This window comes from Notamacropus eugenii, chromosome 4 (assembly GCF_028372415.1).
Source record: "Notamacropus eugenii isolate mMacEug1 chromosome 4, mMacEug1.pri_v2, whole genome shotgun sequence".
Taxonomy (NCBI): Eukaryota; Metazoa; Chordata; class Mammalia; order Diprotodontia; family Macropodidae; genus Notamacropus; species Notamacropus eugenii.
Window position 1 is genome coordinate 52,800,881 of NC_092875.1, and position 144,179 is coordinate 52,945,059.

Genomic DNA, 144,179 nt, shown 5'->3' on the forward strand with positions numbered 1-144,179 from the left:
CAAATTTTCTTGATGAAAAGACCAGAGCTGAAAAGAAAATTTGACTTTCAAACACAAGAATGAAGAGAACCATGAAAAGGTGAACAGCAAAGAGAAGTCATAAGGGACTTACTAAAGTTGAACTGTTTACATTCCTACATGGAAAGACAATACTTATAACTCTTGAAACATTTCAGTATCTGGGTACTGGGTGGGAGTTCACACACACACATGCACACACGCACACATACATAGAGACAGAGTGCACAGAGTGAATTGAAGAGGATGGGATCATATCTTAAAAAAAAAATGAAATCAAGCAGTGAGAGAGAAATATTGGGAGGAGAAAGGGAGAAATTGAATGGGGTAAATTATCTCTCATAAAAGAGGCAAGCAAAAGACTTATTAGTGGAGGGATAAAGAGGGGAGGCGAGAGAAAAACAGGAGGTCTACTCTCATCACATTCCACTAAAGGAAAGAGTAAAATGCACACACATTTTGATAGGAAAACCTATCTCACAATACAGGAGAGTGGGGGACAAGGGCACAAGCAGGGTGGGGGGGAGGATAGAGGGGAGAGCATGGGGAGGAGAATGCAATCCGAGGTCGACACTCATGGGGAGGGAAAGGATCATAAGAGAATAGAAGTAATGGGGGACAGGATAGGATGGAGGGAAATGTAGTTAGTCCTATACAACACAACTAGTATGGAAATCATTTGCAAAACTACACAGATTTGTCCTATATTGAATTGCTTGTCTTCCAAAGGGAAGGGGTGGAGAGGGAGGGAGCTAAAGAAGTAGGAACTCAAAGTGTTAGGATCAACTGTAATGTTCTTACCACTAGGAAATAAGAAATACAGGTTAAGGGGTAAAGAAAGCTATCTGGCCCTACAGGACAAAAGAGAAGACGGAGACAAGGGCAGAGAGGGAGGATAGAAGAGAAAGCAGATTGGTCACAGGGGCAATTAGAATGCTTGGGGTTGGGGGGGGAGGGGATAAAAGGGGAGAAAATTTGTAACCCAAAATTTTGTGAAAATAAATGTTAAAAGTTAAATTAAAAAAAAAAAAAAGAAACTGCTAAGTCCTGTGTTATCCTGATTGTATTTCCACAATACTTGAATTGTTTCTTTCTGGCTGCTTGTAATATTTTCTCCTTGACCTGGGAACTCTGGAATTTGGCTAAATATTCCTAGGAGTTTGCCTTTTGGGATCTCTTTCAGGAAGTGATCAGTGGATTCTTTCCATTTCTATTTTACACTCTGATTCTAGAATATCAGGGCAATTTTCCTTGGTAATTTCTTGAAACATGAAGTGTAGGCTCTTTTTTCGATCATGACTTTCATGTAGTACAATAATTTTTAAGTCATCTCTATTGGATCCATTTTCTTGGTCAGTTGTTTTTCCAATGAGATACTTCATATTGTCTTCTTTTTTTGTTTGTTTTATAATTTCTTGATCTCTCATAAAGTCATTTGTTTCCATTTTCTCCATTCTAAGTTTTAAAGAATTATTTTCTTCAGTGTGCTTTTGGACCTCTTTTCCCATTTGACCCATTCTGCTTTTTAAGGCATTATTCTGCTCATTGCCTTTTTGGACCTCTTTTGCCATTTGGGTTAGTTTAATTTTAAAGGTGTTATTTTCTTCAGCATTTTTTGGGTTTTCTTTAGCCAGCTTTTGACACATTTTTCATGATTTTCTTGCATCTCTCTCATTTCTCTTCCCAATTTTCCCTTACTTCTCATTATTTATTTATTTATTTATTTATTTATTTATTTATTCATTCATTCATTCATTCATTCATTCATTCATTTATTTATTTATTTATTTATTTATTTATTTATTTATTTATTTATTTATTTATTTATGTTTTCAACATTCATTTCCACAAAATTTTGAGTTTCAAATTTTCTCCCCATTTCTCCCCTCTCTCACTCCAAAACCCTAAGCATTCTAATTACCCCTATCACCAATCTGCCCTCCCTTCTAACATCCCTCCCTTCCCTTATCCCCATCTTCTCTTTTGTCCTGTAGGGCAGGATAAATTTCTATACCCTGTTACCTCTATTTCTTATTTCCTAGTTGTATGCAAGAACAATACTCAACAGTTTTTCCTAAAACTTTGAGTTCCAACTTTTTTTCCTCCCTCCCTCCCCACCCATCCCCATTTGGAAGGCAAAAAATTCAATATAGGCCATATCTGTGTAGTTTTGCAAATGACTTCCATAATAGTTGTGTTGTGTAAGACTATTTCCCTCCATCCTATCCTGCCCCCCATTTCTTCTATTCTCTCTTTTGACTCTGTCCTTCCCCAAGAGTGTTGACTTCGAATTGCTCCCTCCACCCATTGCCTTCCCTTCCATCATCCCCCCCACCCTGCTTATCCCCTTCTCCCCCACTTTCCTGTATTGTAAGATAGGTTTTCATACCAATATGAGTATGCATTTTATTCCTTCCTTTAGTCAAATGTTATGAGAGTAAGTTTCATGTTTTTTCTCTCACCTCCCCCCTTTTTCCCTCCACTGAAAAGTCTTTAACTTGCTTCTTTTATGAGAGATAATTTGCCCCATTTCATTTCTCCTTTTCCCCTCCTAAAATATTTCTCTCTCACCCCTTAATTTCATTTTTTAAGATATGATCCCATCCTATTCAATTCACCCTGTGCTCTCTCTCTCTCTCTCTCTCTCTCTCTCTATGTGCATGTGTGTGTAATCCCACCAACTACCCAGATACAGAAAAAAGTTTCCAGTTACAAATATTGTCTTTCCATGTATACATGTAAACAGTTCAACTTTACTAAGTCCCTTATGACTTCTCTTTACTGTTTAGCTTTCCATGCTTCTCTTGATTCTTGTGTTTTAAAGTCAAATTTTCTTTTCAGTTCTTGTCTTTTCATCAAGAATGCTTGAAAGTCCTCTATTTCACTGAAAGACCATTTTTACCCTGAAGTACTATACTTAGTTTTGCTGAGTAGGTGATTCTTGGTTTTAATCCCAGTTCCTTTGACTTCTGGAATATCATATTCTAAGCCCTGTGATCCCTTCATATAGAAGCTGCCAAATCCTGTGTTGTCCTGATTATATTTTCACAATACTCAAACTGATTTTTTCTGTCTGCTTGTAATATTTTTTTCCTTGATCTGGGAAATTTGGAATTTGACTACTATATTCCTCGGAGTTTCTCTTTCAGATCTCTTTCAAGAGGTGATCTGTGGATTCTTTCAATATTTATTTTTCCCTCTGGTTCTAGAATATCAGGGCAGTTTTCCTTGATGATTTCATGAAAGATGATGTCTAGGCTCTTTTTTTGATCATGGCTTTCAGGTAGTCCTATAATTTTTAAATTGTCTCTCCCAGATCTATTTCTTAGGTCAGTTGTTTTTCCAATAAGATATTTCACATTATCTTCCATTTTTTCATTCTTTTGGTTTTGTTTTGTAATTTCTTGGTTTCTCATAAAGTCTTTAGCTTCCATATATTCCATTCTAATTTTTAAAGACCTATTTTCTTCAGTGAGCTTTTGAACCTCCTTTTCCATTTGGCTAATTCTGGTTTTTAAAGCATTCTTCTGCTGATTGGCTTTTTGGACCTCTTTTGCCAATTGAGTTAGCTTGTTTTTCAAGGTGTTATTTTCTTCAGCATTTTTTTGGGTCTCCTTTAGCAAGGTGTTGACCCACTTTTCATGATTTTCTTGCATCTCTCTCATTTCTCTTCCCAATTTTTCCTCCACCTCTCTTACTTGATTTTCAAAATTCTTTTTGAGCTCTTCCATGTCCAGGACCAATTCATATTTTCCTTAGAGGCTTTCAATGCAGGAGCTTTGTCTTTGTCTTCTTCTGACTGTATGTTTTGATCTTCCTCATCACCAGTGACGTAAGAAAATACCACTTCACTGAGAAAGTAAGAATTTATGGTCTGCTTTTTTACCCCCTTTTTCTCATTTACCCAGCCTATTACTTGACTTTTGGGCTTTGTTAAGTGGAGGTCTCCAGAAGCAGCCTCCACTTCAGCCATGGCTGCAGCTGCCACGGGGCTGGGGCCAGACCAATCTCTCCTCTTAACCAGGTGAGAGACCATTCCCACTGACCTTTGAAATTATCTTTAGCATTTGTGGGTTTAGAAGTCTGGAATATACAGCAGCTGCCCACAATTCAGTCCCCTAAGGTGTGCTCTCACTGGGTTTGCACTGGGGAGACCTATGCCAAATTGCACTCTGCTCCCAGTCTGGTTTGATAGACCCTTCCCATCAATCTTCCAGATTGTCTTAGGTTGGCAATTTGCTTCAGTCTGTCATTTTGTGGCTTTTGTTGCTCTAGAATATGTTTAGTGTCATTTTTGACAGGTTATTAAAGAGGTTTGGGGGGAGTGCTTTAGCTGGTCCCTACTTCTATTCCACCATCTGGGCTCTGCCCCCCTCTCTCTCCTTCCATCCTGTCCCTCCTCAAAAGCATTTTACTTCTGACCTGCCCTCCCTTCTATCACCCCCTCTTCCCCTCCTACATTTCTGAAGCGTAAGATAGATTTCTATATCCTATTGAGTGTGTATGTAACAGTAAGGTAGGGCAGTTAGGTGGTGCAGTGGATAAGGCACCAGTGCAGGAGTCAGGAGGACCTGAGTTCAAATCTCACCTCAGACACTTGCCACTCACTAGCTGTGTGACCTTGGGCAAGTCACTTAACCCAAATTGCCTCATACTGTGTCATCTCCAGTCATCTTGATGAATATCTGGTCACTGGATTCAGATGACTTTGGAGAAATGAGGCTGGTGATCTGCACAGCCCTCCCTCATTCAAAGCAAAGTCAAGTGCAAGTCATGTCATCATTTCTCTGATGGCATGGTCTTCTTCGGAAATGAAGGACGAACACACACACACACACACACACACACACACGACAGTAAGGTTCACTCACTGAGCCTCAACTCCTTTTTCCCCCTCCACTGTAAAAGCTTTTTTCTTACCTCTTTTATGTAATATAATTTGTCCAATTCTACCTCTCCCTTTCTCCATCTCTCAGCACATTCTTCTCTCACCCCTTAATTTTATTTTTTAAATATCATCCCTTCATATTCAATGTACACTTGTGCCCTCTGTCCATATATAGTCCGTCTAACTAGTTTACTAATGAGAAAGGTCTTATCAGTTACAAATACTGTTTTCCCATGTAGGAATGTAAACAGTTAAAACTTATTAAGTCCCTTATGATTTCTCTTTTCTGTTTACCTTTTGATGCTTCTCTTGAGTCTTTTATCTGAAAGTCAAATTTTCTATTCAGCTCTGGTCTTATCACCAAGAGTGCTTGAAAGTGTCTCTCTCATTAAATATCCATTTTCCCCCTGAGGATTATGCTCAGTTTTGCTGGGTAGGTGATTCTTGATTGTAATTCTACCTCCTTTGCCCCCTGGAATATCATAATACAAGCCCTCCAATCTTTTAACGTAGAAACTGCTAAATCTTGTGTTAACCTGGTTGTGGTTCAATATACTTGAGTTGCTTCTTTCTGGTTGCTTGCAATACTTTCTCCTTGACCTGGGAACTCTGAAATTTGGCTATAATATTCCTGATATGTTTTCATTTTGGGATCACTTTCAGGAGGTGCTCAGTGGATTCTTTCAGTTTCTATTTTATCCTCTGGTTCTAAAATATCAAGGTGGTTTTCCTTGATAATTTGATAGTTTTTGAATTATCTCTCCTGGATCTATTTTGCAGGTCAGTTCTTTTTGCAACGTTTCACATTGTTTTCTATGCCTTCCTTCTTTTGACTTTCTTTTATTTTATTTTTTTTTATTTCTCATAAAGTCATTAGCTTTCACTTACTCAGTTCTCATTTTTAAGAAGTTATTTTCTTCAATGAACTTTTGTACCTCCTTTTCCATCTGGCTAGTTCTACTTTTGAAAGCATTCTTCATTGAATTTTTGTACCTTTTACCATTTGGCCTAGTCTGTTTTGTTTTAAAATTTTATTTAAATTAAAACACCAGCACACAAATACAGAATAGAAGAAAAGAAGTCAAAACATATCATAAATTTAAATATTGGAACTTAAATACAAAGCTAAAAGAGAAGAAAAGCAGATCATGTGCACAGCAGAACATAAGAGTGGATTCAAATTATGTAAGAATAAATTTTCATTTCAAGAAAGCCTATATGATAAATAATACTTGTCTTTAAAATTGTCCATCTTTACTTTGCTTCTTTGTGAATTCTTTTGTTCTCTTCTGTGCACTTTTTTACTTTGTTCCCCCTCCCCCAAAGGCTACAATAAAGTTTAGATATATTTCTCCATAGCTGTAGATATATACATACACATACACATATATACATACATACATAGACATACTTTCCCAAACTTATTCTACTCCTGACCTTTTCTATGTTTGAGCATATCTCTTGTTTTCTATCCCTCCTGTCTCCTCTACTTAACCCACTACCTTACCCTCCTATTACTTGCCTACCCCATTCAAGGATCTCTCTCCTATCCTCCCATTCCCTTAAATATAAATACCCTTCTATACACCTTTTTAACTTTTCCCTCCCCCTCTCCTCTAAAGATCTCTCCCTTGTCCTCTCCCCCTCCCTATGTCTCTATCACTTTATTTTTTCTGAATTTAGAATACTTTTATACTTTTCTAAATATATATGTATTTTCCCTATTAAATCCAATGAAAGTAGGTTACCAGAACTACCAGCCATCCTCCCCCATCTAATTCCTCTGTATCCATTCTTCCTCTTGCACCCCATTTGTGTAGAACAATTACTTTTTAGCTGTTCCTAAATGGTTTTACTTTTAAAATTCATATCCTACTCAGATTTTCCCCAGTTTTACTTATGAGCTAACCAATTAATAAGAATCTTAGACATACATGTTGCATTTTATATATATATATATATATATATATATATATATATATATATATATATATATATATATATATATATATATATGTAGACAGTAAACAATCTGTCCTTATGAATCCCTCGTAATCAGTCTTTGGTATGTTCCTTAACTTTCTCTTGGTTCTTGTATGTTAAATCTATTAAGTGCAGGATTTTTTAAAATTATTTTTATTTTATTTTTTTTAAATTTTATTTTTTTATTATTATTTTTTAATGTTTAATAATCACTGCCATAAAATTAAGATTTTACCCCCACACACACCTACCCTCCACTACCCCCCTCCTTCCCCATGACTGCATACAATTCTGTATAGATTCTACATATACTTTCCTATTGAGTACATTTTCACTATAGTCATGCTATGTAGTAGAACTAAAATAAATGGAAGAAATCATATAACAAATCAAAACATGAAACACAAAAACACACACACACACACAAACATGATCTGCTGCATTCTATGAATGACTTCCATATTTCTTTCTCTGAGTGTGGAAGGCATTTTTGCCTTAGAAAACCACCATTGGGATTTTTTTTTTAATAAGTTCTTACGTTATTACGAAATTCCAAGTCTACCAGAAAAAACTCTCACACACTGTGGTCGTTGCTGTGCACAAAGTTCTTCTGGTTCTGCTCCTTTCACTCAGCATCAGATCATATAAGTCCTTCCAAGCCTCTCTGAAGTCTTCTTGTTCATCATTTCTTATGGTGCAATAGTACTCCATTACATTCATATACCATAATTTATTCAGCCATTCCCCAATTGATGGATATCCCCTTGACTTCCAGTTTTTGGCAACTACAAAGAGTGCTGCTGTAAGTGCAAGATTTTTTTAAACAAAGTCTTAAAAGTCTGAGAGTTTATCAAATGTCTACTTTTTTTTCACTGAGGAAAATACTTAACCTTGCAGGGTATTATATTTGCAGCTGGAGCTCCAGTTCCTTTGCTTTTTGATATAGAATGTTCCAAGACCTGCAGTTCTTTATTTTCTCTGCTGCTAGGTCTTGTGTGAGTCTAATTGTGGTACCACCATATTTAAATTGTTTTAGTCTTGGTGCTTTTAATATTTTATCCTTGGGCTGAGAGTTTTGGAATTTGACTATAATATTCCTATGAGTTTTCCTCATAGAATCTCTTTTAAGTGGCAATCTATGGATTTTTTCTATTTCTACTTTTCCCTCTTGTAATACTTCAGGACAATTTCCTTTAATTATTTCTTGTGTTATTGTATCAAGATTCTTTTTTTGATCATAACTTTCAGTTGGTTCAATTATTTTCACATTTTCTCATTTTGATCTATTGTCTCATCTTTTAAGATGTTTCACTTTCTCTTCTATTTTTTAATTATTCATATTTTGGTTAATTATTTCTTGACCTCTTATAATTTTGTTGGTTTCACTGCCCAATTCTAATTTTCAAGGTCTCATTTTCTTCCTTAAGATTCTGGATTTCCTTTTCTAATTGGTTAGCTTTCCTTTCATAAGCTTCTAGTTTTTCTTGGATTATTCTTATTTTTTCTTTAGTTTTTCCTCCATCTCTGTCTTTTGGTTTTTAAAGAATTTTTAAAGATCTTCTATGAATTCTTTTTGGACAGGTGACCATTTGACATTGCTCTTTGGGGGTTTCTTTACTTCAATACCCTCCTCTGAAGATGAACCCTAGTCATCTCTATTCCCATAATAGCTTTCCATGGTTGGATTCTTCCTCCTTTGCTTGTGCATTTTTTGTGGTAATAGCTCAATTTTTGTAATCACCTCTACCCCTGAGGTATGAAAAATGATGCCTCTTGTCCCAGATCTTCAGTTCTCCCCTCCAGCCTGGAACCAAAGTCAAATCTCCAACCTTCTGTAAGTTCCCACACCCAGAGGCTTCTGTATGCACCAGGCATGTGCTGGATCTTTCTTGCCCTCACAGCTCTTTTGCAGCGCAGCTGGGTCTGGTGTTCCTCATCAGCAGAGGTTCTCTTAATCTTTCTGGGCTCAAAGTCCAACTCCCCCCACTGTGGGGGTAGTGGTGGTGAAAGCTCCTGTGACTGGCACCAAGGCAGCCTCTCAAACCAACTAACCTCAGGACTTGTAGCTTATTCTTAAAATGGATCCTAGCCTGGAGGTGTTTACTCTTCACAGAGACCAAACCTCCTCCTATGATTTTTCTTCAGATCTTCTCAAATTGTCCCAGGAAGATCCTGGTTGTGCCCTTATTCTTATTTATCTCCACTCACACTTTGTTCTCCCTAAGGTGTTCTTTTAACTCTTTTGTAAAGGAAAATCTTGAGAGCTTGAAATTTTCTCCAGATTAAAAACATAGAGATGGCCTTGGGACCTGAGGATATCACCAAGGGTAATAGGTCAGAGGAAGAAGAGGGTCCAGGACAGAGCCATGTGAGATAGCTAGAGTAAAGGGTGTGGCCTAGATGAGGATCCAGCAACCAGAGGGCTAGATCAAACTGATACATAATGACCCCAACTATACAGAGCTTGCACAACATTCTGGTTCCAGGTAACCAGTATTCTTCCTATTTTCCTGGCTCCCTTTGTTGTAAAACCATATAAACCACTCTCTAAACTCCCAGTCCTTTTCTGTTCTTCGTGCATCCATGTACTATACTCGCCCAATAAAAGCTTCCAGGTTTTACATTTGAACTCTGCCTTGGTTCTCTTTGCTCAGGCAGATACTATGCCCCAATTAATTGAGATAACCATTAATCAGAAGAATCAAATAGCTCCAGCAGATAGTGAGCTACCCAGCCTGTGAAGTGTTTAGTCTAAGGCTTGGTGATCTGCTTCATGATGATGTAGGACTTTCTTGCTTTAGATCAGGCTTGGCCCAGCAGAGGTGTTCCGAGGTCACCCAGTGGACACTGCAAAGGAACACTGTTGTGTCAAACTAGAGTAATATTCATTCTACCTCCTGATTGGTTGATTTTGATTCCCAGGCTATTTCATCTTCTCCTGAATAATAAGGGAGCTCAGGCAAATCAAGTTCCTTAGTAAATTCATTATTCCTGCCATTTCTTTACCTTCAAGTTCTGTTATTTTTGTTAATGATCTAGAGCCCTCCCAGCTCTGACATTATGTTTTAAAATGGTGAAGTCAGTGACAGAATAGACAAATAAGGAGGCAGCCTCCTTTCCTATTTCCTATGGGTTTTTGGCTGACTATTTGTATAGTACTAGAATGAAAGAAGGTATTTACTATGTAGTTGGATAAAAGCCTAGAGGGAACACTTCTCAACTATTCAGATGATCCAAAGCTAGATGGGTAGCTAACACCATAGATGAAAATCAGGATCCAAAAATATCTTAACAGGCTGGAGAAATGGGCTATGTCCAATAAGATGGAATTTAATAAGGGCAGTCTTATACCTGAATTCCCTGCCCTACCCTGTCCCCCAACGCTCTACACATATAGGATGGGGGAGACATGGTTAGATAACAGTTATGTATTGAAGTAGTGTACTGGACTGGGAGTCAGAATGACCTGAGTTCAAATCTGTCCTCAGACATTTACTGGCTATGTGGTCCTGAGCAAGTCATTTAGCCTCTGTCTGCCTCAGTTTCCTCAACTATAAAATGAGGATAAGGACAGCACTCATCTCCCAGGGTTGTTGTTAGGATCAAATAAGATAATATTTGCAAAGTACCTGGCACATAGTAGTTGCCTATAAATAAATGTTTATTCCTGGGCTTTTAAGTCAATTGCAAGCTCTTTAATAACTCATCTGTGCGAATTGGCAACCAAACCCTCCCTCCAAATTCCCAAAATTCAAATCTAATCTTGAACTGCATTAAAGAGATATAACTTCCAGGATTTAACTCTGAGGTAATATGCCTCTGTACTCTGCATTAGTCAAACTACATGCTGTACTTGGAATCAGAAAGAACAGTGTTCAGATTCTACCCAAGATACTTCCTAGCTGTGTCACCCTGGGCAAGATAATTAATCTTTCCAGACTCTGTCTCATAGGCTGCAAAATAGGGGACAATAATTGCGGCCTTTACCTCCCTGGGTAGGGAGCTATGAGTTAAGGACTTTGCACACCTTAAAAAGGCCAGATCATAATTACTGTTATCTATGGCCCAGGTTTGTAGGAGGCTGCTTTATGGTGGTTCTTAAGATATTTCCTATCTGGGAAGCCTGGAAGCTTGAGCACTACCCTAGAAGAGCAGGGTTCATAGATAGGCAAGTTCTTTTTACGCTCAGCTTCAACAACTTACCTAAGCTGTGGCCTTCTCTCCTCAGTAGTATTACCAAGATTCTCTCATTGCAATTGACATTTACTAAGAGCCTATTATATGAAATGTCTTCTGTCTGCTTCTTTCTAGGAAGCATGATGTTCTCTCTCTCTCTCTCTCTCTCTCTCTCTCTCTCTCTCTCTCTTTCCATCTCTCATACACACAAATTTTCTCTAGCAATGATATCAGGAAACGGGGGATGGAACAAGGAAAGAGAAGAATGGAGGAACACATATACATATCTTCCTTAGCTGCAGGGGTGGAAGAGGGAAAGGTAGGAAAGGCAGGGATGTGGTCTAGGAGCCCTGGAAGCCTGCACCTGCAACTAACTATGGGAAACCTCATCAGTCTCAAAGTATCACTCTGTAAGAGGGCAGGTGATGTTCAAACCCTGGGTCCTGGCTTGGTACCTGGGCAATAATAAACAAGTGACTTTCTTCTCTGGGTGTCACACAAAGGTGAAAAGAGATGTGTATTTGTGGTATTGGAATCTGTGATGCTGGTGTGTGTATTGTGTTGTGTTGTGTGTATGTGTGTAATTTAGAAACCATAAGAGTAAGACAGAAGAAGCTTGTGAAGCTGGGGAGAGGGCCAGTCTTTGTGTATGTGTGGTGAGCGATATCATGTGCTGGGAGAATCACAGACTTTTACCCCCAGCAGAAACAGAATAAGACCAAGCTGATACCCTTGTGGTATCAGAGCTGAAGGGGGAGGCGAAGCTGTGACTGTGTTTTTGCCTTGGAACAGCCCCTAAAGGAAGGGTCTTGAAACACTAAGGGAATGGGCAATGGAGCAATAAAGACAGCAGGACAGATATTGGGGGAGGCAGACCCCCCCTTTTGGCTACCCCCCTCATGGGGTTTAAGTTTATGATTCTTTGCTGTCTAGGTAGAAGGATGACTCCTGAAAAAAAGGCAGGATAAGTTGTATCAAACCTCCCTTTCTTTCCCTCTCAGGAGCAGCTTCTGGAGAAAAAGATACAGAGTCAATGCCTGGGGTGGCATAGGATAAGGAGCCAGAGAGGCAGTACTGAAAGTTTTGTACGGGACTCTGGAACAATAGAAAAATCTGTATTGTGAAGTGGTAGGAAGAAGAGGTAGGGCCAAAAGAAAGGTCATTAGGACCCTGGTCAGAGGAAGGGCAGCAAGTTTAGAGAAGGAAACTACAAAGACAAGGGAGAGACTCTAGGAAAGTGGTTCAGGGGATTGGGGTGGGGTGGAGCTGAAGGGCAGGGGCAAGGGTTAACGAATAATTTAGGTAGGGCTCTAAGCCAGGTGGAGCTAAGACTGAGGGGGTTGGAGGGGTTACTGAGAGGGAGAACCTAGGTAGGGGAAGGCACAAAGGGTCAAGGTTGCAGAAGAAAGGAGGTAGAAGATAGAGCTTGGTTAGGGGTTGTGATGGAGACCTAAATTCCTGCAGTCCAGTACTTTGGCCCTAGTACCTCCAGGCTGGCTGTAGCTACAGCTCTCTTCCAGTCACTGAACAGGGTCAGACACAAGTGTACTCACATACTCCCAAAACTTTCCTTTGGGGCTTCCTGGACTATCTTAACCTCCCTAAAACTAGCTCACCTCCAAGCCCTCGATTTACAACCCTTTAAAAATGGATCATTTCTTCTCTACCCCATCTCCATAGTCACCAAGGCACTCAGCTCCACTCAAATATAGAGCCCTTTAGACACCCATGTTCTCTGCACCCATCAGGCTCATGACCCACTAAACCCCATATACAAAGGGCAACTTTCTTTCCTCTCTGCTTCCAACCTGACACCCCGCATATTAACAGCTTCTACCCACTTACAGTCACTCCCTACTACTTCTCCTCTTCTCTCCACCTATATCCACTAGTGCTTTCTTAACCCTAGCTGTACTACAGAAGAAATGCACAGATCTCCAGATAGGAGAAAGGAGATAGACAACAGTATTACCCCATCCCAACTAGACACAAATACACTGCCCCTCTCATGATCTCCCTCCCAGCACACATGAGACCCCCATAAAGGCACAAAGGTGCACACAAATCCAAGCCATTTGGTGCAGGCCCCATTCCTTCTAACTTTTTCTTCCTCTCTTTTTCATCTTTGATTAAAATATGGAGTGTCTGAAGGTAGCAGCTATCACCTGCCTTCTTGGCCACAAACCAAGGACAGAAAGAAGGTCTCTACCTTTCTATTCATCTCTCTTATCTTATTCATGGGGGTCTTTTATCTTCCCTCTTCCAAAATCCCTAATTTCTGCAGAAATTGCCGTTCCCACCTCCTCTTCAACTCTTTTCTCTCACCTTTCCTATCCAATTGCTTGCCAAATCTCAGTTTTTATCTTCCTGTCTCTCCCATCTAGTCCTTTCTGTCTGCTCATTAGTACCAGTCTAGTTCAGACCTTCATCACCTCTCAGCTTCTTGGGGTTTCTCTGCCTCAAGTCTTCCCCATTCCAACCATCCTACACACTATTGCCAAAGTAATTTTCCTTAAGTATAATTTGATCATGTGACTCTCCTAGTTAATTAGTCGTTGTTATTCAGATATTTCTGTGATGACTGACTCTTCACAACTCCATTTGAGGTTTTCTTGGCAAAGACACTAGAGTGGCTTACCATTTCCTTCTCCAGCTCACTTTATTTACAGTTGAGGAAGCAAGCAAGGTAAAGTAACTTGCCAAGAGTTACATAGCTAGTAAATGTTTAAAGCCAGATTTGAACTCAGGATGATGAGTTGTCCTGATTCCAGGCCCAGCACATTGTCCATTGTGACACCTAAGTGCCCTACTTAATCAATCCAATGTTTTGCTATTGTCTCCAGGATAAAATAGAAATTCCTCTATTTAGCTTTTCAAGTCCTGCACAACTAGGCTCTGACCAGCATTTGAAGAGAACTAGACACTGCTCTGGATGGGCCATCACTAGTCAACACTTACTGAGTTCTATTTGCTAGGCTGAGGTTCAGTGGGAGACAGAGAGAGGGAAGAGAATAGGCATAGACTTGTCCCTGACCTCTGGATGCCAGCCCTCCAAGGCAGCAGGAGAGAGCAGGCAGGTGGAGATAAAAGGATCTCTATAAATTGCATTTCCTCCTTAGCACAATGAGGGGTTGGACTCTGAGCCTTCTTCTCCTGAGCTATGTGACTGAGTGAGTCTGAGTATAGCGGGGTCCAGAGGCATGTGTTTACTGATTGCCTCATAAGAAATCATGAAGTGGAAGAGTACAGAAAAGCATCAGATGACTAATAGAAACTGACGTAGTATGAAATAAACAGAAACAGGAAAATAAGATAAAGCATGATTCCAACGATGGAAATGGAAAGAACAGAAATAAAAGCCAGGTCACAGAAAAGAGGGAAGAAAATGTATTCCTCTCCTCTCTTTCAGAGAGATAGCAGTCTACAGTTGTGGAATGCCACATGCACTGTCAGAAATGGTGGCTGTTTTGGTTAGTTTTGCTGACCTACCCTTTCCTTTTTCTGTTTTATTGTTTGTTACAAGGATTGGTTCTCTAGATTACATTCTAATGGATAGGAGGGAGTAAAGGAAAGAACAAGCATTTTTTTAAAGCATCTACTAGGTGTCAGGCATCGTGCTAGGCATTTGCAAATTTTATCTCATTTCATAAAGGGGGAAGACAGCTCCTGAAAGGGGGCTGAAAAGAGGGACTAGGGTGGAGAGATCCCAATTCCAAGGAGGAAGGAATAAATGTTGAAATAAAAGTGTAAAAATGAAATGATTAATTTTTCTTTAAGTTTCAAAGACCCTGTGGATCAGTGGAGAAGAAGACATTGGGGAGGAGTTAATGATAGGAATGGATCTATGTTGGGTTTTTTTTTTGGTTGTTTTGTTGTTATTTTTGTTGTTGTTGGGAGGAATAGCTCTTTCTCTAGGTTCTCAACCTCTGTCCCTTCTTTTCTTTCATGCCTCCCTGATCATCCCATATAGACAGTGGGTGTTGGTGGAGCAGTGATAACAGTATCTGCCACTTTAAACTGGCTCCCTGTGAAGGCCAGAGATCAGAGTTCTGTCCTGACAAAAGTACTTCAAAGATCCAGAACCAAGACACCTTTTGTTCCAGCCTTCCTCCTTTTACAGTTGTACAAATCAAGATGAAGTGATTTGCCCAAGGTTATAGAGATTGTGTGAGTTGTTGCATTTTAATTCCTCTGACTTGAAAGTCAGAATTCTTTGCACTGTTTTAAGGTGTAGGTTCCCAGAAGTCAAAGAGAACACTGTCACTGGCTTTACCCTTCTTCTGTTCTTGACCTGAGCATTGTTGTTTTTTTTAAACTCAATTAAACAAAGAGACTGCCTAGCCTAACAGTGGAACAAGCCTGGAGACTTTCTTTCTCCTTTTTCTGTTTCCCCATATGACTGGCAGAGGGCAGAAGAGATAAGTCTGGATAGGATATTTGGGAAAGATGGGAGAGGGAAAGCAAGTAAGTGTTTATTAAATGTCTGCTATATACTATGGTAAACACTTTACAAATATCTAACTATCTCCATAATTATGCTAGGCAGGTGCCATTACTATTCCCATTTTATACTTGAGTCAGACACGAGTTAAATGACTTGTCAAGGATATACAGATAGTATGCACTTAAGAGTGGATTTGAACTTCATGACTCCAGTCCTCTATTGACTATACCACCTAATTGCAATGATTAGTAGATTCAGATGGTTTTTGTATATTTTTCCCACAACTGGGAAGGACTTTTGAGATCATGGGTTTATAAATTTAGAACTGGAAGGAATTATAGAAATTATCTAGTCCAAACTCATTCATTTCACATATGAGGAAACACAGGGAAATGCTGTTAATTGACTTGCCCCAACATCATACAGGTTGAAAGTAATAACCATGAAATTTGAATGAAACCCCTTTGACTTTAATCCAGTCATCTTTCCAATGAACTTGTCCCCTATGTACTCAACACTGTCCTAGACATTAAAGGATTATTATCTCATCACATCCATTCACTTAATGGAGGTGGGGGCTGAGATCCAAGGAGGAAAAGGGAATTGCCCAAAGTCAAATGACAGATCAGTGATTATTTGATCCCAAAATTCCTAACTCTCAGTCCATCATCTTTTCTTTCACTCTACCCTTCACAAATGGTGTTTTAGATACTTTTCTGCTTCCCAAAGTTAACAGCTGTTGTGTCTTACTTAAATGAAAGAATGAATAAATTTTGGAAAAATTGAGAAAAACCCAAAGATTCTCAATATTGCATTGAAAGTGTTCTCTTTCTTAAGATTTCCTGGAATACTTTGACTAAATGTATCCTTTGCTTCAATCATTTTGTTTTTTAATTATAGCTATTAATGAACATCCTATACCATTTACCCCATTCAATAGGAACTTCTTGTGGACAGATAGTATATTGGTGATATTGTTGGGATTTTGTTGGGTTTCTGGAAGTTCATTGCTAACTCAGGTTTCAAGAAGAATATCCTGTCTCTACCTACTCCTAATATTATAGCTCATTATCTCCAACGAAGTTTGGTCCATTAACCATCAGACAATAGATTTAATTAGCTTAGGAAAGTAAAGCAAAACATGCCTTATCATGAATCTGGGGTCTAATTTTTCTTAGTTACAGATATCATCCATGAGAAGAGTGAGCACAAACTTTTAATATGATAGCAAGTGAACACTTGTGGCCATGCAACTCATAACTGCCTGGTAGCTTTTCTTAACCACAGTACAGATCAACAACCAAGGTCCCCCAGTTCTGGATCAACTGGTGAGTGGCACAGCAGACAAGCTGTGACTCCTCTAGACCCAGCACTGCAGGTGATCTGCCAGCACTAGCATCCAGGGCATAATATGTGTGATTTGGCTGGACCATACCAGAGCAGTGGATAAGCTGCCAGCATGTGAGGCCCCCTCCCAAAAAATTCCAGTGAGCAGATTCTTCATCCTCCATGTAAGAAATTTGGGATAGTGCCCCCGGTACTCCAGGGGCAGAGATCAACTAAAAATGAGCAAAAAACAAAAAAGAGCCCAGACCATAGATAGCTACTATGATGACTGGGAAGATCAAAATGCAAACTCAGAAGAGGACAACAATATCAAAATGCCTACATGTACAACCTCAAAGAAGAATACATATTGGTCTCAAGTCCAAAAATTCCTCTTGGAAGAGCTCAAAAACTATTTTAAAAATCAAGTAAGAGAGAAAGAAGAATAAATGGTAAAAGTAATGAGAGTATGTAGGAGAATTATGAAAAAAGAGTCAATAGCTTGAAAAAAGTCAATAGCACAGACATAATGACTGAAGAGTACAACTTCCTAAAAAATAGAATTGGCCAAAAGGGGAAAAAATATACTGAAAAAACCAACTCCTTAAAACTAGAATTGGCCAAATGGAAAACGAGATACAAAAGGTAACTGAAGAAAATACTGCAAATATCAATGGGCACCAGTCAACATTACACAGGACTTAGCAGCTTCTGATTTAAAGTATCAGAGGGCTTGGGATATAATATTCCAGAAAGCAAAAGAGCTTGGATTACAACCAAGAATCAATTGCCCCCAAATTAAGGATAATCTTTTAGGAGAAAACATGAACATTTAAGGAAACAGGGGACTTTCAAACTTCCCTGATGAAAAATCCAGAGCTAAATAGAACATCTGATTTTCAAATACAAGATTCAAGAGAAGCAAAAAAAAGTAAAGAGGAAAGGGGAAAACAATCATGTCATATCCCTACATGGGAAAATACTTATAATTCTTAAGAACTATATGTCTGTTAGGATTAAAACAATATGCTGTTTTCAAAAAACACATTTGAAGAAAAGAGGTACACACAGAATTAAGATAAAAGGCTGGAGCAGAATATATTATGCTTTAGCTGAAATTAAAAAAAAGATAGGGATAGCAATCCTGATCTCAGACAAAGCAAAGGCAAAAGGTGATCTATTTAAAAGAGACAATGAAAGAAGCTACATCTTGCCAAAAGTTACCATAGACTATGAAGTAACATCAATACTAAATATATATGTACCAAGTGATATAGCATTCAAAGTCCTAGAGAAAAAGTTAAGTGAGTTACAGGAAGAAATAGAGAGTAAAACTACACTAGTATGGGCCCTCAACCCCCCCTCTGAGGATTAGATAAATCTAACCACAAAATAAACAAGAAAGAAGTTAAATAGGTGAATAGAATTTTAGAGAAGTTAGATATGAAAGGCCTCCAAGGAAAATTGAATGGGGATAGAAAGGAATATGTTGTGTTCATCCTTTGTTGCCAAAGAAGACCATGCCATCAAAGAAATGATGACATGACTTGCACTTTACTTTGTTTTGAGTGAGGGAGGGCTGTGCAAGGTCACCAGCCTCATTTTTCCTCCAGAGCCATGTGAATCTAGTGACCTGATATTCCTCAGGAAGACTGGAGATGATCTAGAAAAAATATCTTTTCCTCAACTCAACCTGGCCAGGGTGCCCCCAGAGCCCAGGCCACAGTCAAGCTGCTGAGGAGCTGGACAGCCCCATGTAGGGCAGCCTCAGGGCAGAGGAGGAGCCAGGGTCTGGCAGCACAGCCCCTCAGGAAGGTCCTGCAGTGCAGCCCCTCAGGAGGATCTGAATACCCATGGCCCACCTGAGGTGCTACCAGCCCTGGGGCTGCAGGGACTGGGGAAGGGGACAATGACAATGTGTCACCTGCAGGAGCCCCCCACTTCACCCCCAGGCCTCCCTTTTATCTGCTGCCTGGCTTTGTGCTACTCTGTGGACTGGAGTACCTGTGGGGCTCCAGGGTGGAGTTGGAGGACTGACTGCACCCCTCTCCCTCATCAGTAGCCCTGGGCACCTGGTTGAGTGCCAGTGCTGTGGGGCCTCATTCCAGTTCTTTACACAAGGCCATGCATATGTATGCCACCCACGATGATGGCTAGCTGACCTTCAGTGACTACATAGCCCACTATGTGTGGGGCATGAAGAGCTTCCCTGAGGATGGGGGGCAAATAGTCTGCTTTGCCTTCCAACTGCCTTTTGATCCCACCAGTACTGATGCCCAGGTTCAGGATGGTGCCTACATAAACTTCGTGGAGTGCTACCAGATACTGGGGGTCACCTACTGGGCCAACAACCAGGGCAAGAAGTATACAGTGGTATACAGAAGGAGACCTCAGCCCAAGACTGCATGGTATACAGAAAGAGACCTCAGGCTAAGGGGCTGAGCTTCCCAGGGCTTCTTGTGTCACTTGCCAACAGCAAAGCACCTCTTTTGGTAGATGGAGATGAAATAGCTGAAGAGCTGTATGAAACCTTTTGGACATAGACAGGCTGAGCAGGAACTCAGAAGAGAGAATGTGGATGACCCTGTCTCTTCGGTGGAATGCCCTGATGAAGGGGACAGGGGTCAGGGAGCATATTAGTAACTCCTCTGCCACTCCAGGCAGGGCCATAGATAATACTGGTCTCAGATGTCATGGTATCTAGCTCTCCAGAAAACAAAGGCTCTGTATGTGTCTGAGATGTTCCTGGCATCCCTGAAATCCCCCACCATTGAAATTTCCCCCTTCTGTGCTGAACTTGGTGCCAGATCAGTGAGGAGCCCAGGGCGTCCTCTCATTTCAGACTGAGGATTGCTCAAGTCCTGTGAGTCACCTGCTTCCTCAGGGTCACCCAGTAGAGTGCCCAAACTGGGGAAAGTGTGGCTTTGGAGCTGGAAAAGTTCTACCTCACTCATATGAGGTGCTTGAGGGACAGAAAGCTGGCTGATGGGGAGTGAGGGAATCCTATCCCTGACTCTGACCAAGATGTCTTCCTTAAATGAATGGGGTCAGAGAGAGCCTTGAACAGCTCTCTAATGGAGAGCACTATTTGATGCAAAGTGTAAAGGATGTGGTGGAGCTCTTTAAAGATGCTGAAGAATGGGGTGGTGAGCTTGAGGAGGTGGAGTTATATTCTGGTGCAAAGGAGCAGTCAGAGAGAGAGAGAGACACCCTGAAAGAATCCCCTTCTGGCATTGTCACTGGCATGTGGCTTGCAGGACAGCATCCAGGCTTTGTCTTGGTAAAAAATGGACTTAGTCAGGATCCAGAAGAAGAGGAAATGCTGAGGTCTGGCTATTTGTGGTCCCCCTCCTGTGCAGCCCCTGAAAAGAAGTCAGTGGATTCAGAGAAAGAATGTGATCAAAGCAGTGCTATCAAGGCTGAAGGGCCTTCTTACTGCTTCCAGGAAGAAACCACCTCTTGTCCAGTAGCATTCCAGGAAAGAAGCCTTCTGACATTGTCCAAGAGTGGGAGGGTAGGCCTCTGGGAATTCCCGGGCCAGTTGCAGAAGGCTCTTGGCCAATGTCTATGTATGCTGGGTCTGCTGGTCTTCCTGCCCATTGTGTGGAAAGCCTGCATGGCCTTCATGGGATTGACCTTTTATCTCTCTCTGGTTTGGTTCTCCTAGATGGCCATGCATATTGGGGATGGGAGTGGTGGTGATGGCAGGAGGAGATCTAGCAATAACAAAAGCCCTGAATGTCTCCAGAATCCAGAGGCTGTGGACCCTGTGGGAGATTAGTGGAAGAAAGAAGAAAAGTTCTTAGACACCCATGGCCAAACTGGGCCTAGATACATCTACACAGGCACAGAAATGTACACACACATACACAGACCTACATGAATACCCATACATATGTGTGTGTGATATCATGCAGTGGGGGGGAGATGGAGTAGGGGAAAGCCTCTGGAGTTAGTCTCTTTGCTATATTTCTTACTAAAAAACTTCCAAAGGAACACCCCCTCCCTCCCCGCCAGCCAAGTAGAATTGGCCAAATAGGAGGGAAGACTCAAAATTCAACTGAAGAAAATAATTCCCTAAAAATTAGGGTTTGGACAATTAAGCTAATCACTCTGTGAGATATCAAGAATCAGTCAAACAAAATAGAATGAAAAAATAGAAAATGTAAAATACCTCACTGAAAAACAACTTACTTGGAAAACAGGTCCAAGAGAGATAATTTAAGTATTAATGTACTACCTGAAAATCATGATTAAAAAAATGAACCTGGACAGCATCTTTCTAGAAATTATCAAGGAAAACAGCCATGATGTCCTAGAATCAGAGGATAACATAGGCATTGAAAAAAATCCACTGATCACCTCCTGAAAGTGATCCCAAAATAAAAACTCCAAGGAATATTTTAGCAAATTTCAGAACTGTCAGTTTGATGAGAAATTAGTTTAAGTAGACAGAAAAAAAAATCAATTCAAATAGCAAGCAGCCACAATCAGGATTGCACAAGACTTAGTGGCTTCTAATTCAAAGGATCAGGAGACTTGGCATATGACATTCCAGAAAGCAATGGAACTTGGTTTACAACCAAGAATCAACTACCTAGCAAAATGGAGCATAATCTTTCAAGGAAAAAGATGGATAGTCAAAGAAACAGGACACATTCAAACTTACCTGATGAAAAGACCAGAACTGAACAGAAAAAAAAACAACTGACTTTCAAATGTGAGACTCAAGAGAAGCAAAGAAAGGCAAACAGAAGAAAAAAATAACCTGATATTCAATAAGGATAAACTATCTACATCCCTACATATGAATATGACACTTGTAATTCTTAAGAATTTTATCTCATTAAGGCAGGTAGAAGGAGTGAACTTAGAGGGTGTAGGTATGAATTGACTTTGCAGTGATAATAAAAATAATTAAGGGATGAAAAGAGTACTGGGAGAAGAGGAAGGGGGGAGGCAGAATGGGGGTAAATTATAGTGCATGAGAGTCTTATTACAATAGAAGGAAAGAAGAGAAGGGGTAAGAATTCTTTCAACCTTACTGTCATCGGATTTGACTCAAAGAGGGAATAGCATACACACTCAGTTGGTTCCCTATAGGAAGTAGGAGGGGAAAGGGGAAAGGGGAAAAGGGAATGATAGAAGGGAGAGCAGAAGTTAGGGCAGAAGTAGGAGGGAAAAGGGAAAAAGGAGGGGGGCCAATAGAAGGGAGAGCAGATCGGGGCAGGGGGTGGTCAGAAGGAAAAAGCTTGTGGAGAGGAACAGAGAGAAAGAAGAGAGAAAAGTATAAAAAAGGAGAGAAATAGGATGGAGAGAAATACACAATCATCATAACTGTGAATGTGAATGGGATGAACTCTCCCATAAAATTAAGTGAATAGCAGAGTGGGTTAAAAACCAGAATTCCACAGTATGTTGCTTACAAGAAACACATCTGAATCAGAGAGACACAAACAGAATAAAGGTAAATAAAAGTAGATGTAGCAATCCTGATTTCAGACAAAACAAAACAAAAATAGTTCTAATTAAATGAGATAAACAAGGCAACTGCATCTTTCTAAAAGGTATCACGGACAATGAAGTAATATCAATACTAAATATATAGGCACCAAGTGGTATAGCATCCAAATTCCTAGAGAAGTTAACTGAGTTACAGAAAGAAATAGACAGTAAAATTATACTAGTGGGGGACTGCAACCCTTCCCTTTCAGAATTAGATAAATCTAACCACAAAATAAGAAAGAAATTAAGGAGAGGAACAGAATTTTAGAAAAAATAGATATTAAAGACCTCTAAATAAAATCGAATAGGTATAGAAAGGAATATACTTTTTCTCAGTGGTACATGGCATCTACACAAAAATCGACCATGTATCAAGGCATAAAAACCTCAGAATCCAATACACAAAGGCAGAAATATTAAAAGCATTCTTTTCATACCATGATGGAATAAAAAATTATATATAATAAAGGGGGATAGAAAGATAGATTAAAAATTAACTAGGAACTAAATAGTCTAATCCTAAAGAATGAGTAGGTCAAATAACAAATCATAGAAACAATCAAGAATTTCATCAAAGAGAATAACAATAATGAGAGCACCTACCAAAATTTATGGGATGCAGTCAAAGTAGTATTTAGGGGAAATGTTATATCCCTATATGTTTACATGAGCAAAATAGAGAAAGAACAGATCAATGAATTGGGCATGCACTTAAAGAAGTTAGAAAAAGAACAAAGTAAAAATGCCCAATTAAATAACAAATTAGAAATTCTGAAAATCAAAGGAGAGATTAATAAAATTGAAAGTAAGAAAATTATTAAATAATAAATAAAACTAAGAGCTATTTTTATAATAATGCCAATAAAATAGATAAACCACTGGTTAATTTGATTTTAAAAAATAAAGAAGAAAACCAACTAGTATCAAAAACGAAGTGTGAACTCATCACAAATGGAGAGGTAATTAAAGCAAAAATTAGACGCTATTTTGCTCAACTGTATGCCAATAAGTCTAACAATCTAAGTGAAATGAATGAATAGTTAGAGAAATATAAATTGTCCAGATTAATAGGAGAGGAAATAAAATATTTATATAATCCCATCTTAGAAAAAGATGTTGAACAAGCCATTAATTAACTCTTTAAGAAAAATCTTCAGGACCCTATGTATTTGCAAGTAAATTCTACTACACTTTTAAAGAACAATTAATTCCAATACTATATAAACCATTTTGTGAAATAGACAAAGAAGGACTTCTACCAAATTCCTTTTAAGACAGAAATATGGTGTTAATACCTAAGCATGAATAACCAAAACAGAGAATGAAAATTATAGACCAGTTTCCTCACTGAATTTGGATGCAAAAATTTTAAATATAATATTAGCATAGAGTTACAGCAACTTATCAAGAGGATAATCCATTATGACCATGTGAGAATCATACCAGAAATGCAAGACTGGTCCAATACTAGGAAAACTATTAGTATAGTTGGCCATTTCAATAACAAAACCAACAGAAATCATATGATTATCTCAATAGATGCAGAAAAAAGGGAACGGACCCAGGATGGCAGAGTTGTAGCACAGAGTTGCTTAGATTTCTCTCTCCAAGTCTAGCCAAATACTTGTAAAAAATAACTGTACACAAATTCTGGAGCTGTAGCACCCACAGAATGATGGAATGAAGCAAATTTCCACCACAAATAGCCTGGAAGGTAGATGGGAAGTGTCTATCACACCATGTTGGGAGCAGAGTGCAGTCCTGTGTGGGCCTCACTGGCACAGAGGGGACCAGAATAGGCCTGGGGTGAGGGTGGGGTTCTGAATCTCTGGCACCTGTGGCAGTTTCCAGATTTCATGACCCCAAAATGCTGAGGACAATTTGGAAGGTCAGTGGAAAAAATCTGTTAGATTTGTGTGAGAGAATAGAGTGGCCCAGCCCCAGCAACAGGGCAGCAGAGGGGGTGTGGGGGAGGAGGAACTCGCAGCAGCCACAGGAGCAGCAGAGACAGTGGCAGTGACTGTTTTTGGAGCTCTAGGTCCACATATTGTGAAGGGATTGAGTGACTGGAAATACACCCCCCATCCCCACCCCTACTAGAAGCAGAGAATAATCTTGACAAAGAACTCACAAGTCAAGTAAATAGCTGGGGAAATGAGGAAAAACTGGAGAAAGACCCAGAGTACAAATTCTTTGGTGAAAAGCAAGACCAAAATATACAAACAGAACAAGGCAACAAGGTTAAAGATCCTACACCTGAAGCCTACAAGAAAAAATGAATTGGTCTCAGATCAAGGAAGAACTCAAAAAGAATTTTGAAAATCAACTAAGAGAAGTAGAGTAAAAATTGGGAAGAGAAATTAGAGTGATGCAAGAAAATCATGAAAAATGAGTCAATTGCTTGCTAAAGTAGACCCCCAAAAATGCTGAAGAAAATAACATTTTAAAAAATAGAATAAATGCAGAAAAAACTTTTGACAAAATCCTATAAAAAAATTAGAGAATACAGAAATAAATGGAGCTTTTCTTAAAATGTTAAGCAGTATCTATCTAAAGCCATCAACAAGTATTATCTGTATCAGGGATGAGCTAGAAGCCTTCCCAATAAAATCAGCGGTAAAACAAAGATGTCTATTATCCCCATTATTATTCAATATTGTACTAGAAATGTTAGTTTTAGCAATAAGAGATGAAAATAAATTGATGGAATTAGACTAGGCAATAAGGAAACAAAGCTATCACTCTTTGAAGATGACATTTTGGTATACTTGGAGAATTCCAAAGAATCAAATAAAAAAAAAAACTACCTGAAATAATAACTTTAGCAAACTTGCAGGACATAAAATAAACTCACATCAATCATCAGCATTTCTATATGTTACCAGCAAAGCTCAGTAAGAGGAAATAGAAAGAGAAATTCCATTTAAAATAACTGTAAACAGAAGATGGTGAAGTAGAAGTAAGGAGCTACTATAGCTCTCTCCCTAAATCCCTCAAAAAAACTGTAAAAAATGACTCTAAACAAATTAAGTTAAAGGGAGGTGTCTCTTGCACCAGACTGAGAACAGAGCACAGTTCAGGGTGGGCCACACCTGCATGGACTAAGTGGGAGCAGGCCTTAGGGAACTGAATCATTGGTGGTGGCTGCTGCAGTCTCCAGAATTCTCAACTCACAAATGCTAAAGAGGGCTTCAAAGGTCAGTGGGAAGGGTCTCTCACCTGGCTGAGAGGCAAGCATGGTCAAGCCCCAATCCCAGCCCTGGCACCAGCCCCAACACCAGGGCAGCTGTAACCACTGCTGAAGTAAAGGCTGCTTCTGGAGATCTTCACTTAATAAAGCCCAAAAGTCAAGCAACTACATGGGGAAAAGAGCAAAAGGAGAAAAAAGAAACAAACTATAGATTCTTACTTTCTCAGTGAAGAGGTATTTTCTTACCGCATTGGTGATGAAGAAGATCAAAACATACAGGCAGAAGAAGACAACAAAGCCAAAGCTCCAGCATCCAAAGCCTCTAAGGAAAGTATGAATGGTCTCAGACTATGGAAGAGTTCAAAAAGGATTTTTAAAAACAAGTAAGCAAAGTAGAAGAAAAAATAGAAAAAGAAATGATAATGATGCAAGAAAATCATGAAAAAATGAGTCAACAACTTGCTAAAGGAAATCCCAATAATGTTGAAGAAAATAACACCTTTAAAATGAGATTAACCCAAATGGCAAAAGAAGACCAAAAAGCCAATGAAGAGAAGAATGTCTTAAAAAGCAGGCCTTGGCCAAATGGAAGAAAAGGTCCAAAACCTCACTGAGGAAAATAATTCTTTAAAAATTAGAATGGAGTAAATGGAAGTTAATGACTTTATGAGTAATCAAGGAATTACAAAACAAAACCAAAAGAATGAGAAAATAGAAGACAATGTAAAGTATCTCATTAGAAAAACAACTTCCCTGGAAAATGGATTCAGGAGAGATAATTTAAAAGTTATAGAACTAACTGAAGGCCATGATGAAATAAGGAGCCTAGACATCATGTTTCAAGAAATTATCAAGAAAAACTGCCCTGATATTCTAGAACAAGAGAGTAAAATAGAAATGGAAAGAATCCACTGATCACCTCCTGAAAAAGATCCCAAAAGGAAAACTCCTAGGAATATTATAGCCAAATTTCAGAGTTCCCAGGTCAAGGGGAAAATATTACAAGCAGTCAGAAAGAAACAATTCAAGTATTGTGGAAACACAATCAGGATAACACAGAATTTAGCAGCTTCTGCATTAAGGAGTCAAAGAGCTTAGAATACGATATTCCAGAGGTCTCTCTCTCTCTCTCTCTCTCTCTCTCTCTCTCTCTCTCTCTCTCTCTCTCTCTCTCTCTCTCACACACACACACACACACACACACACACACACACACACACACATATCAGAGGGCACAGGGTGAGCTGAATATTCAGGGATGATATCTAAAAAAGAAAATTAAGTATTGAGAGGAATGTACTAGGAGAAACAGAAAGAGAGAGTTAACATGCAGTAAATCATTTCACATAAAAGAGGCAAGTAAAAGCTTTTACAATGGAGAGGAAGAAGGAGAAAGTAAGAGGGAATAAGTGATCCTTCCTTTCACTGAATTTGGCTTCAGTAGGGAATAACATACACACTTCATTGGGTATAGAAATTTATCTTATTCTACAGGAAAATGTGGGAAGGACAGGGATAAAAGAGGAGATATGATAGAAGGGATGGCAGATTGGGGAAGGGGTAATCAGAAGCAAATCCTTTGATAGAGGGACATGTCAAAGCAGAGAACTGAATAAATGGAGATAGGATAGGATAGAGGGCAATATAGTTAGTCTTTCACAACATTACTGTTCTGGAGGTGTTTTGCATGACATGTATAACCTTTATTGAATTGCTTGCCTTCTCAGTGAGGTTATGTGGGCAGGAGGAAAGGGAGAGAATGTGGAACTTAAAGCTGTAAAAATGAATGTTAGAGGTCATTTTGATATGCAACTAGGAAATAAGATATATAAGCAATGGGGTTTAGAAATCTATCTTACCTTACAGGAAAATAGAAGGGAAGGGGTTAAGAGGGAAGGGAATGATAGAAGGGAGAACAGATTGGAGGAAAGGGCAATCAAAATACACTCTGTCTTGGGATGGGGGTAGGAGGGAGATGGGAGATAATTTGAAATTCAAAATTTTTGAGAAGTGAATGTTGAAAACTGAAAATAAATAAATTTATATGACAAATAAAATAACTATAAACAATATAATATTTAGGAGTTTGCTTCCCAAGATAAATCCAGGAACTATATGAACATAATTATAAAACACTTGACATACAAATGAAGTCAGACATAAAAAATTGGAAAAATATTAATTGCTCATAGGTAAGCTAAACTAATATAATAAAAATGACAATTCTACATAAATCAATTTACTTATTCAGTGCCATAAAAATCAAAACTACAAAAAATTATTTCATAATGCTAGAAAAAGCAACCACAAAATTTATCTGGGAGAAGAAAAGGGCAAAAATATCAAGGAAATTAATGAAATAAAATACAAAAGAAGGTGGCCTAGCTGTACCAGATATAAAACTATATTATAAACTAGCCATCATCAAAATTATCTGGTACTGTTTAAGAAATAAAGTAGAGGATCAGTGGAATAGATTAGCTACATAAGACACAGTAGTCAATGACTATAGTAATCTTCTGTTTGATAAACCCAAAGACTGTAGTTAAAATATTATTTACTAATATTAAAGAAAAAATACCCTATATAAGGTTCAAAAAAACTGTGTCTGTGTTACAAAATACATATCTAAATTGATTCTCTGGAGAAATTGCTTCTGAGAAATATTCCTTCATGTAATAACTATAATATAACCACAGGAAAAATTTTCATTTTTAGTTAAATGAATTAAATTTAAATTTAATTTAAAATTAATTCATTTAATTAAAAATGTAACCCTTCTCACCTATTCTACCTTCCCTTTCCCCACCGTGAAAAGAAGAGAAAAATATCCCTTATAATAGATATGCAAATTTATAGTAAATCCATAGACAAAACAAGTGGGGTGGGAGGGATAATAGAAGGGAGGGCAAATGGGAGGAGGGAGTAATTAGAAGTAAACACTTTTGGGGAGGGACAAGGTCAAAAGAGAGAATAGAATAAATGAGGGGCAGGATATGATGGAGGGAAATATAGTTAGTCTTACACAACATGACTATTATGGAAGTCTTTTGCAAAACTACACATATACAGCCTATATTAAATTGCTTGCCTACTCAGTGGGGATGTATGGGAAGGGAGGGAGGGAGGGAGAGAAGTTGGAAATCAAAGTTTTAGGAATGAATGTTGAGAATTGTTTTTGCATACAACTGGGAAATAAGAAATATAGGTAATGGGGTCGAGAACTCTTTCTTGCCCTACAAGAAAAGAGAGAAGATGGGGATAAGGGAAGGGAGGGGTGTGATAGAAAAGAGGACATATTGAGGGAAGGGGTAATCAGAATGCATGGTGTTATGGGGTTGGGGGAGGGGAGAGATAGGGAGAAAATTTGGAACTCAAAATTTAATGGAAACGAATGTTGAAAACTAAAAATAAATAAATAAACATAAAAAATAAATAAAAGGGGAAAAAAAGTTGTTTGCCATTACAATGCTGTTCTTGGTGCTGTCTGATTCGCTATGTATGAGTCCTACGTGTCTTCCTATTTTTTTAATGATGCAATCCCTTTTGTTATTTCTTGTAGCATAATTGTATTCCGTACATTTATATATCTTAACTTATTCAGTCATTCCCCAATTCACGGACACTCTGTTTAGTTTCCAGTTCTTACCACCACAAAAAGAGCTACCATAAATACTTTTATACTTATGACTCTTTTCTCTCTTTCTTTGATTTCTTTGATCTATAGACCTAGTAATAATATCTCTGGGTCAAATGGCATGAACAGCTTAGTGAGCCTTTGAGCATAGTTCCAAATTGCTTTCCAAAATGGCCAGACAAATTCTTATTTCTACCAATAGAGATTTAATGTACTGGGTTTCCAACAGCCACCACCTTTTCCAGACTTTTACACTTTCATTTTTTCTATTTTGCAAATTTGATGAATGTGAGTAGAAACCTCAGTCACCTTACTTTGTTTTTCTGTAATTATTAGTGATTTGGAAAACTTTTTCACATGACTAAAGATACTATTGGATTTCTTCCTCTGATCCTTTGACCATTTACCAATTAAGGAACGACTCTTATTATAGAAGCAGCTAGGTGGTGCATTGGATAAAGTTCTGGGCCTAGGGTCAGAAAAAACTCATCTTCCTGAGTTCAAATACAGCCTCAAAAACTTTCTAGCTAAGTGACCCTGGGCAAATTGCTTAACAGCCTTTCCCATATTTCCTTAACTGAGGAATTGAAGGAAGAAATGGCAAACCCCTCCAGTAACTTGCCAAGAAAATCCTAACTGAACTAATGAAGAATCAGACATGACTGATGAATAATAACAATACTGCTACACATTTGAAACAGTTTGCTATTTATTTTGGAAATTAAACCTTTATCAGAAATGATTTTTTTCAGTTACCTACTTCCCTTTTAGCATTAGTTGAATCATTTCTGTTTATACAAAAATATTTAAATTTTATACAACCAAAAGTGGTGCAGTGGGTGGAGTGTAGGATTGAGAGTTGAGAGGATCTAAGTTAAATCCCATTAATGCAAATCATTCCTTTAGTAGCTATGTGCCATTAGGCACATCTCATCTCATCATTTTAGCTTTGCCATCTTTGAAATGATTGATTGTTATACTGTAGGAGAAATTCAAGTTAAAGACTTCTAAGCTTTTAGTGCTCCAAAAATTGTCTGATACAGACAAAAGTCTGATTTCTACTCTGCTGGTATGAGCTCTGAAAACGTCTGTCTAAGTTTGAATCCTAGCTATATACCTGTGGGCTTGCCCCGCTTCGAGTTCCACTAAACTGTTATTGGATGCAACCAATATCAGGAAACTAGAAATCTCTACAAGTTTATAGTGGCAGAAATGCAGACTCCACTTTGGTTAGGAATTTCTGCACTGGTTATTCAGCTACAGGCTTCAGACTGTTATGGAAGCTTAAATAGAGATCCTGCCCTGCTGCTGGTGTTACACAGATGTTGCTTGCTCATGAACTGGCATCTTGTCAGTACACAGCCTAGAGTCTCTGACAGCTCTTCATTTTGGAACATCATCTCTAAGCAAAGACTCCCTCCGAAGATTCTTGCCCAAGATTTGTAACCTGGTACTAACTATGAGGTAATGACCAATAGAGCTATCAATTGGCATCTAATCCTGAACCTTAAACAATTTTAAGCCCCTTTGTGCTGAATTTACCCTGATTTCTTGCTCTGATACATAGTCTCTTCCTTTATTGGAATGTTCTTCATGGCTATTTCTGGATAGACCCCATTCTGAACATCTGGACACTTCTATTACCATCTCCCTATATTGACATGATCTAGAAAAGATGGCTTACTGTAATTTTTCTTGGATTTCAGTCAGTCTGCAATCTGATGAATTTTTAGATCTTTTTTGGAGGAGTTTTTGGGTAGAACTCAGCTGAACTTTTGTCTTGCTAGTGTACTATTTTGGCTTTATATCTTTTTAATTAATTAATTAATTTTCAGTTTTCAATATTCACTTCCATAAGTTTTAAATTTTATGCACTTCCCTCCCCTTTCCTCTCCCCAGACACAATGCAGTCTGATATAGGCTCTACATATACATTCTTATTAAGCATATTTTCACATTAGTCATGCTGTACATAAGAATTAGAACAAATGGGAGGCACCATGAGAAAGAAAAAACAAAACAAAACATAGAAAGAGAGTAAATAGTATGCTTTGATATACATTCAGACCCCATGTTCCTTTCTCTGGATGTGGATGGCATTTTCCATCATGAGTCTTTTGGAGTTGTCTTGGGTCCTTGCGTTGCTGAGAAGAGCTAGGTCTATCAAACTCAGTCATCACAAAATGTGGCTGTTACTATGTACAATGCTCTCCTGGTTCTGCTCATTTCACTCAGTATCAGTTCGTATAACCCTTTCCAGATTTTTCTGAAGTTTTCCTGCTTATCATGTTTTATAGCACAATAGTATTCCATTACATTCATATACCACAACTTGTTCAGCCATTCTCCACTTGATGGGCATCCCCTTAATTTCCAGTTCTTGGCCACAATGAAAAGAGCTGCTATAAATATTTTTGTATATGGGTGTACTTTTTGCATTTTTATGATCTCTTTGGGATACAGCCCTAAAAGTGATATTGCTGGGTCAAAAGGTACACACATTTCATAGCCCTTTGGGCATAGTTCCAAATTGCTCTCCGAAATAGTTGAATCACTTCACAACTCCACCAATAATTCATTAGTGTTCCAATTTTCCCATATCTTCTCCAGCATTTATCATTTTCCTGTTGTGTCATGTTAGCTAATCTGATAGGTGTGATGTTATATCTATCAGTTGCTTTAATTTGCATTTCTCTAATCAATAGTGATTTAGAGCATTTTTTTCATATGACTATAGATAGCTTTAATTTCTTTCTCTGAAAACTGCCTGTTTATATTCTTTGGCTATTTATTAATTGGGGAACGACTTGTGTTCTTATGAATTTGACTCAGTTCTCTATGTTTTAGAAATGAGGCCTTTATCAGAGACACTGGTTGTAAAAATCGCTTCCAAGTTCTTGGTTTCTATCCAAATCTTGGTTGGATTGGCTTTGTTTATGCAAAACTTTTTCAATTTAATGTAACCAGAATTATCCATTTTTGCATTTTATAATGTTCTCTTTCTCTGGTCATAAATTTTGCATTCTCCATAAATCTGATAGGTAAACTATTCTTTGCTCTTCTAATTTGCTTACAGTATCAGCCTTTATACCTAAATTTTGTACCCATTTGGATTTTATTTTGGTATACAGTGTAAGATGTTGGTTGAGGTCCAGTTTCTGCCATACTATTTTCCACTTTTTCCAGCAGTTTTTGTCAAATTGTGAATTTTGATCCCAGAAGCTGGGCTCTTTGGTTTTATCAAACAGTAGATTACTATAATCATTGACTACTGTGTCGTGTGTACTTAACCTATTCCACTGATCCAAATACCCTTCTTTCCCATTAGAATGTAAATATTTGATTTTCATTAAATCTGTTATGATTTCTTGCTCATATTTTCCTTTTAATCTGTCTCCTAATTTTAGGTTTTGTATTTCCATGTTTATTTTCAGCTCATGTCTTTTCATCAGGAATGCTTGAAATTTCTCTATTTTATTAAAAGTCCATACTTCAATATCCTCATTTCCATTAGATAAATGTGCTAGAAAAGTTATTCTTAGTTGCAAGCTCAAGTCTTTTGCTTTTTGTAAAATCATATTCCAAGCTCTTTGTTTCTTTTTAGTGATGTCTGCTAAATCTTCTGTGAACCTGCCTATGGATTGTTGGTAGTTAAATTCTTTCTTTCTGGCTCTTTTTCTTTAATCTAGAAATTCAGAATTTGGCTATGAATCATTTCATTTTGGGGTTGTTTTCAGATAATTCATTCTTTCTATTTTGACTTTGTCCTCTGCTCTTGAGAGATCTAGACAGTTATCTTTTATGAATTCTTGAAAGTTGATATCTATTCTCTCTTTTCATGGTTTTCAATTAGTCTAGTGATTCTTGTATTTTCTTTCCTCAATCAATTTTACAAGTCAGTTGTTTTTTATATGACTGAAGGAGCACTTGTATTTTTTGGGTGCTAATTATTGGCCAAAATTAGCACAGGCAGCAGAGAATTGATCCATACTTTGTTGCGTCTCAGCTTCAGAGGCTGTGTTGAGGGCACAATCATCTGCAAACAGAAACTCACACGCCCACACTCCCTCCACTTTGGTCTTGGTTTGTAACCTTTTCAAATTGAAGAACTTATCATCAGTGTGGTAGTTGACCTTGATGCTGTGTTCATCCTCATCGACAACATTTGACAACATGGCTGAAAACATCATGCTAAAAAGCATGGGAGCAAGCACACAGCCCTGTTTCACTCCATTGGTGACTGGGAAGACATGAGAGCTTTGTCTGTTATCGAGAACCCAGGCAAACATGCCATCATGAAATTGATGTACAATACTGATGAACTTCTCTGGGCAACTAAATTTTGACATAATTTTCCATAAATTTTCCTCACAACTAACACTGTCAAAGGCCTTGGTCAGATCCACAAACATTGTATACAGACCTCTGTTCTGCTCCTGGCATTTCTCCTGGAGTTGTTGGGCAGCAAACACCATATTGACTGTTTCTCAGCCCTTTCTGAAGCCACACTGGCTCCCAGGTGTATGCCTATCTTCAAGCCTATTAAAGAGAATTCTAACAAGAATTCTGCCAGCAATTACTAGGCAAGAGATCCCCCTGCAATTGTCTCAGAACAATCTATTCCCTTTATTTTTACAGAGATAGACTGTGGAGGAATCCTTGCATTCCTATGGGATAACTTCTTCTTGCCATATAACCTGGAAAATTTCAGTCAGTTTTTGTATGAGCAATGGTCCTCCTGCCTTGTAAATCTCAGCTGGAATAGAGTCAGCACCAGGAGCTTTGCCACATGAAAGGAGACTAATGACCCTCAAGACCTCTTCATCATTTGGAAGTTCAGCTAAGGAGGGACTGACTTCAACCTGAGGTGAACAGTCAGTGGCCTCAGCATTGATTGATGATGGGCTGTTGAGAACACTATGGAAGTGTTCAGCCCATGTCTCTAGGATCATGTCCTTATCACTATTCCATGTGGCTCCATCAGCACTGAGTAGTTATGATGCACCATAGGATTTTGGTCCATAAATAGCTTTGAGGGAATCATAAAATCATTTTGGATTGTTACTATCGGCATAAAACTGAATTTCATCTGCCTTCTTACTGAGCCAGGAATCCTGTATCTCTTTAAGCTTTGCTTGTGCTTTGCTTTTGATGGAATTAAATGCTGCCTTCTTAGAGGTGGATGAATTATCCTGCTGGTAAATCCTGTGGAGTTCTCATGTTTCATTTAGCAGCTTCTGAATTTTTCCGTCATTTGCATCAAACCAGGCTTGGTGTTTGCAAGTGTTCTGACCCAGATGTGCAAATGCAGTGCTGTACACCAAATCTCTGAAAGCTGCCCACTCCTTTTCTGCTCCACTGTTATCAATTGTGTTGGCTGAACTTTTCCTCCAAGTCAGCAACAAACTGCTCATGCTCAGAGAAAAGCTCTAATTTGTTGACATTAATTCTTCTTGTAGTCATTTTGCCTTGGGGGCAGCACTTTTGATGGATGCGAATATTTAGCTTGGAAAGGATAAGTCTATGATCGGTCCAGCACTCTACACTACACATTGCCTTTGTTACTCTCACATCTTGTCTGTCTCTTCTCCTTACAATCACATAATCTATTAGATGCCAGTGTTTGCCGCAAGGGTGCATCCATAAAGTTTTATTGCATTTAGATAAACAGAAGACAGTGTTGGTGATGAGAAGGTCATGTGATGCACAAGTTTTCAGCAATAAATGACCATTGCTGTTGCTGTTTCCAACGTCATTCCTCCCTAGGTCTCCCTGCCAAGTCTGGAAGTCTGAGCCTACTCTAGCATTAAAGTCTCCCAAAATTATAAATTTTTCTTCTCCTGTTGCTATAGCTAGTATTTCTAGTACAATATTGAATAATAGTTGTATTAATAGGCATCCGAGCCTTACCCCTGATCTTACTGGGAAGACTTCTAGATTATCTCCATTACATTACTTACTGATGGATTTAGATAGATGTTAATTTCATTTTAAGGAGAGGTCTATTTATTCTTATGCTTTCTAGTGTTTTAAAAATAAGAATAGGTATTGTATTTTGGCAAACGTTTTTTATGCATCTACTGGATAATCATATGATTATTGTTAGTTGTGTCATTGATAGAGTGAAATAAACTGATAGGTCTGCATTCCTGATATAAATCTCACTTAGTCATAGTGTATGATATTTAGGATACATTACTGTAATCTCATTGATAGAATTTCATTTAAAACTTTTGCAATGATACACATTCTGGAAATTGCCTATAATTTTCTTTTTCTGTTTTGGCTCTTCCTGATTTAGGTATCAGTATCATGTATGTGTTGTAAAAGGAATTTGGTAAGACTTTTTTACTTGTCTTTCCAAATAGTTTATTTAGAATTGGAAATAATTGTTCTTTTTAATGTATGATAGATTTCACTTTTGGATCCACCTGGTCCTGGACACTTTTTCTTAGGGGGTTCATTGATGACCTCTTCAACTTCTTTTCTAAAATAGCGTTATTTATGTATTTTTTTATCTTCTCTTCTGTTAATTAGGGCAATTTATATCTTTTTGTAAATATTCATCCATTTTATTTAGATTGTTAGAATTATTGACATATGATTGGGCAAAATAGCTTCTAATCATTGATTTAACATTCTATTCATTGGTGGTGAATTCACACTTTCCATTTTTGATACTGGTAATTTGGTTTTCTTCTAAACGAAATCAAATTGAGCAATGATTTCTGTTTTTTTTTTCATGAAACCACTTTCCAGTTTTATTTGTTAGTTCAATGGTTGTTTTACTCTAATTTTCTTAATCTCTCCTTCGATTTTTAGGATTTCTAATTTGCTTTTTAAGTGGGGAATTTCAATTTGTTCTTTTTCTAGGTGGTGTTTTTTTATTGCGTGCCCAATTCATTTGTCTGCTCTTCCTCTGTTATGGATATGTTTAGAGATATAAATTTTCTCCTAAGTAGTGCTTTAGCTTCATCCCATAAACTTTGTCATATTGTCTCATTCTTGTTATTCTCTTTAATGAATTTTTTATTGTAGCTATGATTTGTTCTTTCACTCACTGATTCTTTAGGATTGAATTGTTTAGTTTCTAATTAATTTTTAATCTATCTTTCCATAACCCTTTACTGAGTGTAATTTTTATTGCATCATGATCTGGAAAAGAAGCATTTAATACTTCTGCTTTTCTGCACATTCCTGTGAGAGTCTTCTGCCTTAATAAATGGTCATTTTAAGGTGAGTGCCATGTACACTGAGAAAAAGTTATATTTCTTTCAATTGCCTTTCATTTATTTCCAGAGGTCTATTATATGTAATACTTCTAAAATTCTATATCTTCTCCATAATTTCTTTCTGGTTTAATTTTTGGTTATATTTATCTAGTTCTAAAAGGGGAAAGTTAAGGTGCCCTGTTAGTATTTTTATATCTATTTCCCCCTTACCTCATTTAACATTTCCTTTAAGAATTTGGACTCTATACTATTGAGTGTACACATATTTAGTATTGAAATTATTTCATTTTCTATGAATATTGTCATGTTTTAGTTATGCCTGACTCTAATTTGGCATTTTCTTGGCAGAGATGCTAGAATGATTTGTCATTTCTTTTTTCAGCTCATGTTACAGATGAGGTACTAAGGCAAACAGGGTTAAATGACTTGCCCAGAGTCACACAGTTAGTAAGTGTCTGAGGCCAGATTTTAAATCAGAAGATGACTTCAGCCCAGAAGTCTAGCCACTGTATCATCTAGCTATGTTACCTTTTAGTAAAACGTTTCTGTGCTTATCTCTTTTAATTAGATCATTTTTTGTTTCTCTGATATCATGATTGCTCCACCTGCTTTTATTTATATCAGCTGAAGAATGATAGGTTCTGCTTCAATCCCTTTATCTTTATTCTCTTTGTGTCTCTGCTTCAATTGTGTTTCTTGTAAACAATATAATGTAGGATTCTGGATTTTAATCCACTCTATTACCTGCTTCTTTTTTATGGGTGAGTTTACCCCATTCCATTCACAGTTATGATTATTACCTGTATATTTCCCTCTATTCTGAATTTTCTCCTGTTCATCCTTCTCTCTCACTCCTTTCATCCTATTGCTCCTAAAAAGTGATTTACTTCTGATTACTAGATCCCTAATCCACCTCCCATCTATCAGATCCCCTTTTCATTCACATTCCTCTCCCTCTACTTCTCTGTATGTTAAGATAGATTTCTAGATCCAACTGAGTGTGTATATCATTCAATCTCTGAGTCAATTCTGATGAGACTAAACAGTGAGTATTGGTCACAGACTCCCATTTCTCCCTCCACTGTAAAAACTCCTTGATGTTTCCTTAGGTGAGATAATTTATCACATTATATCTCTCACTTCCCCTTTCTCTTAGTGAATAGTTTTTTCTCATAGCTAATTATATTTTTTAGCTATAATCCCACATAATTCATACTTGCACCTTCTACATCCATGTCCTTTAAGTGCCCTAATCATGCATTCTTGAGAGTTAAAAGTATTATCTTCCCATGTAAGAAATTAAACAATTTAACCTTCTTTAATTCCTTGTGATTTCACTTTCTTGTTTATCTTTTATGCTTCTCTTGATTTCTGTATTTAAAATTCCTATTCAGCTCACCTTTTAATCAAGAACGTTTGAAATTCTTCTATCTCATTAAATATCAATTTTTCTCCTGAAGGATTATAGTCAGTTTTGAAGGACAGGTTATTCTTGGTTGTAGTCACAGCTCCTTTACCTCCTGGAATATCATATTTCAAGTCCTATTTAATGTAGAAGCTACTAAAAGTAGCTACTAAATCTTCGGTTGTCTTGACTGTGGTTCCATAATATCTGACTTGTTTCTTGAATTTGACTTTAGAATCCTTGGGAGTTTACATTTGGGGATCTCTTTCAGGAAGAGATCAATGAATTCTTTCAAATTCTATTTTACCTTCTGGATCTAGGACATCAGAATAGTGGTCCATGATAATTTCTTTCAATATGATGTCTAGGCTCTTCTTCTGACTGTGAGTTTCAGGTAGTATAATAATTCTTACATTATCTCTCTTTGATCTATTTTCCAGGTCAGTTGTTTTCCAATGATATATTTCATACTTTTTCCTTTTTTTTCTTAATTTTGATTTTGTTTTATAGTTTCTTGATGCCTCATTGAATCGTTAGTTTCCTCTTACTCATTTTTAGCTTTGAAGCAATTGTTTTTTTCAGTGAGCTTTTTTTAATTTAAGTTTTCAACATTTATTTTCACAAAATTTTGGGTTCCAAATTTTCTCCCCATTTGTCCCCTCCCCCACCCCAAAACACTGAGCATTCTAATTACCCCTACCACCAATCAGCCCTCCCTTCTAACATCCCTCCCTTCCCTTATCCCCATCTTCTCTTTTGTCCTGTAAGGCAATATAAATTTCTATACCCCATTACATGTATTTCTTATATTCCAGTTGTATGCAAGAACAATACTGAACAGTTGTTCCTAAAACTTTGAGTTCCAACTTCTCTTCCTCCCTCCCTCCCCACCCATCCCAACTGGGAAGGCAAGCAATCCAATATAGGCCATATATGTGTAGTTTTGCAAATGACTTCCATAATAGTCATGTTGTGTAAGACTAACTATTTCCCTCCATCCTGTCCTGCCCCCCATTTCTTCTATTCTCTCTTTTGACCTTGTCCCTCCCCAAGACTGTTGACTTCTAATTGCTCCCTCCTCCCATTGCCTTCCCTTCCATCATCCCCCTCACCCTGCTTATCCCCTTCTCCCCCACTTCCCTGTATTGTAAGATAGGTTTTAATACCAAAATGAGCATGCATTTTATTCCTTCCTTTAGTTGAATGTGATGAAAGTAAGCTTCATGTTTTCTCTTTCACTTCCCCCCTTTTCCCTCCACTGAAAAGTCTTTTTCTTGCCTCTTTTATGGGAGGTAATTTGCCCCATTTCATTTCTCCCTTTCTCCTCTCAATATATTCCTCTTTCACCCCTTAATTTCATTTTTTAAGATATGATCCCATCTTATTCAACTCACTCTGTGCTCTCTCTCTCTCTCTCTCTCTCTCTCTCTCTCTCTCTCTCTCTCTGTGTGTGTGTGTGTGTGTGTGTGTGTGTGTGTGTGTGTGTGTGTGTATGTAATCCCACCAACTACCCAGATACTGAAAAAACTTTCAAGAGTTACAAATATTGTCTTTCCATGTAGGAATGTAAACAGTTCAACTTTAGTAAGTCCCTTATGACTTCTCTTTCCTGTTTACCTTTTCATGCTTTTCTTCATTCTTGAGTTTGAAAGTCAAATTTTCTTTTCAGCTCTGGTCTTTTCATCAAGAATGTTTCAAAGTCCTCTATTTCATTGAAAGACAATTTTTCCCCTGAAGTAGTATACTTAGTTTTGCTGGATATGTGATTCTTGGTTTTAGTCTTAAGTTCCTTTGACTTCTGGAATATCATATTCCATACCCTTCGATCCCTTAATGTAGAAACTGCCAAATCCAGTGTTGTCCTGATTGTATTTCCACAATACTCAAATTGTTTCTTTTTAGCTGCTTGCAATATTTTCTCCTTGACCTGGGAACTCTGGAATCTGGCCACAATGTTCCTAGGAGTTTCTCTTTTTGGATCTCTTTCAGGAGGTGATCAGTGGATTCCTTGAATACTTATTTTGCCCTCTGGTTCTAGAATCTCAGGGCAATTTTCCTTGATAATTTCATGCAAGATGATGTCTAGGCTCTTTTTTTCATCATGACTTTCAAGTAGTCCTATAATTTTTAAATTGTCTCTCCTGGATCTATTCTCCAGGTCAGTTGTTTTTCCAATGAGTTATTTCACATTATCTTCCATTTTTTCATTCTTTTGGTTTTGTTTTGTGATTTCTTGGTTTCTCATAAAGGCATTAGCTTCCATCTGTTCCATTCTAATTTTTAAAGAACTATTTTCTTCAGTGAGCTTTTGAACCTCCTTTTTCATTTGGTTAATTCTGCTTTTTAAAGCATTCTTCTCCTCATTGGCTTTTCAAGCTTCTTTTGCCAGTTAAGTTAGCCTATTTTTAAAGATGTTATTTTCTTCAGCATTTTTTGGGGTCTCCTTTAGCAAGTTGTTGACCCGCTTTTCATGATTTTTTTGCATCTCTCTCATTTCTCTTCCCAAGTTTTCCTCCACCTCTCTTACTTGATTTTCAAAATCCTTTTTTCAGCTCTTCCATAGTCTGAGACCATTGAATATTTATTTTGGATGTTTGGGATACAGAAGCCTTCCCTGATGGTAAGCATTGTTCTCCTCACCTGAAAGGATGGGAGAAAATATCTGTTCACCAAGAATGTAACCTTCTATAATCTTTTTTCCCCTTTTTTGGGCATTTTCCCAACTAATTACTTGACTTTTGGGTCCTTTGTCAAGAGTAGGGCATACTCTGGGGATCTGTAAGATCTCAGTTCCTCCCAGGTGGCACAATCAAGGGTGTATAATGGTCTGGGAGCAAGAAGAGTCATTTATGCCCAGAATTAGTAGAGTTTTCTCTTCACAACCACCTCACCTCCAGTTCTGCCAAGCCAGCACTGGGGACTGAGATTTGGATAAGCTGTGGGGGCATAGCAGACATTCAGTGTGAGATAAAGATCAGCTCCTGCAGGGCCTCTACATAGGGCTGAGGTAAGAATCAGCTGCTCAGTGCCCCCAGGGGTTTTACTATCTAACAATGGATGCAGGCAGCTGTAGGGGCTGCTGTGGGAACTGCTGCTGCCTGCCCAATGTGGCCTCTGTGGCTGCTGTCTGTGGCCAGAGCTATGGGAAGGCCCTTCTCCCTTCTTGGACAGTTGAAAACACCCTGTCACTGACCTGTGGCGCTTGTCCATTGAGGGATCTAAGAACTGCTGCTACTGCGACTGGGGATTCTCCCCCCGAGGCCTGTTCATGTCCTCCTCCCAGAGCTCCGCAGCTCCGCATGGCCAAGGTTGGGCTGAGCTCAGTTCCCCATCTAGTGTGACAGACGTTTCCCATTGGCCTTTCAGGTCACCCCTGTTTGGAAATCTCCTCCACTCTTTTGCTCTCCACTTCTGCTGCTCTAGAATTTGTTGAGAGTCTTTCTTTGCAGGTATTTTATGGGCTGTGTGGGAAGAGCTAGTTATATGTACATCTTTCTACTCCACCACTTGGCTCTACCCCCTCAGTGAACTTTTGTACCTCTTTTTTCCATTTGGCCAATTCTGATTTTTAAGGAGTCCTTTCAGTGAATTTTTGCACCTTTTTTTCCATTTGGCTAATCTTACACTTTTAAAGGAGTTATTCTCTTCAGTCCTCTTATTTTTTTTAAGTGTTATTTTCTTCAGTGTTCACTAAGCTGCTGAATTTGTGTGTTTGTGGGTATGAGTGTGTGTGATTTTCTTGCATCAGCCTCATTTCTTTTTCCATATTTTCTCTACCTCAGTTATTTACTTTTTAAATCTTTCTTTCAGCTCTTCCCAGAGCTTTTTCTTTTTAGTCTTGAGTACTATTTACATTTTTTTGAGTTTCATGCCTTTCTTGTTACTGCTCTCAGAGGTAATTCTGGAGGTCTGTAAGTTTTCAGTTCCTCTAAGGTGCTTTGACATAAGGGGAAGTAAGGTAACTGCTCTCCTGGTCTGTGCTCTTGCCCATGAGTGATAAAAAGTGTTATTTTCTGCCTTAAAACTATGACCAGGGTTTCTGTTCCTGCTATTGCTCCTCCTTGCCCTAGAACTGTGACCCAGAGTCACATATGGCCAATACAGCAAAATCCTTCTCCCAGTACAAGCAAAGAGTCCTCTGTAATCTCTTTCTGAACAGTTGTCTAATCCTCTTACTATGTGTGGGCTGAGACTTCTGAAAACTGAGTTGTTCCCCAAACTTTGTTACACAGTGACATAGCTTATGCTGGACTGTGCTCTCCTCATACCCCATTGAGATAGACCTTTTCTACCAACCTTCCAGATTGTTTTGGCCAGAAAATGTTTTCATCCCAATCTTTTGCTGGTTTTGTTACTCAAGAAATCATTTTGAGGTATTATTGTAAAGTTGTTAGAGGGGAATTTGGGAGAACTCAAGCAAGTTCTTGCCTTGAGTTCACCATGTTGACTTCACCTCCAAAAAAAATTTATGAGAAGAAATTAATAGCTTGGTAGAAGAGGGACAAAAAGTACTGAAGAAAATGATTACTTAAAAAACCCCAAATTGACTGAATGGTAAAAGAAGCACAAAAATTTGCTGAAGAATAAAACTCCTTAAATGCATAATTGGTCAAATGGAATGAGATACAAAAGCTCATTGAAGAAAATAATTCCACAAAAATTAAAACTGGCAAGTGGAGGCTAATGATCCCATCAGACATCAAGAAACAATCAAACAAAGTTAAAAGAATGAAAAAAATAGAAGAAAATAAAAATTATCTCAACAGCAAAACAATAGATCTTGGAACTAAATTGAGGAGAGATAATTTGAGAATTATTGAACTACCTAAAAGTTATGATCAGAAAAAGAGGCTGGACAATATAGTTCAAGAAATTATTAATTAAAACTGTTCTCATATCTTTGATCTGGAAGGTAAAACAGACATTGAAAAAATTTCCTGAAATACATCCCAAAATAAAAACTCCTAGGAATACTCTAGCCAAATTCCAGAGCTCCCAGTTAAAGGACAAAATATAGCAATCAGCCAGAAAGAAACAATGCAATTATCATGGAGTCACAGTCAGGATCATATAAGATTTATCATCTTCCACATCAAAGAAGTAAGGGCTTGGAATATATTCCAGAAGCAAAGGAACTAGAATTACAACCAAGAATAATCAAATCAGCTAAACAGAGTATAATCCTTTAGGGGGAAATGGATATTTAATGAAATATAGGACTTTTAATCATTTCTGATTAAATAATCAGAACCAACTAAAAAATCTGACATTTAACCATAAGACTCAAAAGAAGTATGAAAACAAACATGAAAGAGTAATTATAAGGGACTTAATAGATTCAAAATGTCTATGTTCCCATATTGGAAGATGATAAGTATAACTCCTAAAAGAGTTAGCAGTTAAAAGGACTTTACATAGACACAAGCCATGGATGTGAGTTGATTATGCTGGAGTGTTCTCTAAAAAAAGAAATGAATGGGAGAGAAAGAGGCATGCATTGGGAGAAGGAGGAAGGGAGAGGTAAAATGGGGGAAAATTATCTCACATAAAATGGAAGTACAATTAAGAGCTTTGACAGTGGAGAGAGAAATGGTTGGGCAACGTTTGACCCTCATACTTGTTGTAATTGGCTAAAAGAGAGATGAACACACATGCACACACACACACACACACACACACACACACATTCAGTTGTTGATAGAAATTCATTTTACCCAATAGGAAAACAGGAGGGAAAGGAGATAAGAGAAAGGGAAGATGACAAAAGGGAGGGCAGATTAAGAGAGGCAGTAGCTAGAAGTGAAGCAGAGTTTTGAGGAGAAACATGATAAAAAAGAGAGAAAAGAAACAAAAAATGGGATGGAGGAAGATACAGTTAGTAATCATAACTGAATGTGAATGGGATTGGCTCACTCATAAAACAGAAGCAGATAGTGATTAGATTAGAAATAAGAATCTAACAATATGTTATTTACAAGAGACACACTTGAAGCAGAAAAACACACAATCAAAATAAAGAATTGTAGGAGAACTTTCAACTGAATTAAAAAAGGCAGGGTTAGCAATCATGATCTCAGAAAAGCAAAAGAAAAAATAGAGACCTGATTAAAAGAAATAATCAGGGAAGGCACATTTTGATAACGGATACCATGGACAATGAAGTAATAGCCAAAAAAAATTGTAACACTCTCTCATAAAGGTCTCATTTCTCAAATACATAGAGAACTGAATCAAATTTATAAGAATAAGCATCATTCCCCAATTGATGAATGTTCAAAGGTCATGAATAGGCATGTGTTCAAAAGAAGAAATCAAAGTTATCTATGGTTTTTTAAAATGCTCTAAATCACTACTGATTAGAGAAAAGCAAATTAAAACAATTCTGAGGTACCACCTCAAACCTATAGGAAATTACAAATGCTGGAAGGAATTAAAGAAAATAGGTCAACTAGTTAACTGTTGATGTGATGGTGAAGTAGTGCAAACATTCTGGAGAACAATCTGGAATTATTTCCAGATGGTTATAAAATTGTGCATAGCCTTTTGACCCAGAAATACCACTATTAGATCTATATACCAAAGGGATCAAAGGAAACGGACCTATATGTACAAAAGTATTTATAGCATCTCTTTTAGTGGTGACAAAGAATTGGAAATCAAGGGAATGGCTGAATAGGCTTCACATACAATTGTGATGAAGTATCATTGCGTTAAAAGTATACGTGTGTTCATCCTTTGTTGCCAAAGAAGACCATGCCATCAGAGTACTGATGACATGACTTACACTTGACTTTGTTTTGAGTATTATTATGCTAAAAGAAATGATAATGATAAGGAGGATAATTGCAAGTAAAACATGGTGAGATCTCTATTAATGGAAACAAAATGACGTGAGAAGAATTGAGAGATCATTGTGCATAGTAACAGCAATGTTGTAATGATAACCAACTGTGAAAGACTTGTGTTTATTGAATGGGAGGGTGGAAAATCAAACTAACATCTCTGAGGGATAGATTGGGGTGGAGAGAGACTTGAGACGAGACCAATCAGCAGCTTATTTACAATAGTCCAGGTGTGAGGTAATGGGAGCCTACAATAGGATGGTGGCAGTGTCATAGGAGAAAAGACATGAGTGTACAAGAAATGTTATGAAGGTAGAAATGATAGGACTTGGCAACTGATTGGACATGGAAGTGGGGAGTGGCAAGAGTGAGGATGACACCTAGGTTGCTAGCCAGGGTGACTGAGAGGATGGTGTTTCCCTCAACAGTAAAAAGGGAGTTAGGGAGAAAGGTAATGAATACCATTTTGAATACACTGAGTTTTAGATACCTATGAGACATCAGGTTTGAGATGATCAATATGCAGGTGTAGATGAAAAACTGGAGAGTAATCTCTCTGGATTAATCAGGGCTGGATTAATAGATTTGAGAATCATTTTAGACATAAATGACAATTGAATCCATGGGAGCTGATGAGATCACCAAACAATACAGTATTGAGGGAAAAGACAATGGGGCCCAGCCCAGAGCTTTATGGGCCATCCACAGTTATCAACAATGATCCAGATGATTATCCAGCAAAAGAGACCAACAAAAGGTGGTCAGATGAATAGAAGGAATAATAAAAGAGAGTAGACCTTGTAGAATTGAGTAGAGTAGAACAGAGTAGAGTAGAGTTGACCTTGATTCATGTTGTGGCCATAATTAGCTATTCCAACCATACTCCCTACTGCTAAATGAAATACTGTCCTGTGAAGAGGTTTCATATGTTTCATATCAATTGTGGCAACTAGACTAGGTAATCTCTTATGTTTCTTCTGGTTCTAAATCCTATATTCTTGTAAGTATAATGGAATTATAGGTTGGGGGAAAAGTGATTCAGGAAGAGGAGAGGTATGTTGGCATATACAAGGTACATATCATCCAAAAAGAGGCACCAATGGGAAGAAATATCAATAAGAATTCTTTTTCCTCCAGAGTTTGGGAAAGCTGGTATGTGCGTGCATGCATGCATGTGTGTGTGAGTGTGTGTGTGTGTGTGTGTGTGTGTGTGTGTGTGTGTGTGTGTGTGTTTGTAGAAGCCTGGAATCATAGCCTTATGTAGTATGGAAGTGCTTTAGAATCACTTAATATCAGAACAGTAAGAGCCCTCAGAAGTCAATCAATACAACTGACAGATGAACAGTAATCTGTTCTACAATGTTTCCAATAGGAAGACCACCAGGGATAGGGAACTCACAACCTCTAGAGGCAACATCTGCATTATTTCAAACCTATAGCTGTCACTTAATAACTCCCCAACTCCCACCCCCAATTACTCCCTGTCCTCTCCTCTGAAACCAAACAGAACAAATTGATCCCACTTAAAGCCCTTAAATGCTTGAAAATTATTAATCACTCAAGAAGTATTTATTAAGTACCCTACTATGCACCAAGCACAATATCTCCATAAATCTTTACTTTTGCACATGGGTTGGAGTACAGGGCTGCTGAGGTCCCTTCACACTATGAGTATTATATGCTCTTTTGTTGCAGTTTTCCAGAGCAAAGAGAATATGTTTATATTGGGAAACCCACCTAAAAAATGAGAGTGAGGGTGAATACAAGGGTCTAAGCACCCCTGCTCACCACTGTGCCCTACCACTGCTAGACTATGAGGGCAATTTTTTAATTCTTTTTACATTTTCTTTAAATATATGCATGTATACATGCAAGTGTAAATTATATGTATTTTCTATTTGGAAATAGACAGAAAGCTTCGTCATATTTCTGAGGAATTGCTGCTGATCATTGTGTTTCTCAGTTTCTAAAGTCTTTCAAAATTGGTTGTCTTTATAATGGTTCTGTTAACGTACAAATTATTCTCTTGGTTTTATTCACTTCATTCTGCATTGTTTCATACAAGTCTTCTCAAGTTTTTCTGAAACCATTCCTTTAATAATTTATGATTATATATATGTATATAAGCATATATACACATATACATACATATATTTAACATGAAAATTTTATTCTGTAACATTCATATACTATAATTTGTTCAGTCATTCTCCAATTAATGGGATTCCCCTCAGTTTGTCATTCTTTGCAAACTCGAAAAAGCTGATTTAAATATTGTTGTACATATAAGGCATTTTTCTCTTTGATCTCTTTAGGGTATAGACATAGCAGCAATATCCCAATGTCAAAATGTATGCATGATTTTATAGCTTTACAGAAGTAGTTGCTTTCCAGAATGGCTAGACCATGTCATAGTTCCACCAACATTTTTTTTCCCACAGTCCCTCCAGCACCTGTCAGTTTTTAAAATCATCTTTGCCAATTTGATGAGTGTTAGCTGGTACCTCGGAGTTATTTTAATTTGTATTACTTAATACATTTTTGTAGCACTATTAATAGTCTGAATTTCTTCCTCTGAAAACTGCTTATTGCTATGTTTTGATCATTGATCAATTGGGGAATGACTTAGTCAAAAATTTGCATCGGTTCCCTACATATCTTAGAAATGGGACATTTGTCAGAGAAGCAGCAAGGATTCCCACCCCCACCCCCACCCCCAATTTCCAGTTTTCTTTTTAATCTTAGCTGTATTGATTTTGTTTGGGCACAAACTTTTTAGTTTGATGTAATAAAAATTGTCCATTTTACTTTCTGGGAACCTCTTAATTTCTTGTTCCACCTTGAATTCTTCACTTATCTAGTTTGGATAGGTAATTTTTCCCCATCCTTCTCTAATATGTGTTACCCTTTATATCTAAATTATATAACTATTGGGAGCTTGTCTTGGTATTCAGTATGAGATTTTGGTCTATACCCAATTTCTCTGAGACTGCTTTCTCATTTTTTTTTTTGTTGAATACTGAGTTCTTGCTTGAATAGCTAGGATCTTTGGGTTTATTGTATTCTAGGCTATTGAGTTAATTTGCTTCTGTGCACTGAAACTTTTCTAGTCATCAGTCTCTTTATTTCTTACTCAGTAACAAACTACTTTGATGATTATGACTTTGCAATATAGCAGACTCTCTTTCTTCCTACTTTCCCCCCATTAATTTCCTTGATATTCTTGACCTGTTTGTTACTCCAGGTGAATTTTATCATTTTTTCTAGTTCTATAAAATAATTCTTTGGTAGTTTGGTGTAACACTGAATAAGTAAATTAAGTTAGTAGCTTTGTCATTTTTATTATATTGGCTCAATCTACCCATGAACAATGAATATTTCTTCAATTATTTATATCTATCTTTATGCAAAGAGAGTTTTAAAATTATGTTTACATAGTTCTTGGGAATGTCTTGTCTGGTGGACTCTCAAGTATTTTATGCTATCAATAGATATTTTAAATAGAATTTCTCTTTCTATCTCTTGCTGCTAGATTTTCTTGGTAATGTACAGACATGGATGATTTGTGGGGATTTATTTTATATCCTACAACTTTCTTAAAGCTGTTAATTATTTCAATCACTTTTTAGTTGACTTTATAGAGTTCTGTAATTAAACTGTCATATCACCTGCAAAAGATGATCATTTTGCTTATGTTTATTCCCTCAATTCATTTTTCTTGCCCTATTACTATACCTAGTATTCCTAGCACTGCATTGAAAAGAAATTGTAATATTGGGCATCTTTGCTTTACCCTTGATCTTATTGGAAAGGCCTCTAATTTACCCCATTTTACATAATGCTGACTTTTGATTTTAGATGATGCTACTTATCACTTTAAGGAAAGTTCTATTGATTTTATACTTTATAATAACAGGAATTCATACTATATTTTGTGAAAGGCTGTTACTGCATTCACTGATATAATTATATGATTTTTATTGTTTTTGTTAAAATGCATAATTATGTTTACAGTGTTTCTAGTACTGAACCAGTCTTGCATTTCTGGTGCTAGTCTAGCCTGGTCATAGTGTGTAATCTTTGTGATGTATTGCTATAATCTTCTTGCTAATATTTTATTTAACATTTTTTATCAATATTCACATGTGTATAGATCTATACTTTTCTCAGTTTTGATTCTCCCTAGTTTAGGTATTAAACTAAATTTACATCAAAGAAGCAATTTGGTAGGACCCCTTCCCCCAACTTTTCTGAAAATAGTTCATGTAGTATTAGAATTAATCGTTCTTAGAATGCTTGATAGAATTTATTTATGTTAATCTGATCCTGTTTCTCCCCCCCCCCCCACACCTTTTGGAGTTAAATTATGGTTTATTCAATTATTTTTCTAAGACAAGGTTATCAAAGTACTCTATTTCATATTCTGCAATTTGTATGTGAATGTGATAAGTCAGTGAAGACTTCTCAAGGACCTAAGTCTAAAGTAAGGCAGATATAAGGCCTGAGCTTCAAGTTATCAAAATCATATGATATGGAAAACTTGAAGTTGTGAAACTGTCTGTCACTCCTCTCCCCAGTCTTGCTTAACCCATTTCCTTATTTCTGAAATAAAGACTGCTAGCTCAGGCTTTTGACCAAAAGGGTAAGGGGGAGTTTTGTGGTTTTTAGCTTTATAACTGGCATCTGCTTCTGTAAAGGCGCCTCCCTGCTCCAGGAAACTGGTGAAGGGACCACCTGCTTCTTGCAAGAACCAAATAAAGGACTTTCTGTTTGTCCTTTGAGATGCCTCTGAGTAGTCGATTTGAGTAGGGGTCTCTCCATCCCACGCAATATGTTTCTAAATATCCATCCATTTCATTTAGTTATTTTTATTGGCATGTAATTTTGTGAAACAGAAACTAACAAATAATTTTTATTTCCTATTTATTGGTTGTGAATAAACTTTTTCATGTTTTATACTGGCAATTTGTTGGGTTTTTTTAAGATCAAGTTGGCTGAAAGTTTTATCTATTTTATTGTTTTTTTCCATAAAGAATCAACTCCTTGTTTTATTAATTAAAAGAGGGGATTTTTGCTTCCAACTGTGTGGGATGGCTCAGGTCCCTACATAAATCAATTACTCAGAGGCCTCTCTAAGTGATGACAGAAAAGTGATTTATTCGATTCTCGAGAAGCGGGGCTAACCCGTAAGAGTAGGAAAGTCGAAGACAAAGAAAGGGGCAGTGATTTATATAGACCCTAAAGCAAGTCCCTCCTCCCCCCCACTGACCATTATCCTCATTAGCTGAGAATATGATCTTACATTCTAGACACGAAATCTAACCAATCTCTTTTGAAATGAAGACATTGAGGAATTATGTAGGTTTTGTCCAAACATTGAGACCCTAATACACTACACAGTTTTATATCCTTATATGGAACTATTCTATTCTAAAAATATTGTAACCTTGAGCCTTTAGGCCTTACCTCACCCCTGGGAGAAGAATTACAATCTGAGAAGTCTTCACTAAACCTATCCCACTCAATCCCTCCTCTTATTTATTAACCTGAAGACTTCTCACGGATATTTCAACCACAGTTCTGTAACATGATCTCACACTGTCTATAATCTCCTCATCCCAATCAGGATCATTCCTGTCTTTTGTCTCCACAGGTGCCCATCCTTCCTTCTTTAATATCATCAATCTCCTTCTTCTGCAAGTAAATAATCTAAGATTAATCTATGTTGCAGTACTGCTTCCCTAGTTTGTGTGGCTTGATCGGCCAATAAGTCCAAAGCCTTTGCTGTTTGGTTGGTAATAATTTCAACTACTGCTTGGAGTCTGATTAGTCTATTTAATAGATATATAAGGATTCTATAACCCCAACTCCCATCTTGAGCCCAAGTTACAGGCCCATGCTCTCTAATTATCCTCTCAGGAGGCCGTGTCACCCCACCCATTTGCATTTCCAGTCTGAGTGAGGAAGGTGTCAATGTTCCTCTTTCTTTTGGCTAGATCATCATATAGAGGGACCCCTAGATGCTGTTTCCCTGATTCAGGCAAGAAAAAGAATTTAGGTCTCACCAATCTAACGTAACAAACACCTCTCCAGTTTAGCGGAAGGTGAGTATAAGCTGTCTGTCCATATATCCAATAATGTCCTCTCAAAGCAGGATTTTCCTCTAGAAACAGTCTTACTCTATAATCCACAGCTGGAAAGTACTTCACATCATCTGGGCCTAATGATCCCCCTTCCAGGATCTCTGACTTGTACTTCCATAGTTGTTGTTTCTTCTTCCATATACAATGTTGATAATTCTCCCCAGTTCTATTGATTACACTCCAGAAAGCATCAAACATCATCCTATGTGTTCCATCCTCCCACTTTCATACCCGTTCTTTATATTCTCTGTTATTCTTAGTACTATTCATATATATACAGCTCCACAAATAGTCATGGTCGTGACCCCATGCACATGGTTTTCTGGGATCAGAGGGGTTGTAAAACTTGTACCCACAACTTTTGTGATATTCCCCTTTTGTTCTCTCTTCGTATGAAGAGGATGGGAAAAATGAATGTGTACAGGGAATCACCCTACCATCTGAACAGGTAATATTGTTCCGATCCCATCTGTTTGCATACTGGGCACAATCAATATGAGCCAGGGTTTCTGGCCTTTGTGTGAATGTCCACTTACAATTACTTTCTCCCAACCATGTCTCCTGCAATTGTTTAATTTAAACAATGTTCACCTGGAACTGATTCAGACAAAGACCATTGGTGTTTCTCTTGGCTTGTCCAGAATCTTGTTCCGTCATGTACTACAGATCTATTACTTAAAATCCAGACTGGACTCAGCGGTACTGCTACCCATGGCCATTGGCTTAACCACTGAGGTCCCCCACAAATCCAACAGTTGGATACCTCAAAGGTGTCCGCAATGGTCTGAATTAGGGCCAGGAAACTATTTTCAAGGGGGGGAGTGGTTTGATAATTGGGACCTGGTGTCCCAGCAGTGGGAGCAGGATCATGCCTAAAAGGGACATTCCCAAGGTATTACATTTTGGTTGCATTGTTCCCAAGGTTTGTCAAGTCCACACAATCTTAATAGAAGAGTCCTGTTTAGATAATGTGATGAATGGCTTAGGACAATTGCTGAACAGAGAATCCTGTTAAGAACAAACAATAATAATCCTAGTATAGTTCCCCAAATAACAAAACTTATAATGAATTTATATATATATATATATATATATCTCATTGGCTATCCCTTTCCAAATTCTGTGTGTTCTCACACACGCTTCAAACGGAGCTTTTAATACTGACAAAGTGTGTCTCCAAGCATGAAGCTTGAGAGTTTAATAACTAATAGTAATAATTATAAATGACAGTAAACAACTTTAAAATTTTTAAATGCAATAACCTTCCATAACTTTGTCTACTGGCTTCCCAATCATGCTAAACATTTTCTGAATTGGGATGGGGGAATAGATAGTTCAAGGTTCAATCTTACCCATATTCCTCCCCTCCTCTTATTTATTCCATACCTAAATCTTATCAATAAATACCTTTTCACATTCTTTCCCTTATGAATCCTTCCCTTCATCTATCTTCCTTTTATATGAATATGGGAAGGAAGCAAAGTTGACTAACACATTAGCAAATTACAGGGGGTAGTCCCCTTGTCATAAGTACAGATACAGAGATTTAAATTAATGAACTGTCCATTTAAAGGTTCCATCTCATACAGCAGTCTGGGGAGAAATATCATCTTATGTAATTTTCTGATCTGGATGCTCCTTCAAACAGTCGTCAGCACAGCATCTCAGCATCTTCTTCTCTTTATCTTCTTGTAGAAATCCAGATGTCCACTTTCCTACAGAACTGAACTTAATACCATCTTAGATTGCCATTCCTATCATTCTTACAAAAATCAAAATTGAAACTTTGACAAATTGTCATTTTTTTTTTAGAAAAAAAAAGAAAATTCACATTAAAATGAAGCTTCTACATTTCACAGTAAGTCGTTATTCATTCCCTCATTAAGAAGATGAGATTTCACTAAGGAGTCAATACCAGGCTCCAGTACTTATATAAATACAATAAATAATCATTTTTAACACAGTGCATATCACATCATAAAACAATTCCAACTTCTGATCATATGATGCTTCTTTTAAAGCATTTACAATATAGTCCACAAACCATTTTTCATTTAGCATTAACCAACTAAGACAAAATAATAACTATGCATGCTAGTCTCACAAGCCCTTGACCTAATCATCTCCACACTATTACTAAGAATTAGAGGACCCTAACTTATTGTTGTTGGTCTAAAGTCCTAAACCTGTTAGCTCAATTTTAGACTTAACCTCAGATGTTCCCCTACCAACAATCTATTATTCAACAGATCTAGTATTATTACTTACAAAACTTCTGATTTTAGGAATTTGCCACTAAGAGTAGGGACATTGCAGGGAAACAACATTTCCCTCACTTCATGTCAGTTCCAGGCAGGAGTAGATTGTCAATTAGCGTTCAGCCAGGCTTCAAGTCTGCCACGTGTCAGTGGGGAAATTGAGTCAGAAGAATCCTACCTCAGCTCAGGCTGAACAGCCACTCTCCAGACCTTCCCATGAGATCACCTTTTTGCAGTTCATACCAGCATCTCACAGGCTTACTGGCATCATGGATCAGTGGCTCAGACTGCCTTTCTTGCTATCCACACTTGCTATCTGGAGTTAGACTCAGAAGAACAGTCAGTTAATAGTCCCACAAAAATCTTAAAATAGCAAGCTCCAATAATCAGTTTCAAACATGACTAATTTCACATTGGCCAAGGAACATCTTTTGATTTCATTTGACTTGTTTTTTTTACTTAACTTTTAACATTCATTTTAACAGAATTTTGGGTTCCAAATTTTCTTCCCTTTTGTCCCCTCCCCCCACCCCCAAACACCGAGCATTCTAATTGCCCCTATCACCAATCTGCTCTCTCTTCTATCATCCCTCTCTGCCCTTGTCTCCATCTTCTCTTTTGTCCTGTAGGGCCAGATAATTTTCTATACCCGTTTACCCGTATTTCTTATTTCCTAGTGGCAAGAACAGCACTCGACAGTTGTTCCTAAAACTTTGAGTTCCAACTTCTTTTCCTCCTTCCCCCCTCACCCTTTCCCTTTGGAAGGCAAGCAGTTCAATATAGGCCAAATCTGTGTAGTTTTGCAAATGACTTCCATAATGGTGGTGTTGTATAAGACTAACTATATTTCCCTCCATCCTATCCTGCCCCCCATTACTTCTATTCTCTCTTTTGATCCTATCCCTCCCCATGAGTGTTGACCTCAGATTGCTCCCTCCTCCCCATGCCCTCCCTTCCATCATCCCCCTCAACCTGCTTATCCCCTTATCTCCCACTTTCCTGTATTGTGAGATAGGTTTTCATACCAAAATGAGTGTGCATTTTATTCCTTCCTTTAGTGGAATGTGATGAGAGTAAACTTCATGTTTTTCTCTCATCTCCCCTCTTTATCCCTCCACTAATAAGTCTTTTGCTTGCCTCTTTTATGAGAGATAATTTGACATGCAATATTTCTTTTGGGGAATGGTATCAGGTTAAGTTGGTTGGAACTTATGGACAACAAGCAGATATTCGAGGGGATAACAGTATGAATGGCAACTTCCCTTTCAATTGTACCTTTAAACTATCTCAGAGGGAAAGTTGCATTCCTGAGAAAGGTGAGTTCAGGCAGACACTAACTTAATTATTAAAATCAGTACAGCATAAAATAAATTACACTGTAAAGTCAATATGATAGAAATCATAACTAATATTAATTTTTATCTTTTCATACCCCTAAACTAGCAGAATAAGATTTTACAATTGCTTATAGCCTCAGAACTCTGTTTTCTAACAATTTCTCTCAGGGATGATGAGTCATAAAGAAAGAAATTAGCATAAAAGTTTTCTCTTCTTTACAAGAGAACAAAAGTCACCAGACAGACTAAAGAGACACTAAGTTGCCTTGATGCCTTAGTGTCACCTTATTACTCGCTATGTTCTTCTGTTCTTTTGTGATTCAGACCCCTAAAATATAGAGGCAAATTGCATGGTGCCTCAACTTCTAACCAGGGAAGGAAGAAATATTCTTGCCTCTATGACTCCATGGTAACAGCAGCTGTGACTGCTTTGGCTCCCGTCATTGCTGTTGCCACTGTCATAGACTCAGGGAGGTGTAAAAGAGGTAAAGACACTTCCATCAGAAGTTGGGGCATCATGATAGTGAGGCAAGTAGAAGTCAGTATAGCCAGGAGATATTTTAGTCTTGAGGATAAACAAGGGAACCTCAGATAGTAGATGGAACTACAGGAAAAATCAGTGTAGCTCTGAGGAAAAAAGATGCTGTAGATTTTCCAATTAGCTAATGAGTCTGAGATGGAGAGTGGAAGATTATCATTTTCTTTTCAGATTTCCCTCCTATTTTAGCTCTGAGGGGGGTGGAGCCAAGATGATGGAAAAGAGGCAGGGACTCAACTTAGCTCTCCCAAATTTCCCTATGAATAACTTTAAATATTGCCACAAAACAAATTCTCAAGCAGCATAATCCACAAAAGACAGAGTGAAACAATTTTCCTTCCCAAGTTCACTTAGAAGATCAGCAGGAAAGGTCTATTACATCAGGGTGAGAGTGGAGCATAGTCCAGTGCAGGTTGTGCTATCATAGACCAGACACCAACAAACCAGGAGCAGGCTTTGGGATTGACTGAACTAGTAGTGGCAGCAGTTGCTTCTGGAGCTCTCAGAAGATTATGTGGAAGTCGGGGCAGGACTGATGCAATCTTCATACTCAGATTTGGGTCACAGTTGTGGGTGTCAGTAAGAGGGTGAGGAAGAGCACCAGCATACAAGAGCTTGCAACCATAGGGCAGCAGGGAACCTGGCTATGGTTTCAGAGTACATGCCAGGAAATAATGTAAACACAAGTCTCCTTAGATCATACCATCTTAGAAGAACTGAAAACTTATAGGTCTCTAGAATTATCTCTGAAAACAACTGTACAAAAAACCTAAAGCTTGGGATGGTGTGCTCTTCACCCTAGAAGCAGAGCCCTTATTTAGCACAGAGTGAAAAGTCAAGAAATAGATTGGAAAGTGAACAAACAACAGATAAAAATTCTGACTATACAAAGGTACTATGGTGACAAGGACGATTAAAACAAATACACAGAAGAAGACAATTAAGTCAGAACTGCTGCATTCAAAGCCTCACAGAAAAATCTGAACTGGTCACAGTCCATTGAAGAATTCAAAGGGGATTTTAAAAATCAAGTAATTGAGGTAGAAGAAAAGTTGGGAAGAGAAATGAGTGGTGCAAGAAAATTATGAAAAAGTAGTCAATGGCTTGGTAAAGGAGGTACAAAAAATAACACCTTTAGAAATGGAATAGGCTAAAAAGTAAAAGTGATATAAAAATCCAATGAGGAGAAGAATGCATTGAAAAGTAATACTGGCCAAATGGAAAAAGTATAAAAATTCACTGAAGAAAATAATACCTTGAAAGTTAGAATTGGGCAAGAGGAAGCTAATGACTCCATAAGGCATCAAGAAACAATAAAGAACTCAAAATAAGAAAAAAACTTGAAGAAAATGTGAGCTATCTTATTGGAAAAAACAAATGACCTGAAAAACAGACCTTGGAGAGATGACTTAAAAATTATTAAACTAACTGAAAGCAATGATCAGAAAAAGAACCCAGATGTAATCTCTCAAGAAATTATCCAGGAAAACTTTCCTGATATCCTACACCTAGAGGGCAAAATAGAAACTGAAAGAACCCACTGATGACCACCTGAAAGTGATTCTAAAATGAAAACTCCCAGGAATATTATAGACAAATTCCAAAACTCCCAGGTAAAGGAGAAAATTTTGCAAGCAGTCAGAACAAAACAATTGAAATATCATGGGGCCACAGGCAAAATAACAAAAGATTTAGTAGTTTCTGTATTAAAAGATCAGAAGTCTTGGAATATGATACTCCAGGACGGCAAAAGAGCTAGGAATATAACCAAGAATCACCTACCCAGAAAAACTGGGAATAAAATTTTTGGGAAAAAAATGAAAATTCAACAAAATAGAAGATGTTTATGCATTCCTGATGGAAAGACCAGAGCTGAATAGACTTTTAAATACGTAACTCAAGAGAAGCATAAAAATGGCAAGCAGAAAAGAGAAAACATAAGGAATTCAATAGGTTAAACTGTTTACATTCCAACATGGGAAAATGATACTTTCAGCTCCTAAAAATTTTCTCATTATTAGGGCAGTTAGACAGAGTATACATAGACAGACGGCACACCTGCGAGTTGAATATGATGGGATGGTTATCTAAAAAGTACAATTAAGGGTGAGAAAGAGGAAAGCACTGGGAAAAGGGGAAAGGGAGAGGAAGCATGGGGTAAATTATCTGACATAAAATAGGCACAAGAAAAATAGGCACAAGGAGGGAAAGAGAAAAGGTGGGGAGAGTAAGTGAACCATCCTCTCATGGAAATTTGATCAAAGAAGGAATAATATATACATCCAACTGGACATAGAAATCTATCTTACTCTACAGGAAAGCAGGAGAGAAAAAGGGACAAGGAAAGGGGGGGTGTAATAGAAGGGTGGCAGATTTGGGTAGGTAAAAGACAGAAACAAGATATTTTTGAGGATGGACAGGGTGAAAGGAGAGAGAAAATAGAATAAATGGAAGGATCGGAGGGGGGGAAATGCACAGTAATCATAAATATGAAAACAAATTGACTGTTAATTTCTCTGATAAAGATGTAATTTCTCAAATATATAGAAAAATGAGTCAAAGTTATAAAAATAAGAGCCATTTCTCAATTAATTGATGGTCAGAGGACATGAACAGGCAGTGTTCAGACAAAGCAATCAAAGTATCTAAAATGAAATGAAAAATCTTGCTGTAAATTGCTATTGATTAAAGAAATACAAATTAAAACAATTCTGAACTACCTCTTGTCAAATTGACTAATATGACAGAAAAGGAAAATGACAGATATTGGAGGGGATGTTGGAAAATTCACATACTAATGTACTGTTGGTGAAATTGTATACTCACTCAACCATTCTGGAGAGCACAAAGGTCTATAAAGTCATGCATGCTCCCTGATCAAGCAATACCACTAATATCCCAAGGACATTAAAAACCAAAACGGAAGTGTAGAAAAATATTTATAACAGCTGTTTTGGTGGGGACAAAGAATTGGAAATTGAGGGGATTTTCATCACTTGGATAATGTGTTGCTGTTTATGATTGTGATGTGCACTATTGTGCAATAAGAAAAGATAGGCAAGATGCTCTCAGAAAAACCTACAAAGACTTAAAAGAACTTACATAAAGTGAAATGAGCAGAACCAGGAGAACATTGTATACAGTCACAGCAATATTGTGTGATGATCAGCTATGAATAACTTGGCTATTCCCAGCAATACCATAATCCAAGACAATTCTAAGGGTCTAATGATGAAAAATGCTATCCATCCACAGAGAAAGAGCTGATGGAATCTGAACACAGATCAAAGCATATTTTTCCTTTATTTTTTGGTCTGTGTTTCCTTTCACAACATGACTAACATTTAAATGTGTTTTGTATGGCTGCCCATGTATAACCTATATCAAATTGCTTGCCTTCTCAACGAAAGGGGTGGAGAGGGAAGGAAAGAATTTGGAACTCAAAATTTTTAAAAAGCAATGTTAAAAGTTGTTTTTACATGTAAATCAAAAAACAAAAAACAAAAAAATTAAATCATCAGATCCATGATAAGACATTTAGTTAAGACTTTTCTGATCACATCTGAAAGTCTGAGAAGGTAAATGTGAGTAGAGTTAGGAAATGAGTACAAGATACATAATGCCATTTTTCTAAAGTACTTAGTTCTTAAATATCATCAACTCTATATGTCTCAAAAGAACTAATTTTCTTTCCCCCAAAATTTCCTACCTTTTCTATTACTATAAAGAGCAGCACCATCCTCCCAGTCCCCCAGGTTCATAAACTAGGAGTATTCTAGACTCCTATCTTTCCCACCCCATATCCAATCTGTTGCCAAGGTCTGTCAAGTTTACCTTTATAGCATCTCTCAAATATGCCCCCTTCCCTCTGACACTGTCACCACTATGGAGCAACTCTGTCACCTCATACCTGGACAAGGAAGTGAAAAATGATACACTTTGATCTGCACTCACACTCCATCAGTTCTTTCTCTGGAAATGGATGACATTTTTCACGAGTCTTTTGGAATTGTCTTAGGTCATTGTATTGCTGAAAATAACTAAGTCATTCATAGTTGATCATCATACAGTATTTCTGTTATTACGTACACTGTTCTCCTGATTCTGCTAACTTCACTTTACATCAGTTTGTGTCTTTTCAGGTTTTTCTGACAACGTCCTACTCATCATGTATTATAGCAAAATAATATTCCATTACAATCATATACCACAGTTTGTTCAACAATTCCCCAATCGATAGGCATCCTCTCAATTTCCAATTCTTTGCCACCACAAAAAGAGCTATTAGAAATATTTTATACATGTGGATCTTTTTCGCCTTTTGTTTTTTTTTTATCTTTTTGGGGTACAGACCTCATAGTGGTATTGTTTTATCAAAGGGCATGCATGGTTTTATAGCCTTTTGGGCATAGTTCCAAATTGATCTCCAGAATGGCTGGATCAGTTCACAACTCCACCAACAGTGCATTAGTGTTCCAATTTTCTCACATCCCCTCCAACATTTATAATTTTCCTCTTTTGTCCAGTTAGTCAATCTGTAAGAAATGAGGAGGTAGCTTGTACTTGGTTTAATCGCATTCCTATGATTAAAAATGATTAGAGCATTTTTTTATATGACTATAGATAGCTTTGATTTCTTGATCTGGGAGGTGCCTGTTCTTATCCTTTGACCATTTATTAATTGGGGAATGACTTGTATTCTTATGAATTTGACTCAATTCACTATATATTTCAGAAACGGTGTTGGTTGTATTTGTTTTGTTCATGCAAAAACTCTTTAATGTAATCAAAATTATCCATTTTAAATCTCATAATACTCTCTATCTTTCAGTTGCTCATACATTGCTCCCTTATCCCTAGATCTGACAGGCAAACTATTCCATGCCCTTCTGATTTCTTTATGATGTCACCCTTTATGTCTAAATTATGTCCCCATTTTAACATTATTTTGATATACAGATTAAGATGTTGGTCTGTACCTAGTTCTTGTCATACCATTTTTCAGTTTTCCCAGGAGTTTTGTCAAATAATGAATCCTTGTTCTGAAAGCTTGGTTCTTTGAGTTTATCAAACTCTATATTACTATGATTGCTTGCTACGGTCTTGTGTACCTAATCTATTCTACTTATCTGCCACTCTATTCCTTAGCCACTACCAGATTGTTTTGATGGTTACTACTTTATAATGCTGTTTGAGATATAGTATGGCTAGGCTACCTTCCTTTGCATTTTTTCCCATTTTAATATTCTTGACTTTTTATTCCTCCAGATGAATTTTGTTATTATTTTTTCTAGCTCTGTGAAAAAATTTTTGGTTGTTTGATTAGTATGGCCCTGAACATGTAAATTAATTCAGGTAGAATTGTCATTTTTGTTACCTTGGCTCAGTCTACTCATGAGCAATGAATACTTTTCCAGTTATTTAGATCTGATTTGATTTGTGTGAAAAGTGTTTTGTAATCATGTTCATATAGTTCTTAGGTTTCTCTTTGCAGGTAGATTCCAATGTGTTTTATATTGTTTATGGGTGTTTTAGATATAATTTCTCTTTCTGAATCTTGCTGCTAGATTTTGTTGGTAATATGTAGAAATACTGATGATTTGTGTGGATTTGTTTATTTTATATCTTGCAACTTCACTAGTTATTATTTCAAGCAGATTTTAGTTGATTCTCTACAATTCTCTAGGTATACCAACAAATCATCTGCAGAGTCACAATTTTGTTTCCTCTTTGCCTATTCTAATTTCTTCAATTTCTTTTTCTTCTCATGGTGATATAGGTAGTATTTCTAATACAATATTGAATAATGGTGGTGATAATGGGCATCTTTGTTTTACTCCTGATCTTATTTCCTCATTACAAGTAATGCTTGCTGATGTTTTTAACTAGATGCTACTTATCATTTTAAGGAAAACCCCATTTATTGCTTTATTCTCTAGTGGTTTTTTTAAAAATAGGAACAAGTATTGTTTTTTGGCAAAAGGTTTTCTGCATCTATTGGGATAGTCATATGGGTTTCTTTTTTGCTCTTAGTATCGATATGGTCAATTATGTTGATAGTTTTCCTAATATTAAACCAGTCTTGCAATTCCTATTGTAAATCCCACCTTGTCATAATGTATAATCTTTGTGACATATTCCTTTTATCTCATTGCTAGTATTTTATTTAAATATTTTCCCCTCCACATCCATTATGAAAATTGGTCTCTAGTTTTCTTTCTCTATTTGTGTTCTTCCTGGTTAAGTATCAGCACTTTATTTGTGTTGTAAAAGTAATTTGGTAAGACACCTTCTATGTCTATTTTTCCAAATAATTTATTTAATATTGGAGTTAATTGTTCTTTAAATGTTTAATAGAATTCACTTGCAGATCCATTTGGATTTTTTCTTGATGCCCTACTCAATTTCTTTTTCTATGATAGGGTAATTTAAGTATTCTATTTCTTTGTCTGTTAATCTGGGGAATTTAACATTTTTGTAAATATTCTTTTCACTTAGATTGTAAGGTTTATTGGCATATAATTAAGTAAAATTGTTTCTAATAATTGCTTTAGATTCATATTCATTAATGGTGAATTCACCCTTTTCATGTTTGATACTGACAATTTGATTTTTCTTCTTTTCTTGTTTTTTTAATCAAATTAACCAATTGTTTGTGTATCTTATTTTTAATAAAAACAGCTCCTAATTTTATTTGTTAATTCAATAGATTTCTTGTTCCAATTTTCTTAATCTCTCTTTTGATTTTCAGGATTTCCTATTTAGTATTCAATGAGACTTTTTAATTTGTTCTTTTTTTAGGTTTTTTAGTTGCATACCTAATTTATTGATCTATTCTTACTCTGTTTTACTAATGTAAGCATTTAGAGATATAAATGTTCCCTTAAGTACTGTTTTGGTTGAATCCCATAAATTTTGGTATGTTGTCTAATTATTGTCATTCTCTTTAATGAAATTATTGATTGTATCTATGATTTGTTCTTTGACCTACTGATTTTTTAGGACTAGATTATTTAATTTCTAATGAATCCTTTATTTATCTTTCCAATGCCCTTTATTGAATGTAGCTGCTGTTGCATCATGATCTCAAAAGGATTCATTTAATTTTCCTGCCTTTTTTGCATTAGATTGGAAGGTTTTTATGCCTTAATACATGGTCTATTTTTGTGAAGGTATCATGTACCATTGAGAAAAAGATACATTCCATTCTATCACCTTTCAATTTTCTCCAGAGATTTATTTGCCTCCTTAACTTCTTTCTTGTTTATTTTTTAGTTTGATTTATTTAGTTTTGACAGGGAAAAGTTGAGATTCCCCTCTAATATAGTTTTGCTGTCTATTTCCTCCTGTAACTCATTTAACTTCTACTTTAAAAATGTGGATGTTATATCATTTGGTACATATACATTTAGTACTGATATTACTTCATTGATTATGGTAACTTTTAGAAAGATTCAGAGCTGGTGGAAGAAAAAATCAGGTCCCTGAGCAGCCTTCCCAGATGGGCCTTACTCTACTTGAGCTTTTTACTTCCAGAAATGATGACAAAGGAAGTTCCTGAGGGAAGTAACAGTATCCAGAAAACCATTCCAAGAAGGTTAAGCCTAAAAAAGGAAGAGATAAGGATGCAAGCAGGTTTAGTAATAGAGGATAGAAATTCTGTCAGTTGACTGACTACAGATATTCCAATGTCATCATTAAAGGCTGGGAACATGATTCAATCCAGTGGAAAGTGACCTGGATACTGGGTTCAGAGGATCTAGGTTCAATTACCCCAATGCTACCATTGTGTAATCTTGAGCAAGTCACTTAAGTTCACTGGGTATGTCTTGATTTTTTTCATCCATAGAATGAAAGAATTACATTAGATGACCTAGAAGTCCCTTCTAGTTCTTATCTTAGGTCTGAGATTTTTTTTTAAAGCGTACTCTCTCTGTGCTCTGTGCATAATCTTGCAATGAATATACACAGAAGCAGAACACAAGGGACAGTGTGATGGGAGCTCTTATGGGCAGGTCTGGTTGAAGTCAATACCCTATTAATTTAGGTTTGATATTGGAATGAAATGAGGCACTTACAGGTCTTTCTACAACTGACTAAAGGAGGTTTACTTAGCCATACCATAGAAAGGATATTTACCAAACACACTCCAGCAACTAGCTTGGGGAAACAAGGCTCCCTCTTACTTCCATATGGAAGTAGATTTGGTCATGGTGACTGGCACAGCCTTGAGATATTTCCATCTGGATGGGCCTTTGGATGATCTTGTATGATCAGGAAGCCATGCAAATAAAGCCAGAGGGCATCAGGAAGCTATATTTATCTAGGCACAGCTTGACCCTTGTCACTCTGAGTTAATCAAATCCTGTAGATAGCCTTACAACCTCTCAGAAGAAAAAAAACTAGTTTACTTTGTATGGGGTGGGGGTGGGGAGTTTGTTGAGATGTTCCTCCCCCTAAAGGGACAAAGGAAAGAACAAATTCAATCAACATTTATTAAGCTCCTACTATGTATCAAGGGTGCTGCCAGATTTGTGGAATGAAAAAAAGTGACATTGTCCTTATCCTCAAAGGACAAGTGTGAGAGTGGATGTAACTTACCCATTGATAGATAGGGAGGATGAGGCCATGAACAAATAAAAAAGGACTCCAGGGAAATCTGAGGAGCGAGAGAACTCTTTCTGAAAATTAAACAGCATCTTTAATTAACTATATATTGTTAAAAATCTCACACCCAGCAAGTAACCTGCCATATCAGAGGGAAAACTCATGTACTATTTCTCAGTGTAACATTGTTGAAAAGAGCCATGGTCTAGAAGTTAAAAAAAGGGTCAAGGGTGCAGAGATTTATTACATGACCTTGGATTTAGGCCCTACCTTTCCCAGAGACTTGGTTTTCTTTTCTATTGTACAGGAAATAGGATGAGGTAGATGAGATCACGTACATTGATAGTGACTGGTCTCCTAGCTCTGACATTCTATGTTCTAAGGACCACCCCAGCTCTGACATTCTGTGTCCTCAAGAACCTCCTAGTTTTGATCTTCTGTGTTCTCAGGTCCATTCCTCAGTTCTCACATTCTGTGTTCTATGGGTCCTCTTGGCTTTGTCATTTTTGTTCTAATTCTCTCCCTAGTTCTAACTTACTGTCTAAGAGTCCTCCCAGTTTCATGTTCTCTCTTCTCAGAGTTCTTCCAGCTCTAAAATCTCCAGCACCTCAAAGATGAGTTATATTTGTAATAGACAGCACCCTGGCCCCTACCACCTGAAGGCTAAGTTATTTTTTCATCCCTCCCTCAAGGTTCTCTTGTGCCCTTACAAGGGATTTGCAGCGTATCTAGGCTCTCTGCAAATGGCTCTAGCTCCCATCAGTGATGGTTCCCCCTCAATTCTAGAGAGTGATCCTCTGTTCCATTCACCACTGATAGTAAGATTAGCTTCTATACAGAAATGTTCCTTCAAGGTATTATCACAAATATACAAACTTATCCTTCCTAAATGTGAGAAGCATAATCCTTCTTCCATCATTCTCCCTCCTCCATTCCCTTCCCCCCAAACCCCTGCACCACCTTAATTTCTGAGGAGAAGACAGGATCATATTCACAGCTTGGCTCAGTTACTATAGGGCACAGTCTTAGTTCCAAGTCCAACCCCACCCACTGAGGGACTTGGATCCCAGGCATCCTGGCTTCACAGAGCCTCCATTCCATGCTGGCTAGATTTACCTCCCTGCCTCCAAGTTTCCATGAGAATCACCTCCCAGACCTGAGACTGAGTACAAACAAAATGAAACCGAAACAATACCCCTAATACACACTCATCCTCAGTCCCCACCAGACCTAATTCTCAGGTAAAACAAAGAGAGGAAGGAAAGGAAAGTCTTTCTCCTCTCACGGATTCAATTCATAGGGTCCACACTGGGCAGAGCTGGTAAGTTACCAAATACACATGAACAGAAAGGAAAGGATTGGAGAGACCAGGTCTGAACCAGGAAAGCTCTTGTCCCAGGTTTTGTGCCTGAGGAGAAAAATTTATGTACACACTCCCTTAATCCTCCTGCTTTTGAGGGGGGAGGTGTCAGGGAGAAATCCGTTGGTATACATTTATTAAGTGCCACTATGTACTAGGCATTGTGCTAATCACTGAGGATAAAAAAGAAAGGTAAAAAGAATAGTCCCTGCTCTGAGGAGCTCACAATTTATTGGAGAAGACAAAATGCAAATAGCTGTGTTCAAATAAGTTACATACAGGATGAATGGGAGACAATCAACAGAAGGAAGGCACTACTGTTAGGGGGAATTGGGAAAAGCTTCCTGAAGCTAAAAAAGGGGAGAAAATTGAGTGAGGAAGGGAACCTTTTTCTGAATACTCTAGGGTGGTTGGTACATGGTATTGCAGCAGCTGGATCTGAGAGGGCTCTAGAATCTTGTGATGGGGAACCTCTAAAACTGTGGCGAGTTGTTAGTGGGTGGGAGTGCTCCTTGGAAGCCATGAACCTGTCTGTCTTAAGGGAACTGTGGATCAGTGAGAGAGAGTTAACAGTTATTAAGCACTTACTATATACCCATAAAATAGTGAAATGGTATGGATGATGTATTTTGCCAAGCATTCCAACTATGCTTTAGAGAGTGCAACTCCAATGGGTTAGCCATGTTGTTTGAATGCAAGATGTATGCTTGTCAAAAAGACCATTTTATGGAGAACTGGCATGGGGAAGGCAATCACATGGTGATCAGAAGAGGTGATACAAGGACACTGTCAAGGTCTCTCTCAAGGACTTTGGATTAGATTATGCAACATGGGAGACACTGGCACAGGACCACTTAGCATGGCATGCCCATATCAGAAAGGGTGCTGTGCTCTACGAGCAAAGCAGAATTGAGACAGCACAAAGTAAAGGTAGGATGCACCCCAAATGTCCACACGGATTATCTGTACCCAATCTGTGGTAGAGCATTTGAAACTCATATTGGTCTGATCAGCCAGAGTCAGACACATTGAAACTTGACTTTACCCAGACACCGTTCTAAGCTTCCGGTATATAAAGAAAGATAAAAAAAGAAGCCCAGAGCTCAAGGAACTACCATTCTATAATGGATTTACAAGAAATCTGTAGTGTAAATGGGAGGTAACTCAGAGGGAAGGGATGGAGGGAAAGGGAAAGGGAAGAAGAGGGGTGGGACAGGAGGCCAGTGTAGCTGGATCAGAGTATATGGAGAGGGAAGGTGTGTGGGTTGTAGGAAGTGTAAAGTGTTCCACTGCTGGATAGGTAGGAAGGGGCCATGTGTCCTTGTGTTCAGTGTCTGGAGGGGTTGCTGTCATGAGCCTGGGAGCACCAGCGGTGTCTGAAGGAAGAAGGTAACCTTATTTCTTGAATGGGGCTGAGTGCCCCAGCGTGAGGCAGGGTGGTGATCCTGTGGGGAGGGGATGAGTGGAGGTGAGCTTGCATGAACGAAGGGGTGCCGGGTTGGAGATTGGCCAAAACCCTGGAAGCCCAGAGGCAGCAATCAGAAAGGTCAGTCTATCCTCCCTTCCAGTATCGGGCTGGAGGAGCGTCTGGGGCCAGGCCAGAGAGTGAGAAGGTTCAGGGCCTTCTGGTACCTCCTCTGAATCTGCCGGGCTCCACTAATTCCTTTTCCCGCGTCTCTAGCCGTCTTCTCCCTTTCCTTCCACCTGCTCCCATTCTACACCACCACCACCACCCCTCCCCCCGCCCCTGGAATCACCCTGCGGACACCTCTGGCTTCCCCTAGCCTCTGGCCTCTAACCAGGGAGCCACCCGCCTCCCTCCAATCTTCCCCCCCCACCCCCAAGAGCCCGCCCCACATCCTTTCGGTCTTCCCATCACCAAGCTCCCTTTGTCCCGCCTGCTCCACTCCCCAGGCTCGAGCTCCATCTCACTCCGAGCTCGTCTCTACCCTCCACCCTCCACCCTCCAGGGCTCCTGCCGTTCCCCGACAGACCCTTCCCTAAGGGTAGCCTCCCACTCCTTTGCCTTCCACCCGAGAAGGGCCACAGAACCAAACCGTGCCACTTGAGCCAAGGCGGCTCCAGAGAAGGGGAGAGTCGGTCCCAGCTGTTCTCCATCTTTCTGCCCTTCAGCAGCAGGTAAGCGCTTCCCCCCGCCCTCCCGCCGGCCCTTATCCTTTGTCCTGCCAGATCACTAGCCCCCACCCCCACCCCCTTCTAAAGAGGTTTCCCCAACTCACATCCACTGGACTGGTGCTCATTGCGCCCAGCCCCTTTGCCCAGGGTCCAGCCCGCCCACCTGCCCACCCAGGGGGCTCCTATAGGACTGTCCTGCCGGGGGCACTCTCTGTCCCTCGTGCCAGAGCACACTTCCTGATCGGTTCCTCAAAAAGCATGCATCCTTGGTTTTCTTTAAGGATCTTAGCAAACAGTATTTCCTGCCTGAGATATTTTCCCCTCCTCCCGTACCCCCCACAGTGCCAGTGCAGCTCCTTCCTCCATTATCTTGTGTCTTTCCGGTATATAGTTATATGTGTAATATCTCCACCAGCACAATGGAAGTTCTAGGGGGAAGGGAGTATTTCACTTTTGACTTTGCAGCCTGAGTACTTTGCCCAGTTACTGACACGTGGTTGGGCTTTAAAAAAAATGCTTGCTGATTAATTTGTCTATCACGTGCTTCTTCCACACCTCAAGGGAGGCTTCCAGTACACATATATACACACACACACACACACATCCTTCTTACTTTGTCTCTTTCTCTCTATTCTCCCCTTGTACCCCCATTTTACACACACACACACACACACACACACACACACACACACACACACACACCCCAAATGCCAGGCACCCTTATCACAAATACATACCCATGTGAAACATACATATATACACTTGTGTCACTCATCTCTGTCTTTCTTGGGTCACATCCTGTTCCCCAAAAGTTCTGTTACCCTCAGGTTACACATTTAATCCCTGTTTCATTCCTTCTCTATATCTTTCACACATCTACTTCTAGGAACATGAGGCTGGTCCAGGTTTGCTTCCAGAAGAATTCTAAGCCCAGAATTCTGGTCAAAATCTCTGGAGTATTTCTTATTTCTTGAGGGTAGAGGGTTGAAGAGCAAGGTAGACCCCAGCCAGAATTCAACCCCACAACTTGCTTGATTGAGGCAGAAGAATGTCCTATTGGAAGAGCAAATGGATAGGCTGGTACTTATGGATGAGTACCATCCATGGCCTGAACTGCTGGGGCTGAGAAGGGTGAGATAAGGTGAGGTAGAGTCCTCAGGCTTGAGGTAACCTGAAGAGAAGAGCCTGTGCTGACTCCCAGGACCAGTCTCCTGTGCCTTCCTGTGAATATTAAAGGCGAATGCTGAGCTCAGGGCCCCATTCCCAAGGAAGGCTTCATTGTTTTCTCCATTACCCTCTTCATATTTCTTTTCTCTCTGCCCTGCTCCCATGGCTCCCAAATGACTTCACTTTCCCATCTAATACTCCTTCCTTTGTGTCACCCTGACTCCTATGACACCTTCCTATACCCTGATTTACCATATTACTACCCAATTCTCTTCTCACTTTAATTCAGACTTTCTGAATTTTGCCATGCTGCCTTAGGAAGGGAAATTTGATAGTAATATAATCATCCAGGGCATAGGGTACCCTACCTGAATGATTTCTATGACTCCTCTGCTCTCATCTGAGCTCCCTCAACCTTTGTAACAGTAGCCCACCATCTGGCATTCCCTTATATCACAACTTTTGGTTGTATGAGGTCTTGACTCTCAGTCAAGTTCCTCCTGTCATTGTCTCTCTAGTCTTAGCTTAATTTCAGGAAACCATTTCAACAGTTTGAGCTATCTCATACTGAATTGTGTTGCCTTGAGAGGTCATGGGTTCACCTTCAAGAAGATGATTGATGGACAGGGATTCTTGTTTGTATAGTAATTGGACCTTTCTAGTTCTGCAATTTAGGTGCCACAGGGCTCTAGACAGGAAATATGAATTCACAGAGAGGCAGAGCCAAGATAGTTGAGAATAGGTAACAACTAGCTGAACTCTTCCAACATTCCCCTCTAAACCACTTTAAAATAATGCCTCAGATTGAATTCTGGAGTGGCAGAGACAAGAAAACGTCAGAGTGAGACATTTTTTTTTCCAGTCCAAGGCAAATTAGGAGGTCAGTAGTAGAAGTCTGTGACACTAGGGTCATGGCTAGTCCAGATTATAGCCAATGCTGTGACAATAGAAGCAACAGTCCTTGGAGGCATCTATAACCTGAGCAGCAGCAGCTTCAGGAGCTCTCAGCTCCTAATGATAAGGGTAGTGGATAACTGGCTGGGAAGATGACAGAGGACTCTTTCCTGGAACTGGATTTAGGGACCTGTTGAATTGCCCAAACACATACTGAGTTCAGTGGATAAAATAGAAGTGAATAGCAGAATGTATTAGAAACTAGAATCCAACAATATGTTTACAAAAAACAAACGTGAAAGAGAGGAAGATATATAGTAAAAATAAAGGACTGGAGCAGAATTTATTACACTTCAGCTAAGATAAAAAAGACAATGGAGAAATCATGACCTCAGACAAAGCAAAAATAGACCTGATGAAAAGAGATAAGTAGGGAAACAACATTTTACTAGATAAGGTACCATAGACAATGAAGTACCATCAATATTAAACACATATACACTAAATGGCATAGAATCCAACATCTTAAAAGATAAGTTAAATGAGTTAATGGAGGAAATAGGGAGCAAAACTAAGTTATGAGGAGACCTCAACATTCCCCCTGTCAGAAACAGATAAACCTAACTGTTCACTAAGGAAGAAGGTAAGGAGATGAATAGAATTTTACAAAAATTAGATATTATAGATCTCTAATGAAAATTGAATGAAATAGGAAAGGAATACAGGAATACAAGGAAATACAAGGAATTTTCTTGGTTATACATGGCATCTTCACAAAACATTGAGGCCTAAAAATTCTGCAACCAATACAGAAAAGCAGAAATTTTAAATGCATTCTTTTAATACTACAATGCAATGAAAATATATTACATGAAGGGCAGTAGGAAGATTAAAAATTAATTGTAAACTAAATAATCTAATCCTAAAGAATGTATGGGTCACAGAACAAGGTATGGAAACAATCAATAATTTCATGAAAGAGAATGTCAACAAAGAGACAACATACCAAAATTTATGGGATGCAGCCAAAGGAGTTCCTAGGGGAAATTTTATATCTCTAAATGCTTATATGAATAAAACAGAAAAGGAGCAGATCAATGAACTGGGCATGCAATTTTAAAAAAAAACTAGAAAAAGAAGAAATTATAAATCTGCAATTAAACACTAAACTGGAAATCCTGAAAATCAAAGGTAAGATTAATAAAATTGAAAATAAGTAAACTTGAAATAATAAATAAAATTAAAAATTGATTTTATGAAAACACCAATAAAATAGATAAACCATTGGTTGCTTTAATTAAAAAGAGAGGAGAAAACCAAATTACCAGTAACAAAAATGAAAAAGATAAATTCACTACCAATGAAGATGTAATTAAAGAAATTATTGGGATTTATTTTGACTAATTATATGTCAATGAATCTGACAATCTAAGTGAAATGGATGAATATTTTCAAAAATATAAATTGCCTAGATTAACAGAAGAAGAAATAATTATATCTTAGGAAATTGAATAACCATATCTTAAAAAAAGAAATTGAACCAACTGTCAATAAGCTCCATAGGAAAAAATCCCTCAGACTAAACAGAATCACAAGTGATTTCCACCAAACATTTTAAAAAATTGCTTCTAATACTACATAAACTATTTAGGAAATTAGACAAAGAAAGGGTTCTACTCAATTCCTTTTAAGACAGAAATATGGTGCTGACACCTAAACCAGGAAGAGTCAAAATAGAAAAAGGTAACTACAGACCAATTTCACTAGTGAATACTGATGCAAAAAATGTTAAATAAAACACTAGCAAGGTGATTACAGCAATGTATCAGAAAGGTCTTACATTTTGACCAGGTGGGATTAATACCAGGAATGCAGGGCTAATTCAATTTTAAGAAAACTGTCAGCATGATTGATCATATCAATACCAAAAGCAACAAAAATCATATAATTATCTCAATAGACAGAGAAAAAAGTTTTTGACAAAGTGGCACACCCATTCATGTTAAAAACACTGGAAAGAAAAGGAATAAATGGAGCTTTCCTTAAAGTGATAAATAGTATGAAAAATTCTCTAAATCATTTTGGATTAGAGAAATGCTAATTCAATGAACTTTGAGGTACCATCTCATACCTATAAGATGGAATAATATGGCAGAAAACTAAAATGATAAATGTTGGGGGATGTGGAAAAATTGGGACACTAATGCCCTATTGGTGGAGTTGTGAAACCATTTGGAGGAACAATTAGGAACTGTGCTCAAAGGGCTATAAAATTGTGCATACCTTTTGATACAGTAATGCCACTACTACATTTGTATTCCAAGGAGATCAAAGGAAAAAGAATTCAAAATACATGTACAAAATATTACTGGTAGCTCTTTTTGTTGTGGCAAAGAATTGGCAATTAAGGAGATGCCCATCATTTGGGGAATGGCCAAATAAGTTGTATTATATAATTGTGATGGAATATTATTGTGCTATAAGAAATGACAAGCAGGATGGTTTCAGAAAAACCTGAGAAGACATACATAAACTCATGAAAAGTGAAGTAAAAAAACCAAGAGAATATTGTACATGGTACCAGCAATGTTGCATGATGAGCAGCTGTGAATGACTTACCTGTTCTGATCAATACAATGATCTAAGACACTTCTGAAGGACTTATGTTGAAAAAGACCATCCATCTCCAGAGGGAGAACTTATGGAGTCTAAATAAAGATGGAAGCATAATTTTTTTCTTTCATAAATTCTGTGTTTTTATTTTTTGCAACATGGCTAACTTGGAAACGTTTTTGGCATTATTTCACATGTACAATTGATATCGCATTTTCTGCCTTCAAAATGGATGGGAGAAGGGTAGGATGGTGAGGGTTCAAAACTTTTTTTTTTAGTGAATGTTAAAAAGATAAATAATAAGTTTTTTAAATAAATAGTAATTTTTAGGCTAATTTGAGAACTAAGGGGAAATCCCAGAATTTCAGAGTTGGAACCTTTGGTTGTTCACATGAATTTTCATTTACATCGATGTAGCTAACACAAATAAGCCAATACAAATCTGAGACACTGTATTGCAATTTGTTCACTTGGAGTGTGAAACACTCCATCAACAATTGATAGAAATGTGTGTCATTTACAATTTGGTTAGTAGTATTTATATATTACATGAAAGAAAGAAAACAATTTGAGTTCTCATCATATTGTAGCTGGTCATACAAAGAAAAATATGTACTTCTTAAGGAGAATGTATTTCATTAGTAACAGGATATTGAGAAGGGATGTGTCCTTGTTGGTATTGCAAATTGCACTAAATCGAAAAGAACTCTCCATCAGGCTAAATAAGGGAGAACACCCCTTACACTGTTGAAATCCTCTTTTATAGTAACTAAGTCTTTTTGTACCAATTAAGGGAAAAAGAAGACATTGAAAGAAAATGAGTGTTGCAGCTATTCCTGTAGATCATGGAGAGATCATATAACACAAAATGGTTAATATAGAACTAAATAGAATTAGTTGTGTCCTTCCAAAAATCCACTTCCAACAGGTTCCAGCTAATCTCTGCACAAACGTCCTCTGCACATTAGCCAGAATCTGAGAAGAGGACATCATCCACTGTTTGCTGAAAAAACCCAGTGAGGAGGAACACACTATCTACTGAGGCAGCCCATTCTACCTTGGCATTGCTCTAGTTGTTGGGAGGTTTCTCCTGACATCATACCCATGTTTGCTGTTCTTGGTGCTGTCCTTTGGGGCTGAACAGAACAAGGCTGACCCTTTCCCACATGACAGTTCTTTAAATATTTGTCCAAGGTAAATATTACCAGTTCTTTTAACCAGTCCACATATGATGTGAGCTCATGACCTTGAGCATCCTAATGTGTCTTCTCTAGATCCTCTCCACTTAATCAGTGCCCTGCTAAAAATGGAATGCTTAGAACTCAATTCTGGTCTGACTAGGTTAGACTAGAAAGCATCCTAGTCCAAGGATGATGAGATTACCACCTCCTGGGTCCTAGTATACTCAATCAAGGAACTGAGAATCATAAAGTTTGAAAGCTTTGCCCAAGATTACACAGTCGGTAAGTGACTGAACTATAATCTTTGAGCCATACAGCTGGCAAAGTGGCCATGTTATCTCCTCCTTGTTAAAGTTCAGTGGCTCCATGTTACCTATAAAATCAAATGTAAAGTCCAATTTTTTTAAACTCTTAAAACTGGCTTTTTTCCAGTGGTGTGCTAGTAAATATTTAATGACCAGCTCTCCAGAAAAAAATGAATGTTCTTAAAACACACTTTAAAGTTTAATTTTCTTCATCACTTTCTTAAGTCCAGAAATCAACAAAACAATCAAACCCAGATTTGTAGCACTGGGGATGTTCAAGGTATAAATGTTCACACTAAAAATTAACAATCTACTCTCTAGTTGTTTTCCTCTTTAGTACCTCTTTCCATGCACTCAGTACAATTAAATTAACCTACTTGCTGTCCCTCACACACAGGACTTCTCCCATCACTATGCCTTTGCAGTTGCTGTCCGCTTGCAGGAAATGCTCCTTCCTTAAAACCTAAAAACCACTTAAAATTCTGGTTTTTCTTCAAAACAGGTCAACTCTGACCTCCTATAGGAGGCCTTTCCTGGTCCCTTTCCTTTCCTCCTTCTGAGCCTACCCTCTTTTTTATTGTATATATGTACTTCTCTGCATGTTGTCTCCTCCATCAGAATGCAAGCTCTTTGAGGACGTTGAATTGTTATGACCTTAGAGTCGGGCACATCATAGGCGCTTAACACCTATGTCAATAGGTGTTGTCAATGTACCGATTGTGCTTTGCTTTTCTCTTCCAAAGAGAAGAAGCTTTCATAGATGGAGTGTTTTGGTCAAGCAGGTCAGTGGAAAAGATGGATAGCTGTGGACTAGAAGAGTACAGCTAGGCGAATTAGCGACTTTGTTGGACACGAAGAGTAATCATTACTAGTTAATGACAGTTTGATAGTGCAGTGCACAGAGTACTAGACCAAGAGTCAGGAAGACCTGAGTTCAGATCCTGCCTCAGACACTTACTAGGTGTATGCCTCCGGCCAAATCACTCGATTTTGTCATCTGTAAAATGGGGCTACTAATATCACCTACCTTCTAGGATTCTTATAAGGATAAAATGAGTTATTTGGAAAATGTTTTCTAAACCTTAGGTGCCATATAAATGTTAGCTCTAGTGATGATGATAATAAAGAAAATAGAAGAATTCACCAAAGGAGCTCCCCAGGTATTTGCCTTACCCATGAGTTAAAAAAATTAATTTCTCAAATATCAGAGGAGGGAGCTATGACTAGATGTGTATTCATCCAGAAAATATCTGAACCTAGCCCTGCCCTCTGGAACTGGGAAAATCTCCTTTCCTTGCCACCTCTCTTAAAAGTAGTCCAATAAAGAGACTTCTACTTTGGGAGCCAGTATATATAGTTTCTAATCTTAGATATGCCAATAACTTTCCTGAGTGCCCTCAAGAAAGCCTCTTTGTTCTCTGTTTGTGGTGGCTAATTCCAAAGGAAGGTGAGGGGATCAAGCTCTACTGTCTATTTCCCCAAAATTGAACCATCTGTGCTCTCTAAATGAATCATTCTGAGAATTAGCCCTGTGCCACTAAAAAGTGAAAAGAAAACCCAATATATAACCCTCATACAGCTTATGTGTAACAGTAAGATTATGAGGATATGAGTCTTTGCAGAGATAAGCTACAACCACGCAGATCCTAAACAGATGTTGATAGCAGGCAGTGCAAATGAACCTCTTGGCTGGCACCCTGAGATACTTCCAGGTGAAGGACATACTGTTTTGGGTCTATTGTTCCCTTATTTGGGGGGAATGGGTGGGTCAGAGATAGCATGCCAGGCAGTGAAAACTTTTGAAATAAGTAGGAGAAAAGAAAAGAAAACTGTGTTACCTTTTTGGCATGTGAATTTATGTTTTTTTGGTCTTTCTTTTATACATTTTAATTTGTTTAATTTTATTTTGAATTTATGGAATAAAACAAGCATTTCCATAACAAAGTGCAATAAAAAAGATGATTATACATGAAAGTGCAAATCTACTATGCGCAACAGCCTAATCCATTCAAATATACAACAAAATTATCATGTAAATTTCTTTTTGTCTCCTCCCTCCCAGAGCTGACTGCCATTAAATACAACTATACACACACACATATGTAAAATTATTCCATATGTACTTCTATTTATCAATTCTATGTCTGGAAGCAGATAGTTTCTTTCTTCATATGTCCTTTAAAGACTTAAGATTTTGTGATAAGAATTATTATTTGGTAAAAATTCTTGAGAAAACTAGAAAGCAGTATGGCAGGAACTAGGCATAGACCACCATTTACCAAGATAAGGGCAAAATGAATATATGACTTAAATAAAAGGAGAGATTTTACAAAAAAATTAGAAGAACATAGAGCATAATACTCACCAGTCTTATGTGTAGGCAAACAATTTGTGAACAAACAAGAGATAGAAAGCAAAGTTAGGTATAAAATGGATAATTTCAGTTACATTAAAAAGGTTTTGTACAAATAAAACAAATGTAACACATGAATTTATGAAACTCTAAGCCCCATGGTTCAAAGAAAAATATTAACTTTTAACACACAAGCAAAAGGGATTATAAGAAATGATACTTAATGCAAAAGGTTCTGCTCAGTTGTTTTCCATAGTGGGATTTGTCCGTGTAATTTCAGTAGATTTTACAATAGTAATTCCAGTAGTAATTTCTTATTGAATAAGAATTAGAAATAACAACAATAAGAAATAATAACAATAATAATCTTGACTTGTTATTTACTTTCACTTCTGGATGTGAAAATTCATACACCATTATTAGCTCATTGAACCAAGAAGTGAGTGACAATGGTCAAAATAAGTCACTTTCTAATGAAAAACAGTCTTCCCAACTTATGCTTTCCCTGCCCAGCACTCAATTTTACACATTTGTAAAACAAAACATCTGAACTAATCTAAATAGAAGTCCTCTTTCAACTCTGCCACTCTGTGTTCTAAGGGTCCTCCCAGCTCTGCCATTCTGTGTTCTAAGGGCCCTCCCAGCTCTGACATTCTGAGTTCTAAAGGTCCTCCCAGCTCTACCATTCTGTGTTCTAAGGGCCCTCCCAGCTCTGCCATTCTGTGTTCTAAGGGCCCTCCCAACTTTGGCATTTTTTCTAAGGGTCTTCCCAGCTTTGCCACTCTGAGTTCTAAGGGCCCTCCCAGCTCTACAATTCTGAGTTCTAAGGACCCTCCCAGCTCTGCCATTCTGTGTTCTAAGGGGCCTCCCAGCTCTGACCTTTTCCTAGTCTCTTGATGGCTGATAGCTGGTGATGGATTCCAAATGGACCTTACTAGGCTTCCTTCCCCTCTCTTTTCCTGCTTAGTCATTCAATCCTTCTTTTCTTTTCCTAGTTCTTCATGAAGTTCTTGAGACTGTTGTTGCTCATTCTTCATTTTTGAAGAGGACCAATGACATCAGGAGGTGATGTCTTGGCTGCATGTGAACTGAATTTAAGGGAAGCAGAGCTATGCAGTTACCTCTCACTGTCCTCCAGACTCATTGGAGTCCAATGGCAAGATGTAGATCAGGATGACTGGCAATGGCCCCCATTCAGCGGGAGACCATGGCCTATTTAAGCTAAGGTCTTTCCTAGGTCTTAGTTTCTCTGAAGCGACACCCATTCAGTAATTAAAGGCTAAGTAAATAAACTACGGCTATTTACACTTTTTCTGAACCATTAAAACCTATGAGAGGCCCTTATAAAGAAGAGACAGGAGGAAAACCAGCTTACCATGAAAGTTCCTTGGCAGCTTCTAGGGGCTGGAACTGGGGCATCTGACTTCAGGGCTGAGCCACAAAGGCTTCTAGGTTAGAAAAGAGTGGTGTAGTCTCATTTCTTCCCATTCATTATAAGTCAGACCTCTGAAAAAACCTCTGTCCAGAGAAGGTAGAACAGTTTATCACCCTCTTCCCATCTGTAAGGCCTAGGACCCAAAGGAGTGAACATGAGGGAGGGAGGTAGAGCTTGTATATTACAGGAGAACATAATCAGCAGGTGTTTGTATCCTGACTGTCCACATAGCTACCAAGAATTGATGGAATATGACTCCTCTCCTGGGATGAGTTCATCAGCTCTCAGGCATTCATCCCTACTTCAGTTGCTCATGCTATGCCCAGCTTCTATTTTCCACTGGGTCAGGGTTCAAGGAAATTAGCAGAATACCATGTGTGATGTTTCTGCTTAATGCTCTAGCCCCACTAGGCAGCCCACATTATAGTGATTCATGTGGTTGCTGGATGCCTTCCATATTAAGACTACCCAACAGGCACCATCTTTCCCTCGAAGCTGGGAAGGTGGCATATGTTCCTGGGTAGAATTTAGGACAATTGTATCTCAGATGGTACACTGGTAGATAGGAGAGGTTGGGGAAGTTCTGCTGGAGATTTCTCTGGCCAGCAAGGAGGACTTTCCTCTTCAAGTTCATTAGAGATGAAGAGGATAAAGATGGAAATATTTGGCACATGGCCTAGATAGCCAGTTAGTGAAGAAGCATATATTGAATGTATTGTGCTGGGTCATGCTAGGAAAAGAAAGCTAGGTCAAAAGGTAAGGGGGGAGAGGAATGGGGAAAATAAGGAGAATGAATTTCAGAATTCACCAGAGATCAGAGCCCTAGGACAATTTTGATTCTTCTGTAGAAGGCACAGACATCCTTCCTATCAACAAACACTTATTAAACTTTTAACTATGGACCAGAGCTAAGCACCAAGGATTCAGAGAGAGGTAGAAACACTCCCTTGCCCTCCAGTCACTCAGGTTTGAAACCTCAGCATTATCAATTGCTCAGTCTTCCTCACTCCTCATATCCAATCCCTTGCCAGGTCTTACTGAATCTGTCTCCCCAGTCTACACTGAATCTTCCCCTCTTCTCTTTACTCACACAGCTCTGTCAGACCAAGCAAAGATCCCATCTCTCAGGATTCTTCTCTTTTCCTCGATGTTGCTTTAAACAACAACACCCCTATATTATTGACCTTAGCTTTTCTCTCTATCTTCCACTCATTTGAATTAATAACTCATGAGGCTATTTATGAAGGATCCTTCCATGCTCTTATATTCATTTATTTCCTGTCATCTGCTCTTGCTTCCAGCTTCTGTATATGCATTATAACATTCTGAACTGCTTAGTGAGCTCCTTGTGTATCCATAAGGCAAAGTGGATAGAGTCCTAGGCCTGGAATCAGAAAGACCTGAGTTCAAATTGGGCCTCAGACACCTGATGTGTGACCCTGAGTCACTTAATTTCTGTCTGCCTCTATTTCCTCAACTGTAAAATAGGGATAATTACAGCACCTACCTCCCAGGGTCATCATGAGGATCAAATGAGGTATTTGTCAATTGCTTAGCATAGTACCTAGTATATTGTAGTGAATCACCAAGGCAATATTCACAGCACTGCTGGTGACTATAAATATGCTGGTGTAGTTCTCAGTCACAAAGGATAAGAGACTCTCCATACAGAAGGCGTAAGAAAACATTTATTGAAAGACCAGAAAGACAAATCCCAGGACCAGAAAGCAAAATGTGTTATGGTAACAAAGAAGTTAATAAACACGATCACAGCAGAGGGCAAAGCCATTCTCAAACCTCCTCCCACTCAGCCAGGGCCTTCTCAACTGTCAACTGTCACAATGTGTCAGTTGGCTTGAGTTCTATCCCCTCTGCCCTGATTCTACTCACTCACTTCCTCCCAGTTCCACTCCACCCTTCCTGTTCTGCCTCTTCAGCAAGCTCCTCCTATCACATGTGACCCTGGCTTCCAGGTGATTTAAGCAGATCATACAGGCCTATTACAATTAGAAAGATCTTTTCATTTTAAATTACTATTACATTCCTCCCCAAGAACTTTTATATTCATTACGTAGGTCGGTGGGGCAACTGGTATTACAAGCATCTCATCATTCTCCCCCTCCACAGTTGGGGCCCAAAATCTTGGGGAAAGGGGAGAAGGTCTCTTCTTCCACAACTGCTTCCTGCTGAGATTGGACACAGAACTGTCCCTGCCCCAAGAGGTCCCATTTGAGAGATCAGTTCCTTAGCTTGCATCTGGAGTTTGGTCAACTTCAAGTCCAGAGATGACACATCACCATCATAGATAGGTGACATCCAGCTTAAGAATCAGGCATCTGCATGTGGAGGGTACTGAGCCTATAGGAAACAAATCTCAGAAACAAGTTTAACAAATGAAAAGCCAAAAAACAAACAACTGTGAAAAACTGTGAAATCTTGTGGAGCACCTCTGAAAGTAGGTGCCCTATTTCCCCAATTAATAGAGTCAAAATCAAGTGCTTGTAAGTAGGAGCAGTCTTCACTATTATATTCCTATGGCAAACTGCAAAGGGAGTATCATAGTATGCATATGCATTTCCAGTCATTATGGCAGTCTTTATTACCTCCTCCTTTAACTTTCTTATACAGTCCCTAAGTGAATACCAGGGCCTGTCTCCACTAGGCCACATAGAGTCAGTAGGGTACTGCCTACTGCAGCTTTCTGCAGCCAAAGCTAACAGATTAGTTGTATTGTTACCTCCTTGCAAACTGTAATCTCTAAAAGTTTGCTGTACAAAATGATTCTGACTGATACCTATAAATTTCAGGCAGTTGATGGGATCTATAGCTATTCCTCCAGCTCCATCATCACTGATTCTCACCATCCAAGATATTAACAATTCTCCCATCCTTTGGATGAATTTACTCAAAATTTTTGTGATCTCTTGCTGACTAAAATCCTCAATTATTTCCCTAAACACTGAGTTACCTTCTTGGTTCTCCTGTTTCTGCCTCACTATTGGGTTTGCTTCTGACTTCTTCCTCTAAACTTCTTCCTCTAAAATTATTTCACTTCCTTTGTCACTGTGGCAACTAGATTGGGTCTGTTCAGAGGTCAGATGAGCATTTCTTTTGTTAGCCTTCAGCTTCTTCTGAGTTAAATGAGCAGTCTTTCCTTCTGCCTGAGAGCTCCCCAGACTGCTCTTGTACTCTTTTTCCATCTGAATTTTTTCCTTAAGCAGCTCATCTCTGTTTCTACACATAATATAATATGGTAAGCTATTAATAAAATCCAGCCTCTCCTACTTACCCTTGCCAACTCCTTCCCTGGTCCTATTGGTATTCCTTGCAAACACCTTTCCAAATCTCCAGGTTCCCCCTCCTGTAACATCTCTTCCCAGTTTTCATAGGGTCCAGTGCTTTGAGCCCACTCCCTTGCTAGTGAGGGAAACAGTAAAATTTCCCATCCTGGGATATTAATGTCTTCCTCTAAATCATTTCTGCTTCCAAATAGAGATTTTTTACTTGGTGATCCCATTCATGACGCCAGATGTATCACCAAGGCAATATTCACAGTGACTATGAATATGCTGGCGTAGTTCTCAATTGCAAAATATAAAAGACCCTCCAAAAAGAAGGCAGAAGAAAAACATTTATTGAAAGACCAGAAAGACAAATCCCAGAACCAGAAAGCAAAATCTATTATGGTGACAAAGAAATTAATAAACATGATCACAGCAGAGGAAAAAGCTATTCTCAAACCTCCACTCCCCCAGCCAGGGTCTTCTCAACTGTCAAGTGTCACAATGTGTCAGCTGGCCTGTGTTAGTTGGCCTGCATTCTATCCCTTCTCCCCTGACCCCATTCACTCACTTCCTCCCAGTTCCGCTCCATCCTTCCTGTTTTGCCTTTTCAGCAAGCTCCTCCCACCACATGTGACCTAGGCTTCCAAGTGATTTAAGCAGATCCTATGGGTCTGTTAATTAAGTAGAAAGATTTTTCCATTTTAAATTACTATTATAAGTAGGTGCTTAATAAATGTTTCCTTCAGACAATTTCCATTTTCCCTGATCTTTGGAATTGTTTCCTTGAAGAAAATGTGCTTAAAAATCAGAGATGTGGAAAAATAGAACAGGCTCCCACAGGAGGTAGCAGGTTCACTTTCTTTGGAGGTCTTCAAAGAGAAATATGGCTCAGGCCCCTTGTTGGGTCAGCTAGAGGGGAGATTCTTCTCCATGCATAGTTGGACTAGATCATCTGGAGGACCACTTTCAAGTCTGAGATTCTCAATCAGTGAGAATGAGACAGCAGGTACTGAACTAGTAATTAGTGACATATGGACAAAACAAATGAAAAACAAACCAACTATTGACCTACAAGGAATTTATACTCTGTTTTGGGCAATGCTTCTGGCCCAGGTTAGACAAGGACCATGGTATATAGGGAGGGACAGCACCCGCAGGTGAGGAGAGTCAGGGTCTTTCTCTGCAAATGGGATAATGGCCTGGCCTCTCAGTGGGCAGCCATTCTCACCAGTCCCTGCCATTTGGGGGCAGAAGGACATTCAGGGCAAAGAGGCCAATTTGAGGTCTTCCTGACCTCATAGGAGTGAAGTCCCAGAGTCTATGTCCCAAGCACTTCTCACTAGCAGCCTGGAGAGAGGTCACTGGTGAAGATGGGGGAGGGGGAGGTGGCCTGGGAAAGCTCTTCTAGAGGATTCTTCGAGTGACAGAGCTGGACAGGCCCTGAGACAGGTCTAGTACGACTCTCACCTGAAGCAACAATCCTCTCCTACACTGGCACCAACAGGCATCATCACATAGCCTTTCTCCCCAAATACTTTCGCTGATGGTAAGATCAGTCCTCTTGCCTGAAATGAATAGTTGCCCTAGGTCTGTCATTGTGGTTTTTTTTCTGAGGATTCTCATAGCTCTGACACTTACTAAGAGCCTTCTACTTCTGGCGTTCTGGGTTCTATGGACCCTGACAGTTCTTTAGTTCTAGGATCTGTTTTCCCTCTTTGGGAAGCTGCCTTCCCCCAACCTCTGCCACCTTGACAATCCATGGTCTCATTGGAAACAGCTATGGGCTGACTAAAGCTATTTAAAATGGGTGCTAGACTGGGACAACTGGGTCTCTTAGGCCAAGGAAGATTTAGGTCTCAGCCAGCATGTTAGATAAGAACTGTCCAGCAATAGATTCTCATCCACCCCATAACCCCCCAACTCCCAGACCTCTAGGTGGCAAATGCAGTGGAAATAGCCCTGGACAAGGAAGCAGGAGACCTGAGTTCTAGGCTCAGATCTGTCATTGACTCACCATGTGACCCTAGGTAAGTCTCCTCCTATTTTGGTGCTTCAGTTTCTCTATCTGTAAGATGAAGTGGTTAGCCTTTCTTTTAGGATTCTTATAGTTATACGCATTCTCTGTTTCTAAAACTGATGATCCGGGTGCACTGACTCTGTGAACTAGCTTGTGAATAATCGACACATGTCTTTCCCTGCTGATTCCTATTGAAACATTTGATGCTTTGTCCTCAGGATGCTGGACACCCTGTACAAGTCATTTTGGAAGGCTGAATACTGGATGCCCCCCAGGTACACCTGGGCTGATTTGGAAGATTCAGATGGCATCACATACCCTCATCCCAAAGACCTGCTGGCTGCCATTCCCCTGACATTTTTCTTAATAGTCATTAGATATGGCATTGAGAGGTGAGTCAACTGTGAATAGTTTCCCCTTAAATCCTTTTATTAAAAAGTTAAAATTGTGTTGATGCCTTTTGTTTTTATGGTTCTTTCAGGATATGCCCTCCCCTGTTCCCAACCCACCCAGTGTACTCTTTCACTTCTAACAAAGAAAAAAGTTAATCAAGACCAACTGATGCATCAATCACATCTGAGTGTGTATGCAACATTCTGCATCCATAGGACTCCACATCTGTAAGGAAGGCAGGACAAGTTAATTTCTTCATCTCTTCAAGGGAGAAGTGAGGCAAGATTTGTCATTAAATTAATTAACATTCAAGTTCAACTTACATTATTGCAGTAATTGTGCGTACTGTTCTTAGGAGTTTTACTTCACTCTGCATTAGTTCAGTCAAGTTTTTTAAGTTTCTCTAAATTCCTCAAATTCATCATTTTGTTTATTAAATAATTTTCCATTAAATTCATGCACCCCAGTTTATTTAACTATTCCCTAATCAATAGGAATATATTATGCTTCCAGGGGTTTTTTTGTTGTTGTTTTTTTTGTTTTCTACCACAAAATGTTCTGTTATTAAGATATTCTTATATGTGAGACCTTCCCTTGTGTCACTGACACCCCTGCAGCATTTTATATTCCTAGCAATGAGATGCCTGAGTCACATGGTTTCAACAGTTTAGTGACTTTTGTAATATTAATTCAAATTTCTTTCTAGAATATTTGGACCAATTCAGAGCTCCATCAATATTGTATAATTATGTGTATATTCCCACAACCCCTCTAGCATTGACAATTTCCATCTTTTGTCACGTTGCTATTTTGATGAGCATGAAGTGAGACATCTGAATTATTTTTCTCTGATTATTAGTGATATGGAGCAACTTTTTTATTTGGCTATTGGCAGTTTATAATTCTTTGGAGAATCTTTTGTCATATCCTTAGATGACATCTATTATCAAACTGTTTTGGCTTTCTACATCTTTATTAGTTTTCAATGTATCTTGCACAGAAGATTCTTATCAAAGATACATAATGGAGAGATTTTGTTTTCATACTTAAGCGCTTTTTGTTAGGTTTTCATTTTCTTCCGTTTATTCCTTTCCCATTAGTTATGATGCCCTTATTTTGAGTCTATGATGTACACGAACTTAGTTTTACTGACACCCATTTCATCCTGTTGTGTTTCAACAAGATCTCCTTTGGATCACTAGTGTACGTTCTTTTTTAGTCCAACCATCTTATTTTCAGTAGAGAAAACTGAGGTCCAAAGTGGCAAGGTGTTTTACCCATGGTCAAAGAGTGGGCAATAGCAGAAATCCCAACCCAGGTCCTTTAATTCCAAGTCTAACATTCTTTTCACCACATCACATATTCAAAGTAAGTTTACAAAGTGTTTTCCTCTTAAATCTTGTGAGATTATAATATTTGAATATTTAATTACTTTGGGCACCTTCAAGTCTGAGTGGAGTCCTCTAGTGGGTGAATGCCCCAGATTTGAGGAACTCTGCGCATCCATTCCCCTAACATATTTACCTCATGAGCCCCTACTGATGTGCTCACCTTTACTAGTCATTCAGAAGACATAACTACTTCAAATCAAAAGCATTTAATAAGGCATTAGGATGAGAAAAGTAGCCCCACATATCTGGGGCCTAGTCTTCCCAAAATACAATATATCACTGGAAACAATGAACACATATCTGTCAGATTCATGGGAGTTATACATGTAGGCTATTTGTGTGGAAGGACGATCTTTGGTGTTGCTGGGTTACAGAAATTATGTCCCCTTGACTTAGGTCTTATAGGCTACTGAACAGGCCTGGTCCATGCTGGTCTAGTTCCTGTCAAATGCTTATAATTTGGCCCCCTGATTTCCTGATCCCCACAGAACTGTGGTCTGCTAGTTTTGACTATGGTATCTTTCTAATACTCACAGGTTCTGACTACCTTCCTCAGCTACCATTCGATCAAGATTTTGTTTTTACCTAACTCTTTTAGAAAGACAGAAGAGTCCTTGTTCTGGGAACAGAAGAAACCTCCACTGGTTTATTCTTTCCTGAAACTTTTCATTTCCCCCAAAATGTTTAGTAGGGGCCCGATTCTTTAGGAGAAAGAACAACAGAGTCCTTCTTGACACTGAATACCCAGACCACATCTTGTCTTTAGACAACTTATGATACTTGACTTGATCCCTTATATCAGAAACCTCATGCTAACTTAGAGTGAGTTTTCTATTGATAAGACTTTTGCTCTATTTAAAGGCTTGGGTATATATCAGACAACATTTGCTGACTATCAAGTAGCTCTTGGGATCAGAGTTCCTTAGTTTTTAAACACTAAATTTTTCCAGTTGTCCCCATGCCAATGACTGGGTTGAAAAAGATACAGAGGCAAGCTGTGCCCAAGGGTAAGGTCTCTGCTTCTTGCTCACCTACATTCTTGGCACCTTTGCTTGCAGATACAGTGAATCACAGCCATAGAAATATTATCAGATTATAATTGAGCCATGAGAAATGGAGTGGTTCCTTAGCATTTTTCTGCCTTGTAGTCAGTTGCAGCTCAATTATAGAACACTACTCCCTTGAAAACTCTTCTATACTTCTGGTAGATGAGCTTGCTTTATTGTCTCATTAACTTTTGATGTCCAAAACTAATGCCACCTTCACCAGGAAGACTTCCTTGACTTCTTTCCCTCCCTTGTCCCTAATTGCTAATGACCACCTTTTCCTTTTCACTGATTTGAAACACTTACTATACAATATTATGGATATCTATGTGGGTGCCTTAATCCCACACCAGATCATAAGCTTCTTATTGACAAGGATAGTATCTTAATTAAAGTCTCTCTCTCCCCCTAGCACTGGGCACTTGGCTTGGTACACGATAAATGCTTACCAAATACTTTTTTTTATTAATTTATTTAACTTTTAACATTCATTTTCACAAAATTTTGGGTTCCAAATTTTCTCCCCATTTGTCCCCTCCCCCACCCCAAAACACTGAGCATTCTAATTGCCCCTATCACCAATATGCCCTCTCTTCTATCATCCCTCCCTTCCCTTGTCCCCATCTTCTCTTTTGTCTTGTAGGGCCAGATAACTTTCTATACCCCTTTACCTGTATTTCTTATTTCCTAGTAGCAAAAACAGTATTCAACAGTTGTTCCTAATACTTTGAGTTCCAACTTCTCTTCATCCATCTCTCCCTCACTACCCATTCCCTTTGGAAGGCAAGCAATTCAATATTGGCCATATCTGTGTAGTTTTGCAAATGACTTCCATAATAGTTGTGTTGTGTAAGACTAACTATATTTCCCTCCATCCCATCCTGCCCCCCATTGCTTCTATTCTCTCTTTTGATCCTGTCCCTCCCCAAGAGTGTTGACTTCAAATTGCTCCCTTCTCCCATTGTCCTCCCTTCCATCATCCCCCCCACCCTGCTTATCCCCTTCTCCCCCACTTTCCTGTATTGTAAGACAGGTTTTCATACCAAAATGAGTGTGCATTTTATCCTTCCTTTAGTGGAATGTGATGAGAGTAAACTTCATGTTTTTCTCTCACCTCCCTTCTTTTTCCCTCCACTAAAAAGTCTTTTGCTTGCCTCTTTTATGAGAGATAATTTGCCCCATTCCATTTCCCCCTTTCTCTTCCCAATGTATTTCTCTCTCACTCCTCAATTTCATTTTTTTAAGATATGATCCCATCCTCTTCAATTCATTCTGTGCTCTGTGTGTGTGTGTGTGTGTGTGTGTGTGTGTGTGTGTGTAATCCCATCCACTACCCAGATACTGAAAAGTTTCAAGAGTTACAAATATTGTCTTTCCATGTAGGAATGTAAACAGTTCAACTTTAGTAAGTCCCTTATGCCTTCTCTTTGCTGTTTACCTTTTCATGCTTCTCTTCATTCTTGTGTTTGAAAGTCAAATTTTCTTTTCAGCTCTGGTCTTTTCATCAAGAATGCTTGAAAGTCCTCTATTTCATTGAAAGACCATTTTTTTCCCCTGAAGTATTATACTCAGTTTTGCTGGGTAGGTGATTCTTGGTTTTAGTCCTAGTTCCTTTGACTTCTGGAATATCCTATTCCATGCCCTTCGATCCCTTAATGTAGAAGCTGCTAGATCTTGTGTTATCCTGATTGTATTTCCACAATACTTGAATTGTTTCTTTCTAGCTGCTTGCAATATTTTCTCCTTGACCTGGGAACTCTGGAATTTGGCCACAATGTTCCTAGGAGTTTCTCTTTTTGGATCTCTTTCAGGAGGTGATCAGTGGATTCCTTGAATACTTATTTTGCCCTCTGGTTCTAGAATCTCAGGGCAATTTTCCTTGATAATTTCATGAAAGATGATGTCTAGGCTCTTTTTTTTGATCATGGCTTCCAGTAGTCCCATAATTTTTAAATTGTCTCTCCTGGATCTGTTTTCCAGGTCAGTTGTTTTTCCCATGAGATATTTCACATTATCTTCCATTTTTTCATTCTTTTGGTTTTGTTTTGTGATTTCTTGGTTTCTCATAAAGTCATTAGCCTCGATCTGTTCCATTCTAATTTTGAAAGAACTATTTTCTTCAGTGAGCTTTTGAACCTCCTTTTCCATTTGGCGAATTCTGCTTTTGAAAGCATCCTTCTCCTCATTGGCTTTTTGAACCTCTTTTGCCAATTAAGTTAGCCTATTTTTCAAGGTGTTATTTTCTTCAGCATTTTCTTGGGTTTCCTTTAGCAAGGTGTTGACCTGCTTTTCATGCTTTTCTTTCATCTTTCTCATTTCTCTTCCCAGTTTTTCCTCCACCTCTCCAATTTGATTTTCAAAATCCTTTTTGAGCTCTTCAATGGCCTGAGCCCGTGGTATATTTAGTTTGGATGTGTGGGATACAGAAGCCTTGACTTCTGTGTCTTTCCTTGGTGGTAAGCATTGTTCTTCTTCATCAGAAAGGGAGGAAATATCTGTTCACCAAGAAAGTAACCTTCTATAGTCTTATTTTTTTTCCCCTTTTCTGGGCATTTTCCCAGCCAGTGACTTGACTTCTGAGTTTTCTTTCCACCCCCACCTTGCCTCTAGATCCACCCAGCCAGCCCTTGGAGTCTGAGATTCAAATGCTGCTTCCCTGACTCAGGGCTTTGGGAGGGGTGGGGCTGCTATTCAGTGTGAGATTAAGTTCAGGTGCTCAGGTGGGGGCATGACTGCCACACAGGACTCAGTTCCCTCAGGGGTTAATGCAGAGACCTTCAACAATGGATCCAAGCTCCTGCCTGCTTTGGGAGCCCCTGTCCCCTGATGCCCCTGCTGCTGCCTCTGAGGGGGCCTGAGTTATGGGGACACCCCACTCCGCTGTCTGCCACCCAAAAAGACTCTCTCACTGACCGTTGTCACCTGTGGGTGGAGGGACCTGTGCGGCCCCTGGAGATTCTGTCCATGAAGCCTGCTCGGATCTGCTCCTCTTGGTGCCATGTGGCCAAGGCAGGGCTGGGCTCTGCTCTGGGTCTGGTGCATGATGGACCTTTTGTGTCAGGTTTTCAGGTCTCTCTGGAACAGAAATCTCGTCCACTCTGTTGTTCTGTGGCTTCTGCTGCTCCAGAATTTGTTGGGAGTTCTTCTTTACAGATATTTTATGGGCTGTGGGTTTGGAGCTAGCATATGTGTGTCTTTCTACTCCACCATCTTGACTCCTCCCCCCTCCTCCCCCCCATATCATCGCTTACCAAATACTTAACAAATTTAAGGGGAGGAGAATGTTTCCTCTTTGGTTGTAGCCCCAGAATCTTGGGGAACTCATCTAATCCACTGATGAGGATGTTAGTGCCCCCTATTCTGACAGCCCAGGACTTCCTCCCGTAAGGAAAATATATGATGCTCTTCTCCCACAGGCTAAATATCTAACATGTGCCCCACAGGAACCCCATCCTCTTCATACATCCTCCTCCCATTCTCCCTGCCCCAGGCTATGCCAATTCAGCTGTGGTAGGTGAGTTGGAGGGCAAGATTTAGCAGAGGGCTCCCAAAGGGCAATAAATAAGAGACTTCCTGCATACTTAGCTCCTCTTGTCTCCTTTCACAGGATCATAGGACTGCCCTTAAGCAGAGCCATGGGTGTGCGTGACACCCGCAGGATCAAGGTTACTCCCAATCGCATCCTGGAGTCATTTTTCTGGACCCAGAGTAAGAATCCCAAAAAGGTGAGCAGATGCCACATTTTGATAACATTAAGGATCCTATAAGGTTTAAGACTCCACCTACTTCAGCAGGGCAGTCTCTGATGTTCAGTGGTCCTTGAATAAGAAGTGGGTGAGATGGGAGGTGCTATGTGTCCAGAGTTCACTCAGACACCTGCTCTCTGTGTTCCTCTTTCTTCTAGAGAGGGGGATACTCTGAGCATCAAGTTGTATCAACCTCTAACCTCAGAGAGGATTGAGTTCAGTAGAACTGAGTTCTAATCCCACCTCTGCTGCTGGCTTACTTTCTAACCTTAGTCAAATCACTTGACTTTTTAGTTGTTTTATCTGAAAAATGAGGGAATGATCTCCAAAGTCATTCTTACCTTTGCCATTCTGTGTTCTATAGACATGGTTTTCTCCCTGTGAGTCATTCCCAATACCCTATCTCCATATTCAATTGGTTACCAAGTGTTGTTGATTCTGATTCCATAACTTCTCCTGAAACTATCCCCTTCTCTCCACTCTTCCCACAGTTACTTTAATTCATGCCCTCACCTCCTTTGCCTCCGCCCCCCCCACCATTGCAATGACTTTCTAATTTATTCCATTGCCCCCACAGTCTTCCCCTCTACAGTCTGCTCCACACAGCCACCAGTCAGTCATGACTGACCATGCCACCTCTCTGCTCCCCTGAATGACTGTCTATTGACTCCAAGTTAAATATAGTTTTTTTAACCTGTAAAGTCTTTTTCAGTGGACCTTTAATTTACCTTTCAAGACTTATCACATATCATTACCCCCACACACTCTGTTCTAGCCAAATTCACATACTTGTTATTACTTGTAAATGACATTCTATCTCCCACCTCCATGCCATTGTATAGGTGGGCTCCCATATCTGACATGCTCTCCTTCTCCAGGAATGTTCTCACTTTTTTATTGTTGAAACTTCAGCTCCCTTCAAGGTTTCTACCTCCTTCAGTTTTCCCAATTATTAATATTCTCCTGAAATTACTGTGCATTTGTTTACATCTATTTCATACTTAATTACATTATATTTAGTTATTGGAATGGATCTTGGCATCCATCTTGTCCAATGCAAGCTAAGTGAAGGCAGGGTATCTTCCCATAGTGCCTGACAAGTTAGTTTCAGAGATGCTCCCCCAGCACGGGCCTCTTCTTTCCCAAAGAGGCTATGGAAGGGGCTAGGGTACATCTTGGGGAAGCTTTTATTGAGCTATTTGCACCTCAACTAGGGGGCAGGTGCTTGGGGGAGAAGAAAGCTACTTGAACTCTATCCCCAGAAACTAGGCTCAAGGTCTTTGGACTGAAGCATGTCCCTTGCTGTACTCTTGGGCACTCCCTGATTAGGGAGACTATATGATCTTAGGGAAATAGAGAGTCACCTAAAGCGAAGGTCCTCCCTTGGTCTGCTCTAACCCTAATTTTTTCCTGCTCTCCCCAGAGTGAGCTGAGTCACCTGGCCAGCCAGTGCAGCCTCTCTATAAGGCAAACCGAGCGCTGGTTTCGACACCGCAGAAATCAAGAGCGACCATTAATGAGCAAGAAATTCTCTGAAGCCTGGTGAGCTGGGGGACCCTGGTGGAAGACTGGTTCCAAGGTACCCACACTTGGGTCCGTGGGCCATGGAATCAGGCCTGACTTGGAAAACAGGGGCCCCTTATGTTCATCTCTTCACCTTACTCCCTCCACTCCCAGGAATTTGACCTCATCCAGTCATCTACCCCATTCTGTATTTTCAGTTGGAAATTTTTATTTTACTCCACTTCTTTCTTCAATGGCCTGCTCATCTTCTACAATGTGAGTATGTCCTGTCCCATCCCCACCACATAACCATCCCTCCTACCCTCCATTCCCATTGTCTTTGTCCTTCTGCCTTTTTCTACTCACTCATCCTCTTCCATCTTCCTCCAATTCCTTCTATCCCATCTTTTCTCTCTGTGTCCTCTTTGTTCTCTGTTACTATACTTTCATCCTTGTCTCGTCTTTTCCCATCCTTCCTGTCCCTTCCCATCCTCTCTATCCCCCTTTCCTCATGCTCATCATCCCTCTTCCTTTATACTTTATGACCTTTGTCCTCTCTGTTTCTCATTCTCTTCTTCTCTCTCCCCCCTCCATCTCTTATCCTCTCTGTCCCCCAAACCTTCCCACTCCCCTTCCCTTGATTCTATTTTTCTTGATTCTGTTCCAACATTCTCTGCCCTCTTAGGCTGTCCATATAATTTTTATCTCTGCTACCTTTCTCTCTCACCTTTTTTCTTTCTCTTCTTTTCTATTTCATCATCAGCCCATCCTACCTTGCCCTAAATCCACCATTCCACCATCAACCCTGATTTGCCCTACATCCTCCTATACTACCCCACCTTGCAATCCACAGGGATTGTGGTCTTGGAGGTGGGGGAGGAAAGGTCACATCCTCAGAGAGTAGTGTAACTTGACTGGTCAGTGTGACCAGATAGACTGTTAGAAGGTAGACAGTGGGGGCCACAGAACCAATTAAAAAGCTATTGCAATAGTGGGAAGCAGAGCTGATGAGGACCTGAATTGGGGGGGCTGTAGTGGGGGTAGAGAGAAGGAGCTGGTTTCTAAAGATGTTATAGAAATAGAATCAGCAAGACTTGGCCATTGATTGGATGGCAAAGACTTTGAATTCATGTCATATAAGGGTCTAGTAGAGAACTTGAGCAACTAGGGGAGCATGATGAGTGTCTCCTACATCCTATAGCCCAGGTGAGTCAGATAAGTACTGAAACATAAATAGTGCTATTAAATCATAGAAATGAGGGTTTCAGAGGGAGCAAGGCCAGGTGTGTCAGGGAGGGAGAAGAGTAAGAAGAAGATGACAGGATCCCAGGAGTTGGAAATTGAAAAGGACCTCAGCATCCATCTTGTCCAATCCATGTAGAAAAGGAATCCATACTATAACATTCCTGACAAATGGCCATCACCCAGCTTTGTCTTGAAGACCTCCTTGTGGGACAAGATGTCACATCCCAGAGTAGCCTATTCCACTTTAGGACAGCTGTCATTATTAAGAAATTTTTCTGAGATCAAACCAAAATTGACCTCTTTGTAACTTGCAGCCATTACTCCTGGTTCTGCCTTCTGGGACCAAGCAGAACAAGGTGAATCCCTCCTCTCATGACAACTGACTTGGAGACATCATCACACTCACCTAGTTGCTCAATTTCTCTACTGATATTTCTCTCATATGATATGAATTCAAAGGTCTTCCCATCTAATCAATGGCCAAGTCTTGCTAATTCTTTTTCCATAACATCTCTAGAAACCATCTCCTTCTCTCTACTCCTAACAACCCCCCCCAATTCAGGCCCTCATCACCTCTGCTCCCCACAAATGCAATAGCCCCCTAATTGGTTCTGTGGTCTTCATTATCTCCTTTCTAACAGCCCATTCTCCACACAGATATTCCTAAAGCTCCCATCTGATCATGTCACTTCCCTCCTCAAGAAACAAGTGATTCCCTATTGCCTCTAAGATAAAATACAAAATTTTCTCTTTGGTTTGTAAAATCTTTTACAGCTTGATCTTAATCTATGTTTTGAGACTTGTCACATATAAGCTCTCACTATACTCTAAACACCATATTCTAGACAATTTTACCTACTTCTTTTTACTAATTGATCTCCTCTAGACAATCCCCAGCATATCCATTTCCTTCTTAAACCACGGTGCATAGAATTGTACCCAATCTTCAAGATGAGGTTGGATGAGAATACAATACAACTCGATGGCTCCTCCTTATTCCTGGAAACTATGCCCCTCTTAAGGCAGCTCAATGTCCTATTAGTGTATTTGGCTGTCATATTACGCTAAAACCACACACACATACACACACACACACATATGAAAAAAGAGAGAAAGGAGGAGGAGAAGGAAAGGAGAGGAGGATAAGGAAAGAAAAGAAGAGAAGAGAGGGGAGGGGAGTAGAAGAGAGGAGAGGGAAGGGGAGGGGAGGAGAGACTGCTTAAATGGTCCAGTCATGTAGTATCTTCTTATTTTGACAAACCTCTCTAACCCAGCCTTAGCTATTCCAGAGTTGACAGAGGGACCAGATTCTAATGACCTGGGTTGGGGTATAGAAAGAAACAAAGGGTCAAGCCTCTCATCTAACCAGAGGTTGTACCTCATGAGTTCCATTCTGACTTGTCCTGAACCTAGGGAGGAGGGACAAAGGGGAGATCAGGGTAAAGATAGGAGACGATGTAAAGTAGCAATATCATCATACCTGATGAGTGCCTGGAGTTCCCTGGAGAAATACTTGAAGCTATGGAGAGGAACCATTACTTGTGGGGACTAGTGATTCTGAGACCAATGTCTAGGACATGTCGCTTGTTTCTTTCAGAAAACCTGGTTTAGCCAGCCTGAGACAGTCTGGAATGGATACCCTAAGCAGGTGAGCAGTCCCTGGACAAGGACAGGTGGCAGATTTGTCCACTGAAACAAGCCCTAGGAACAATGATGATCATGATTATGATGAAAGCAGGTTTGTAAAGCACTTTACAAACATTATCTTGCTTGACTCTCACAACAACTCTGTGAGGGAGATGCTATGATTACTCTCATTTTACAGATGAGGAAACTGAGGCAGACAGAAGTTAAATGACTTGTCCTAGGTCACACATTTAGTAGGAGTCTGAGGCTGTATTTGAATTAAAGTCTTCCTGACTCTGAGTCTAGTATTTGGTCCATTCTGCCCCCTAGTGACCAAAAATGGACATAATTGCTGCATACCCTCCCCCTCTTCCTATCCTTTCTTCAAACCTTCAGAATCATAGAATCTCAACAATGGAAAGAACTAGAAAGGTCTAGTCCATAAATGAACAAAATTTTCTGCCATAATTACTCAAAAAATGGTTATGTTGCCTCAACTTGAAGTTCTCTAGGGCAAACTTTTTGCTTTTCACAAGAGCCCAGTCTACTTTGGGACAACTGTCTTCAGTAGGAAGTTTGGTCTTACATCAAACCTAAATTGGCCCTTTCTAGTCTTCTTCCATTGAGCCTAATTCTTCCCTCTGGGGTCATCTTCCATATAATGGTCCTTCAAGTATTTGAAGATATTAACCATATCCTTTTGTTTTATTTTCTCCAAGCAAACTATATTCAATTTTTTAAATAAATTCTGATTGTGGTGTGATCTCAAGGTCCATAACAAGTCCGGTTATTCTTCTTTTTAGTCTTCTCCGTTTTTTCCATGTCTTTCCTAAAATATGGCACTGAGAACATTAACATAGTGACATCAGACTGACTGTAATTCCTTCCCTTCTGGCAATTGATCGTGTTGGGCATTCCCTGCAGAAGTTGTCCCATTTCTTTCCTTCTGTCCTTGAGTTTCCCACACCAACCTCTTCACACATCCTGACTCAACTGAGGACCTTGTCCAATACTTGACTGAGAAAAGCAGCCATTTCCTATTACTCTCTCTTTTCTCCTCAATCACATCTCAAAATTCCTTGACCTCATCTTCCCTTTTCTCTTCTATATATCTCTAATGAAGAGATGACTCTTCTTACCAAGGACAACCCATCTACAGATACCCTTGACGTTATCCCTTGCTATCCCCTTCAACAAATTATGTGCAAAAGGACTTCCTTAATGTTGAATATTACTCTTCTCATAATTTAGACTAATATTGAATTAATTCATTTGGTTGTCTCATTACATTGCTAATTCATGTTGAGTTTGTAGTCCACTAAAACCATCAGATATTTATCAGATTGATATCTATTGATACCTAACTGATAACAATTGACACCTAACCATCTCTACCCCATATTATACTGGTGAAATTGATTTTTTAAACTTTTAAGAGTTAACCCTCAAAAATTTCATCTTATTAGTCTTATATCTAGATATCCTAAACCATAAAGATTTCTTTGGATCCTGTCATCAAGTTGGCTAGCTATCCCTCCAGCTTTGTGTCATCTAAAATTTTGTCAGCCTGTCTTCTGTAGGTTTATCTAATCCATTCATTAAAAGATGTTATTTTAAACAGCATAGAGCCAACCACTGATCATAGCACATCTCAGGGGAGGCCTCCTGCCAAGTTACTACTAAAATGCAACTAAATTACCACTCTTAGAGTATGACCAATCAACCATCTCTGAATCCACCTAGCTGTACCATTTAGTAATCAACATATTTTTATCTTTTCTACAAGAATATCCTGAGAGATTTTCTCACATGCTTGACTAACATTTAAGTCAGTGCCGCAACATTTCCCTACCTTTCCAATTTGTTTACTTCTTCAGGGGAAAAAAATGTTAGTTGTTACGTTCTGTAACTTTCATTATGCCCTCACTGTAATCTCCTTCTTGTAGCTGATTGTCTTGGACATTCTACACAGCAGCTGTCCCAATTTTTCTTCTTTCTTTGAACTTCCCACATCACCACCTCCATATACTCTGACTCAAAGGAAGACTGTATCCCATACTCTACTGAGAAAAGAGGCCACTCACCATAAGCTTCCTCTGCTTTCCTTATCCGTATCTCAAAACCCCTTCATCTCATCCCCCGTTTTCTCCTTTTTATAAGTCTCCAATAAAGAGATGGGCCTTCTCACCTAGGCCAACACCGCTCCAGGTTCCCTTGATCTCATCCCCTTTTTCTTCTACAAAAAACTCTTCCCTACTTATCCATTTTCTAATCTGCAATCTCTCCCTTTCTTCTGTCTCTTTCTCTACAGTCCTTTCAAAGTGATTATCAATAGTAACTGTTGCTGTTTCCCTCTTGGTCTGAGGTCTTCCTTTGCTATGATTATTAAAGGGGCCATGCCTTGGCTACTTCTTAAACAGGCCTATTCAATGAATGGGCATTACCTGTCCCTCAGTGAGTATCTGCATAGACCTTGGCCTAAAGGGGCCAAGGTCTCCCAGTGCATCCTGGGTCATCTCCACTCATCCTGATGAGCATCTGGTCAATAGATTCAGATAGCTCTGGAGAAGCGAGACTGGTGACTTGCACAGCCCTCACTCACTCAAAACAAAGTCAAGTGTAAATCGTGTCATCATTTCTCTGATGTCATGGTCTTCATTGGCAATGAAGATCAAACATAATCATCACACCCTCTAAACTCCTCAAAGTTCTTGCAGTTCTCTCCTGTCCTTTGTAGTATGGTATCTGACCTCATTAGGCATTTGTACAACTTGGTCCAAAGCCTCCTGTAGCCTTTAAATTGCCAAATTTAATGGTCTTTTAAGAAAATCTCCATTTTTCTTGACTGCAACCTTTGATATTGTTGACCACTGCCTCTTCTTGGGTGCTTGTCCTCCCTGGGTTTTTGTGAATTTACTGTCTCAATGACAATAGTAATAATATCATTCAGGCAAAACTTGAAGGTTTGCAAAGGGCTTTACCTATGTTATCTCATTTGATTATCTCAATGACTCTGAAAAATGGGTACTATTATCCTCATTTTGCAGATGAATAAACTGATGCTGATAGAAATTGTGACTCCCCCCACCAAAGCCACACAGGGAGCAAGTGAGTGAAGCAGGATTTGAATTCAGGGCTTCATAACTCCCAATTCAGCACTCTATTCAGTGTAACATCTAACTGCCTTGTTTTTTCTACTGTCTTACTCTGTCACCTCAGTTTGTTTTCCTGACTTATTATTCATGTCATACCCCTTACCTCTAAGACTGTGTTAGGCCCTCTTCTTTCTTTACTCCTTTGCTGGCTTGGTGATGCAGTTCATAGCATGGCAGTCTTGGAAGTCAGGAATACCTGGGTTCAAACCCTGTCTCAGATACTTCCTAGCTGTATGACCCTGGGCAAGTCACTTAACCCTATTTCCATTTGGTGAGATACAGGTATCTGTATAATCATAGCACCTACTGCTCAGGGTTGTTAATAGGCTTAAGTGAGATCACATATGTAAAGTGCTTTGCTAATCTTAAAATATTATATAAATGTCAATTATAATGATTATTATTATCATTATTATATTGGTGTACTTGGGTTTAATCATCACCTTGACCCTAATGACTCCTAGGTCTATACAGCTAGACCTAGTCACTCTTTCCTGGGCTTTAATCACACATCTCCAGCTGCCTTTTAGACCTTTCATGCTGGATCACTTGCTTGTAACTCACACTCAACAAGTCTAAAACACATCTCTTTATCTTTACCTCAAAATAATCTGTCTTCCAAACTTTCCTATTCTTCTGAGAACAGCCCTATCCTTCCAAGTGAGGTTTGCAATGTCAAGTGGTAGTCATTCTCAACATTTTTTCCTACCTCCCTCATAGTCAATCAGTTCCTAAATCTTGTTTATACCTCCCCAAAACCTGTCACATCTATCCCCTCCTCTTATTCACACAGTCACAGGCCCTCATCCCCTCTAACCGAGATTATTGCATCAACCTCCTCATTGCCTTCTCTGCCTTAAGTCTTTCCCCATTCCAATCCATCCTACATGAACTTTGGAGGCAAGATAGTGGAGAGAAGTAAAAAAGTTGCTGGAGTTTTCCCAAGTTTCCCTTGGAAATAACATTAAACCAAAACCCTAAAATGGATCCGGGAGTTACAGAATCCACAAAAGGACACAGTGGAACAATTTTCTAGCTTAAGATAACTTGGAAGGATCTCAGAAAAGGTCTGTCTCACTTTGGTAAAAGTGGAGTACAGTACAGTGCAGACAGCATGTGGGAAAGCCAGCAGCAGGCTCTTAGGCACAGCAAAGATCAGCAGCCAAGGTCCCCATTTCTGACTCAGCAGGCTATGGGCAAAGCAGACCATCTGTGAGACCTCGAGTTCCAGTGCAGAAGGCAAGCTGCCAGCACCAGAACCCAACAAAAAAGGCACAAATAGTCCAGGTTACCCCAGTGAAGTGGGAAGCCACCAACACCTGAGACCCTGGGGCAGAAAGCCAGTGACCAGGAGCTTGGCCCTCAGTACAAGAAGGTTGGGACAATATCCCCTGTACCCCAGGAGCAGAACCTGATGTTTAAAGAAACAAACAAGAAAAACCCTGGCCATAGAAAGCTACTATAGTGACAGAGAAGATCAACACATCAACTTAGAAGAGGGCAACAATGTCAAAATGTCTGCATGTAAAGTCTTGAATTGAATTGGACTCAAGCTCTAAAAGTCCTCTTAGAAGGGCTCAAAAAGGATTTAAAAATGAAGTGAGAGAGGTAGAAGAAAAATTGGAGAAAGAAATGAGAATTATGTAGGAGATTTATGAAGAAAAGAGTCAACATCTTGAAAAAAGAAGCACAAAAATTGAACAAAACAACTCCATAAAAAATAAAATTAGTCTAATGGAAAAAAAATTCACTAAAGAGAACAGCTCCTTTAAAAGTAGGTTTGGCAAAATGGAAAACAAGGTACAAAGACCAACTGAAAAAAACAATTCCTTAAAAATTAGAATTGGGCAAATGGAAGCTAATGACCCTGTGAGAGATTAAAAAAAAAAGACTGAAGAAATAGGAGAAAATGTAAAATATCTCATAGGACAAACAACTGACCCAGAGAATAGATCCAGGAAAAATAATTTAAGAATTCTTGGACTACCTGAAAGCCGTGATCAAAAAAAGAGCCTGGAGAGCATCTTTCAAGAAATTAATAAAGAGAACTGCCCTGATATCTTAGAACCAGAAGGTAAAATAGTCACTGAAATCACTTACTAAAAGAGATTCAAAATGAAAACTTCAAAAAATATTATACCTAAATTCTAGAACTGTCAGGTGGAGGAGAAAAAACTGCAAACAGCCAGAAAGAAACAATTCAAATATTAAGGAGTCATAGTCAGGATTACACAAGACTAGAAGCTTCTAGGGCTTGGAATATGATATTCTGGAAGGCAAAGAAGCTTCAATTACAACCAAGAAGCAGCTACCCAAAAACTGAGCATGGAAATTCAGTGAAATAAGGGACTTTCAAACTTTTCCCAATGAAAAGATCAGAATTAAACAGAAAACTGATCTTCAAATACAAGACTCAAGAGAAGCATAAAAAGGTAATCAAGAAAGAAAAAAACATGTTATTCAATGAAATTCAGCTGTTTGTGTTTCTACATGGGAAGATTATAAATTAAGAGGTGAAAAAAGGATTATAACAGGAGAAGAGGGAAGGAGGAAACAGAATGGGTAAATTATATCACACAAAGAGGCATAAAAGATCTATTATAATGAAGGGAAAGAAGATAGGGGGTGAGCATTGTTTCAACATTACTCTTATCATATTTGTTTCAAAAAGGGAATAATATACATACTCAGTTGGTTATAGAAATTTATTTACCCTATACTGAAGTGGGAAAGAGAACGGATGGGGGCAGCTGATAGAAGGGAGGGCAGATTGAGGGATATGGTGGTTAGTAGCACAACGCTAGTCACGAGTGACAGGGTGAAAGAAGAGAGAAGAGTATAAATGCAGAAAAAATGAGATGGAGGGAAATCTATAGTAATTATAACTGTGAACGTAAATAGGATGAACTCTCCCATAAAATAGAAGTGCATAAGGAGAATGGATTAATAACAGAATCCTATAACAAGTTGTTTATAAGAAAAATATTTGATTCAAAAAGATACACACAGAGTAAAGGTAAAAGGACAGAGTAGAATAAATTATGCTTCAGGTGAAGTAAAAAAAAAAAGCAGAGGTGGCAATGCTGATTTCCAACAAAGTGAAAGCAAAAATGAATCTAATTAGAAGATTTAAAGAAACTACATCTTGCTGAAAGATACCATAGATAATGAGTCATATCAACACTAAACATACGTGCACGAAGAGTATAGCATACAAATTATTAGAGGAGAAATTAAGTGAGTTACAGGAAAAAAACAGACATCAGAGCTATACTACTGACATCAGAACTATGCTATACTAAAATATTTGTGAAATCTCCATTTTAGAAAAAAAATTGAACAAGACATCATTGAGCTCCCTAAAAAAAACCACCAGGACCAAATGGACTTACAAGTGAATTCTACTAAATATTTGAGGAACAATTAATTCCGTTGCTATATAAACTATTTTTAAAAATAGATGAAGAAGGAGTTCTATCAAATTCCTTTTCTGGTACAAATATGTTTCTGATACCTAAACCAGAAAAAAAACAAAATCGAAAAAGAAAATTATAAACCAATTTCACTAATGAATATTGATATAAAATTTTAAATAAAATATTAGCAAAGTGATTAAAGCAATTTATCAGCAGGATACTATGACCAGGAGGAATTTATGCCAAGAATGCAAGGCTGATTAAATATTATGAAAACTATAAGGATAATAGACTGTATCAATAACAAAACTAAGAGAAATCATATGATTATTTTAATAGACGCGGAAAAAAGCTTTTCACAGAATGCATCACCTATTCCTATTAAAAATACTAGAGCCATAGGAATAAATGGAATTTTTCTGAAAGTGATAACCTTTTCTATCTAAAACCATCAATAAGTTTTATATATGATGGGGATAAGCAGGAAGCTTTCCCAATAAGACCAGGGCTGAAGTAAGGATGTGTATCATCATCACTATTATTCAATATTTTACTAGAAATGTTAGCTTTAGCAATAAGGGAAGAAAATGAAATTGAGGGAATTAGAGTAGGCAGTAAGGAAAGAAATTATCATTTTTCAGAGATGATATGATGGTATATATAGAGAATCCTAGAGAATCAACTAAAAAACTACTTGAAACAATTAAAAACTTTAGCAAAGTTGCAGGATGTAAAATAAACCCACATAAATCATCAGCATTTCTACATATTACTAACCAAGCTCAACAGCAAGAGATAGAAAGAGAAAGTCCATTCAAAATTACTGTACACATTGTACAATATTTGGGAGTCTACCTGCCAAGACAAACCTAAGAACTATATGAATGCAGCTACAAAAAACTTTTCACACAAAATGAAGTCAGCTCTAAACAACTGGAAAAATATCAACTGTTTATGGATAGACCAAACTAATATAACACAAATGATGCTTCTCCCTCAATTACTTATTTAGTGTCACAACAATCAAACTACCAAAAAATTTCTTTATAGAACTAGGTAAAATAATAACAGAATTCATCTAGAAGAATAAAAGGTCAAGAATATCAAGGGAATTAATGAAAAAAAATTCAAGGGAAGGTGGCCTAGACATATTAGATGTAAAACTATTTTTCATAATGGTTGTCATCAAAGCTATCTGGTACTAGCTAAGAAACAGAGTGGTAGATCAGTGCAATAGGGTAGGTACACAAGACACAGTAGTCAATAACCCTAGTAATCTACTCTTTCATAAACCCAAAGACTCTAGCTTCTCGGGTAAGAACTCACTATTTGACAAGAATTGCTGGGGAAACTGGAAAACAGAATGGCAAAAAGTAGAAATAGACTAACATCTCAGATCCTATACTAAGATAAGATCAAAAGGGGTACATGATTTAGGAAAAGGAGGTGGTGCCATTACCAAATTAGGAGACCAAAGAATAGTTCACCTGTCAGATATATGGAGAAGGGAATAATTTACGACCAAACAAGAGACAGAGAACATTATGAAATGGAACATGGATAGTTTCAATTATATTAAATGAAAAAAGTTTTGCACAAACAAAACCAGTGCAACAAAAAGTAGAAAGAAAGCAGAAAACTGGGAAATAATTTTACAGTTAGTGTTTCTGATAAAGGCCTCATTTCTAAAATATATAGAGAATTGACTCAAATTTATAAGAACAAGTAATTCCCCAGTTGGTTAATGGTAAAAGATATGACCAGGCAGTTTTCAGATGAAGAATATAAAGCTATCTATATCATATGAAAAAAATGTTCTAAATCACTCTTGATTAGAGAAATGCAAATAAAAATGGCTCTAAGGTGATACTACCTCACACGTATCAGGATGGCTAATGTGACAGAAATGGATAAATGTTGGAGATATGGGAAAATTGAAACACTAATGCATTGTTGGTGAAGTTGTGAATTAATCTAACCATTCTGGAAAGCAATTTGGAACTATGCCCAAAGGGCAATCAAACTGTACATATCCTTTAATTCAGAAATACAGCTAGTAGGTCTGTATACCAAAGAGATCATACAAAAGGGGAAAAGAACTGCATGTACAAAAAATATTTCCAGTAGCTCTTTTAGTAGTGTCCAAGAATTGGAAATTGAGGGGATATCCATTAATTGGGAAATGGCTGAACAAATTGTGGAATGTGAATGTAATGGAATACTATTGTTCTATAAGAAATGATAAGAAGGTAGATTTCAGAAAAACCAAGAAAGACTTATATGAAGTGATGCTGAGTGAAGTGAGCAGAAGGAGGAGAACCCTGTACACAATAACAGCAACATTGTGTGATGATCAACTCTGATAGACTTAGCTCTTCTCAGAAATACAATGATCCAAGACAGTTACAAAGACTCATGATAGAAAATGCTACCCTGAGAAAGAACTATGGAGTCTGAATGCAGATCGAAGCCTACCATTTTCACTGTTGTTTTGTTTGTTTTTTTCTTTCTCATAGTTTTCCCCTTTTGTTCTGATTCTTCTTTCACAATGTGACTAATGTGGAAGTATGTTTAACCTTATTATACATGTATAACTTAGATTGCATGCTATCTCAGGGAGAAGGAGGGTAAGGAAGGAAAAGAGGGAGAAAAATTTGGAACTCAAAATCTTACAGAAATAAATGTTGAAAACTATCTTTACGTGTAATTGGAAAAAATAAAATACTATTAATTCCTATCCATCCTACATATAGGTACCAGAGAAATTTGTCTGACTAAATCCCATCCTAATTCAATAAACTTCTTTGATTCCCTTAGACTTCAAAGGTCAAAGATGAACTACTGTGTTTGGTATTTAAAGCCAACAAACGTGTCCCCACCTACGTTTCCAGCCTTGTTGTATATATCTCTTCTTAATGTATACTGTGATCTAGCCAAACTTGCCTACTTGCTCTTTTCGTCCATGATTTTTCCTCTCCCATTTCAATGTGAGCTCCCCGTGCTTGGAATATACTCCCTCCTCATCTCTGCATTTTGGAATTGCTACAGTCCTTCAAGACTCAGTCCACATGCCACTTTCTTTGTGAAACTTTCCTTGATTACCCAGATGATAGTATCTTTCACCCCAAATTGCTTTGAAACTATTTTAACCATATGTACATACATTTGTACTACATACATATGAGGATATGTATGTGTGTGTTGTGAATGTATGTCTTGTGGGAATACGTGCTTGTACATGTTTTTTTCTCTAATAGAATATAAGCTTCTTGAGGGCAGGAACTGCTTCATTTTTGCCTTTGTATCCTCATTGCCTAGCCCAGTACCTGACACATAATAGGTAAGTTTAATAGATGCTTGTGGATTGTTTGATTGCTGAGCATGTCCTGATTTATTGAAGACTGGTTCCAGCTGTGTTCTAGTCATAGACCATAGCCTATTATCGCTGGAGAATGGGGTAAAGTAGGGTGCTTAGGCCCATCGTACTGGAATTCCTAAATAGTTGTTTCCCTGCTTAACTCTGTGTCTCTCTATGAGCAATACCCATGACCAAGTGACTGCTTTGACCATCAGCCTCTACAGCCTGCCCTATACTGGTGGTACCTCTTGGAGCTCAGCTTCTACCTCTCCTTGCTGCTTACTCTGACCCTCGATGTAAAGAGGAAGGTGAGTCTGGAGGGACCCCAGGTTGGGGGAAAGTTCTTGCCTTCCCAGCCAAGAGAGAAGAGTATAGGAAAGACCGGCCCCTCCTGTCAGTCCCCATGAGAAATGTATCTTGCTTGGTCCTGGCCCTTACCACCAGTACCTGGTACAAGCACAGGACCTTATCCCATGGAAACAGTAAGGGCAGGAGTGGTCCACTTGAGCTTGGTGGATTCTTTGGAAGACTAAATAAGGGGACCAGAAACTAAGGGGCCAGTTCTATTCTGTTTAATTCAATAACCAAGGTGCTCTCTCTGGAGCTGCTACTGATAGTTCCATATCCAACCCAATCTCCAACTTTCCCTCCACCATACTGTCAGACACTTGATCTTCTTCCTTTATCTCCTTCTTCTGCCTCCTCTTGAGACTTTAACCTTCCTCAAGAGGACTGTCATATAATCGGATTAGAATTGGTGGGAGGAAAGTGTACCTAGACTATGGATCAAAATCTAGCCCTGAGCATGAGCAAAGCCAGCTACATCCTCTGTAAAGCAGAGCAAGACCCTGGCCTCATGGCTGCCCTCATCTTCCCAGGACTTCAAGGAGCAGGTCATCCACCATGTTGTTACTATCTCTTTGATCTTATTCTCCTATTCTGCCAACTTTGTGTGCATTGGTGCCCTGGTGCTGCTGCTACATGACGTGTCAGATATCTTCATGGAGGTGAGTAAGCTCAGCCTGGAGGGGTATAGCTGGAATCTGCCTGATTTCCTTCAAGCCTCATGTGTTCAGGGGCCATAGGTCCAGAGAAGGGAACAGAGCTGTTCCTAAATTCCCTTACCATTATAGTAGTTCATTTTGCCTAGTGGCCCAGGGGTCCCTAACCTCATGTGTGATGCAAAAGATTTCCAGGAGTGCATTAGCAAATACAGTTAACCTCATACTCACATTTTATAATAAAAACTTTTTTTTAAAAGAGACACAGTATAGTATAGCTTTAATCCATTCATTCTTCAGGAGTAGGTTTTTTAGTCTCCAGTTAATTTTTCATCTGTTTCCATAGCCTTTTATTGAATGTATTTTTATTGTATCATTATCTGAGAAGGATGCATTTAATATTTCTGCCTTTCTGCCTTTGGTTGTGAAGGTTTTATACATGATTAACAAGGATTATTTCTGCTATAATGTGACATAAGTGTAGAGTTTTTTAGGATGATGAAGTTAAAAGTACAGCACTCAAAAACTGCATCAATTACGCATAAAAATACAGGTACTTAATAAAAAAAAAGGTAGCATAGTTAAATACATATTGAATGGTTAAGAAATACATAAATAGTACAAAACATATTGGCTATGCCCTTGGCCTTGGGCTACTGTTAATCATGTATAAAACCTTCACAACCAAAGGCAGAAAAGCAGAAATATTAAATGCATTCTTCTCAGATAATGCTACAATAAAATACATTCAATAAAAGGCTGTAGAAACACACCAAAAATTAATTGGAGACTAAATAGCCTACTCCTAAAAAATAAATAAATGGATTAAAGAACAAATTATAGAAATAATCAATAATTTCATCAAAAATGACAATAATAGGACAACATACTAAAATTTATTGGGTACAGCCAAAGAGTACATGGGAGAATTTTTGTGACTCTAAATGTTTACATTAATAAAACAGAGAAAGAACAGATCAATGAATTGAGCATGCAATTTAAAAAACTAGAAAATTAAAATTAAATGTAAAATCTCCAATTAAATGTCAAATTGGAAATTTTAAAATCAAAGGAGAGATTTTAAAAATTGAAGGTTAAAAGCCCATTGAACTTGTAAATAAAATTAGGGGCTGTTTTGTGTAAAAACACATACAGAGTAAAATAGATAAATTACTATAATCAAATATGAAAAAAAATGTGAATTTACCAGTGAAGATGAAATTCAAGCAATTGCTAGGAGCTTTTTTTCCCAAGTGTCAATAAATCTGACATAAGTAAAATGGATGAATATTTACAAACTTTCAATTGACCAGATGAACAGAAGAGGAAATAACTCTGTCTTAGAAAAAGAATTCAATGAAATCCATAATAAAAAATCCCCAGGACTCAACGAATTCACAAATGAATTCTACCAAACATTAAAAAAATGAATTCCGTTACTATGTGAATTATTTGGAAAAATGGGCAAAGAAAGATTTCTTCCCAATTTCTTTTGTGACACAGTTACAATTAAATCAGGAAGAGCAAAAACAGAGAAATAAAACTATTTCCCAATTTCCTCAATGAATACTGATGTAAAATTTTTAAATAAAATGCTAACAAGAAGATTACAGTAAAATGTCACAGAGGTCATACATTATGACTACATGGGATTTATATCAGAAATGCAATGCTGGTTCAACATTTGGAACACTACCAGTAAGACTGAACATATCAATACCCAAATCAAAAGAAATCATAGGATTATCTGAATAGATGCAGAAAAAAAACCTTTGATAAAATAGAACACTCATTCCTGTTACAAAGAACAGGAAGCATATGAATAAATAGAGCTCTCCTCAAAATGGTATCTAAAGCCATCAACAAGCATTATTTGTAGTGGGGATATGCTAGAATTTTCGGTAAGATCAGGGGTGAAACAAGGATGCATATTATCACCACTATTATTCAGTATTGTACTAGGAATGTCAGGTATAACAATAAGAGGAGAAGAAATTGAAGGAATTAGAATAGGCACTGAGGAAACAAATTTATCTATCTTTGCAGATGATATAATGGCATACCTGGAGAATTCCAGAGAATCAACCAAAAGACTAGTTGAAATAATTAACTTTAGCAAACTTGTGGGATATAAAATAAATCCTCATTAGTCATCAGCATTTGTATATATTGCCAACAAAGTCTAAGACAAAGAGATTAAAAAGACACATTCCATCTAAAATAACCATAGTCAATATAAAATACTTGGGAAGTTATCTGCTAAGACAAACATGGGAACTTAATGCACAAAACTGGAAAACACCTTTCAGATAACTACATATCTAAACAACTGGAGAAATATGATTTGAAAGGCTGAGCCAATATAATAAAAATGACAATTTTGCCTACATTAATTCACTCATTTAGTGTCATGCCAAGCAAGCTACTAAAAATTATTTTGTAAGTCTCAACAAATAATAACAAAACTCATCTAGAAGAACAAAAGGTCAAAAATATCAAGGGAATCAAGGGGAAAAATGTGAAGGAAGGTGATCTAGCAGTACCAGATTTTAAACTGTATTACAGTGTGGTAATCATCAAAACAATCTGGTACTCACTCACAAAGAGAATGGTGAATCAGTGGAATAAAACAGGTACACAGTACACAGTAGTAAGTAATCATAGTAATCAAGTGTTTGAGAAATACAAAGATTTAAGCTTTTAGGACTGGAATTTACTATTTGACAAAAATTGCTGGGGAAAAATGGAGAGCACTTTGGCAGAAACTAGGCATAGACTAATATCTCACATCATATACCAACATAAGGTCAAAATGACTACATGATTTAGACAGAAAGGGTGATCTCAAAAACAAATTAGAGGAGAATGGATGAATTTACCTGTCAGATCTATTAATAAGGAAACAATTTATGACCAAACAAGAATAAAATGAATAATTTTCAGTACATTAATTTTTTTTAATTTGGCAAATGAAGCAAATGCAGCCAAGATTAGAAAGAAAGTAGGAAATTGGCAGTGGTGGGAGAGGTAAGATTTAAAGAAAGTTTCTCTGATTAAGGACTCATTTCTCAAATATGTAGAGAACTGAGTTGAATTTATAAGATAAATCATTCCTCAATTGATAAATGAACAAAGGTTATAAAGAGGCACTTTTTAGAAGAAGAAATCAAAGTTATATCTAGTAATATGAAAGAATGTTCTAAATCACTATTTATTAGAGAAGTGCAAATTAAAACATGTTTGAGATACCACCTCACATCTATCAGATAGGCTAATATGACAAAAAAGGAAAATGATAAATGTTGGAGGAAATATGGAAAAATTGGGACACTACTGCACTGTTGGCAGAGTTGTGAACTAACCAACTATTCTGGAGAGCAGTTTGGAAGTATGTTCAGATGACTATAAAACTATAAAATTATTCCAGCAATAATATTACTAGGTCTATATCCCAAAGAGATCAAAGAAATAGGATCTATATGCATATATAAACAAATACTTAAGCAAATTCTTTTTGTGGTGGCAAAGAATTGGAAACTGAGGGGATTTCCATCAACTGGGGAATGACTGGACAGTTGTGGTATATGATTGTGATAGAACATTTTGCTATAAGAAATGATGAATTTAATGGTCTCAGAAAAACCTGGAAAAACTTACATGAACTGATGCAAAGTGAACAGAAGCAAGAGAACATTATACACAGTAATAGGATTGGAAGGATCCTCAACTGTGAATGACTTAGCTGTTCTGGTCAATACAATGATCCAGACTGTTCTGAAAGATTTGTGATTTAAAATGCTATCCTCAGAGAAAGAACTGATGGAATCTGAAAGCAGGAACACAATTTTTTAAATTTATTTTTCTTCTTTCTTTTTTCACAACATGGCTAATATAGAAACATGTTTTGCATGATTTTATATATATAATCAATATAATGTTTCTTGCCTTCACAAGAAGTGGGGGACTGGTGGGAGGGAGGGAGACAATTCAGAACTTGAAGAATGAATGAATTCAATGCCAAAATAACAAGCAAAAGTGAATTTAGATGTGCACGGTTACTTTGGTAGCTGAGTGGAAAATGGACTGGAGTGGGGGGAGACTTGAGGCAGGGATCCAAATAGGAGGCTGAGTATAGTAATCTAGGGAACAGGAACTAACCATAATTCTGGTGACTGTGTAACTAGAGACAAGAGGATGTAGATGAGAAATGTAGCAACTGCTTCAACATCTGTCTGGGCAGTTGTGACAGAAGTGAGGAGTCAAGGATGATGATGAAGTTTCCAACAGGAGTGACCAGGGATGTGGTACTTTCCAGAAAATGGAGAAGTTCTGGAGAAGGGTGAATTTGAGGGGGCTAGATCCACAATGAATCTCATAACCCAGATACGTGTGTTTATCCCATAACTAGCTCTGTCCTACCCCAAATTAAAAGGATAGGTTAGATCAATGCCCACCTTCTAAGGGACAACTTAAGGATGCAAAAAAAAGAAAAAAAACCCTAAGGCACAAAGCTCTCTGACAGTAGAATGGGTCATCTGTGAGAAGTTTTGAGTTGCCCATCATTGTAAGCCTCCAGGTAAAATGATGATTTATCTAAGGGGACTCTTCAACAAGTGTAGGTTGTACTAGATACCATTTGAGGCCCCTCCTAATTCTGGGTTTATGTGTTACCAAAATTCCCTCTGCCATCTCCTTCCAGGCTTGTAAGATGTTAATTTACGCACAGTGGAGTCAAGCTCGGGACATGATGTTCATCCTGTTCTCTCTGGTGTTCTTCGTTAGCAGACTCATTCTCTTCCCAATCAAGTGAGCCTGTTCCTAAGAGGGGGCTGGGTCAAGGGGAGGGAGGAGGAAAAGGGTCTGAGTCCTAAGAGCTGCCTCCTAGAAAAAGGAGTGAGCCTCCTGCCTGATACATCCTTGTATGTGTGAGAAAGATGGGATAAGGTAGAACCAGGGGTCATTTTAGGATGTTCTTCCTCCATCCCAGTGGCTTTTCACCCTGTCCCACTCATTTCTTTGGGGGTTACTTCTGGAGACCAATATGTCTGAGCCCTGGTAGCCTGCCTATTGCCCGTTCCTACATTGTAACCCTCACTTTCTCTCTCTCTCTCTTATAGAGTCCTCTACACTACTTCCTATAGTTTCCTAACCAACTATCAAGTCTTCTTTGGATACTATTTTGCCAATGCCCTCCTCATGGTCCTTCAGGGTCTCAATGCCTTCTGGTTTTTCCTCATCCTCCGAATGTTCTACAAGCTTTTATCAGAGGGCCAGGTAGGTACAAACCTTGCCCTGGCCTACCCACCCTTCCCCCAATCCATGACCATCAGCAGGGGAGAGGAGGGGAAAAGCAGAGGGTTATCAAAGATGGAAAGGGAGCATGGAGTGTCTTCAAGGCATCTAGCCTTGTCTTTCACCTCTTGTCTTTCCCACTCTCTCTTCTCCTTTCTCTCCTTTTCTCCTTGTATCCTCTGTCTGTCTTTGTCTCTCTCTCCCCTCTTCCTCTCCTCCTCCCCTTCACTTTCTCTCCTGTCCCCTCCTCTTTTCTCTTATCTCCCTCCACTTATCTTTTCTTCTCTCCTTTTCTCTTCCCTTTCCTTCTCTCTCTCTTTTTCTCTCTCTCTCCATACCTCTCCTCTTATTTCTTTCATCCCATCTCTGTCCATCCTTCTTTTCTACTCAGTCTCACCTTGCATATTCAACCAGATGCCAAATGTTGTCACTTTTACCTCCACAATAGCTCATCTTTTTAACTCCTTCTTCTCTCTTCACTCACCCATCATCCTACACTACCTTCTCCCTGTATTTCATCCTTCATACAACTTAAAGGTGTTTTTTCCAAAACTCAGGTTAGATCAGAAAGAAAGGAGATAATAAAGAGGACAATGTATTGGAGAAGATGAGAAAGGATGCAATCAAGTTTGTGTGCATATCAAAGAATTTGCCTTGGCAAGGAGAAAGGCCACCATTTTTATGTAAAAGAATAGTGAATGAAGAGATTGTAGGAAAAGATGCCTCAGTGAAGTGAGAAGATGAGGAGGGGAGATGAGGGAGCTCTCATTAAACAGTCTCAGTTGTTTCAGTAAAGTAGATGGTGAGGTCCTCAGCTGAGAGAGCAGAGTGAAGAGAATTCTGGGAGTCTTGAGGATGGATTAAAGGGTTTGGAATTTCCATTGTGGTTTATGGTCTAACAAATCAATAAAGAAAGTATAAAAGTATTCCCTTATTTCAGTGAGAGCTCAGTTGAGCATGTGTAACATAAAATTGTCAGGGATCTCAATTTTTATGGTCTTATGATTTCCTCAACTTCTATTCAAGTAGCATGTGAATAGGAACCAAGGAAATGGGTGGTGGGAGTAATCCAAGGTCAAGGTTTGGCAAAGTATGATAGCTAAGAGGACATGGAGGCAAGAGATTCAAATGGAGAGGATACCATACAGTTGGACTGATTACTCAAGGAATCAATATATGAAAGAAAAGAAAGTGTAGTCAGTCCAGGGATGACCTCATAAGTAACTGAGGGGTAAGAGAACGGGAGGTCACAGTGAAGAAGAACAGGTTTTGGGGATATAAAGCAGAGGGAAAGACAGAACAAGAAAAGATTATGAGAAACTCAGGATTTATGTACATGGAAGTAGAATATTTGTGGGTGATGGAACGATCCAGGGTATGACTGCTTTTATGTGTGCCTAGGGTGGAGAGGAGTAGATCATAAGAACTGAACAGTTTAGTTGGAAAGTTTGAGGGTAGGAGTTCAGGGGAGAGAAACACTATGAACTACACACTGAACTCATTGAGGATAGAAGGAAAGAGAATGCTCTGGCTATTTATTGATAACTGTCATGAAGACCTAGATTGGGTAAAGAATTGGTAAAGAATAAACTCTCCTACTCAGTGAATGAATAAATGAAAAAAATAGCTGTTAAAAGCCTTATCATTATGCTAAGGTCCAAGAATACTGATACAAAATTGAGACTGTTCCTATCCCTGAGGAAGGAAAGGTAACACATAGAAGGTAGTGGCCAGGGAAGGATGTTTGGGTTTGAGAATAATAGCTAGCATTTATATAGTGATTTAAGATTTGCGAAGATTTACAAACATTATCTCATTTGGGAAATCATTGGGATTGTAAATGGGGTCATGATCAGCATGCCCTTTCCTGGAGCAATGGAATGTTGATGCATATTCCAAAGCTGGAAATCAGAGAAAGGGGGTTTGAGAGTTCACACAGTGCCAGGGCAAATGCAAGTTCCAGTGGTCCAGAGGGTGAAGCAGTAGGCAGGATCAATGACAAGGTAATAGTGGCCCTATTACCTCCAAAAGAAAGTATAGACTATTAGTTCTTTAAAACCTTGCACCACTTGGCCACAGTCTATTTTTCAGAGTCACTCTATATTGTTTCCATTGCTTCATTCCCCATTCTTGCTGTCCCTCACCCAGAACACTCCATCTCTACCTCTGCATCTTTGCACATGCTATACCCCCATGCCTGAAATGTGATCCCCCTCACCTCCACTTCTTAGAATACCTTATTTCTTCCAAGACTCAGTTCAAACATCACCTAAATTAAGCATTTCTTGATTTTTTTTTAGCACCCCAACTCCTGCTGCCATCCATTCCAAAATTTCCTAGTCTATTTACTTTTCATGTGTTTTGTACACAATTTTATAAGTACAGGATAGTTCTCTTGAGAGAAGTTCCTTTGTATATTTGTCTTGGTCTCTCTATTGCTTTGCACAGTGATGAGTGCCTGGTGGGGGCTCAATGAATGCTTATTAATGAATTATCTCTCTGGTTTTCAGGTGAAGAATGATGTGAGGAGTGACGTAGAAGAGGAGGACTCAAGTGATGAGCAGTTGACAGTGATAGAGCAGAGCAATGGGAGACTCCAGGCCAGCAATGTCACAGACCTTCGGGCCCGGCAGAATTTGAGGAACTGGCCAGACTACTACTGAGCCTGTCTCAGATGCATAACCTAGTCCAGCTCAATGAAGATCTTTGGATGACTGATCTCTCGACTACCTGAACAAGTCACCCTGGAAATGTCTCAGATTCTAATTGAACATAGACTCCATAGAACAAGTCCTGTGCTGTTTTGGGCCCTTCACTTCTGTTTCATTATTGTCTGTCTCTGTTCCCACATTTACTGGACCTCAAGGTTAGAGGAGGAAGGATGGAATATCTCTATTGAGGATTTTATGGAGAATTCAGTAATCCTTTGGATAACCTTTCCCCTTGAACAATTGTTTGTGGACTTGGCTACTGAGATCTGTCCTCATCCCTTAGAAGAACAGAGTGAGGAGGAGGGGGATAAAGAAGGAGCAGGAAAACCCCTTGGAAGAGTCCCTGAGGGGCTACCCACATACCTAAATAGATCTGGAAGGAGATGGCTGCTCCTTGAGCCAATGAAAGAGTTGCAGGACTCATCCTGGAGTGGCCTGTCTAGCCTTAGACCTGTCTCTCTATCCCAAGAGGGAGTCAGTGCTGACAGAACCCAGAGAACAGAGAAGTCCATTCAAGGTAGAAATGGATGTGTAGAACTTGGGCCTTCCCAGACCCAGAGAGGGAACAATAAAACTTGAGGGGTACAAGGCTTACTGTCTCAGAGTCCCTGAACTCCTTCATTTCCAGCTCATTCCCCGTTCAGCATTCATCTTCATCACTCTTCCTATTGCTTCCACAATTGTCCTGGACACAAAAATCCTTGAATTTCAGAGCTAGGAGAGACCTTGTTGAGCCTCCAGTTGAAGCCCTACTTGAGTGAATGAAGAACCTCTCCACCAACCCCAACAAGTTGTCTTTCAACTTCTTGAACAGATAGGGAGCTCAGCTCCTACATAAATATCCCATTTTACTGTTAGGCAGCTCTGAAGTTATCAAATTCATTCCTATATTGAGGTTAAATTTGCCTTCCATCACCAATCAGTGGTCTTTGGATGCTTGCTTCTTTGAACCTGATAATCAGGACACAATCCTTTACTTGGTATCTATCATGCATTTAATGCTTGCACTTTCCCTCTTGCTTTGCACTCTTGGGGTTGGGAGAACAGGAGAGCCCAACACTTACGTACATCAGATCCAATACAAAAGTCATACTTTTAACTGAACCAGCATCTGGATATTTGCACATGCCCCCTTTGTCCTTGGGAGAAGGGTTGTCCCTGGTGGACATGGGAGCAGACATCCAGGACTTCTGTGATTATTCTTTTGCAGTCAATATAAGAGCCTTAGATAGAACACTAAATTGTACTGCCTTGGTCTGGAAGCATAAGTCCTCCCACCCATTCATCTTTAATTGAGAAAAGGTCGCAAATCATTTACAATTCTCACCTAATTTTGCACTTGCGACATTTTGTCAGGCCTGTATTATGAACAAAATGAGATGATAGGAGAGGAAATGAGAATTGCAAATAGGATGTAATTATTCCCTATCTCTAAAAAGAAACGGGACCATTCAGAATGGAAAGGGCATTCTAGGAATTTTTCTTAAACTGAGAAGTCTTTTTTTATATCCCCACAGGAATTTGATTTCTTGTGTAACCAAAAAGAAAAAATAGCACATATTACTGACTCCCCTCAAATTATATGGATACATATAGGTTGGGATAAGTGCTTTTGGCCTCTGGCCCACATCTGCCCTGCCTCCTAACACACACTTGCAAAGCAAGCATTCAGCAATCCAGCCTTCCATTCCACTTTCCACTTTAACACACTTTCCCATCATATTACCCATTTATGGGACCAGATACAGTCCAATGCTATTGAATAAATGAGCATATTTTTATAAATATTTGCTAATGAAACCACAGGTGCAATGGGGGACCTTAATACTGAACTCCACACATTTTGGGTCTGTAGGCTTACAAAATAGTTTGGCTCTAGATTTCTTCCTGGCAGAAAGGGGTATGCCTTTCATAGGTCAGAAGTGCTACTGCTGGGTTCCTGACTGCTTTGATGACATCTTACCCACATGGACTCAGTTTGGAATGCCTAGAACTCCTTCCAGGAAAAGGGGAAGGAACCCTGGTTCCCATGACAATGGTTAAGCTCTTGGTTTCCAAATCTTTCCTTACTAAAATATCTGTCGGCTTTTTCTTGTAGGCCTTCATAGGGTTTATGTACTGTTGATGTTTAAAATGACTCCCTTGTTGCAAAGAACTGATTCTCAAGCCAATTCCCAAATTACATGGATCAGAGATTAGGATGATACTGCTGAGGATAAAAGAATCATAGAGGTCTGATCATGATGTTGTGCCATAATTATAGTTAGCACCAGAAAGGGGATTATTGTGCAGAGTCTGCTACTACTGCTGAATCAGTCTGAGGGACCTGTGTTTCCAACTTGCCTATCCTTTGGGGTACATGCTAGCCAGCCCACAGGAAAGGATAGTCCACATGCATAAAGACCCTATCTCCCTATAACAGGGGAGGAGCTGAGGCAGCACTAACCCCATCTCCTCATTGAAACATGTACTGGTCAAGATGGTCTTTCCCTTACATGGAAGTTATTTAGTCCTGTCTATAAAAACCCCACACTTTAAATCCCAGGGCCCTGGTCACACTCAACACTGGTGTGCTACAATAAACTCCTTTTGTCTTATTTCCGAAGTTTGCCTTATTATTCATGGTGAGGTCCTAATGAAGATTTTTCCTTTTAACACTACCACATTGATATTCCTTGAGTACTGGTCTAACCATGTTACTTCACTATTCAAGAAGGTTCAAAGGTTACCTATTGAATCTAAGATCAAATACAAACTCCTATGTTTGGCATGTAAACTGTCTTACTCCTTGTTTCTTTGTAGTGACACTCCATCTCCCATCACCACACCTTTGCATCCCTTTGCGCAGGCCATGCCTGGAAGGCTTTCCTTCCTTACCTTTGATTTGCAGTACCCTCAGCTCTTGACACTTCCTACAAGAGGCCCTTCCTGATTGCCCCCTCCCTCTTGGACAATAATAAGCTCCCCAAAATTATTATGTATGTATTTTGCATATACTCATTACTTATTTTTCTATATGCTATTTTTACCCCCAGTAGAATGTAAGGTCTTTGAAGGCAGGGAATGTTTTCTTTTTGTCATTGCAGAGTGCCTTGAATAAAGTAGGCACTTACTAAGCCCTGGCTAAACTGAATTGTGAAGTCTTTCTCATGCTGACTTCAGAAACTAACTCAGTGTGGGCCCCTTCTTCCCCCTCTTTTCCAAAGCACAACAAGGTCATGGCAGAAACCAGGGTGTGGCTTAAGAAATGTTTTGCTTGAGGGACTTTTCTATAGGTTTGATGATGAAGGAAAAAAGGCAAATCTATGAACCCTAACCTTAGATATTAGGTTGAAGCCTCTGGAATGAAGCATGTGCCCAATATGTTTTTGGGGGCCTTCAGTTCCTTAGGGGCAGAGTGTCCCCTCCTTGAGGAGGGGAAAGTTGGGTGAGTTTGGGGAAGAGGATGTTTTTCTCATCATCACCAGGAATTGAGGTCTTCCCCTCTCTCCCTCCTTTCATCCACCATGTTTTGCTCTATACTGCCATCTCCAGGCTCATTTCATTCACCTGGCCTACCAATGTGACCTTTCTAGGAGACAGGCCCAATGATAGTTTAATATCCAGAGAAACTAGAACCGAGCCATAATGAGCAAGAAATTCTCTGAAGCTAGGTGAATAGGGGGATATGGAGGTGTCAGGGGAAATGAGAGAGGGAAGCATGATGGAGAAATACAATGGTAATCAGGACTGAGTTAGTGAAGGGTGGAAATAAGCCAGTTTGGAAAACAGGGGTCCTATTTGTCTGTCCATTCACTCTGTGGACAATGAGTGGTCCTATCCATTCATAATAGCTAGGTGGAATGACAAATAGAAAATTGAACTGATAGAATATTGACTATAGAGTAGAATATGAAATCAGGAAGACCTAAGTTGAAATGCTACCTTCAATACTTCCTAATCATGTAACTTCTCTCAGATTCAATTTCCTATCTGTAAAATGGAGATAATAGTATCACTTACCTCACAAGATTGTTGTAAGGAATGTGAATAATATATGCAAAGAGTTTGCACATGTTAAAGAGCTACATAAAGGTTGCCTATCAAGCATAATGATCATCATCATTATTAATTATCCTACCCCCACCTCTGCTATATTTTCTCTTAGAAATTTTTATTTTTATTTTTTTCGCGGCCTTTCTGTCGCTTTTGATTCTTGAGAGATCATCTCCTATGAATCACCTTATCTAAAAACTTAATTTACCTAAAACTTAATCTTAGTAGCCATTGAAAGTAACTCTAAAGATGGCAGAGTAGAAAAATGCACATATGCTAGCTCTTATCCCACAGCCCATAAAATACCTGTAAAGAAGAACTCTCAACCAATTCCACAGCAGCAGAAGCCACAGAACAATGGAGTGGAAGAGATTTCTATTCCAGAGTGACCTGAAAGACCAAAGGGAAAGGTCTGTCGTGCACCAGACATGGAGCAGAGCCCAGCCCTGCCTTGGCCATGCAGCACCGAAAGGAGCAGATCCAAGCAGGCTTCGGCAGCAGCTAAGATCCCTCAAACCACAGGCACCAAAGGTCAGTGAGAGGGTCTTTTTGGTTGGCCAAGAAGGGAGCAGGGTATCCCCCTAACTTGGGCCTCCACTGGTGGCAGCAGTAGAGGCAGCAGCAGAGAGAACTCCCAAAGCAGGCAGTAGCCCACATCCATTGTTGAAGGTCTCAGAGTAAACTGCCTGAGGGAACTGAGCCCTGTGGGGTAGCCCTGCCCCCTGCTGAGCAGCTGATCTTAATCTCACACTGAATAGTAGTCTTGCCCTCTTCTAAAGCCCCTGAGGCTTTGGAGAAGCTCATCTTAATCTCTGTCCCCAGTGCTGGCTTGGCTGAACTGGAGGCAAGGTGGTTGAGGAGAGGAAACTCAGAAGTCAAGTAACTGACTGGGAAAATGCCCAAAAAAGGGGGAAAAAATAAGACCATAGAAGTTTACTTTCTTGGGGAACAGGTATCTCCGCCCATCCTTTCAGGTGAGGAAGAACAAGGCATACTGTCAGAGGAAGTCAAGGCCTCTGCCTCCAGGGCCTCCAAAGGGAACTTAAACTGGACTCAGGCAAAAAAGACCTTAAAAACAAGTTGGCAGCTCACTAAAGGAAAACCAAAAAAATGCTGAGGAAAATAACAGCTTTAAAAAGAGGCTAACTCATTTGGAAAAGGAGGTCCAAAAAGCCTATGAGGAGAAGGAAGTTTTAAAAAGCAGAATTAGCCAAATGAAGGAGAAGTTTCAAAAGCTCACTGAACAAAATAATTCATTGAAAGAGAGAATTGAGTTCAGGGAAATGAATGACTATGAGATAAATGAAGCAGTTAGTAAACAAAACCAAAAGTTTGAAAAAATAGAAGAAAATGTGAAACATCTCATTAGAAAAACAACTGACCTGGAAAATAGATCCAGGAGAAACAATTTAAAAATTATTGGACTACCTGAAAGCCATGATCATAAAAAGAGCCTAGACATTATCTCCCATGAAATAATCAAGGAAAACTGCCCTGATGTTCTAGAATCAGAGGGTAAAATAAATATTGAAAGAATCCACCAATCACCTCCTGAAAGAAACTAGAACAGAGAAACTCCTAGGAATATTGTGGCCTAATTTCAGAGTTCCCAGATCAAGGAGAAAATACTGTAAGCAGCTAGAAAGAAACAATTTAAGTACTGTGTAAATACAATCAGGATAACACAGGATCTAGCAGCTTCAACATTAAGGGATCGAAGGGCTTGGAATGGAATATTTCAAAGGTCAAAGGAACTGGGATTGAAATCAAGAATCACCTACCCAGCAAATCTGAGTATAATACTTCAAGGGAATAAATGGTCATTCAATGATATAGAGGACTTTCAATCATTCATATTGAGGAAAAGAACAGATCTGTATAGAAAATTTGACTTCCCAAGACTAAAATCAAGACAAGCATGAAAAGGTAAACAGGAAAGAAAAATCATAAAAGACTCTCTGAAGCTGAACTGTTTACATTACTACATGGAAAGAAAACATTTATAACTCTTGAATTTTTTCTCAGTATTTGGGTAGATGGAGAGATTGTACATACACACAGACACACACATACACATATATAGATAGAGAGTACAGGGTGTGTTGAATCAGAAGAGATGATATCCACACAAAAATAAAAAATAAAATAAAAATTAAGGAGTGAAGGAGGAAAATACCAGGAAGAGAAAGGAAGAAATGGAATAGGGCAGGCTAGAACTCATAAAAGAGATAAAAAAATCTTGTTCAATGGAGGAGAAAAGGGAGAAGGGGAGAGGGGAAAAATTACTTTCTCCACATGTGGCTGAATGAGGGAATAACATGCTCACTAAATTTGATATGAAAATTTATATTACACCACAGGAAAGTAGGAGAGGAGGTGACAAGTGGGTTGAGGGGAGTGTTAGAAGGGAGGGCAAATGGGAGAAGGGAGTCACTAGAAATAAACGCTTTTGAGAAGGGACAAGGTCAATTGTGGGAGAAAAAATAAGGGGGGATAGAGTAGGACAGAGGGCAATATAATTAGTATTACACAACATGATTATTATGGAAGTCTTTTGCAAAACAGTACATATTTAATCTGTATTGAATTGCTTGCCTTCTCAGTGGGGCTGAGGAAGGAGTGGGGAGGGAGAGAAGTTGGAATTCAAAGTAGTAGCAATGAATGTTGAGAATTTTTATTGCGTATAATTGGGAAATAAGAAATATAGGGAATGGGGTATAGAAATTTATCTTGCCCTACAAGAAAAGAGAGAAGATAGGGATAAGGGAAGGATGAGGTGTGATAGAAGGGAGGGTACATTGAGGGAAGGAGTAATCAGAATGCAAGGTATTAGGAAGCAGGGGGAGGGGAGTAATGGGGAGAAAAATTTGAAATGTTACAAAGTGAGGTAAAAGCAATTAGTATTAAAACAATTGACTGAATTAATTACTGAGAATAAATCAATGACATCTTTAGTCTGGGAAAAAGAATTTTAGTCTAAATTTCTCAGAGGAAGGTAACCTCAGGTAAAATTTGGTATTGATGAAAAAGTTAAGGTTTTAATGGTAAATTTGATTTTATGATTGCCATTTAATGAGGAACTAGAACATGTATAGAAAGACGTGTAAGCCACTTAAGACTTGCCTCAAAAGATGTTCCTTAGCCAAAGTGAAATTATAATCATATTTGAAACCTGGTTATTGGAACTTGGCATTTTTAGAAGCTATGGGACTATTAAGTGACTGTTCTTCTGAGTCTAACTCCACACATGGATAACAAGAAAGGCAGTCTGAGCCTCCAATCCATGATGCCAGTAAGCCTGTGAGATGCTGGTATGAACTAAAAAAGCTGATCTCATGGGAAGGGTGGGAGAGTGGCTTTAGCTTGGGCAGAGGTAGGATCCTCCTGACTCAATTTCCCCACTGACATTTGGCAGACTTTAAGCCTGACTGAATGTAAGTGGACAATCTAATCTTGCCTGGAATTGACATGAAGTTGGGGAGATATTGTATCCCTGAAATGTCCCTACTTTTGGTGGCAATTTCCTATAGTCAAAAGATTTGTAAGCTTAATACCACAGCTATTAAATTATAGATTATTGGTAGGGGAACATCTGAGGTTAGGTCTAAAATGAAGCTATTAGGCATAGACTTTAGATCAACAACAACAAGTTAGGGCCCTTTAATTCTTGGTAATACTGTGGAGACAATTAGGTTAAGAGCTTGTGAAGTTAGTAACATAAACATTATTTGTGTCTCAGTTGGTTAATATTTTTTAAAAAATTCGTTTGTGGTCCATAATGTAAATGCTTTAAAAAGAAGTATCACCTGACCAAAAGTTTGAATTGTTTTTTCTGTTACAAACTGTGTTAAAAATGAAAAATAAAATTAAAAAAAATAAAGTAACTCTAGAAGTATAAAATACCTGGGAGTACATCTATGAAAATAATCCCAGGAACCATATAAAAATTATATTTAAAAAACTTTATATACAAAGAAAATCATATTTAAATAATTGGAGAAACATTCGTTGTTCATAAGTGAGCAAAGCTAATATCATAAAAATGACAATTTTACCTAAACTAATTTATGTATTCAGTGCTATCCCAATTAAGTAACCAAAAAATTATTTTAATGAGTTAGAAAAATGATAGCAAAATTCATTTGAAAGAACAAAAAAGTCAAGAATATCAAAGGAACTAGTGAAAAATGTAAAGGAAGGAGGTTTAGCATTATTAGATCTTAAACTACATATCTTGTATAAAGCAGTAATTATGAAAACTGATACTGGCTAAGAAATAGAAGGGCAGGTCAATAGAACAGAGTAGACATATAATTTACAGTAGTAAATAAGTATAGTATTCTTGTATTTAACAAGTACAAAAACTTAAGATTTTGGTATAAGAATTCTTTATTTGATAAAATTTGTTGGAAAAATTGGGAAGTAGTCTGGCAGAAACTGGGCACAGACCAATATTTAATACCATTTACCATGAACAGGTCAAAATGGATATATGATCTAGATATAAAAAAAGATATTACAAGAAAAATACAAAACATTCTACATATCGGATTTATGTATAGGCAAACAATTTATGAACAAATGAGAGACAGCAGAGTGAGATGTGAAATGGATAATTTTGATTACATTAAATTAAAAGGGTTTTGTACAAAAGAAACAGATGCAGCCAAGATCAGAAGGAAAGCAGAAAATTGGGGGGGAGGGAGATTTTTGTAGATAGATAGTTTCTCAAATAAAGGTCTCACATCTCAAATAAATATTGAACTTTATCAAATCTGTAAGAACACAAATAATTTCCCAATTGATCAATAGTCAAAGAATATTAACAGGCAATTTTCCAATGAAGAAATAAAAACAATTTATAGTCACATAAAAATGCTCTAAATCATTATTGTTTAGAGAAGTGCAAATTAAAACAACCCTGAGATATCATTTTACACCTATCAGACTGGCTAAAATGATTGAAGGGGAAAGTGTCAAATAGTGGAGGGGATGTGGAAAAATTTGAACACTCATTCATTGTTGGTGGAATTGTGAACTGATCTAACTATTTTGGAGAACAATCTTGAATTGTGCCCAAAGAGTTATTAAACTGCCTATACTCTTTGACCCAGCAATTCCACTATTAGATCTATTTCCAAATCTATTTCCAAAGATTATTAGAGAATCAAGAAAGGAACCTATATGTTCTAAAATACTTACAGCAGCTTTGTGGTGATAAAGAACTGGAAATTGCAGGAATGTCTATCAATTAGGGAATGGCTGAACAAGCTGTGGTATATGATTGTGATGAAATACTACTGTGCTGTAAGAAATGATTAGATAGATGATTTTAGAAAAATATGGATAGACTTGCATGAAATAATGAAGAGTGAAAGGTGCAAAACCAAGACAACATTGTATGCAGTAACAGCAATACTGTTTTAAGAACAACCCTGGGCAAATAAGTCATATTTATAATAGCCAAATTACATATAAAGAACACATAAAGGAAGATGCTATCTACATCCAGAAGAAGAAATGATAAGTAGAAGTATGTATAGAATAAATTCACATATATACATATTTGTGTCTAATAGTAGACATCTCTAGGATTGGCGGGGAGAGAAAAAAGAAATTTACATGATAACTTTATTATATATTTTAAAGAATTAGCAAGTTGTTCATAATAGATGTGAAAATTCATCTGTAATCTCTTTTTATGAAATTATATTATAGGGAAAAAAGATTTAACCTATATTGATAGAAAGTTTGATCACAAAAGCAGAGAGCAGGTTATTAGAAATCATATAATCTAGCATATTCTCATTCTTGAGGCGCATCATTTTTAACTAATGTTAATTACCATCTAGGAATCAACTCTGAGCATGTTTTAACACAATAGTTAGTACAGAGCTGAAGACAGGGAATAAAAATGATAATGATAGCCAAGGCAATAAGGGTCCACTCAAATACAGTAACAAAGTTGCCATTCCCTTGAAACCAGGAAAACAACAGAGAAAACCAGATAAAGGGATCCCACCAGGAACCAGTTTCTGTCGCTTGGATTCATTGGCAGTTTGCTGTGTATATGACATAATTTGTTGAAGCTCATGGACATTGGTGATAATATCTCCTGACTAGTCAATATAAGAGTAGCTCTTGTTGAAGACAGTGCACACTACTTCCTGGGCAGCAGTGAGGGAGTCTATTACCAGACAAAACTATTACACCATTTTTGCAAAGTAATCAGTGACCACTTTCATAGTGGTGATGGCTTTGGCATGAATTCTATCTTATGCTAATTCCTCAGCCTCAGCAGAGATATTTTTTGTTAACTGAAACAGTTCTTTTTGTGGTGGCCAAGAACTGGAAATTGAGGGGATAACCATCAACTGGGGAATGGCTGAAGAAGTTGTTGTTTATTAATGTAATGAAATGCTATTGTACTATAAGAAATGATGAGCAGGTGGACTTCAGAAAAACCTGGAAGCACTAATATGAACTGATGCTGGCTGAGGGGAGCAGAACCAGGAAAATACCGTACACAGTTACAGTCACATTGTGAGGTGACTAACATCGGTAGACTTAGCTTTTCTCCTTAATGCAAGGTTCTAAGACAATTCCAAAAGACTCATGATAGAAAAAGCTATCCACGTAGAGAGAAAGAACTACGGAATCTGAATGCAGAGCAAAGATCTTTTGTTTTGTTTTGTTTCTTCTTTCTCATGGTTCATCTCATTTGTTCTAATTCTTCTTTATGACATGATTAATGTGAAAATATGTTTAATATGAATGTATATGTAGAATTTATATCAGATTGCATGCTGTTTTGGGAAGAGCAGTCAGGGAGGGAAGTAGAGAAAATTTAAAACTCAAAAGTTTGTGGAACTGAATGTTAAAAACTAAAAATAAATAAATACATTTTAAGTAATTATTTTATTTTTAATTCAGGGAATAAAACAAGCATTTCCACAACATAGTACAATAAAAAAGATTATTGCATGTGAAACTACAAATCCATCATGTTCAGCTTGCTAATTCCTTTCAAACATATAGCAAAGTTATCCTATAAATTTATTTTTCTTTTATTTTCTTCCCTCTACACGCCCCCCCCCCCACATGGCCACCATTAGACACAAATATGTGTGCATGCACACATACACATATAATTATCTATGCATATATAGTTATATGTATATTGTGTATGTATATATATATATATATATGTAAAACTATTCTATACATGCTTCTACTTATCAGTTCTTTCTCTGGATGGAGATAGTGTCTTTCTTCATATGTCCTATATAATTAATTTGCATATTTATAATAGAATAGCTTATTTGGTCAAAGTTGTTCTCATAACAAAATTGCTATTACTGTATTCAGTGTTCTCTTGGTTCTGCTCATTTTGCTCTTTAGTATTTAATGCAAATCTTTCCATGTTTTTCTGAGATCATTGAACTCATCATTTCTTATAGGTGGTAGTATTCTGTCACAATCAAAAACACAGAGCATCCCTGCAATGTCCAGGTCTTTGCCATCACCAAGAGAGCTGCTATAAACATTTTAGAACGCATAGGTTCTTTTCCTTTTCCCCCAATCATTTTTGGAAATAGACCTAGTAGTGGTATAGACACCAAGATCTTGCCTCCATGAATGACATTTCTACTTGTAACAGGCAGTACCATACCTGTAGGATCAATTTGCCAAACAGTGTCCTTTGGTACGAAAACGAACAAGCCATGCTACCTGTCTTTAGAAAATACCGCACATCTAGAAGAGATTCTTGATCTGATATAGAGCATCTATATCACAATTGATTAGTTTTCCCTTTTCAGAGTGTGAAATGCCATAACTACTTCCTGAGGTGTTCCAACTCAGTCAGTTTTCTACTCTCAATGCCAGCATTGAGGCTCCTGGCAAAGTCTTCCTCCATAACTTTAACTTACAGGTGTGAAAGTCAGGCCCCTGCTAGCTGTGGAAGCTATTGGCATGTCAACCCTCTAGGCTCTTTTCCAGTTGCTACAGCAAGAGAAGGATAAAAGAAAATTCTTTAAAACTCTTTTACCTACAGGTACCCATTCCTCAATCTAGATAAAGAGATTGAAGAAATTCCCTGTTCAAATTGGACCATATGAAGGGTTAAAAGAATTCCCCAGTCAAACTGGATTAAGGGACTAAAGAGTTCCTCAATCAAAAGAGAGGAAGGTTTGAAAGAATCCCCTAGGTTTTCCCAATTAAACTAGATAAAAGGCCACTCCTATGACTTACCTGGGCTCAAAGAAAATTTGTATCAGACTTAAGGGGGAATTCAATCTAGACAGGTGGTACCTCAAAGAGAAGTTCTTAATGAAATCAACTGTTTCTGGGAAAAATCTTCCAAAGGGTCATCCTGGAAATCAGAAGCCCATACACAAGTTCTGTTGTGGTCATCAAGCTATCACAAGTGAAATCTGAGAATGAGAGTCTGAGGCAAAAGAAAAAAGAAAGATTTCCAAGCAACCAATTTATTAGGAATAGCTAGCAGTTTGCCAATAAAGAAGATTGGCACAAGGACCTAAAATAGAGTTTACAAACATTTTATAGCCATAAATAAGGAACATTAGCATGGGGAACATAAACAATAAATGAAGAACACAGGTTTCAAATTGAAGAACGTGATATTGATTTACTTGGGTGTTTATAAATTCTGATTGACGAGGTATTCCTTTATTGTCATGGAAACCTGTCTCAGAAAACCATTCCTAACAAGAACAGGGAACTTTGATGAGAATGGAAAATATTGGCAAGTTCGCAAAGTTCAGGGTGGTTTCCATCCTCGTGTGATTTGCATTTGAACTTAACTATGACTTTTGCGGGCAGGCTGACAGGGGCTTTTAATAGACATGGGAAACTTGACAGCTGAGTTACAGGAGCTTGGCTGTGGGAAAAAGAGGGGGAAAGTTAGCTAACAGGGGAGTTAGCTGGAGTGAGCATTCTGTCAGTTTTTAGAGGATGTCATGCCCACTTCCTAATCTGCAATGATAACTAAACTATGTAATCAAGGGATGTGATTAAAAGTAAATAATTGGTTGACATTCCATATTACAATTTGTATAGCCATTTCAGAATAGATGATCACCCACTCTATTCTGGGAGAGGGTGGTACAATAATAACTACTTTAAATATTTTCATTTATCTGAAATTTTGACCACTTATGGGTTACATCTAATAGTAACTCATTCATTCCTTGTTGCCCTTCAGAATCAAGGAGGACCAAATGACATGATGATGTCAGGGTGTCCTTCTGTGGTTTATCAAATCAATATGAGCTAGGAAAGTTCTACCACAGGCCAGGCACAAATAGTCCTTATGAATAGTTGGGAAGGGAATATCTTTAAATTTGAGCATCTTACATTTCTTTTGAGCTACTGCAATTCTACTTTGCTCATAAAGATAGTGAAATCACCGGATCAAAGAGCATGTACACTTTGGTGTGAACTTTGGGGTCTAGTTTCAAGTTGACTTTGTAGACTGGTTGTTTTTCTTTATTTCTTCCAGAAGCCATCATTATAGGAGGCAAAGATAATCTGGGATGGATATCCCTATCAGGTAACAGCTCCAGGACAAAGAAGATGCCAGAACTGTTCACTGAAACAGCCCTGAGCAGCTCAAGTAGATGTCCACCCAAAATCTTAAAATTGCAGGAAGGGACCTCAAAGACCCCAAATCTAATTTGGAGCTAAACCAAGATCCTTATTCAACCTTTGCTTAAGTATGTCCGGGGTGGGGGAGAATCCATCAAATCTCAAGGGAGCCAATTCCACTTTTGAATAGCTCTAATTGTAAGAAAATATTTTGTTAGCTTGAGCATCAAATTTACCTCTTTGCAATGTCAACCCACTTCTCTTAGTTATATACTATGAGATAAAGCAGAGAAAGTCTGATCCTTCTTCAAACTGACAACTCTTCAAATATATGTCCCATCTATACCTTCTCATTTCCAGGCTTACAGATCCCCAGTTCCTCCAGTTAGATCCTAATATGACATGATTTCATCATCATAGTTCCTCTTCTCTGAATTCTTTCCAGGTTATCAATATCCTACTTCAAATATGGCACCAAGAATTAAACTCAGTATTGTAAATGTGCTCTGAGCAGGACAGGGTACTAATCCTGCCTAGTTCTGTATAGCGTCCCTCCTCTAAGGTAGCCTAATATCAGATCAGCTTTTTGACTCCTAGATCATGGCATAGTTATTACAGGTCATTCAAATTCCTAGAACTTTTTAGACTTTCTAGCAACATCTAACCTATCTTATACTTGTGAAGTTGACTTTTCAAACCCAAGTAAAAGATTTTATCTGAAGATTTAGCTGAACATGCTAACCTATGATAATATTTTTGGATCCTGATTCTATCATTCATTTTGATGGTCCTTATCTCCCCACCTCTATAATATCTGCATATCTAATAAGCATGGTCTCTATGCCTCTAGCCACATCATTGATAAAAATATTAAATAGCCCAGGACAAAGCACAGATCCTTGTGGTACCTCACTTGAGATTTCCTTTCAAGCTGACATTGAACTATTGATGATAACTCATTGGTTCAGTCATTCAACTAATTCTGAATCCACTTTGCCGTACTATCAATTGTTTGGCATCTTTTCATCTTTTCCACAAGAATATCTTGAGATATTTGGTTAAATATTGGATTAAAATCTAGGTAACTTGTATCTGCAACATTCTTCATGTCTACCACTATAGTACCCATGTCAGAAAAAAGAAAATGAAGTTAATCTGATGTGAACTGACTTGTGAGTGAATTGATTCTAGGTACTGTAGTATCATGACACTATTGTGACAGAATCTGAGGAAACAAGGTTAGAGTTTTAGACCAGATTGTTGTATTATCAAGGCTGCCAATTGCATAACAAATCAGATCCAAGACCTCCCCAGTAGGCAGAAGGACAAGAGTCAATGGCTAACAGAGCTTTCTTATAGCGAATGATAAGAAACCAATTAATTGACAATCTTGAATAATATGGGCTTTCTCTGTTATGACTGGCTAGAGTTTTATATATTTTGTGATTATTTCCAGTACATCTTGGAACATTTTACAAGGATCCTGGAACATTCCGTGGTTATTACAAGAAATATCACAAAACATATAGAACATTTTGTGGTCAATACCCATTACTCCAGTTTCTCAGAATTGTCTCAACAATTTAATTCCCTGTAATCATATGATTTTATGTTAAAGCAAGGCCTAACTCATAAAATAGAAGACAATCAATATGTGAAAGAACCAAACAAAATGGAATTAATTTTGCATTTCACAATTATCATCTTTGATCCTTGTAGAGCCTCTTCCCCATGGATCACTAACCCAATGTGAATTGCATAAAGTTTGTTGTAATCAGTAATTTGAACCATCATCAGATTATTAGGAGTCAGAACCAAATCAATTTCAACTTGGAAATAGAATTCACTTTATGATCTGTATAGTAAGTAATGGCACAAAGCCAAAAGACAGTTATGAAACCTAGGATGATGAGTCCATTTGATTACAGCAGTCAATATGTCTCCTTCAGGAGGATAACCAAGAAAACCATGAAGAACGGTACCATCATAGAGTATCTTCATTAGACAACTGAGTTTCTGCTTTAGTCTGTTGAATTTTGTGATAACCTGTTGAATTTGGTGAAGACTTGCAAAAATTTCTCTCAGTTGATTAATATGGGAATAGCAGGATTGATTTTATCACAGGTCCCTCCTTGTGGAGCTATAATATTTTCTCTCTCAATTTGAAAGAAGGTGATAGATTCATGAGTGGTCTGGGCCAACTTCTTATTCTCAGATGTCAAGGGAAGGATTTCTATCTGCCTGTTCTAAGGCAGTGACCACAATATATGGATTTATGAACCAGAAGATTTTTATTTTCCTGGATTTCATTTACCTCAAGAAAACTCAGCAAACACAAACACCATGAAGCAAAAGGCCAAAATAATACAATAATGCAAAGAATACACAAACACATGTTAAATGTTAGGGATATAAGTTCCTGCTCAGAGAGGTAACAGTCTAGCGGTGGAGATAGTGGAAGATTTAATAACATTGATTCTCCCTACAACCTGGCAACCCATTCTCAATGTTCATTTAAGTGGCACGTTTCATCTTGAGTCCCAGATGTCCTGTGTAGTTTTTTGATATCTGGAAACATCTTCTCTTGGGCATTATGGAATGTGTTTCATCCTCTGGGCAACTCTAAAGGGGCTTCTCTTAAGAGATCTGCTTCTCTGGTTCCACTTGCCAATAATAAGTTTTAATATAATTTAATACAACCACTTAAATTTTGTTTTCCATTAATTTGTTTGTGTGGTGAAAACCAATTCAGCCCTTATGATTCTAACCCTCTGAAAGATGCCCTGTTTATAAAGATTTACTATGAAAGGAAAAAAGAGGAACATGATTATGGCAACAAGACTGACTGATCTGAAGTCATAACATGGAGGAACTCCCCAAACACCATTTGATTTTTAGGCACAAATCATATTTAGCAGCTATGATATTCAAAAAGTATTAAAAACCAGTCTCAGATAGCCAGGTGGGAAATTTTCCTGTTCAAAAAAGATAGCACACTGGGAAACTGAGTCAAGAGAATCCTGCCTCAGCTCATGCAAGGTTGTCTCTTCAACTTTTCCCTTGTACAGACACTTTTCAGGGCTCTTTCCACCTTTGGTGTCCACCTGTTTCACCCAGCTCTCACCTGTCACTCCAAGAAGCTGCAGCATGCACAGTGGCCACACCCTGGTAAACCGTTTAGGCAGACAGGCCAAACAAGGTTGAGCGTAACCAAGAAGTGTCAAAGCCATTGGTGAGTTAGGGGGATGTCTACCCCAAGCATGTCAAGACTTCCCCTGGTGGAATGAACAATTTGTTCCAACGGCCATGAATGCAGCTGAATCAGGTAATGTGGAGCACTTAGAGCTTGGTTAGACACCAAGGATGTCAAGGTCATCCCCTGCATCCTGAGACATCGCCAGCCATCTTGACTTTGTCCTGCCGCTAGACTACAATGACTCTGGAGGAGAGAGTGAGACTAATGACTTACTGTATCTCTGCAGATGATTTTGAACATTTTGTACATTTCTTTGTGTTTAGACTACAGAGTGGGATTCCCCGCCAGTTGTGGAAATCAGGCCAGGGTTGGGTAAACAGACACTTAGGGCACCCTTTCTAGTCCCCTGTCTTACACCAGGAGATAAGAAGTGAAATCCTTAAAAGGCTCTTCAAACACCCAAGGGGCTGCCGAGTCCCACTGCTGCTTCCGCTGAGAAATGACCTTAAGGACTGGGCCACCTACGTGCAGAGTTGTGGTCTAAACACAAAGAAATGTGCAAAAACATCTGCAGAGATGTTTCCACTCACCATCAGCACATGGAATGTGCACACACTTACAGACAACTCAAAATCCAGTAGACCTGAAAGACGAACTGCTTTTGTGGCAGGAGAACTCAACAGGTTTCACATCCAAATAGCAGCCCTGAGTGAAACAAGACTGGAAAATGAGTTGGATACATATTTTTCTGGAGAAATCACAGAGAAGTGTAGCACTGTGAAGCTGATGTAGGTTTTGCAATCACAAGTAATCTAGTCAGCAAGCTGGTATGCCTGCCAAAAGGAGTGAATGAGAGGCTCATGGCAATGCAGTTGCCACTTGCAGGAAAATGTCATGCCACCATCCATCAGTGCCCATGCTTCCATCATGACAAACTCTGATGAGAGCAAAGAAAAATTTTCTGAAGACCTAGAGACCTTATCATCAAAGTGCCAAAAGAGGACAAACTTATAATTCTAGGTGACTTAATGCTAGAGTAGGTTCAAACTACCAGAGCGCATTTATGCATTTCTTGGCAAGAAGTCCCAGGGAGGAATGGAGTTGGAAACAGTAACAGAAAAGGTCATTTACTGCTGAAGACATGTGCATCACATGACCTCATCACCATCACTGTTTTCTATTTACCTAAACGCTCCAGGAGAAATGCTAGAAGCAGAAGAGAGGCCTATACACAACCTTTGTGGATCTGAACAAGGCCTTTGACATTTAGTTATGAGGGCTTATGGAAAATTATGTCAAAATTTAGTTGCCGAGAGAAGTTCATCAGTATTGTACATCAATTCATGATGGCATGTTTGCCTAGGTTCTGGATAGTGAACAATACTCTTGAGCCTTCCCAGTAACCAGTGAAGTAAAACAAGATTGTGTGTGTGTGTGCTTGCTCCCATGCTTTTTACCACGATTTTTTCAGCCGTGTTGTCAAATGCCTTCAATGAGGATGAACATAGCATCAAGGTCAACTAACATACTGATGGTAAGTTCTTCAATTTGAAAAGGCTGCAAGCCAAGATCAAAGAGGAAGGAATGTTGGTGCATGATTTTGTTTGCAGATGATTGTGCACTCAGTGCAGCCTCTGAAACTGATATACAACAAAGTATGGATCAATCCTCTGGTGCCTGTGCTAATCTTTGCCTAATAACTAATACCAAGAAAACACATTTGCTTCATCAGCCACCACCACACCATCCATCCATGGAATCATCAGTTACAACAAATAGAAAAGTTTTGAATGCTGTGGATAAATTCATTTACCTTGGTAGTGTACTTTCCAGGGATGTACACATTGACAATGAGGATGATGCATGCATTGTCAGAGCTAGCTCGGTGTTTGGGAAGCTCTGAAGAAAAGTTTGAGAGAGAAGAGGTATTAGACTGACTACCAAACTGAAGGTCAACAGAGCAGTTGTGCTGACCTTATTGTTGTATGCCTGTGAAACATGGACAATCTACCAGCACCATGCCAGGAAACTGAATTGCTTCCATTTGAACCATCTTAGGAAGATTCTGAGGATCACCTGGCAGGATAAGGTACCAGACACTGAAGTCCTTGCTCAAGCTGAACTGCCAAGCATTCAAACTATGCTTCAGAGAGCACAATTTCAATGGACTGGCCATGTTGTTTGAATACAAAATATACACTTGTCAAAAAGACTATTTCATGGAGAATTTGCATGGGGCAGGTGATCACATGGTGGCCAGAAGAAGTGATACAAGGACACTCTCAAGGTCTTTCTCAAGAACTTTGGATTTGATTGTAGGACATGAGAGACACTGGCACAGGACTGCTCAGCGTAGCATGTCTACATCAGAAAAGGTGCTGTGCTCTATGAGCAAAGCAGAATTGAGACAACACAAAGGAAATGTAGGAATGCACAAATTTGGAGCATCGACCCCAAATATTCACATAGACTATCTGTGCCCAATTTGTGGTAGAGTATTCTGAACTTGTATTGGTCTGCTCAGTCACAATCACACACATTGAAACTTCACTTTATCATAGTGATATCATTTTGGACCTCTTTGAGCACGAAGGACAACAACCACCAGTCAGACACATACCTGAAGTAGTTCTCAGACTGTGCTCCTTTTGGAAAACATCTATTATTTCCCTTAAATGATGGATCATTGACTGCATAACAATTCAGATAACTTCATACCTGAAATGAAAACTTAGAACATCAAAGTACAGTATCACGAGATTTTACTTTAAACAGCAAAGTTTTGTTAATTATAGCTTGTGGCTAGGTTGTTATTATTATTATTCTTATGTTGCAATTATACATAGTTAATAATGACATTTTATAGTTCCTTTTATACTTTAAGAATCATTACATTTTCACACATGATATTGATTCACAGAAAAATACTGACTGGAGTACGTTTTTAATGTGTATTATCTGTTCACCCATAAGTCAAGATTGAATCCTTTGAAGTTAAAGTTCAATTTCACTTTTTGTTGTTTAGTCATTTTATAATTCTGTTCAACTCTGTGTGCTATGTAAATAAAGATGATTTTGTTAACTTTTGGCCATGGTAATAACTAATTTCCAGGTGTTAGATAATAGCTCCCAGAATAGCACCAATGATCCTATACAGTAATTCTTAGAATTATAGTGATAGACAGTCCTCCTGAGACTGTGCAGTGAGATGTAAGGATGGCATAAGTGGTACTATGCTTGTGTAGAATGACAATATTGCTAAAGTTAACCTGTGAACTTAATGTAGGCAAGATACTTTCTTTGTCTGTTGCCCTACAAAGCAAGTGGGCACTGGCCAGTGAGTAGGGAACCCACAGGAGAATATGACAGTGTTATGCTGTGTGTGCCTCAGCTGGCCCCCATTGAGGCTTGAGAGTATTTAGGGAAATGTACAAAGTGTGCTTGTCTTGACAGATGCTTGTCTTGACAGACCCCATCAAGATGTAAGGGTAATTGTCCCTCCTTCTTGTCCTCCCCTGTGAGAAGGGCATTAAGAGTTGGTGCTCCCATTGTCAGCAACCCTTTGAGAAGACTAGACTAAAATAAAGCTGATTATTAACCCCTCTGAAGCTGTCTTCCTTCCTGTCTGACCAGATCAAGAGTGAACCTGTTAGAGACTGAAATCCAAAATTCCAGTACTTCCTCTGTGTTATCCGTGAAACAATTGGTGATAAGGATGGGATCTGTGCAGATGAAAAGCAAGCAGATGGGATTTAATGGGACTGGAATTATTGTGTTATTTTTTGTAGCTATGGTTCTATGGAACCCTCCCCAGGGATGAGAGGATGGAGTGCTGATCACTTCCTAGGAATGGGAGGATGTGCCCACCACCCTAGAGACTTTCAGGAATTTTTGTTGAAAATTGTGGGTATCCTTGATAAGAAGGGAGCTAGAAAGGCTGTGGAAGTTGTAGAAATTCTGGGGGAGACCGATACTGACAGCCTCAGAGGTGTGGGAGTATTCATTGGCAGATGCAGCAGTATCCCAGCCCAGCCTAGCCCAGCCCAGCCCAGAGAGACCTCAACCTGGTGGCAGAAGCGGTGATGGCGGAGCAGGCAGCTATAATCTGAAAGGAACCGAGTAAGTAGGAGCAGCTCAAGTAGAAGCAGCAATAACAGTGGGAGCAATTTCCCCAGTGCCCAGGGCAGGGCCCCTGGAAGGTAACCCTTCCTTCCCCTTTCTACCCTACATGCACTGAGTGTGCTTTCCTGCTATGTCCTCTTGGGAATATTTGGGACTTACTAAAGTTGAACTGTTTACATTCCTACATGGAAAGACAATATTTGTAACTCTTGAAACTTTTCAGTATCTGGGTAGTTGGTGGGATTACACACACACACATGCACACACAAAGAGAGAGAGAGAGAGAGACAGAGAGCACAGGGGGAGTTGAATAGTATGGGATCATACCTAAAAAAAGTGAAATTAAGGGGTGAGAGAGGAATATATTGGGAGGAGAAAGGGAGAAATGGAATGGGACAAATAATCTCTCATAAAAGAGGCAAGTAAAAGACATTTCAGTGGAGGGGAAAAGGGGGGAGGTGAGAGAGAAAACATGAAGGTTACTCTCACCACATTCGACTAAAGGAAGGAATAAAATGCACACTCATTTTGGTATGAAAACCTATCTTACAGTGCAGGAAAGTGGGGGAGAAGGGAATAAGCAGGGTCGGGGGGGATGATGGAAGGGAGGGCAATGGGAGGAGGGAGCAATTAGAAGTCAACACTCTTGGGAAGGGACAAGGTCAAAAGAGAGATTAGAAGAAATGGGGGGGCAGGATAGGATGGAGGGAAATATAGTTAGTCTTACACAACATGACTATTATGGAAATCATTTGCAAAGCTACACAGATATGGCCTATATTGAATTGCTTGCCTTCCCAATTGGATGCGTGGAGAGGGAGGGAGGAAGAGAAGTTAGAGCTCAAAGTTTTAGGAACAACCGTTGAATATTGTTCTTGCATACAACTAGGAAATAAGAAATACAGGTAATGGGGTATAGAAATTTATCTTGCCCTACAGGACAAAACAGAAGATGGCATAAGGGAAGGGAAGGATGTTAGAAGGCAGGGCAGATTGGTGATAGGGGTAATTAGAATGCTTGGAGTTTTGGGGTAGGGGGAGGGGAAAAATGGGGAGAAAATTCGGAACTCAAAATTTTGTGGAAATGAATGTTGAAAACTTAACTAAATTAATTAATAAAAAAAATAAAATCTCATCAGTCCTGTACCAGAAGTTGTGGAATGGTGTGAAATTACAAGACAATGAATTGATTTACTGAGAAACTAGAATTCCCTCTTCTATTCTTTGTAAAATGAGGGGGAAATTTGCAAGCTTGCCTACAATAAAGAGAAAGTTTCATCTAAGGTTATTTGCCTATCATTTATTTGAAAATTGTGAAATGATACCCATTAACAATGTGCTGAAATTACTTCTTGAGCCAACTTAGTCTCAACAGACACCAATATTAAAGATATTTTTAATTTAATTTAATTTAATTTTTGTTATATCTTAAGTTCCAAATTGCTTCCCTTCCTCCCTCCCCATCCCACTCTAGAGAAGGCCATCATTTGACACAAATATATAAATTAGTGCACAACCATAACCATACTGTGCACACTTCTATTTGTCAGTTCTTTCTCTGGAGGTGGGTAGCATTTTCCTTCACAGATCCTTTGTGTTTGATTTAATTATTTATAATACTCAAAATAATTTGATCAATCACAGCTGTTCTTCAAACAATATTTTTGTTACTGTATACAACATTCTCTTGGTTCTGCTCACTTCTCTCCTTGTTATTTCATACTGTAAAAGCAAGCACCCTGACATACACAGGAGGGCCTGCTATCACAGGTTTTTAGCTCTGTTTTTCTGAAAGGAAAGAGACCTTTTGAAGAGTCAACAATCACTTTAATCAGGAACATGTATCATTCACTTAGTTCAGGGGGAAAAGTCAGCACCCTGAACTTCAGAGAAAATACAGAGAAATCAAAATCAACAGACATGCTTCTAACTGTCTGATATAAACAATACATACATCATAGATCAACAGACATATCCAACTGTCTCACCATTACATATGTACATAATTACCACAGAGGGAAGCACCAACATCTGGGTTTTCAAAGCTAGGGCACCGACTAGCGGCTTCCCAGAGTCTCATCTGGCACACAAAACTTCTTCTAAAAACTAAGTTCCAAAATAAAACCTCACCTGAGAGTATTTATACATTTTTTTTATAGCCAGAGTGCATCACAACCCTTGAGAACCACTGCCTCATTAACAAAAGGTGTGAGTTTTCCTACAAATCTTACCAGGTGCATTAAGGGGTAGGGAAGATCTTCTTTAACCACATTATTCAATCAGAGGCACTTGATTATACTAAAACAAAAACAGCAAAAGATTCTAATTTGCTTGGCATTACACATACAAGTCTCTCTATGTTTCTCTAAAATCAACTAGCTCATCATTTCTTACAGCATAGTAATATTCCATCACAATAATATAACACAACTTATTTAGCTATTCTTCAACTGATGGACATTTGCTCTATTTTCAGTTCTTTGCCACCTACCACAAAGGGAACTACTATAACTATTTTACAATATAGAGGTTCTTTTCCTTTTTTCCCTGATAGCCTTGGGAAACAGACCTAATTGTGGTATTGCTGGATCAAAGGATATACATGGTTTTATAATTCTTTGTGCATAATTCCAGATTGCTCTCCAAAATGGTTAAATCAGTTCACAGTTTGACCAACAGTTTATTAATGTCTTGATTTTTCCACATCACCTCTAACATTTGTTATTTCCCTCTTCTATCATTTTAGCCAATCTAATAGATGTGAGATGATATCTCAAAGTTGTTTTAACTTATATTTTTCTACTCAATAATGATTTAAGACATTTCATATGACTATGTATAATTTTGATTTCTTCATTTAAAAACTGCTTATCCATATCTTTGACTATTTATCAATTGGGGAATGACATAATCTTATAAACTTGGCAAAGTTCTCTATATATTCAAGGTATGAGACCTTTATCTGAGAAACTATCTATAAAGATTTTTTTCCCAATTTTCTGTTTTTGTTCTAATCTTGGCTACATTATTTTACTTGTATAAAATGTTTTTAATTTAATGTAATGAAAATATTCATTTTACACCTCGCAATATTTTCTATCTCTTGTTTATTCACATTTTCAGTAATAATAAATGCATGTAGACCTAAGCTATAATTAGTGAAACTTTACTGTCTGAGGTGAAATATCATGGGACAATAATCTGACATTATTCAGAGTTTAGAAGTTAGGTATAATTGTCTAATAATCATTAAATCAGTAACCCACCAATTGAGGGATTGCTACTAACCTGTCCAAGGCAACCTTGCCCAAGAACTATACAGGTACATGTCTGTGCCTGGGAAAGGTTGAGAGCTTAACCCTGGTGTGGACTACATACATTTACTATTACTGAAAATGTAATAAAAGTTTACTAGGCCTTTCAAAAAAAGTTCACTCACATCCTTTTCTTCTTCTCCAGGTTAAACTCATTCTGGTGTAAAAATTAATCATTAGAAATTAAGAAAATAATTACATTCTGAAATTCCACATAGATAGTAGGCAAGTTTATTCAAAATCTAGAAAAAAAACCATTGGTTAATTACTGTAAATCTCTAGACTAAGAAATACCCATCTTTTTAAAAAATAAAAAAATCTTATGGAACATAATGCCTAACAGACTTATGGATAGGAGAAAAAAAATTATGTTTTAAGAAAAAGAATTTCTATGCAACCAGTTATTTTAAAGGAGAGTAACTTATGAACTATCTTGTGTTACCACAAAGGGAAATCCAATTTACTTAAGTTTATTATTTAATTTGGGATTAACAATTGTGTATAGAGCATCTCCTAAAGTGCAAGCATTTTAAATGTAGAGAGCTTGTTTGAGATATTCACTGTTCTTTGAATACAATCTGAGATTAAGTACTTAGTATATTTACATATTGCATCCCAAGATTTTTGTTGTCTGTTACAATTGGAGCTAAGTAAGCATCTTATATACAAGTTAATTTGTGTAGCCAATAAGAGATAAAAGTTGTCTAAATACTAGGAGTGTTGCTAACTATGTACTTGCTTTTAGGATTAGAAGCCTAAGATATCTCATCCTCCTAAAGTAGGGGGATGGGGTGGAGAAAATTTGATGACGTGGAAAATTTTGGGAAAGCAACAAAAACAACAAGATTGGATGATTGTATATGTCAAATGGAAATAATTCAAATTTGATATACAGGCCTTGAGTATGTTTGAATAATAAGTTCTAAAAACTGGATTCAGGATTTTGTATATAAAAATGTATTATTCACCTTTTGCACAAGCCAGGTATTTTCTATTTTCATTCTTAATGCTTAATTTAAAAAAATATCAGAGTCCTGCCTTCTGTGGTGCTTTAAAATGTTTAGGGTTTTTAAAATTTTTTTCAGTTTTTATTTAAACATTTTAAATATATCACGTAGCAATTTGCTGACTTACATCACAGGGAAGTTATAAGTGATAAAACTGACATTTTTTTCTCTTATAAGGCTTAAATCTGAAATAAAAAATGAAATTAATGAATGTCAGCCTTAAAAAGTTAAATAATGGAGTCAAGGCCAATTTAGAAAAGTTCTCTTAACCCTAACTTACATGTCTACTTTGTTACATATTTAATCTTTAACCAGAAAGATTCATTTTATAAGTCAGATCTGCATAGATTCTTTTTAAAATTCTTCAGCCTGTTGTTAGCAATATATAGATCAAGTACAGATTTAGATAAAGATAGAAACAACCAGGGGCATACAAAGACTTAAATTCTCAGTCAGGCTAGATTTAATATTCTCTCTCATGGTTTTTTTCCCTTTGTAAACTTCATCCACCATTCACATTCCAGAGAAACTTGCCAAAAGGACAACCTTTTATCTTGCAATTACCTCTACCTGTGTAACCCTATCACTGAAGACCTACAAACTGACCTGATGTATTTCCCCAAGATATCCTATTCACACTTGCCTGTCCTTGTACAATTAAGAAGTGTCTTATCTCCCTCCCAGGAGCCATGGAGGCTGCTCTCTCTGGTCCACAATCAGTAGCCTCAGGTTATGTCTCATAAATCAACCAAGCATTCCTCTATGACAGAGAGGGGTAATTGCTAGCCCCATGTAAGTATTAGCTCCCTCTTCTTAAGGTATCCAGTCATGTTATCCTCATCCTCATGCTGCAACCAACCCCATAATCAATTGTACTATTTTCCTCACCTACTGTAAGGTACAGAATTTCCCTGACTAGGGAACTCAGTAACCTCCCCAAAATGGTGGGGTGAGTTTGATACCTGAAAAAGAGGCCAGAAACTCCAGAATTATTATGTAAGAAGGTTAATAATCATGTGGATACTTACACACACACACACACACACACACACACACACACACACACACACAGGCATTATTCTGAGACATCAACGAGAAGAAAGATTAGATCCCTTCAAAGACCCCCAAAGAAAGCCCCATGGTAATTATAGAAATCAAACAAAGGGAGGAGGAGTTACAAAGCACTATTACATATGTCATCACAATTTAACTAATGTTTTGATTTAGCACTTAGTACTGGGCATAATTCCCAGAAATCTGGGCATGAAGGCCAATGCTGTTGGGTGGTTGTCCAGACACACAAGATCTTATACTGGTCACTGTAGCCTTGTTATGGCTTTCACCAATTGGGACCCCACATCCACTTATTAAAATGTCAAAGGCTGCAGAGACGTCGCAAAGGATGAGTACTGAGAAAAGGCCATTACTTTTGATCATTAAGAAATTACCGGTAACTGAAGAGAGAAATATTATTTGAATGATGAGGAAAGACACCAGATTACAGAGTTTTGATAAGTGAGTGAGAAGAGAGATTTAGAATTGGGGCTACTAGACAGCTTTCTCAAGAAGTTTAGTTGGGCAGAAGAGGAGACATGAAAGATAATTGCTAGTGGGATGGTTGAATCAAGTGAGGGAGTTTTAAATTTAGGGGAAACATAAGCAAGTTTGTAGGGGTAGGGGAAAGAGCCAGTAGATATGAAAGAGATTCAAAATTAAAGAGAGAGTAAAGATGATTAAGGGGGCAATCTATTAGAGAAAATAGGAAAGGATGAGATTAAGGGTGCACGTTGAGGGGCTTCCCTTGGCAAGGATAAGGGTCAAGAAAATATCTGAATAATGGAAAATGAGGAGAAGGGGAGAAGAAGGATGAATTTTTTTCGGTAAAGGGTCTCAGATGAGACAGTGTGTTGAGGGAGTTTCATAGATCCTTAAGAAGAAATGAAAATACTGAAACAGTTGATGGGAGGAATGGAATAGCAAATTGATTAGAGAGGTATAAATGGATTGCTAGTTGCAGTAAAGACTCAGTTGAGATTATGTAACATAAATTTATAGTGGATTCAAATGACAAAACACGGGTTTTGTCATTTCCCCCATGGCCATCCAGCAACATGTGAATAGGAATCAAGGAGGTGGATGGTCAGAGTAATCCAAGGAGCAGTTTGACAAGGCATATTGGTGATACAACAAAAAGGCAAAGCATTTAATTGTAGAGGAGGAGGAAAAGTTGGACTGGTTTACCAAGAAGACTGGTTGGTTGGTTGTTGTCCTTCACGCTTGAAAAGGACCAAAATGATATCACTAAGTTGGGGTCAAGGTACAATGTGTCTGACTGGGGCTAATCAGACCAATGTGAGCTTGGAAGGCTCTACCACGCGTCAAGAATAAATAGTCCATTTGGAGTGGAAATGTCTTTTAATGTGCATATCTCATGCTTCTTTTGAACTACTGCAATTCTGACTTGCTCATAGAGTAAAATGCCTTCTTTGATGCAGGTATGCCATGCTGGTGATCCTGTGCCAGGGTCTCCCATGTCTCACAATAGAGTCCAAAGTTCTTCAAAAAGTTCTCCATAAAAAAGTCTTTTAGCAAATGTACATTTGTCATACAAACAGTGTAGTCAGCCTATAAGCGTTGCACTCTGCCCCAGAGTGTGAATGCTTTGCAGTTCAGCTCAAGGAAGAATTCAGTGTCTCATACCTTATGTTGCCAGGTGATCTTCAGAATTTCCCTAAGACAATTCAAATGGAGACAATTCAGATTCCTGTCATGGCACTGGTATACTGTCCAGCTTTCACTAGCATACAACAATTGGGCAGTACAATGGCTCTCTGGCCCTTCAGTTTAGTAGATAGACTAATACCTCTTTTCTCCCACACTTTGCTTCTGAGCCTTCCAAATACTGAGCTAGCTCTGATAATGCTTTTATCAACCTCATCACCTATGTGTACTTCCCTGGAAAGTATACTGCCAAGATAAGTGAATTTACCCAAAGCATTCATAATTTCTCTATTTGCTGTAACTGATAGTTCCACATATGGATGTGGTGCTGGCTGATGGAGAACCTGTTTTATTTGTGTCATTATTAAGCCAATTATTAAGCCAAAATAAGCACAATAGGCAGAGTATCAATCCCTAGTCCATTTCAATTCAACCTCTGAGACTATATTGGGTGCACAACCATCTGTGAACAAAAAGTCATGCACCAACTTTTCCTTCGCTTTAGGCTTGGCTTGTCAATGTGGCAATTAAAAAGGTTCTAGACATGTGATTTCTGGGTAATTTAATCATTTTATTAATAATACCAGCATCTTAATAAAAGGATAGTGATTTGGCCATTTCTCTCTTAGTCCCAAAACAATCATGGCAGTGGGCTTATATTCCCATTGAAAGAGGGGTGTTTCTAAGGGTGGTAATCAGCTCTGATTAACAGCTAAGAAGAGAATGAATATTACAATGAGGGGCTGGAACTGAACTTTGATTATGTCATTTCCAACTAAGTTATCCCAAAACCTTGGATAATCTATCCAAAGGATTTATTCCCTACCTTGAATATTAGAAGTCCGATCTAGTTGGGTGAAGTAGCAAGACCCAGAATGAGGAGAATGCTGATTCTATCTTCCATTAGCCCTGTCCCTGAGAGATTGGAGAAGGAAATAAGACAGGGAAAAAACCTGAGGTCTTCTCAATTTTAATAATTGGTTATTAATAGGAAGGAGGAATAATAATTTCTCTCATAACCTTCCAAGTTAAATAATTCATCATCAGTGCAGTAGCTGACCTTGATGCTGTTTTTGTATTCATTTAAGGCCTCCAACAATACCACTGAAAATATCATACTAAAAAGTATGGGAGCAAACACACAGTCCTGCTTCACTTCACTGGTTACTGAGAAAGCATGAGGGCATTGTCCATTAACCAGAACATGCCATCATGCAACTGATACATAATACTGAAGAACCTCTCCAGACAATTAAATTTTGCCATATTCTTATACAATCTCTCATAATTAAAAGTATCAAAGACCCTGGTCAGATTGATGAACATTGCCTACAAACTCCTGTTCTGCTCTTTGGATTTCTCCTGGAGTTGTTTGGCAGCAAACATCATTTTGATGGTTCCTCAGCCCTTTCTGAAGCCACACTCACTCTCAGATAGATGAGCATCTTCTAGGTCAAGGATCAGCATATTAAAGAGGACTCTGGCAAGAATTTTGCCAGCAAAAACTAAGAGACGGTCCCCTCTGTGATTGTCACAGAACACTCTATTTCCTCTTCCTTTATAGAAACGAACAATGGAGGAATCCTTGAACTCCTGAGGGATAACCTCTCTCCATATAACATGGAAAATTTGAATCAGCTTTTATATGAGCAATGGATCCCCTACCTCATAAATTTTAGCTGGAATAGAAGTAGCATCAGATGCTTTGAAACATGAGAGAAGCCAAATGGCATTCAAAACCTCTTCTTCAATTGGAAGTTTGTCTAGAAAGAGATTGACTTCAACCTGGGGTATTCAGTCAGTACTGTGAGCATTGGTTGATGACAGTATGTTGGGAAGGCTATGGAAATGTTCAGCCCATCTTTTTAGAATCAAGTCCAGATTGCTAATCAATATGACTCCATCACCATAGGTCTTTGGTCCATAAATAACCTTCAAGACATCCCAAAAGCACTTTGTATCGTTACTATCAATGGAAAACTGAATTTCATCTGCCTTCTTAGTGAGAGAAGACTACTGCATCTCTCTAAGCTTTGCTAATACTTTTACTTTTGATGGAGTTCAAGTCTACCTTCTTAAAGGTAAACCTTGTGGAGTTCCTGTTTTTCACTTAGCAGCTTCCAAATTTCCACATCATTCTCATCAAATCAATCTTGATGTTTATGAGTGTTCTGGACCAGATGACTAAATGCAGTGCTATACATCAAATCTCTGAAATTTGCCCACTGCTTTTCAGCTCCACTGTTGCCAATTGAGTGTTGGCTCAGCTTTCTCTCCAAATTAGCAACAAACTGTTAATGCATGGAAAAGCACTCTAATCTGTTGACATTAAGTCTTCTGGTAGTTGCCTTGGTTTGGAGCCACCACTTTTGCTGAATGTGAATGCTTAACTTAGAGAGAATAAGTCTATGACTCATCCAGTACTTTGTGCCACAGATGACCTTCATCACTCTTACATCCTGTCTGTCTCTTCTCCTTACAATGATGTAGTCTATTAAATGTCAAAATTTGCTGTGAGGGAGACAGAATCTACAAAAAGGTGGAATGAAACAATTTTCCAGCCCATGATAACTTAGAAGGACTTCAGGAAATATCTGTTTCACTTGGGCAAAAAGGGAAAAAAACCCAGCACAGATGTTGTCAAGGCAAGCCAGCAGGAGGCTCTTAACCACAGCACAGATAAGCAACTGAGCCCTCATGGCTGGCTCAGCAGGCTAATGGCACTGTAGACCAGCTGTAAGAGCTCTAGACCCAGTGCAACAGGCAAATTGTCAGCCCCAGAACCCAGGACACAACAGGAGGGACTTGACCCGCCACCCTAAATCAGTGGGTAATCTACCAGGTTCAGAGGGCCCAGTGCAGAAAGCCAGTACCAGACCTCTGAAACTCAGCACAAGAAACTTGGGACTGCCTGAAAGCCATGATAAAAAGAGAGTCTAGACAGCATCTTTCAAGACATTATCAAGAAAAACTGCCCTAAAATACTAGAACCAGAGGATAAAATAGTCATTGAAAGAATCCACCAATCACCTCCTGAAAGAGACCCCAAAATGAAAACTCCAAGGAATACTGTAGCCAAATTCCAGAACTAATAGGTCAAAGGGAAAATACTGCTAGGAGCCAGAAAGAATAAAAATTTAAATAGCAAAGTGCCACAGTAAGAAGAACACAGAAGTTAGTGACATCTACACTAAAGGATCAGAGGGTTTGCAATATGATAACTTGGAAGGCAAGAGCTTGGATTACAATCAAGAATGAAGTGTCTAGGAAAACTGAGTATAATCTTTCAGGGGAAAAGATAAACATTCAGTGAAATAGGGAACTTTCAAATGTTCTGTATGAAAGGACAAGAACAAAACACAAAATTTGATCTTCAAATACAAGACTCAAGAGAAGCATAAAAAGGTAAATAGGAAAGAAAAAACTATGGTATTCAACAAGGTTAAACTGCTTACATCCTTACTTAGGAAGATGACACTTGTAACTCTTAAGAACTGTATCTCCATTAGGATAATTAAAAGGAGTATACTTAGACAGAGAGCATGGGTATAAGTTAACTTTGATGTCATGATAAAAAAATTAATTGAGGAGTGAGAAAATAATTGTACTGGGAGAGCAGGAAAGGGGAGGCAGAATGGGGTAAATTACAGCACACAAAAAATAAAGAAAAAATGGAGAGATTGTTTGAACCTTACTCTCATCAGATTTGGCTCAAAAGGGAAATAATACACACCTTCAGTTGGGTAGAGAAATTTATTTTACACTACAGGGAAGTAGGAGGTGAAAGGGGAAAGAAAAGGGAGGGAGGCTGATATAAGAGTGAGCAGATTGGGGGAGGCAGTGGTTAGAAACAAAACTCTGGTAAGGAGGGACAGGTTGAAAGGAAGAGAAAAGTATAAAAAGAAGGGCAACAGGATGGACAGAACTATACAGTAATTGTAACTGTGAAAGTAAATAGGATGAACTCTTCCATAAAATGAAAGTGAGTCATCGAGTGGAATAAAAACTAGAATCCAAC

The 144,179-nt window shown here is 38.4% G+C and overlaps 1 protein-coding gene and 1 pseudogene across 3 annotated transcripts; both read left to right on the forward strand.

The window, feature by feature from the left end:
- Positions 1-3,989: 3,989 nt before the first annotated feature.
- Positions 3,990-20,502, forward strand: LOC140502185 (protein phosphatase 1 regulatory subunit 3F-like; annotated as a pseudogene).
- Positions 20,503-65,757: 45,255 nt separating this feature from the next.
- On the forward strand, positions 65,758-114,754 carry LOC140499490 (ceramide synthase 4-like). 3 transcript variants are annotated; one of them, XM_072600965.1, is made up of 12 exons: positions 65,758-65,819; positions 66,860-67,028; positions 82,493-82,666; positions 88,712-88,829; positions 90,274-90,392; positions 90,572-90,629; positions 93,196-93,246; positions 103,369-103,461; positions 104,032-104,160; positions 108,854-108,960; positions 109,272-109,428; positions 111,957-114,754. In XM_072600965.1, exons 3-12 carry the CDS (start codon positions 82,494-82,496, stop codon positions 112,107-112,109), a joined length of 1,158 nt encoding a protein of 385 aa, XP_072457066.1. In that variant the 5' UTR covers positions 65,758-65,819; positions 66,860-67,028; position 82,493; the 3' UTR covers positions 112,110-114,754. The 3 variants fall into 3 exon arrangements, with proteins under 3 accessions (XP_072457066.1, XP_072457068.1, XP_072457067.1); XM_072600966.1 differs by lacking the exon at positions 65,758-65,819 and adding an exon at positions 66,260-66,278; XM_072600967.1 differs by lacking the exon at positions 66,860-67,028 and having other exon boundaries at positions 65,801-65,819.
- Positions 114,755-144,179: the final 29,425 nt, after the last annotated feature.

Bases quoted from the DNA above. Each gene is read 5' to 3' on its own strand.
- LOC140499490 (XM_072600965.1), top strand. From the start codon at position 82,494: ATGCTGGACACCCTGTACAAGTCATTTTGGAAGGCTGAATACTGGATG. The intron at 82,667-88,711 runs GTGAGTCAACTG...CTCCTTTCACAG, and splicing joins ATTAGATATGGCATTGAGAG to GATCATAGGACTGCCCTTAA. The intron at 90,630-93,195 runs GTGAGTATGTCC...TGTTTCTTTCAG, and splicing joins GCCTGCTCATCTTCTACAAT to AAAACCTGGTTTAGCCAGCC.